General features: G+C 41.9%; 6 protein-coding genes and 1 long non-coding RNA gene across 18 annotated transcripts; all 7 read left to right on the top strand.

Moving 5' to 3' along the window:
- Positions 1–4,213: 4,213 nt before the first annotated feature.
- Positions 4,214–21,681, top strand: LOC115157271 (zinc finger protein 333-like). The gene is made up of 4 exons (XM_029705383.1): positions 4,214–4,556; positions 19,332–19,453; positions 19,617–19,731; positions 19,937–21,681. The coding sequence occupies exons 1-4, from the start codon at positions 4,352–4,354 to the stop codon at positions 21,037–21,039; spliced, it is 1,545 nt and encodes a 514-aa protein (XP_029561243.1). The 5' UTR covers positions 4,214–4,351; the 3' UTR covers positions 21,040–21,681.
- Positions 21,682–27,834: 6,153 nt separating this feature from the next.
- On the top strand, positions 27,835–60,832 carry LOC115157267 (zinc finger protein 79-like). Of its 5 annotated transcripts, none has more exons than XM_029705373.1 (4): positions 27,835–28,316; positions 28,415–28,536; positions 28,696–28,810; positions 29,028–30,789. In XM_029705373.1, the coding sequence occupies exons 1-4, from the start codon at positions 28,103–28,105 to the stop codon at positions 30,128–30,130; spliced, it is 1,554 nt and encodes a 517-aa protein (XP_029561233.1). In that variant the 5' UTR covers positions 27,835–28,102; the 3' UTR covers positions 30,131–30,789. The 5 variants fall into 5 exon arrangements, with proteins under 5 accessions (XP_029561233.1, XP_029561236.1, XP_029561234.1 ...); XM_029705376.1 differs by lacking the exons at positions 28,415–28,536; positions 28,696–28,810; positions 29,028–30,789 and adding exons at positions 55,399–55,601; positions 59,175–59,289; positions 59,507–60,832 and having other exon boundaries at positions 27,842–28,316; XM_029705374.1 differs by lacking the exons at positions 27,835–28,316; positions 28,415–28,536; positions 28,696–28,810; positions 29,028–30,789 and adding exons at positions 54,813–55,267; positions 55,399–55,499; positions 59,175–59,289; positions 59,507–60,832.
- On the top strand, positions 35,457–65,552 carry LOC115157270 (zinc finger protein 263-like). 3 transcript variants are annotated; one of them, XM_029705381.1, is made up of 5 exons: positions 35,457–36,188; positions 39,108–39,229; positions 39,393–39,507; positions 39,725–39,948; positions 64,432–65,552. In XM_029705381.1, exons 1-5 carry the CDS (start codon positions 35,984–35,986, stop codon positions 65,275–65,277), a joined length of 1,512 nt encoding a protein of 503 aa, XP_029561241.1. In that variant the 5' UTR covers positions 35,457–35,983; the 3' UTR covers positions 65,278–65,552. The 3 variants fall into 3 exon arrangements, with proteins under 3 accessions (XP_029561241.1, XP_029561240.1, XP_029561242.1); XM_029705380.1 differs by lacking the exon at positions 64,432–65,552 and having other exon boundaries at positions 35,474–36,188; positions 39,725–42,515; XM_029705382.1 differs by lacking the exons at positions 35,457–36,188; positions 39,108–39,229; positions 39,393–39,507; positions 39,725–39,948 and adding exons at positions 62,787–63,157; positions 63,257–63,378; positions 63,535–63,625 and having other exon boundaries at positions 64,193–65,552.
- A 1,860-nt stretch (positions 65,553–67,412) lies between these two features.
- Positions 67,413–70,252, top strand: LOC115157263 (zinc finger protein 263-like). 2 transcript variants are annotated; one of them, XM_029705361.1, is made up of 4 exons: positions 67,413–67,788; positions 67,884–68,005; positions 68,153–68,267; positions 68,483–70,252. In XM_029705361.1, the coding sequence occupies exons 1-4, from the start codon at positions 67,584–67,586 to the stop codon at positions 69,622–69,624; spliced, it is 1,584 nt and encodes a 527-aa protein (XP_029561221.1). In that variant the 5' UTR covers positions 67,413–67,583; the 3' UTR covers positions 69,625–70,252. The 2 variants fall into 2 exon arrangements, with proteins under 2 accessions (XP_029561221.1, XP_029561222.1); XM_029705362.1 differs by having other exon boundaries at positions 67,417–67,788; positions 67,905–68,005.
- A 6,932-nt stretch (positions 70,253–77,184) lies between these two features.
- LOC115157278 (uncharacterized) lies at positions 77,185–78,783 on the top strand. Its single transcript, XR_003868409.1, has 3 exons — positions 77,185–77,375; positions 77,795–78,025; positions 78,154–78,783. It is a non-coding gene; the product is annotated as an uncharacterized LOC115157278 (long non-coding RNA).
- A 212-nt stretch (positions 78,784–78,995) lies between these two features.
- LOC115157265 (zinc finger protein 16-like) lies at positions 78,996–88,965 on the top strand. 5 transcript variants are annotated; one of them, XM_029705370.1, is made up of 4 exons: positions 78,996–79,460; positions 87,008–87,126; positions 87,290–87,404; positions 87,617–88,965. In XM_029705370.1, exon 4 carries the CDS (start codon positions 87,829–87,831, stop codon positions 88,741–88,743), a length of 915 nt encoding a protein of 304 aa, XP_029561230.1. In that variant the 5' UTR covers positions 78,996–79,460; positions 87,008–87,126; positions 87,290–87,404; positions 87,617–87,828; the 3' UTR covers positions 88,744–88,965. The 5 variants fall into 5 exon arrangements, with proteins under 5 accessions (XP_029561230.1, XP_029561225.1, XP_029561229.1 ...); XM_029705365.1 differs by having other exon boundaries at positions 78,997–79,436; XM_029705369.1 differs by lacking the exon at positions 78,996–79,460 and adding an exon at positions 85,703–86,188.
- An 8,832-nt stretch (positions 88,966–97,797) lies between these two features.
- On the top strand, positions 97,798–101,659 carry LOC115157264 (zinc finger protein 34-like). The gene is made up of 4 exons (XM_029705364.1): positions 97,798–98,427; positions 98,523–98,644; positions 98,808–98,922; positions 99,135–101,659. Exons 1-4 carry the CDS (start codon positions 98,214–98,216, stop codon positions 100,256–100,258), a joined length of 1,575 nt encoding a protein of 524 aa, XP_029561224.1. The 5' UTR covers positions 97,798–98,213; the 3' UTR covers positions 100,259–101,659.
- The last annotated feature ends 2,447 nt before the right edge of the window (positions 101,660–104,106 follow it).

Raw genomic sequence — 104,106 nt, 5'->3', positions numbered from 1 at the left:
AGTTACAAAGTTTGATGGCTGTGATAGGAGAAGTCTGAGGATGGATCAACAACGTAGTTACTCCACAATACTAACCTACTTGACAGAGTGAAAAGGACGAAGCCTGTACAGAATAAAAATATTCCAAAACATGCATCCTGTTTGCAACAAAAGTACTAAAGTAATAGTGCAAAACATTTGCCAAAGAAAGTCACTTTTTGTCTTGAATACGAAAGAAATGGAATGGAGCTAAGCACAGGCAAAATCCTACAAGAAAACCTGTTTCAGTCTGCTTTCCACCAGACACTAGGAGATTAATTCACCTTTCAGCAGGACAATAACCTAAAACACAAGGCCAAATCTACACTCGAGATTTGAATGGCACCGGAGGAGATGACTACTGTTTTTTTGCGTTATTTGTAACTTAATTTGTACATAATGTTTCTGCCACCCTCTCTTATGATCGAAAATTGCTTCTGGATATCAGGACAGCAATTACTCACCTTGTACTGGACAAAGATTCTTCTTTAACGAGTCGGAAGCAAAGGTTTTACTTCAGACACTGGACAAGGCCCAAATCCCCGTCATTCGCATGATGAAGAGACGGAGATATCAGGGACGTAGGTCAGGGTACCTCGTAAGGATCCGACGGCAAGTGGGTAATCTGCCTCTACCATTAATCCTATTAGCAAATGTGCAATCATTGGATAATAAACTGGATGAGCTCTGATCAAGACTATCCTACCAATGGGACATTAAAAACTGTAAAATCTTATGTTTCACTGAGTCATGGCTGAATGACAACATGGATAACATATAGCTGGCTGGGTTTTCTGTGCATCAGCAAGATAGAACAGCTGCCTCTGGTAAGACAAGGGGGGCGGTCTGTGTCTATTTGTAAATAACAGCTGGTACACAAAATCTAATATTGAGGAAGTCTCAAGGTTTTGCTTGCCTGAGGTAGAGTATCTCATGATAAGCTGAAGACCACATTATTTACCAAGAGAGTTTTCATCTATTTTCATCTAATCCCACTATGCCCTCCGACGAACCATCAAACAGGCAAAGCGTCAATACAGGACTAAGGTCGAATCGTACTACACCGGCCCAGACGCTCGTCGGATGTGGCAGGGCTTGCAAACTATTACAGACTACAAATGGAAGCACAGGTGGTATACTCCTCTATTCTATTGGATGAATCCCGGAACATATTCCTGTTTGTGCTAGCAAACAGTCCTGAAGCGTAGTATCCAAGTTATCTGATAAATAACTCTTTGTGTTGTTGTTTGTTTAAAGTGTTCCAATTTTCCCAGAAGTGGTTTGATTCTATGGAATCTTCAATTACATTGAGCTGATTTCTGACGCACTGTTCCTTCTTTATTCATAGTTGTATTTCTGTATTGTTTTAGTGATTCACCATAGTGAAGGCGTAGACTCAGGTTTTCTGGGTCTCTATGTTTTTGGTTGGATAGGTTTCTCAATTTCTTTCTTAGGTTTATGCATTTTTCATCAAACCATTTGTCATTGTTGTAAATGTTCTTAGGTTGTCTGCTTGACATTTTTTGATTTGATAGGGAAGCTGAAAGGTCAAATATACTGTTTAGGCTTTCTACTGCCAATTGTACACCTTCACTATTACAGTGAAATGTTTTATCCAGGAAGTTGTCTAAAAGGGATTGGATGTATTGTTCCCTAATAGTTTTTTGGTAGGTTTCTACACTACTTTCCTTCCATCTATAGCATTTTGTAATATTGTGCAGTTCCTTTGGCTTTGATGCCTCATGATTGAGTATTGCTCTGTTCAGGTAGACTGTGATTTTGCTGTTATCTGATAGGGGTGTTAGTGGGCTGACTGTGAACACTCTGAGAAACTCTTGGTTGAGGTCAGTGATGAAGTCATCCACAGTACTTCTGCCAAAGAATGAGCTGTAGGAGTGCCTACTGTCCCATAGGAGTCTCCTCGAAGCCTACCATTGACTATGTGCAGACCCAGCGTGCGACAGAGCTGCAGTAGTTGTGACCCATTTATGTTGGTTGTTTTGTCATAGTTGTGTCTAGGGGGGCACATTTGGGAGGGAATATTGTCATCTCCAGGTAGGTGTTTGTCCCCCGATGTGCTGAAAGTGACAGGTTCTTGTCCAGTTCTGGCATTTAGGTCGCCACAGACTAGTACATGTCCCTGGGACTGGAAATGGTTGACATCCCCCTCTAGGACGGAGAAGCTGTCTTCATTAAAGTATAGGGATTCTATTGGGGGATATAGGTAGCACACATTAGGACATTTTTCTCTGTTGAGATCATTTCCTTATTCATTTCTAACCAGAGATCTAATGTTCCTATTTTGACTAATTTAATAGAGTGGGTTATGTCTGCTCTATATCAAATTAGCATACCCCCTGAGTCGCTTCCCTGTTTCACACCTGGTAGTTTGGTGCATGGGACTACCAGCTCTCTGTAACCTAGAGGGAAATCAGTGGGGGTCCGTCTCCTCTATACCATGTTTCTTGTAGGATGTCACGTCCTGACCAGCAGATGGAGCTATTGTATTAGTTTTTGGGTCAGGACGTGGCAGTTTTGTGTATGTGAATGATTGTGTTGTTGATTGGGACTTCCAATTGAAGGCAGGTGTGTTGAGTTGCCTTTGATTGGAAGTCCTATATAGGTGTGTGTGTTTTTCTTTGGGGTTGTGGGTGGTTGTTTTTGCACTGCGTTTCTAGCCTGCAGAACTGTTGCTACCTTTATTGTTTTGTTAAGTGGATGCTTTACTCCTTATTTGAAATTAAATATGAGTATTCACATACCTGCTGCGCCTTGGTCTTCTCTCCATGACAACTGTTGTTACATAGGATGACAATGTATGTATTTCCAATTAATTTGATGAAGTCTGGGTTCCTGCTCTTTAGGCCAAAGGCAGATGACCATTGTCCTTGTATATTCCAGGATGAGATAGTAAAAGCTTTGTGTTCCATAGTGTCTAGTGTTGTTTTTGTGTGTTTAGGCTCGGACCATTACAGTAGATGTGAGCAGAGCATGTTGAGCATCTGATATATAACTCTTAGATCACAGGAGGGAGCTTGTGTAACCGATGTGAAATGGCTAGCTAGTTAGCGGGTTGCGCGCTAATAGCGTTTAAATTGGTGATGTCACTCGCTCTGAGACCTTGAAGTAGTTGTTCCCCTTGCTATGCAAGGGCCGTGGCTTTTGTGGAGCGACGGGTAACGATGCTTCGGAGGGTGGCTGTTGTTGATGTGTGCAGAGGGTCCCTGGTTCGAGGGATGGAAGCCATACTGTTACATTGGTGCCGTGACCCGGATCACTGGTTGCTGCGGAAAAGGGGGGTGAGTGTAACCGATGTGAAATGGCTAGCTAGTTAGCGGGGTGCGCGCTAATAGTGTTTCAATCGGGTGACATCATTCGCTCTGAGACCTTGAAGTAGTTGCGGCTTTTGTGGAACGATGGGTAACAATGCTTCGGAGGGTGGCTTTGTCAATGTGTGAAGAGGGTCCCTGGTTCGAGCCCAGGTTACACTTGGGCGGGTGCATTATTGGGGGTTTGGTCTGCTTACGGCCTGGGCATATGTGTGGCTGTCATGTTGAGGTCCTTGCTGCAGGCCTGTTTTGTCTGCATACTGTTCACTGACAGATATGCTGTGCATTTGTGATTATAGGCTATGCCTTGTTATTTGGCAAAAAAGCTATAGAAAAGCTATTGCTCCTCTGTGGCTAAATTGTGGGCCTTTTCATGGTGTAGTAGGCTATTCTGAATTATTTCATTTATTTCTGAACAGACAGCAGTTATTCTATAACTTTGGCAAATGATTTTAAATTTAAGTTCAATGAACTTCGATCGCTTTTATTAGAATTTATACAACGGACAATTATTTTTCATGCCACGAGAGGCACCGGATCCGGCCAAATAGGTTCCGGAACAAAACAGTCCAAAACAGGGAGATGCTGGACCGGCTCAAATTAAGCACTGTACAGTATTTTATGCATTAATAACCATATTTGCCACTGCATTGCACTGCACTCTCCCCTACATGTAGCCATATCTATTAACTTAAAAACAGATTACGTTTTTACGATCATAAAACGTATTTTTTGTAAATAGATATTGCTACCTTACATGCAATCTAGAATATACCTTGTTATTTACTGGCCAGTGCTAATACTACCAATTTTGAAGAGCTGTTGTAGTCTTATATTTACGGTAATAAATACTTACGTCACGAATTGAACGGAAGAGCGATTCCTCACACGTTACCCGCTCACTACATTGTTGCCATTTATCAACATCTACGGATTGTTTATTGCACATTTTATACTATCTACTTCACATAGAGAATACACATCTGTAATTTGGGCAGGACAAGATGGCAAGCTGCAATTTTCAGGCGCAGTTGGTATCCATTCTAGAGGTATTAGCTAAAGCAGCTGTAGCAGAAATAAACAATCGTGTAGATGATAGCTGTGCTGTTATACGTTTAGAAATGACCCAAAGCCAGCGAGATATTGATGTACTGAAAAGGAAGTGGCAAATGATGGAGAGCGAGCTGAAGAAGACACGAGGACGAAAAGGTAGTTGATGTGTTATTATTCATGGTAAATTAATGTTGGAGAGTGGAGACCCGACGTTGAATTTAATTGGATTCAACGTCGGGCATAAATGAGCGTTTGGATCAGGGAAGTTTCCTCTCACGACCTATAACGTTACCTTACAAGCCATAATTTTGAATAAAGTTATATTTGAACTTAATTTACCGGTTGTCCGTGCAGTTAGTCTATTTGCAGGTAGGAATGTGAGAAATATATCCACAGGAAAGTATCATTAAATTAACTTTTCATAGTGCTGGTTGTGTGTTCAGATTTATATCACTTGAAATAACGTTATGCGCTTAACGCCTCGATCACACTGACAGGGTTTTTGCTTTTTGACAGGGCAATTCCCCCAGAAGTACATTAATTTCCAATAGAATGCAACGTTTGCCTTGCAGTATTGCATTGCATTGTGTTCTATGTGGTGCATACCGTGGATGTATCAAAAGTATACATCAAATTGTATGCGTTGAAGACTTGACATAAATGGTAGCAGAAAGGGAATGTTGAACTTTTGTTGCACACATATCCAGATGATGATGCGTACCCTTTTGCGCAAAACACTGTAGGTGGGATCAAGGTGTAATGGATGGTGAAATTCCTGATAGGTTTCCTTCCTCTCCTCGGCAACTGAGTTAGGAAGGACACCTGTATCTTTGTAGTGACTGGGTGTATTGATACACCATCCAAAGTGTAATTTAATAACTTCACCATGCTCAAATGGATATTCAATATCTTCTTTTTTATTTTTTACCCATCTACCAATAGGTGCCCTTCTTTGCGAGGCATTGGAAAACCTCCCTGGTTTTTGTGGTTCAATCTGTGTTTGAAATTTACTGCTCGACTGAGGGACCTTACAGATATTTGTATGTGTGGGGCACAGAGATGATGTAGTCATTCAAAAAAAGCATGTTAAACACTATTATTGCACACAGAATGAGTCCATGCAACTTATTATGTGACTTGTTAAGCAAATATTTACTCCTGACCTTATTTAGGCTTGCCATAACAAAAGTGTTGAATACTTATTGACTCAAGACATTTCAGCTTGTCATTTTTTATTAATTTGTTAACATTTCAAAAAACACTTCCACTTTGACATTACAGGGTGTTGTGTGTGTGTGTGTGTGTGTGTGCGTCAGTGACACAAAATCTCAGTATAATCCATTCAGGCTGTAACAATTTGTTTTGGGAAAAAGTCAATGGGTGTGAATACTTTCTGAAGGCACTGTATCTACATCTACAGTGAGGGGAAAAAGTATTTGATCCCCTGCTGATTTTGTACGTTTGCCCACTTACAAAGAAATGATCAGTCTATAATTTTAATGGTAGGTTTATTTGAACAGTGAGAGACAGAATAACAACAAAAAAATCCAGAAAAACGCATGTCAAAAATGTTATAAAATTATTTGCATTTTAATGAGGGAATTAAGTATTTGACCCCTCTGCAAAACCTGACTTAGTACTTGGTGGCAAAACCCTTGTTGGCAATCACAGAGGTTAGACGTTTCTTGTAGTTGGCCACCAGGTTTGCACACATCTCAGGAGGGATTTTGTCCCACTCCTCTTTGCAGATCTTCTCCAAGTCATTAAGGTTTTGAGGCTGACGTTTGGCAACTCGAACCTTCAGCTCCCTCCACAGATTTTCTATGGGATTAAGGTCTGGAGACTGGCTAGGCCACTCCAGGACCTTAACCTGTTGGGGCTAGGGGGTAGTATTTGCACGGCCGGATAAAAAATGTACCCGATTTTAAACTGGTTACTACTCTTGCCCAGAAACGGGAATATGCATATAATTAGTAGATTTGGATAGAAACCACTCTAAAGTTTCTAAAACTGTTTGAATGGTGTCTGTGAGTATAACAGAACTCATATGGCAGGCCAAAACCTGAGAAGATTCCATACAGGAAGTGCCCTGTCTGACAATTTGTTGTCCTTCAGTTGCATCTCTATCAAAAATACAGCATCTCTGCAGTAACGTGACATTTTCTAAGGCTTCCGTTGGCTCTCAGAAGGCGCTAGAAAGTGTAATGGGGTGTCTGCTGTCTCTGGGCGAAGAACAGCAGGAGAATTTGTGAGTGGTCAGCCTGGGAACAGTGACACTGGAGATGCGCGTTGATGAGAATTCTCCATTTTTTTTCTTTCAGCCTTTGAATGAATACAGTGTCGCCGGTTGGAATATTATCGCTATTTTACGAGAAAAATAGCATAAAAATAGATTTTAAACAGCGTTTGACATGCTTCGAAGTACGGTAATGGAATATTTTGAATTTTTTTGTCACGAAATGCGCTCGCGCGTCACCCTTCGGATAGTGACCTGAACGCACGAACAAAACAGAGCTATTTGGATATAACTATGGATTATTTGGAACCAAAACAACATTTGTTGTTTAAGTAGAAGTCCTGGGAGTGCATTCTGACGAAGAACAGCAAAGGTAATCCAATTTTTCTAATAGTAATTCTGAGTTTGGTGAGGGCCAAACGTGGTGGGTGTCAAAATAGCTAGCCTGTGATGGCCGGGCTATGTACTCAGAATATTGCAAAATGTGCTTTTGCCGAAAAGCTATTTTAAAATCTGACACCGCGATTGCATAAAGGAGTTCTGTATATATAATTCTTAAAATAATTGTTATGTATTTTGTGAACGTTAATCATGAGTAATTTAGTAAATTCACCGGAAGTTTGCGGTGGGTATGCTAGTTCTGAACATCACATGCTAATGTAAAAAGCTGGTTTTTGATATAAATATGAACTTGATTGAACAAAACATGCATGTATTGTATAACATAATGTCCTAGGAGTGTCATCTGATGAAGATCAAAGGTTAGTGCTGCATTTAGCTGTGGTTTTGGTTTTTGTGACATATATGCTTGCTTTGAAAATGGCTGTGTGATTATTTTTGGCAGGGTACTCTCCTGACATAATCTAATGTTTTGCTTTCGCTGTAAAGCCTTTTTGAAATCGGACAATGTGGTTAGATCAGTGGTTCTTAACCTTGTTGGAGGTACTGACCCCCACCAGTTTCATATGCGCATTCACCGAACCCTTCTTAATTTGAAAAATGGCTCTCTTCACCTTGAATTCAGCGAGCGTTGTGTTCTTGTATTGTCCATCTCCATGCAGCTTAAGGAAGTGTTCTCTTAGTTTTGCCGGTGCTAGACTAGAATTGCTCAACTTGGCATTGCAAATCATGCAGTTAGGACGCTGACTCTCATCACGTTCCGTTATTCATGTGAATCCATATTGTACATATTCGTCCGACCACTTTATTTTTTTGCTCGACATAGTTAGTATGAAGGGATTAAAATATTAAGAAATAAATCACACGACGTACCATCACGACAGTCACAATTCGACTACTGAGCGCGCCAAATTCCCTGCAGCACAGATAGGCCAAGCGATGTTGCGTGATCACCTGCAGCCAATGATGGCCAAGCGGGGCGTGTCATCACGAATCATATGAGTCGGGTGTGTGTCTTGACCTCCGCCGAACCCCTGAGACTGACTCACCGAACCCCTAGGGTTGGATCGAACCCAGGTTAAGAACCACTGGGTTAGATTAACGAGAGTCTTGTCTTTAAAATGGTGTAAAATAGTCATGTTTGAGAAATTGAAGTTATAGCATTTTTTAGGTATTTGTATTTCGCGCCACGCGATTCCACAGGCTTGCGTCCCACCTCGCCCAGGGAGGTTAATGTGCTTTTTCTTGAGCCACTCCTTTGTTGCCTTGGCCGTGTGTTTTGGGTCATTGTCATGCTGGAATACCCATCCACAACCCATTTTCAATGCCCTGGCTGAGGGAAGGAGGTTCTCACCCAAGATTTGACAGTACATGGCCCCGTCCATCGTCCCTTTGATGCGGTGAAGTTGTCCTGTCCTCTTAGCAGAAAAACACCCCCAAAGCATAATGTTTCCACCTCCATGTTTGACGGTGGAGATGGTGTTCTTGGAGTCATAGGCAGCATTCCTCCTCCTCCAAACACGGCGAGTTGAGGCGATGCCAAAGAGCTCCATTTATGTCTCATCTGACCACAACACTTTCACCAGTTGTCCTCTGAATCATTCAGATGTTCATTGGCAAACTTCAGACGGGCATGTATATGTATTCTTGAGCAGGGGGATCTTGCGGGCGCTGCAGGATTTCAGTCCTTCACGGCGTAGTGTGTTACCAATTGTTTTCTTGGTGACTATGGTCCCAGCTGCCTTGAGATCATTGACAAGATCCTCCCGTGTAATTCTGAGCTGAATCCTCACCGTTCTCATGATCATTGCAACCCCACGAGGTGAGAACTTGCATGGAGCCCCAGGCCGAGGGATATTACATTTACATTACATTTAAGTCATTTAGCAGACGCTCTTATCCAGAGCGACTTACAAATTGGTGCATTCACCTTATGATATCCAGTGGAACAACCACTTTACAATAGTGCATCTAAATCTTTTGGGGGGGGGGGCGGTTAGAAGGATTACTTTATCCTATCCCAGGTATTCCTTAAAGAGGTGGGGTTTCAGGTGTCTCCGGAAGGTGGTGATTGACTGCGCTGTCCTGGCATCGTGAGGGAGCTTGTTCCACCATTGGGGTGCCGGCGCAGCGAACAGTTTTGACTGGGCTGAGCGGGAATTGTGCTTCCTCAGAGGTAGGGAGGCGAGCAGGCCAGAGGTGGATGAACGCAGTGCCCTTGTTTGGGTGTAGGGCCTGATCAGAGCCTGAAGGTACGGAGGTGCCGTTCCCCTCACAGCTCCGTAGGCAAGCACCATGGACTTGTAGCGGATGCGAGCTTCAACTGGAAGCCAGTGGAGGAGCGGGGTGACGTGAGAGAACTTGGGAAGGTTGAACACGAGACGGGCTGCAGCGTTCTGGATGAGTTGTAGGGGTTTAATGGCACAGGCAGGGAGCCCAGCCAACAGAGTGTTGCAGTAATCCAGACGGGAGATGACAAGTGCCTGGACTAGGACCTGCGCCACTTCCTGTGTGAGGCAGGGTTGTACTCTGCGAATGTTGACAGTTCTTTTGTGTTTCTTCCATTTGCCTTTTAATCGCACCAAATGTTGTCACCTTCTCACCAAGCTGCTTGGTGATGGTCTTGTAGCCCATTCCAGCCTTGTGTAGGTCTACAATCTTTAAGAGTGTGCTCCTAATCTCAGCTCGTTACCTGTATAAAAGACACCTGGGAGCCAGAAATCTTTCTGATTGAGAGGGGGTAAAATACTTATTTCCCTCATTAAAATGCAAATCAATTTCTAACATTTTTGACATATGTTTTTCTGGATATTTTTGTTGTTATTCTGTCTCTCACTGTTCAAATAAACCTACCATTAAAATTAGACTGATTCTTTTTTTGTCAGTGGGCAAACTACAAAATCAGCAGGGGATCAAATACTTTCCCCCCCCATTGTAGGTAGGGGTAAAGTGACTAGGCAACAGGATAGATGATACGCTGCTGCTACATCTCAGTCTATGTGGAGCAGTAGCAGCATGGCAATTCAACTATAACAGAATTACACTTTACCTCATTTGACTATTTTACTTTGAAATGTATGCCAAACAAAAACCATTCATTTCGAAGTTTAAGAAACCATACAACTCTATGCACAAGGACTACTTTAACAATTTCCACTGAAACATTTACAAAAACTAATTTAGTAGAAGAACTGATGCAAGCTTGGTAACAGAATTACAGTAAAATCTTCCACAGGTTTTTATGCGACCACATTTTCCCAAAACTCATTTTAATACTGTATCTGTTCTGAATTAAGATCAAAGGTGTCTGCAGAAAGAATGGGGTGTCAGCTATGACATGGCACCTTGCTTTTAGAAAAAATCAATTTGGGTTATTGAACTACAGTAAGTGAGGTGTTTTTTAACACGGTAACGGAATTACGGTAACAGACTTGCATCATGGCTCCCTGATCTGTACTACACAAAAATGCATCATTATGGATATGAATGTCATTCTCCTCATGTTTCACAAGTTTGGACATCACAAAAAAGTAGAGTACAATACAGCACAGCAGAGTAGGTTAGAGTAGAGTACAGTGCAGTAAAGTACAGTGCAGTAGAGTACAGTAGTGTTCGGTAACTACTTTTCAACTTCCGGTGTCAGTTGGTTCTCAGTGGGTGAGGATGCTGGTTAAAGTAAATGGAAAGAGTGGGCACATGGGTAGTTGTCAGTAAGAGCGAGGAGAGGTGACATTAACTGGAGAGTGAGAAAGTCAGAGAGAGGGAGGGGTTGTCCAGACTCATACACTCTTGTTTTGACCACCAGACAACAGAAAGACAAAGAAAACAGTAATGAGCTGAAAGTAACAGTATGCCAGTGGAAAAGAGGACAGTAGCAGGTGACCCAACTGGTTTGTGACTATTATGATTTCTCATTTTAGCCAATTCAGTTGTAGTTATTCCATTACTGTATTTTTGGGGGGAGGGGGAATTAAGAGTTTTAATCGCTTAATAATTCTAAAACAAAATTGATATCAGTAGAATGACAGGTCTACCATTACTTGTTACTTCTGTGAACTTTCATTATCCTCCCTCATGAGGGAGAGAAATCAGAAAATATCTTGATGTGTGGTTTCTTGGTAACAGAATTACAAAGCACAAGGCAAACTATTTCTCAAACTAATTATGTGTTGATATTGGCTGGCAGGGGTCTTTACGTCAACATTGTGTTTTGATGTATTTCTAATACCTTTTAAGACTTTCTGGTAGTTGTTTTCTAAGACCCCATTTTCGTCTGTTTATCCAGAAATCAAAGCTTTTACTTATGCCTAATTTTTAAGATGGAAAATGATTAAATTGTATATTTTCCTTCATTTCACAAAATATAGACTTCATTTGACACCCAATTTGATATGCTTCTATGAACTTTACGTGTGTGCGTGCGCATAGAGTCAATGCAAGATAGTTAGTTAAAGGTTCAATGCAGGTAGTTTGGGTAGCCATTTGATTAGCTATTTAGCAGCCATGTTTAGCAGTCTTATTGGTTCGTGGTAGAAGCTGTTCAGGGTCCTGTTGGTTCCAGACTGTTGGTTCCAGACTTGGTGAACTGGTACCGTTTGCCGTGCGGTCTATGGCTAGGGTGACTGGAGTCTTCCTCTGACACCGCCTGGTATAAAGGTCGTGGAGCTTGGCCCCAGTACTCACCACCCTCAATAGCGGCTTGCGGTCGGGTCCCTTGCAGTTGCCGTACCAAGCAGTGATGGAGCCAGTCAAAATGCTCTCAATGGTGCAGCTGTAGAAACTTTTGAGGATCTGAGGACCCATCCTTCCTGAGGGGGAGGAGGCGCTGTCGTGTCCTCTTCACAACTATGTGGGTGTGTGTGGATCATGTTAATTCCTAATTGATGTGAACACCGAGGAACTTGAAGCGCTCACTCCTCCGTTTCTTGTAGTCAACAATAATTTCCTTTGTGTTGCGGACGTTAAGGGAGAGGTTGTTGTCTTTGCACCACACTGCCAGGTCATCCTCCCAAAAGGCTGCCTCGTCGTTGGTGATCAGTCCTACCACCGTTGTTTTCAGCAAACTTGATTGTGTTGGAGTCGTGCACCGCCACACAATTGTGGGTGAACAGGGAGTACAGGAGGGCAGCCATGACCAGCCTTTCAAACCATTTATTTGCTATAGATGTGAATGCTACCAAGCGATAGTAATTTAGGCAGGTTACCTTGGCGTTCTTGGGAACAGGGACTATGGTTGTCTGCTTGAAACAAGTTGTTATTACAGACCAGCTGATCAGCGCATGGTCTGAGTACTCGTCCTGCTATTCCATCTGGCCCCCAGCCTTGTGAATGTTAATCTGTTTTAAAGGTCTTACTCACATTGGCTATAGAGAGCAAGATCACACAGTAGTCTGGAACAGCTGGTGCTCTCATGCATGGTTCAGTGTTGCTTGCCTCAAGCAACACTGAACCATGCATGAGAGCACCAGCTGTTAGCTCGTCTGGTAGGCTCGTGTCACTGGGCAGCTCGCAGCTGGGTTTCCCCTTCTAATTCGTGATAGTTTGCCAGCCCTGCCACATCCGTCAAGCGTCAGAGCCGGCATGGTAGGATTCGATCTCAGTCCTCTGACGCTTTACCTGTTTGATGGCTCGTCGCAGTTTATAGCGGGATTTCTTAAAAGCGTCCAGATTAGTGTCTCGTTCCTTGAAAGCGGCAGCTGTAGCCTTTAGCTCAGTGCGGATGTTGCCTGTAATCCATGGCTCTGGTTAGGGTATGTACATACAGTCACTGTGGGGACAACATTGTTGATGCACTTTTTAATGAAGCCGATGATTCTTCAGCTTTACCAGATGAATCCCGGAACATTTTCAAATCTGTGCAGCCCTGTAATTTAGCACCCGCTTTGTCTGACCACTTCCGTATTGAGCTTGTCACTGGTACTTTCTGTTTTCATTTTTGCTTGTAAGCAGGAGGATAGAGTTATTGTCTGATTTGCAAGAGGGAGGGCGAGGGAGGACCTTGTATGCATTTCTGTGTGTGGAGTAAAGGTGATCTCGAGTTCTGTCGCCTCTAGTTGCACAGGTGATGACATACTGGTCAAAATTTGGTAAAACGGATTTCAGTTTCTGTCATGAGAATTTTTTATCCCAATGGTTGAACTCAACTATCACTCAAGCTTTGTCTACACACACACAAATGAACTCACATCAGTAGAAACTCCACCTCTCTTTAGGTGGGCTGTATTTTTCCACAATACTAACACATAGTTTCTCATTATCTTCTGCAAGCCTAGCCATTTCTAACAGTTACTCCCCTACCTAGGTTGGGGAGGCCTCTTTCCTGTTATTGGTTTCAGAGTTGTCACAAGTCGACAGTTCAGTTGGCCTTGAGTGTGTCAACTATAACCAGCTCATATTGCGAAATAGTGACACAATGGCCTAGTCACACGCATTATTGAATTATGACTCTTAACACATTTCATACAATTATATGGTTTCAGGATGGAATACTTTAGTCATTATCTTAAACATACAAATTATTCTATCAGTTTCCCTGCATTGAAATTAGTGGCCACAAGGCACGCCGCCTCTGAATGTGCATTTTCTTGTTTGCTTATGGCCCTATACAGCTCGTTGCGTTGCGAGCTCTTAGTGCCAGCATCTGTTTGTGGTGTTAAATGGATACGAAAAATATAGTAAATAGTATGGTCTGCAGAATACCTCAAGATAAGCTAAGTCAGGCGAGCAACAACTCAACACTTCCTTAACCTCTCTGGGCCAGTGGGACGCTTGCGTCCCACCTACTCAACAGCCAGTGTAATCCCGTGGTGCGATATTCAAATACCTTAGAAATGCTATTACTTCAATTTCTCAAACATATTACTATTTTACACCATTTTAAAGACAAGACTCTCGTTAATCTAACCACACTGTCCGATTTCAAAAAGGCTTTACAACGAAAGCAAAACATTAGATTATGTCAGCAGAGTACCCAGCCAGAAATAATCAGACACCCATTTTTCAAGTTAGCATATAATGTCACATAAACCCAAACCACAGCTAAATGCAGCACTAACCTTTGATGATCTTCATCAGATGACAATCCTAGGACATTATGTTATACAATACATGCATGTTTTGTTCAATCAAGTTCATATTTATATCAAAAACCAGCTTTTTACATTAGCATGTCACTAGCATGTGACTAGCATTCCCACCGGTGAATTTACTAAATTACTCACGATAAACGTTCACAAAAAACATAACAATTATTTTAAGAATTATAGATACAGAACTCCTTTATGCAATCACTATGTCCGATTTTTAAAATAGCTTTTCGGTGAAAGCACATTTTGCAATATTCTGAGTAGATAGCCCGGCCATCACAGGCTAGCTATTTTGACACCCACCAAGTGTGGTACTCACCAAACTCCGATTTACTATTAGAAAAGTTTGATTACCTTTGCTGTTCTTCGTTAGAATGCACTCCCAGGACTTCTACTTCAATAACAAATGTTGGTTTGGTTCAAAATAATCCATAGTTATATCCAAATAGCGGCGCTTTGTTCGTGCGTTCAAGACACTATCCGAAGGGTAAAGAAGGGTGACGCGCCCGACGCGTTTCGTGACAAAAAAATTCAAAATATTCCATTACCGTACTTGGAAGCATGTCAAACGCTGTTTAAAATCAATTTTTATGCTATTTTTCTCGTAAAAAAGCGATAATATTCAGACCGGGAGTCGTTGTTTTCGTTCAAAGAGAGAGAAAGTAAACATGGTGTCGGCTCGTGCACGCGCCTCCAGTCTCATTGTCCTCAGATCGACCACTATCCAAATGCGCTAATGTTTTTCAGCCATGGCCTGCAAAGCCACCATTAATCGTTCTGGCGCCTTCTGAGAGCCTATGGGAGCGTTAGAAAATGTCACGTTATGCCAGAGATCCCCTGTTTTGAACAGAGATGATCAAGAAGGCCAAGAAATAGTCAGAGAGAACGCTTCCTGTTTGGAATCTTCTCAGGTTTTGGCCTGCCAAATGAGTTCTGTTATACTCACAGACACCATTCAAACAGTTTTAGAAACGTTAGGGTGTTTTCTATCCAAATCAAACAATTTATATGCATATTCTAGTTACTGGGCAGGAGTAGTAACCAGATTAAATCGGGTACGTTTTTTATCCGGCCGTGCAAATACTGCCCCCTATCATCCAACAGGTTAACATTAGAGGTCAAACACCAGCTGTTGTTAACTTCTCTTGGGTAGGGGGCAGTATTTTGACGTCCGGATGAAAAGCGTGCCCAAGTAAACTGCCTGTTACTCAGGCCCAGAAGCTAGGATATACAATATAATTGGTAGATTTGGATAGAAAACACTCTAAAGTTTCTAAAACTGTTATAATTATGTCTGTGAGTATAACAGAACTGATATGGCAGGCGAAACCCTGAGGACAAACCATCCCCCCCAAAAAAAGAATTCAGCCTACCACTATTTTCAATGGGCGTCACTTTTATTATAAGGCCAAGTCCTCCCAGATTGCAGTTCCTAGGGCTTCCACTAGATGTCAACAGTCTTTAGAAAGAGTTTCAGGCTGTTTTTTTGAAAAATGAGCCAGAAATTGTAGTTTTTCTAGGTGGCTCCCATTTTGGCTGTAGTGTTTCCAAGCGCGTGGAAGAGAGCTTGTTCTTTGGTATTTTTCTCCGGTAACGATTCTCCGGCTTAAATTTTGTTTATTTATGTATTAGGGTACCTGAGGTTTGATTATAAATGTTGTTTGACTTGTTTGGAAAAGGTTATTAGTAACGTTTGGGATTCATTTTGTATGCATTTTGATGGAGGGAAACTGGGTGGATTATTGACTGAAGCGCGCCAGCTAAACTGAGTTTTTATGGATATAAAGAAGGACATTATCGAACAAAAGGACCATTTGTGATGTAACTGGGGCCTTTTGGAGTGCCAACAGAAGAAGATCATCAAAGGTAAGGCATTTTTTATATCACTATTTCTGACTTTTGTGTCGCACCTGCCTGGTTGAAATATGTTTTTCATGTGTTTGTATGCGGGGCGCTGTCCTCAGATAATCGCATGGTTTGCTTTCGCCGTAAAGCCTTTTTGAAATCTGACATGGCGGCTGGATTAACAATAAGTTAAGCTTTATTTTGATGTATTACACTTGTGATTTTATGAAAGTTAAATATTTATAATACTGTAGTTTGAATTTTGCGCTCTGCAATTTCACCGGATATTGGCCAGGTGGGACGCTACCGTCCCACCTGCCCATAAGAAGTTTTTAACAAGGAGAGATACACCTCCTCCCTTCGTCTTACCCGAATCTGCCATCTGGGCTTGATGATGCATGGAAAAACCAGCGAGATGTAAATTCGGCAAAAAAAGAAACGTCCCTTTTTCAGGAACCTGTCTTTCAAAGATAATTTGTAAAAATCACAGATCTTCATTGTAAATGGTTTAAACACTGTTTCCCATGCTTGTTGAATGAACCATAAACAATTAATGAACATGCACCTGTGGAACGGTCGTTAAGACACAAACAGCTTACAGATGGTAGGCAATTAAGGTCACAGTTATGAAAACTTAGGACACTAAAGAGGCCTTTCTACTGACTCTGAAAAACACCAAAAGAAAGATGCCCAGGGTCCCTGCTCATCTGCGTGAATGTGCCTTAGGCATGCTGCAAGGAGGCATAAGTACTGCACATGTGGCAAGGGCAATAAATTGCAACCTCTGTACTGTGAGACGCCTAAGACAGCGCTACAGGAAGATAGGACGGACAGCTGATCGTCCTCGCAGTGGCAGACCACGTGTAACAACACCTGCACAGGATCGGTACATCTGAATCTCACACCTGCGGGGCAGGTACAGGATGGCAACAACAACTGCCCGAGTTACACTAGGAACGCACAATCCCTCCATCAGTGCTCAGACTGTCCGCAATAGTCTGTACTGAGGGCTTGTAGGCCTGTTGTAAGGCAGGTCCTCACCAGACATCACAGACAACGTCGCCTATGGGCACAAACCCACCGTCCCTGGACCAGACAGGACTGGCAAAAAAAGCTCTTCACTGACGAGTCGCGGTTTTGTCTCACCAGGGGTGATGGTCGGATTTGCGTTTATGGTCAAAGGAATGAGCATTACACCGAGACCTGTACTCTGGAGCGGGATCGAGGTGGAGGGTCCGTCATGGTCTGGGGCGGTGTGTCACAGCATCATCGAGTTGAGCTTGTTGTCATTTCAGGCAATCTCAACGCTGTGCGTTACAGGGAAGACATCCTCCCTCGTGGTACCTTTCCTGCAGGCTCATCCTGACATGACCCTCCAGCACGACAATGCCACGAGCCATACTGCTCGTTCTGTGCGTGATTTCCTGCAAGACAGGAATGTCAGTGTTCTGCCATGGCCAGTGAAGAGCCCGGATCTCAATCCCATTGAGCACGTCTGGGACCTGTTGGATCGGAGGGTGAGGGCTAGGGCTATTCCCCCCAGAAATGTCCGGGAACTTGCAGGTGTCTTGGTGGAAGAGTGGGGTATCATCTCACAGCAAGAACTGGCAAATCTGGTGCAGTCCATGAGCAGGAGATGCACTGCAGTACTTAATGCAGCTGGTGGCCACACCAGATACTGACTGTTACTTTTGATTTTGACCCCCCCCCCCCCTTTGTTCAGGGACACATTATTCCATTTCTGTTAGTCATATGTCTGTGGAACTTGTTCAGTTTGTCTCAGTTGTTGAATCTTATGTTCATACAAATATTTACACATGTTAAGTTTGCTGAAAATAAACTCAGTTGACAGTGAGAGGATGTTTCTTTTTTTGCTGAGTTTATGTCCATGTCCTCGTTCAGCCACGACTCTGAGAAACATAGGATATTACAGTTTTTCAGGTCCCGTTGATTGGATTTGAAAAGTGTAATTATACTTTCCTGTGGGATATATTGTCTCACATTCCTACACTATATATACAACAGTATGTGGGCACCCCTTCAAATTAGTGGATTCAGCTATTTCAGCCACACCTGTTGCTGACAGGTCTATAAAATTGAGCACCCAGCCATGCAATCTCCATAGACAAACATTGGCAAGTAGAATGGCCTTAATGAAAAGCTTGGTGACTTTCAACATATCACCCTCCATAGGATGCCACTTTTCCAACAAGTCAACTCATCAAATTTCTGCCTTGCTAGAGCTGCGCCGGTCAACTAAGTGCTGTTATTGTGAAGTGCCGCCAAGCAGTAGACCACACAAGCTCACAGATCAGGACTGCGGAGTGCTGAAGCGAGCATCGCGTAAAAATCGTCTGCCCTCAGTTGCAACACTCACTACCGAGTTCAAAACTGCCTCTGGAAGCAACGTTAGCACAAGAACTGTTCGTCGGGAGTATCATGAAATTAGTTTCCATGGCCGAGCAGCCACACACAAGCCTAAGATCACCATGCGCAATGCCAAGCGTCGGCTGGAGTGGCGTGAAGCTCGCCACCATTGGACTCTGGAGCAATGGATATGTGTTCTCTGGAGTGATGACTCACGCTTCACCATCTAGCAGTTTGACGGATGCCAGGAGAACGCTACCTGCCTGAATGCATAGTGCCAACTGTAAAGTTTGGTGGAGGAGGAATAATTATCTGGGGCTGTTTTTCATGGTTCGGCTAGGCCCCTTAGTTCCAGTGAAGGGAAATCTTAACGCTACAGCATACAATGACATTCTAGATGATTCTGTGTTTCCAACAGTTTGGGGAAGGCCCTTTTCTGTTTCAGAATGACAATGCCCCTGTGCACAAAGGGAGGTCCATACAGAAATGGTTTGAGATCGGAGATCAGAGCCCTGACCTCAACCCCATCGAACAACTTTGGGATGAATTAGAACGCCATCTGCGAGCCAGGCCTTGTGTCCGAATATCACAAATGTTCTTGTGGCTGAATGGAAGCAAGTCCTTGCAGCAATGTTCCAACATCTAGTGGAAAGCCTTCCCAGAAGAGTGGAGGCTGTTGTAGCAGCCAAGGGGGACCAACTCCATATTAATAACCATTATTTTGGAATGAGATGTTCGACGAGCAGGTGTCCACATACTTTTGGTCATGTAATGTACCTGCAAAAGGAACAAATACACCGACAACCAGTAAAGTAAGTTAAACTATTGTTTTATTTAACATTCTGGCTTGTAGAGGTCGTGAGAGAACTTTCCTGCTCTATTTCTATGAAATGTCTATGAAATTCAACATTGGGTCTCCAGGCTAGTTAATTGATTGCATATGGGAAACCCAAATTTGTGAATAGCTCTAATATTTGACTGAATACAATTATTTTCTAGGTTTTTACTCCATGGCATCAGAGAGATCTTCATATCCAGTCAAGATTGTTTTGAACAAGCAGAGGAGTAACTCACAGTGCAGAGAAGAAGAGCTGACTGTTGAAGAGGACTCTCAACCCCAGGTGTGATACATCACCTTTTACAATGACAGAGACCTGACTGGCCTCTTGGATCAATTCTGATATTGGATTATCAGGAGATTTTATCGCTTTTGTGTGATTCATGAGTATGAAAAGGGTTAGATATGGTGTGTGTCCAGAGTAATAACCTCAGTCCCTGTTACAGCCTACAGATGTGGAGCAGAGAGTGGAGACTGAACCCATACTGATCAAAGATGAGGAGACTGCAGAGGATGTGTGGAAGACTGACCCTCAGGAAGAGCTCAGGATCACTGGAGAGGGTGGGTGTGACCATAAGGGGCACTGCTCTGTCTGTCTATGGAAGACTGTGTGGGTATGGTGGTATGCACTTTCCAAATTGCTGCATTGGTGTTTTATGTTCTGGCATATGTAGCGCACGTACACACAGTCAGTTCTAAAGCAGTCATGTTTTGCTGTTAAGGGTCTTTTGTAATGTTTATTTTATGTTTATCCCCAAATCTTTAGAGTCTGGTTCAAAGCCTGGGAAACCACCATCCTTTGAGCAACGGCACTGTGATGAGGACTTCATCACACAACCCAATATATCTCCCAGAGACTCAGTGGAACATTACCCCAATTCTGATCGTCCAGAGGAACCAGGCACACCCCAGCTCACGTCTACAGAGGTGTTCAGCACAGAGCAGCACCGGCCAGATGAGGACTCACTAGACCTAGTGATGGTGAAAGAGGAGGAGCTGGATCAGACCACGACCCTGGCAGGTCCTGACCAGTTTGTTATGGATGAGTCTGATGGGCAGCTGTGGACCTCTGTGGATCCAGGCAGAGACACTGACCCTGTCTGCCACCCAGATTTCTCCTTTCATTCCGCAGAAGAGTACTCTCAGAATATCTCAATTTTCCCATCTCATAGTGGGCTGCCATCTGTTCCTACTATGACAGATGAAGTAGGGCCATCGCTTCACTCTTCTATATGGAAACCACATGCTAACATGTTCAGTGCAGCAAAACACATGACAAGACATGTCAGGACATTAGCTGATGAGACTAGACAACAGATGCCAGAGGGACAGAGCAGTGAGATGCTGAACTCAAATAAGGAAGGAAATAGTTTAGCTCTACAGTCAAGGCAGCATCAATACAGGGCTTCAGAAGCAACAGTGAGATTGAGTGAGTGCACGACAGGGTCAAACATGGCCACCACCTCCACCTTCTCTGGATACAGCCTGAGTCGCAGTAGTTTTAACATGGTGAAGAGAATGAGGACTCAGTGGAGATCAGGCAGCACCACCGAGAGGCGTTTCAGCTGCACCTTCTGTGGTAAGAGCTTCCAGCGTTTCTGCCAGCTCAAAGTACACCTCCGGAGTCACACCGGAGAGAAACCGTACACCTGCGAACAGTGTGGCAGGAGTTTCACCAAGCAGTGCAACTTGATCAGACATGCTGTGGTCCACAGTGGGGAGAAGCCCTTCGAGTGCACACAGTGTGGGAAATGCTTCACTCAGCGCTCCAATATGACGTCACATCAGAGAACTCACATAGGAGAGAATGCAGTGTCTCAATATGTGGCACCTGCATACCCTGGGGATCCACACACAAGTTTAATGTAGTCTCAGAACAGATTGAACATAATTGCATTATGCTTTGGAAACACTTTCTATGTAAATTTAGGTCCAGAAGGTATTTTGAGAAATGTTGACAACCTTTTCCTCCTCATTGATTTGTGAAATGGTTTTCCTGCTTGACTGTTCACGGATCCTCACTTTTTTTAATAACCTATTTATTTACATCTAGTAACATTTTATATTTCTACCACAAAATCATAAAACCATATTATATTCAATAAAATGTATTTAATGAAAGAGTCAGTCTGTGCTTTTAGATGAATAATATGTAGGAGCCATTTATTCTGTATTGTCTAGGTAGTGTCTGACTATCTGGGATGTCACGTCTTGCCACAAGGGACAGTCTCATATCAGGTCAGGTTAATAACTCAATTCCACTTGATTTTCAGAGTTCGATTTGTAAGATATTCTGCTGCCCCAAAATGTTAAGTTACTGTGTGTCTTCTCAAAACGAGGCAATAAAATATCTGTGTAATAGGCTATACATGTTTATACAATTTTACATCTGGAAACTACACTTACTGTGCACATTGTCTAAACTGACACCACTGGGACTGTATAAATTGGTCATCTGAATCAAGGTTCATTAGATGCTGTAGATGGCTAAATAAAGAAGAGAAATAGATTGATATGATTAGTAGTTTCAAAGATTTATCTCTTCATTGATTTGCCAATCAACAGGGGCGGAGAAAATGGAGTGAGAGCAGGAAGTCAACAAATGTAGTGATTTTTTTCATCGCTTGCTTGTGCCTGTGTAGAGTCAAGGTAGGAACAGTCTTACATCTCCTTCTTACTCTTTCTTATTTATTGTTCTTACATCAGTCATCCCGAAACTCGAAAGGAGTAACAGTGACCGTGTGTTCAAATCAAATGTATTTATATAGCCCTTCTTACGTCAGCTGATATCTCAAAGTGCTGTACAGAAACCCAGCCTAAAACCCCAAACAGCAAGCAATGCAGGTGTAGAAGCACGGTGGCTAGGAAAAACTCCCTAGAAAGGCTAAAACCTAGGAAGAAACCTAGAGAGGAACCAGGCTATGAGGGGTGGCCAGTCCTCTTCTGGCTGTGCCGGGTGGAGATTATAACAGCACATGGCCTAGATGTTCAAATGTTCATAAATGACCAGCATTGTCAAATAATAGTAATCAGTAGTTGTCGAGGGTGCAACAAGTCAGTAACACAAGAGTAAGTGTCAGTTGGCTTTTTCATAGCCGATCTTTGAGAGTATCTCTACCGCTCCTGCTGTCTCTAGAGAGTTGAAAACAGCAGGTCTGGGACAGGTAGCACGTCCGGTGAACAGGTCAGGGTTCCATAGCTGCAGGCAGAACAGTTGGAACTGGAGCAGCAGCACGGCCAGGTGAACTGGGGACAGCAAGGAGTCATCAAGCCAGGTAGTCCTGAGGCATGGTCCTAGGGCTCAGGTCCTCCGAGAGAGAGAAAGAAAGAAAGAGAAAGAGAATTAGAGAGAGCATATTTAAATTCACACAGGACACCGGAAAAGACGAGAGAAATACTCCAGATGTGACAGACTGACCCTAGCCCCCCGACACATAAACTACTGCAGCATAAATACTGGAGGCTGAGACAGGAGGGGTCAGGAGACACTGTGGCCCCATCGGATGAAACCCCCGGACAGGGCCAAACAGGTAGGATATAACCCCACCCACTTTGCCAAAGCATAGCCTCCACACCACTGGAGGGATATCTCCAACCACCAACATACCATTCTGGGACAAGGCCGAGTATAGCCCACAAAGATCTCCGCCACGGCACAGCCCAAGGGGGGGCGCCAACCCAGACAGGAAGACCACGTCAGTGACTCAACCCACTCAAGTGACGCACCCCTCCCAGGGACGGCATGGAAGAACACCAGTAAGCCAGTGACTTAGCCCCCATAATAGGGGTGGAGGCAGAGAATCCCAGTGGAAAGAGGGGAAACCGGCCAGGCAGAGACCGCAAGGGCGGTTCGTTGCTCCAGCCTTTCCGTTCACCTTCACACCCCTGGGCCAGACTATACTTAATCATAGGACCTACTGAAGAGATATGTCTTCAGTAAAGACGTAAAGGTTGAGACTGAGTCTGCGTCTCTCACATGGGTAGGCAGACTATTCCATAAAAATGGAGCTCTATAGGAGAAAGCCCTGCCTCCATCTGTTTGCTTAGAAATTCTAGGAACAATTAGGAGGCCCGCGTCTTGTGACCGTGTTAAGGGTGGAATGGTAGGGGTCAGGGGGATGGAGAGGTGGGGTCAGGCTCAGAGGCGTTATGTTCTACGACAGGCCTGCAGGCACAACGATGTGCAATTCATTTGACGTCCACTGTAGTGAGATGGCTGCAAGAGGCAGGGAGGAGAGGGCCTCAGAACAGCCAGAGCTGTGGTTTGGGGTGTCAGGGTGACCGTCAGCATACTGATACACATTTTGATACTTATTGTGAATCGTGTGTAAACAAGTTGTTATATGAATAATTTATTAACTGCACTGTAATTTGTGTCCTGTCTCCAGAGTTGGTGGTGTGTGGAGATTCCAAGGGGAATATGTGGTTCAACCAGCCACCAAACATCAACTCCTGGAGCAGCAGGAAACCTGTGAGATCTCTCCCTTTTCCTCTGATGAAACTGATGTCTTTTTTTCGATGATGATGAATATTATTTTGGATGGATTTTTCCCTAGACACACAATGACAGGATCAGTGTACTGTGACTCCCCAACAGCACGATCGTGATCTTGAAGTCCCATGACAGAGCTGTCAAAATGTGGGACAGAAACACCAAGAAACAGGTGTATGTTATTCTAACTCGTAAATTTTCACGCACTCAAATCATTTCTCAAAGAATGGATGAATAGTCACAGTAATGTACTGTTTGTGTATGTATGCTTACACTATCTATCTGCATCTCTGTACAGGCAGTGGTGGAAAAGTACTCAATTGTCATACTTGAGTAAAAGTAAAGATACCTTTAATATAAAATGATTCTAGTCAAAGTGAAAGTCACCCAGTGAAATACTACTTGAGAAGTCTAAAAGTATTTGGTTTTAAATATACTTAAGTATCAAAAGTAAATGGAATTGCTCAAATGTACTTAAGTATCAAAAGTATAAACCATTTCAAATTTCTTATATTAAGCAAACCAGACGGTAACATTCTATTTTATTTATTTATTGGCGGATAGCCAGGAGAACACTCCAACAGTCAGACATAATTTACAAACAAAGTATTTGTTTTTAGTGAGTCCGCCAGATCAGAGGCAGTAGGGATGACCAGGGATGTTCTCTTGATAAGTTGTGAAATGGACCATTTTCCTGTCAAAATGTAACGAGTACTTTTGGGTGTCTGGCAAAATGTATTGAGTAAAAAGTACATTATTTTCTTTATGAATGTAGTGAAGTAATAGTTGGCAAAAAAGATACCCCAAAAACCTGCTTAAGTAGTACTTTAAAGTATTTTTACTTAAGTACTTTGTGTGTGTGCTTACACTATTTCTCTGTGTTTCTGTATGGGTGGGTTGGTTTGTGTGTGCGGGTCCTGTTCTGGTCTTGGAGGTGAACCCACACTGCTCCAGTAAACTGGTGTGTGGCGATGCACTGGGCCAGCTCTACTTCCTCTCCTGGAGAGAATAACCAGTCATTGTATACACACACTGCTCCATACACACACAGAGCCATAATTAACTTACTCTCTCACAGATATATCAGTACTGCTGTGCTGTTATGCATATTCTCTCATGCAGCTCAATTAACACCACCTGCTATCTTCTACACACGATCTAATATGCATACTCTCTAATACCTCTACTAACACTACCGTTCAAAAGTTTGGGGTCACTTAGAAATGTTCTTGCCTAGAAGGCCAGCATCCCGGACTCGCATCTTCACTGTTGACTTTGAGACTGGTGTTTTGCGTGTACTATTTAATGAAGCTGCCAGTTGAGGACTTGTGAGGCATCTGTTTCTCAAACTAGACACTCTAATGTACTTGTCCTCTTGCTCAGTTGTGAACCGGGGCCTCCCACTCCTCTTTCTATTCTGGTTAGAGCAAGTTTGCGCTGTTCTGTGAAGGGAGTAGTACACAGCGTTGAACGAGATCTTCCATTTCTTGGCAATTTCTCACATGGAACAGCCTTCTTTTCTCAGAACAAGAATAGACTGATGAGTTTCAGAAAAAAGTACTTTGTTTCTGGCCATTTTGAGCCTGTAATCGAACCCGCTGATGCTCCAGATACTCAACTAGTCGAAAGAAGGCCGGTTTTATTGCTTCTTTTATTAGCACAACAGTTTTCAGCTGTGCTAACATAATTGCAAAAGGGTTTTCTAATGATCAGTTAGCTAATCCAAGTTTTTCATTTTAAAAGGCTAACACAACGTGCCATTGGAACACAGGAGTGATGGTTGCTGATAATGGGCCTCTGTACGCCTATATAGATATTCCACAAAGAATCAGCCGTTTCCAGCTACAATAGTCATTTACAACATTAACAATGTCTACACTGTATTTCTGATAAAATGTATGTTATTTTAATGGACAAAAAAGTAGCTTTTCTTTAAAAAACAGACATTTTTAAGTGACCCCCAAACTTTTGAACGGTAGTGTACATAGAGTTGAAGTCGGAAGTTCACATACACCTTAGCCAAATACATTTAAACTCAATTTTTCACAATTCCTGACATTTAATCCTAGTAAAGATTCCCTGTCTTAGGTCAGTTAGGATCACCACTTTATTTTAAGAATGTGAAATGTCAGAATAATAGTAGAGAGAATGATTTATTTGAGCTTTTATTTCTTTCAACACATTCCCAGTGGGTCAGAAGTTTACATGCACTCAATTAGTATTTGGTAGCATTGCCTTTAAATTGTTTAACTTGGGTCAAACGTTTCAGGTAGACTTCCACAAGCTTCCCACAATAAGTCGGGTGAATTTTGGCCCATTCCTCCTGACAGAGCTGGTGTAATTGAGTCAGGTTTGTAGGCCTCCTTGCTCATACACGCTTTTTCAGTTCTGCCCACACATTTTCTATAGGATTGAGGTCAGGGCTTTGTGATGGCCACTCCAATACCTTGACTTTGTTGTCGTTAAGCCATTTTGCCACAACTTTGGAAGTATGCTTGGGGTCATTGTCCATTTGGAAGACCCATTTGCAACCAGGCTTTAACTTCCTTGCTTGAGATGTTGCTTCAATATATCCACATAATTTTCCTTCCTCATGATACCATCTATTTTGTGAAGTGCACCAGTCCCTCCTGCAGCAAAGCACCCCCACAACATGACGCTGCCACCCCCGTGCTTCACATTTGGGATGGTGTTCTTCGGCTTGCAAGCCTCCCCCTTTTCCCTCCAAACATAACGATGGTCATTATGGCCAAAGAGTTCCATTTTTGTTTCATCAGACCAGAGGACATTTCTCCAAAAAGTACGATCTTTGTCCCCATGTGCAGTTGCAAACAGTAGTCTGGCTATTTTATGGCGGTTTTGGAGCAGTGGCTTCTTCTTTGCTGAGTGGGCTTACAAGTTATGTCGATATAGGACTTGTTTTACTGTGGATATAGATCATTTTGTACCTGTTTCCTCCAGCATCTTGCCAAGGTCCTTTGCTGTTGTTCTGGGATTGATTTGCACTTTTCGCACCAAAGTAGGTTCATCTCTAGAACGCGTCTCCTTCCTGAGCGGTATGACGGCTGCATGGTCCCATGGTGTTTATACTTGCGTACTATTGTTTGTACAGATGAACGTGGTACCTTCAGGCGTTTGGAAATTGCTCCCAAGGATTAACCAGGCTTGTGGAGGTCTACAATTGTTTTCTGAGGTCTTGGCTGATTTCTTTTGATTTTCCAATGATTTCAAGCAAAGAGGCACTGAGTTTGAAGGTAGGCCTTGACTCAAATTATGTCAATTAGCCTAACAGGAGCTTCTAAAGCCATGACATCATTTTCTGGAATTTTCCAAGCTGTTTAAAGGCACAGTCAACTTAGTGTATGTAAACTTCTGACCCACTGGAATTATGTTAACAATTTTTTGAAAAATGACTTGTCATGCACAAAGTAGATGTCCTAACCGACTTGCCAAAACTATAGTTTGTTAACAAGAAATTTATGGAGTGGTTGAAAAAAGAGTTTTAATGACTCCAACCTAAGTGTATGTAAACTTCCGACTTCAACTGTATGTACATGCCTTTAAAAACCTAAGAGAAGGACCTCAATGTAAATCAGCTATAATGCATGTAGTGTGCAATAGTTACTTGAAATAATATATAAATGAAGTTTCATTTTAAGTTCACATGAAACTAGTTTATCGTCCGTTGTTCCCCAGCTGTGTGTCAAACAAGTTATTTCCCTTTTCTATCCTTTAATAAATACCATACCACATTTTCAGAATGGTTTCATTAGGTTGTGTGGATGAGAATGGAGATGACAATATTTTATCATATATAAACAATGAATTTGTATGAATGGTTGAAAAGTGTTTTTGTATTTTACCACAATGCATTGTGCATTATAAATGCAAATAGCCTTGGTTGCATTTATAATCATGTCTGCCACTGCACTCTCCCCAACATGTAGCCATATCTATTTAACTAAAAACAGAAGTTTTACTATCTGAATTCTTTGTCGTATTTTCTTGTAAATAGATATGGCTGCCCTACATGCAGACAAGAATCCACCTAGCCTACTTTTCCTTTTACGTCGTTTGTAACATGACAAACGACGTAAAATAAATAATACCGCCATCCTGCGGCCGGTTGGGCTTGAATACACCCTGGTGCTTTGCCAGTGTCAAACTATACCACATTCGAAGGGCTGTTGCGGTCTCATATTTACGGTAATACCTTATGAGTTGAACGGAAGTGCGATTACATACGAATATCCCACTTCCAACATTGCTGCTTTTTATTAACAACATTGTTTGCGTTACTCGATCTCTTCTTACACATGCCAAGTTGGGCCATTTGCCATAGTGTTAGAACTTTAAATAAACGGATTGTTTCTTACACATTGGCTAGTTAGAGAATTGTATTCTATTCACTTAATCACAGAGAATACTGGGCTGGACAAGATGGCCAGCTGCAATTTTCAGGCGCAGTTGGTATCCATTCTAGAGGTATTAGCTAAAGCAGCTGTAGCAGAAATAAACAATCGTGTAGATGATAGCTGTGCTGTTATACGTTTGGAAATGACCCAAAGCCAGCGAGATATTGATGTACTGAAAAGGAAGTGTCAAATGATGGAGAGCGAGCTGAAGAAGACACGAGGACGAGTCAGGAGAAAAGGTAGTAGTTCTTCACGGTAATTTGATTGCATCATGAACAAATTAATAAAAACACGTGTGAATAATCCTAATAATTGACTGAATACAATTATTTTCCAGGTTTTTACCCCATGTTATCAGAGAGATCTTCATATCCAGTCAAGATTGTTTTGAACAAGCAGAGGAGTAACTCACAGTGGGGAGAAGACAATATGGCTGTTGAAGAGGACTCTCATCTCCAGGTGTGATACATCACCTTTTACAATTATAGATACCTGGCCTGTTGGATCAATTCTGTTATTGGATTATCAGGAGAATTTACCGCTTTCGTGTGATTCATGAGTATGAAAAGGGTTAGATATGGTGTGTGTCCAGAGTAATAACCTCAGTCCCTGTTACAGCCTACAGATGTGGAGCAGAGAGTGGAGACTGAACCCATACTGATCAAAGATGAGGAGACAGCAGAGGATGTGTGGAAGACTAACGCTCAGGAAGAGCTCAGGATCACTGGAGAGGGTGGGTGTGACCATAAGGGGCACTGCTCTGTCTGTCTATGGAAGACTGTGTGGGTGTGGTGGTATGCACGTTCCAAATTGCTACATTGCTGTCGGGTGCTTCATGTTCTGGCATATGGAGTGCACGTACACACACAGTCAGTTCTAGAGCAGTCATGTTTTGCAACTGTTAATGATCTTTTGTTATGTTTATTTTATCTTTATCCCCAAATCATTAGAGTCTGGTTCCAAGCCTGGGAAACCACCATCCTTTGAGCAACGGCACTGTGATGAGGACTTCATCACACAACCCAACATATCTCCCAGAGACTCAGTGGAACATTACCCAAATTCTGATCGTCCAGAGGAACCAGGCACACCCCGGCTCGTATCTACAGAGGTGTTCAGCACAGAGCAGCACCGGCCAGATGAGGACTCACTAGACCTAGTGATGGTGAAAGAGGAGGAGCTGGATCAGACCACGACCCTGGCAGGACCTGACCAGTTTGTCATGGATGAGACTGATGGGCAGCTGTGGACCTCTGTGGATCCAGGTAGAGACACTGACCCTGATGGCCACCCAGATTTCTCCTTTCATTCCACAGAAGAGTACTCTCAGAATATCTCAATTTTCCCATCTCATAGTGGGCTGCCATCTGTTCCTACTATGACAGATGATGTAGGGCCATCGCTTCACTCTTCTATAGGAAAACCACATGCTAACATGTTCAGTGCTGCAAAACACATGAAAAGACATGTAGGGACATTGGCTGATGAGACTAGACAACAGATGCCAGAGGGACAGAACAGTGAGATGCTGAACTCAAATAATGAAGGAAATAGTTTAGCTCTACAGCCAAGACTGCATCAATACAGGGCTTCAGAAGCAACAGTGAGATTGAGTGAGTGCATGACAGGGTCAAACATGGCCACCACCTCCACCTTCTCTGGATACAGCCTGAGTCACAGTAGTTTTAACATGGTGAAGAGAATGAGGACTCAGTGGAGATCAGGCAGCACCACTGAGAGGCGTTTCAGCTGCACTTTCTGTGGGAAGAGCTTCCAGCGTCTATGCCAGCTCAAAGTACATCTCCGGAGTCACACCGGAGAGAAACCGTACACCTGCGAACAGTGTGGCAGGAGTTTCACCCAGCAGTGCAACTTGATCAGACATGCTATGGTCCACAGTGGGGAGAAGCCATACGAGTGCACACAGTGTGGGAAGTGCTTCACCCGGCGCTCCAAAATGACGTCACATCAGAGAACTCACATAGGAGAGAGTCCAGGTTCTCAATTCATGGTACCCGCATACCCTGGGGATCCACACACAAGTTTAATGTAGTCTCAGAACAAATAGGAACATCATTTCAGTTTTTCTGTAACACTTTCTACATGGAAATGTGGTACAGAAGGTATTTTGACAAGCTTTTCCTCCCAATTGATTTGTGCTTTTCTTGTTTGACTGTTGAAGGCTTGATTTTGAGAGTCAGTCCGTGCTTTTAGATCAATAATACTAATACATGAGACCTATATGTAGCACTTTTCAATGACCCAAAATAACTTTACAATTGTAGAAGAAGAAAAAAATGATCACAACAAGACGACACCAGACGAACAGCAGGAGAAACAAAGAGAAGGGGGAGGGGCTTAAATGAAAATAGTATGATGTGTAGGTGCTTTTTTTCAATTAGATTTGCTCAACTCCTTCCTGTGTCTTTTCTCCCTAGTCCTCTCTCGCCGCCTTTGTAAAAAACGTCAAAGATAATGGAGGAGAGGGGGTGAGGAGAGTGATGTGGATGAAAATGTGCTTTTATGAAATGAGATGGTCCTTATCCATCAGGCAAAGGACATTTACCGGGGTGGATCCCAAAATATATGTGTAAAGTGATGAAAAAATGAAGTTAGTTTTGCAATACATTTTATAGATAAAAGGTTAAGTAGCATATTGTTTTTAAATGTGTGCATGCTTTTCTCTAACGACAATACAACAGCTGATTCAAAGGGTGTGTGGCAGATATGTCAAAACTCTTCTGTGCTAGGATACACTTGTGCTTCCTCGCCAAAAGGGGGGCTATCAAGAAGGGGAAGACGTCTTAGTTTGCCTACTAACGAATAGAGTACCACAGTATGAGTCATAATACCCATAAATCCTAGCGGTCAAACTAAAATGGTTTCTATTGTTTTTCCACCATAAATTTTTCCCATTGGGGATTTTAGAAACACTTAAAATAAGGGCTGTGTTTCATGTAGGCTTACCCTGGCATGACGTTTTGATAACCGTGTAAATCTCTCTAGGACAAGGTGACTTTTATCAATATATTCGCCTGTATTTACCCCCCCAAAATGTAACGCTAATTAGCTGCTAATGTGGCTATCATATGAACTATAAATGCTATGATGATCTAGACGAGACTGTCGAGGCAAAGGTAAGAATCTCTGGATTAACTATCTGTTAGTTAAATGTAGTAATAAATAAACAGGCAAAATGTTTTTCAATTCACAATTCTGTGAACTGTCTTGTGCAAGTTGTAAATTGACACAATACCTGTTAGCAAAGGCTTCAGTTAGAGATGACATGCAGGGATTTGTAGTTTTGCATGATGTCTACGTTGACGCTAATTAGCATTTTCGAATCTGAGAGTAAATAGAGCCGAATATATTGATAAAAGTCACCTTGTCCGAGAGAGATTTACATGGTTATCAAAACGTTAAGATAATCCATCCACCTGACAGGTGTAGCATATCAAGAAGCTAATTAAACAGCATGATCATTACAGAGGTGCACTTTGTGCTGGGGACAATAAAAGGCCACTCTGAAATGTGCAGTTTTGTCATACAACACAATGCCACAGATGTCTCAAGTTTTGAGGGAGCGTGCAATTGGCATGCTGACTGCAGAAATGTCCACCTGAGCTGTTTCCAGATAATTCAATATGAATTTCTCTACCATAAGCCGCCTCCAACGTCTCAATATATGGTACCCGTATACCCTGGGGATCCACACAGAATTTTAATGTCGTCTCAGACCAGATGGAACAAAGTTAATAATTGCATCATTGTTTTGCTAACTTTTTCTATGGGAAAATTTGGTACATAAGGTATTTTGAGACATTTTGACAAGCTTTTTCCTCCTAATTAATTTGTGAAGTAGTTTTGATGTTTGACTGTTAAGGGCTCCTCATTTTAATTTTATTTTAAGAACCTATTTTTAAAAAACATTTCTCATTTACAATGTGACTCCAAAATGACACAATACATTATTTATTATTCATTTCTATTGGGCACAACATAATCCGGAACACACCCAAAACAAACTGCACATGCATCCAACACGTTTGTAGAATCACAAGCTTGATTTAGTCATTGCGTGCTAGGAATATGGAACCAAATACTAAACATTTGACTAAATGTAATACACTACAGTTGAAGTCAGACGTTTACATACACCTTAGCCAAATACATTTAAACTCAGTTTTTCACAATTCCTGACATTTAATCCTAGTAAAAACTCCCTGTCTTAGGTCAGTTAGGATCACCACTTTATTTTAAGAATGTGAAATGTCAGAATAATAGTAGAGAGAGTGATTTATTTGAGCTTTTATTTCTTTCATCACATTCCCAGTGGGTCAGAAGTTTACATACACTCAATTAGTATTTGGTAGCATTGCCTTTTAATTCTTTAACTTCGGTCAAACGTTTTGGGTGCCTTCCACAAGCTTCCCACAATAAGTTGGGTGGATTTTGGCCCATTCCTCCTGACAGAGCTGGTGTAACTGAGTCAGGTTTGTAGGCCTCATTGCTCGCACACACTTTTTCAGTTCTGCCCATACATTTTCTATAGGATTGAGGTCAGGGCTTTGTGATGGCCACTCCAATACCTTGACTTTGTTGTCCTTAAGCCATTTTTCCACAACTTTGGAAGTATGCTTGGGGTCATGTCCATCTGAAAGACCCATTTGCGACCAAGCTTTAACTTCCTGACTGTCTTGAGATGTTGCATCAATATATCCACATAATTTCCCTCCTCATGATGCCATCTATTTTGTGAAGTACACCAGTCCTTCCTGCAGCAAAGCACCCCAACAACATGATGCTGCCACCCCCGTGCTTCACGGTTGGGATGGTGTTCTTCGGCTTGCAAGCCTCCCCCTTTTTCCTCCAAACATAACAATGGTCATTATGGCCAAACAGTTCTATTTTTGTTTCATCAGACCGGAGGACATTTCTCCAAAGCTTTTCAGGTTATATCGATATAGGACTTGTTTTACTGTGGATATAGTAAATGATGACAAGCATACCCATAACATGATGCAGCCACCACCATGTTTGAAAATATGAAGAGTGGTACTCAGTGATGTGTTGTGTTGGATTTGCCCCAAACACTTTGTATTCAGGACATAAAGTTAATTTATTTGCCACATTTTTTGCAGTTTTACTATAGTGCCTTATTGCAAACAGGATGCATGTTTTGGGATATTTTTATTCTGTACAAGCATCCTTCATTTCCAGCAGCAGCATACCACCCTGAGACAGCAGCATACCACCCTGCATCGGAGACTAGATGCTGCTGGAAGTGGTGTTGGAGGGCCAGTAGGACGCACCTTTTCCTCTTGTCTGAAAAAAATATCCCAATGGACCAGGGCAGTGATTGGGGACATTGCCCTGTGTAGGGTGTCATCTTTCGGATGGGATGTTAAATGGGTGTCCTGACTCTGTGGTCACTAAAGATCCCATGGCACTTATCGTAAGAGTAGGGGTGTTAACCCCGGTGTCCTGGCTAAATTCCCAATCTTGCCCTCATACCTTCACCTAATCATCTTACAATTGACTCATTCATCCTCTCCTCTGTAACTCTTCCCCAGGTTGTTGCTGTAAATGAGAATGTGTTCTCAGTCAACTTACCTCGTAAAATAAGGGTTAAATAGAAAATTCACTCTGTCATTTAGGTTAGTATTGTGGAGTAACTACAATCAGTGGGGTAAAGTACTTATGCAAAAATACTTGAGTACTAAAGTTGTTTTTTGTGGTATCTGTACTTTACTATTTATATTTTTGACAACTTTTTACTTTTACTTCACTACATTCCTAAAGAAAATAATGTACTTTTTACTCCATACATTTTCTCTGACACCTGAAAGTGCTTGTTACATTTTGAATGCTTACCAGTACAGGAAAATAGTCCAATTCACACACTTATCAAGAGAACATCCCTGGTCATCCCGACTGCGTCTGATCTGACTCACTAAACACAAACACTTAATTTATAAGTTGTCTGAATGTTGGAGTGTGCCCCTCTCTAAAAAAAAACAAGAACATTGTGCCATCTGGTTTGCTTAATGTAAAGAATTTGAAATGATTTATACTTTTACTTTTGATACTTAAGTATATTTATTACCAAATACTTTTACTCAACTAGTATTTTACTGGTTGACTTTCACTTTTACTTGAGTCATTTTCTATTAACCTGTTGAGGTATGTTTACTTTGACTCAAGGTTGACAATTGGGTACTTTTTCCACCGCTGACTACAATGTTATGCCGTCCTCTAGTTTCTCCTATCACAGCCATTAAACTATGTATCTGTTTTTAAGTCACCATTTGCCTCATGGTGAAATCCCTGTGCTGTTTCCTTCCTCTTGTATCTGAGTGAGGAAGGACACCTGTATCTTTGTAGTGACTGGGTGTATTGATACACCATCCAAAGTGTAATTTAATAACTTCACCATGCTCAAAGGGATATTCAATATTTGTATGTATTTATTTCACCTTTATTTAACCAGGTAGGCTAGTTGAGAACAAGTTCTCATTTACAACTGCGACCTGGCCAAGATAAAGCAAAGCAGTGCGACACAAACAACACAGTTACACATGGAATAAACAAACATTCAGTCAATAATACAATAGAAAAAGTCTATATACAGTGTGTGCAAATGAGGTAGGATAAGGGAGGTAAGGAAATAAATCGGCCATAGTGGTGAAATAATTACAATATAGCAATTAAACACTGGAGTGATAGATGTGCAGAAGATGAGTGTGCAAGTAGAGATACTGGGGTGCAAAGGAGCAAAATAAATAACAGTATGGGGATGAGGTAGTTGGATGGGCAATGCACAGGTGCAGTCTGCTTTTAGAATGTTTTTATTTTATTTTACCCATCTACCAATAGGGGCCTTTGTGAGGCATTGGAAAACTTCCCTGGTCTTGTGATTTAATTTGTGTTTGAAATTCACTGCTCGACTGAGGCACCTTACAGATCATTGTAAGTGTGGGGTACAGCGATGAGGTAGTCATTCAAAAATCATGTTAAAACACTATTATTGCACACAGAGTGAGTCCATGCAACTTATGTGACTCAAGCTAATTTTTACTTCTGAACTTATTTAGGCTTGCCATAAGACAATTCAACTTTTCATTTTGAATTAATTAGTAAAAATGTCTAAAAACATAATTCCACTTTGACATTATGGGGTATTGTGTGTATGCCAGTGATACAAAATCTAAATGTAATCAATTTTAAATGCAGGCTGTCACATAACATCATGTGAAAAATGTCAAGGGCTGTGAATACTTTCTGAAGGCCTATTATGCATTAATAACTAAGTGAGCCACTGCATTTATTTTTGTCTATAGATATGGCTACCTTACACTGTATATGCACATAAGAATATACCCTGTTATTTGCTGGACAGTGCTAATTTATAACATTTTTGAAGGGCTGTTGCACTCTCATATTTACGGTAATAAATACTAAACTTAACGAGATGAACTGAAGAGCGATGGCAGGGGATTCAAGACTTCACCGTAGAAATACTACAAGGACTATTGTCGCTAGGAAACGTCCCGCCCTCACAGGAGTCGTTTGAGCCTGTGTAGATTTGAAATTAGATTTTGATTTTTATACAGAAAAGCAGGTAGATTTTGTTTGGTTAATTTCTTTTTTGATAGTTTGTAGGTTTTTTGTATTCATATTTTATCGTTATTATTCACCCACACAGTAGGTGGCGGAATGCACATCATGTTGATGCGAACGCCATTATACCATAGAAGAAGAAGAACAACAATTGCGCGTATCTCCTGCTTCACTACATTGTTGTCATTTATCAACATACACGACTTGTTTTTTGCACGTTATCTTGGAAATTGAATACTATTTACTTCACACAGGGAATACGCATCTGAAATTTGGGCTGGACAAGATGGCGAGCTGCAATTTCCAGGCGCAATTGGTATCCATTCTAGAGGTATTGGCTAAAGCAGCCGTAGCCGAAATAAACAAACGTGTAGATGATAGCTGTGCTGTTATACGTTTAGAAATGATCCAAAGCCAGCGAGATATTGATGTACTGAAAAGGAAGTGTCAAATGATGGAGAGCGAGCTGGAGAAGACGCGCAGACGAAAAGGTACTGTTAGTTGAGGTGTTATTTTTTATGGTAAATGTATAGCCTGGAACGTCGACGTTACGTCCGGCATAAATGAGCATTTGGATCAGGAAAGTTGACTCACGATCTCTACAAATCAGAATGTAAAAAAATAGATTTATTTACTTTACCGGTTGGTCCATTGGCATGTAGGAATGTGTGAGAGCCACAGGAAAGTATAATAAAATCAACTTTTCAAAGTACTTGTAGTTTATTCATTTTTCTATCCCCTGCAGCATACACACAATTTTAAAATACATACACGCCACCATGCATACTTGCCAAACTCCGGCATGGTTTTGTGCATGCTTCAGGTTATAGAAATTTGAATGCACTATTTATTTAACTAGGCAAGTCAGTTAAGAACAAATTCTTATTTTACAATGACGGCCAAACCCGGATGATGCTTGGCCAATTGTGCGTTGGCCTATGTGACTCCCGATCACAGCTGTTTGTGATACAGCCCGGGATCGAACCAGGGTCTGTAGTGATGCTGCGCCACTCGGGAGCGCATTGAAACGTTGATTTAATTATACTTTCCTGTGGATATTGTCTCACAATCAAATTTTATTTGTCACATGCGCCAAATACAACAGGTGTAGACTTTACCGTGAAATGCTTACTTACGAGCACTTTGCCAAAAATGCAGAGTTAAAAAGTAAGAACAATTTGCTCAAATGTTTTGATTAAAAATAATAACACAATAAATAACAATAATGAGACTATATACATTGAGTACCGGTACAGAGTTAATGTGCAAGGTAGTTGAGGTAATATAGTTGAAGTCAGAAGTTTACACACACTTAGGTTGGAGTCATTAAAACGCGTTTTTCAACCACTCCACAAATTTTGGCAAGTCGGTTAGGACATCTACTTTGTGCATGACACAAGTCATTTTTCCAACAATTGTTTACAGACAGATTATTTCACTTATAATTCACTGTTTCACAATTCCAGTGGGTCAGAAGTTTACATACACTAAGATGACTGTGCCTTTAAGCAGCTTGGAAAATTCCAGAAAATGAAGTCATGGCTTTAGAAGCTTCTGATAGGCTAATTTACATCATTTGAGTCAATTGGAGGTGTACCTGTGGATGTATTTCAAGGCCTACCTCCAAACTCAGTGCCTCTTCGCTTGACATCATGGGAAAATCAAAAGAAATCAGCCAAGACCTCAGAAAGACAATTGTAGACCTCCACAAGTCTGGTTCATCCTTGGGAGCAATTTCCAAACGCCTGAAGGTACCACGTTCATCTGTACAAACAATAGTAGGCAAGTATAAACACCATGGGACCACGCAGTCGTCATACCACTCCGGAAGAAGACTCATTGTGTCTCCTAGAGATGAACGTACTTTGGTGCGAAAAGTGTAAATCAATCCCAGAACAACCGCAAAGGACATTGTGAAGATTCTGGAGGAAACCGGTACAAAAGCATCTATATCCACAGTAAAACGAGTTCTATATCGACATAACCTGAAAGGCCGCTCAGCATGGAGAAACCACTGCTCCAAAACTGCCATTTAAAAAAAGCCAGACTACGGTTTGCAACTGCACATGGGGACAAAGATCGTACTTTTTGGAGAAATGTCCTCTGGTCTGATGAAACAAATATAGAATTGTTTGGCCATAGTTACCATAGTTACGTTTGGAGGAAAAAGGGGGAGGCTTGCAAGCCGAAGAACACCATCCCAACCGTAAAGCACGGGGGTGGCAGCATCATGTTGTGGGGTGCTTTGCTGCAGGAGGGACTGGTGCACTTCACAAAATAGATGGCATCATGAGGCAAGAAAATGATGTGGATATATTGAAGCAACATCTCAAGACATCAGTCAGGAAGTTAAAGGTTGGTCGCAAATGGGTCTTCCAAATGGACATGACCCCAAACATACTTCCAAAGTTGTGGAAAAATGGCTTAAGGACAGCAAAGTCAAGGTATTGGAGTGGCCATCACAAATCCCTGACATCAAACCCATAGAAAATTTGTGGGCAAAACTGAAAAAGCGTATGCGAGTAAGGAGGCCTACAAACCTGACTCAGTTACACCAGCTCTGTCAGGAGGAATGGGCCAAAATTCACCCAACTTATTGTGGAAGCTTGTGGAAGGCTATCTGAACCGTTTTGACCCAAGTTAAACAATTTAAAGGCAATGCTAATTGAGTGTATGTAAACTTCTGATCCACTGAGAATGTGATAAAATAAATAAAAGCTCAAATAAATAATTCTCTCTACTATTATTCTGACATTTCACATTCTTAAAATAAAGTGGTGATCCTAACTGACCTAAGACAGGGAATATTTACTATGATTAAATGTCAGGAATTGTGAAAAACTGAGTTTAAATGTATTTGGCTAAGGTGTATGTAAACTTCCGACTTCAACTGTATGTACATGCAGGTAGGGGGAAAAGTGACATGGCAATCAGGATAAATAATACAGAGTAGTAGCGGCGTATGTGAGTGTCAGTGTGTGTTTTGTGAGCTTATGTAGTGTATGTGTGTGTTGGAGTGTGAGTGTGCATAGAGCCGGTGCAAGAGAGTCAGTGCAAGTAGTCAGAGAAGCCATTTGATTAACTATTCAGCAGTCTTATGGGTTGGTGGGTAGAAGCTGTTCAGGAGTCTTTTGGTCCCAGACTTGGCACTCCGGTACCGCTTGCCGTACCGCTTTTCCTACCAGCAAAAGGAACAATGACAACTGGTAAAGTAAGTTAAAATATAATTGTATTCAACATTCTGGCTTGTGAGGTCGTGAGAGAACTTTCCTGATACAGACACTCATTTATGCCCGATGTAGAATTCAAGGAAATTTTACGTCGCATCTCCAGGCTAGTAAATTAATTGTATATGCAAAACCCAAATGTGTGAATAGCCTAATATTTGACAGAAAACAATTATTTTCCAGGTTTTTACCCCGTGGCTTCAGAGAGATCTTCATATCCAGTCAAGATTGTTTTGAACAAGCAGAGGAGTAACTCACAGTGCAGAGAAGAAGAGCTGACTGTTGAAGAGGACTCTCAACCCCAGGTGTGATACATCACCTTTTACAATTACAGAGACCTGGCTGGCTTCTTGGATCAATTCTGATATTGGATTATCAGGAGATTTTATCGCTTTTGTGTGATTCATGAGTATGAAAAGGGTTAGATATGGTGTGTGTCCAGAGTAATAACCTCAGTCCCTGTTACAGCCTACAGATGTGGAGCAGAGAGTGGAGACTGAACCCATACTGATCAAAGATGAGGAGACTGCAGAGGATGTGTGGAAGACTGACCCTCAGGAAGAGCTCAGGATCACTGGAGAGGGTGGGTGTGACCATAAGGGGTACAGCTCTGTCTGTCTATGGAAGACTGTGTGGGTGTGGTGGTATGCACGTTCCAAATTGCTACATTGGAATTAGGTGCTTCATGTTCTGGCATATGGAGTGCACGTACACACACAGTCAGTTCTAAAGCAGTCGTATTTTGCAACTGTTAAGGGTCTTTTGTAATGTTTATTTTATGTTTATCCCCAAATCTTTAGAGTCTGGTTCCAAGCCTGGGAAACCACCATCCTTTGAGCAACGGCACTGTAATGAGGACTTCATCACACAACCCAACATGTCTCCCAGAGACTCAGTGGAACATTACCCAAATTCTGATCGTCCAAAGGAACCAGGAACACCCCGGCTCGTATCTACAGAGGTGTTCAGCACAGAGCAGCACCGGCCAGATGAGGACTCACTAGACCTAGTGATGGTGAAAGAGGAGGAGCTGGATCAGACCACGACCCTGGCAGGACCTGACCAGTTTGTTATGGATGAGTCTGATGGGCAGCTGTGGACCTCTGTGGATCCAGGCAGAGAGACTGACCCTGATGGCCACCCAGATTTCTCCTTTCATTCCACAGAAGAGTACTCTCAGAATATCTCAATTTTCCCATCTCATAGTGGGCTGCCATCTGTTCCTACTATGACAGATGATGTAGGGCCATCACTTCACTCTTCTATATGGAAACCACATGCTAACATGTTCAGTGCTGCAAAACACATGAAAAGACATGTAGGGACATTGGCTGATGAGACTAGACAACAGATGCCAGAGGGACAGAGCAGTGAGATGCTGAACTCAAATAATGAAGGAAATAGTTTAGCTCTACAGCCAAGACTGCATCAATACAGGGCTTCAGAAGCAACAGTGAGATTGAGTGAGTGCACGACAGGGTCAAACATGGCCACCACCTCCACCTTCTCTGGATACAGCCTGAGTCACAGTAGTTTTAACATGGTGAAGAGAATGAGGACTCAGTGGAGATCAGGTGGCACCACCGAGAGGCGTTTCAGCTGCACCTTCTGTGGGAAGAGCTTCCAGCGTCTCTGCCAGCTCAAAGAACACCTCCGGAGTCACACAGGAGAGAAACCGTACACCTGTGAACAGTGTGGCAGGAGTTTTACCAAGCAGTGCAACTTGATCAGACATGCTATGGTCCACAGTGGAGAGAAACCGTATGAGTGCACACAGTGTGGGAAATGCTTCACCCGGCGCTCCAAAATGACGTCACATCAGAGAACTCACATAGGAGAGAGTGCAGTGTCTCAATACGTGGCACCTGCATACCCTGGGGATCCACACACAAGTTTAATGTAATCTCAGAACAGATGGAACAAATAGGAACTTAATTGCATAGCTTTCCGCTAACACTTTCTATGTGAAAATGTGGTACAGAAGGTATTTTGAGACATTTTGACAAGTTTTTCCTCCGAATTGAATTGTGAAATTGTTTTCATGTTTGACTGATGGATCCTCACTTTCATTTTAACAACTTATTTACAACTGGTAACAATGTGTGTTTGTACCACAAAATCATAAAAACAATGTTATATAGTAAATAATCATATTGATTTCATGAGTCAATTTGCGCTTTTAGATGAATGATAATACATAGGACCTATATAGCGCTTTTCAATGACCCAAAGTCGATTTAGAATTGTAGAAACTAAAAAAAATAAATCAGATCAATTCAAGATAACACCAGCAGGGAGAAACTAAAAAAATGAAATAGAGGGGCTTAAAGTAGGGAAAATAGTGTGATGTGTCCTGAGTCCTCGTCTTTTTTGAAAAAGGTCAAAGGTAATGGAGGAGAAGCGGCGAGGAGACTGATGGACATAAATGTGCTTGTATTTAATGAGACAGTCCTTGTCCACCTGAGCATCATCAGGGAAGGACGTTTACAGGGATGGATCCCAAAATAAATGAGTAAAGTGATCATTTGTTTAAGTTAGTTGTGCAAGACATTTTATAGATTAAATGATAAATAGCATATCGTTTTTGAAGGTGAACTGCACTCACCGATTCCGCTTGTGATACTTTCGGTGCTCATTAAGAAATGCAGCAGCCATTCCTGAAGGCCAAAATAGTTGTCTTTGTGGTTTAATGTGGATATTTCTTTGCCCTTCAATCACAACAAACAAACAGGGGCAATGGTGAGTAACAGTGAGTTAAGCTAGCTTTGAATAGGGACACCTAGTTAGTTGTACAACTGAATGCATTCAACTGAAATGTGCATTTTTTTAAGGGGTAATCAGAGAGGATTGGGGAACTGCCTTAATCGACATCCACATCATCATCAACGCTCCTACCCACCAGGCTACCTGCCTGACTTAGAAGTTTTGAAGTTGACTTCTGATCTCAAAATGATCTGCTAATTCAGTTCTATGTGTAGGCTAAAGCCTGTGTTGATCTTGTGTTTAGCCAACCTGACAGCAGCTAGCTAGCTAGCAAAGTTTCAGGATAGGCTAGCTGGCTGATATTTCTCTGTCAAATCAGTTACAGTGCATTCAGAAAGTATTCATATCCCTTGACTTATTCCACACTTTGTGTTACAGCCTGAATTCAAAATGTATTATTTAAAAAAAAATACACTACCCCATAATGACAAAGTGAAAACATGTTTTTTTGCAAATGCGTTGAAAATTAAATACAGAATACAGTATTCACACCCCTGAGTCAATACATGTTAGAATCACCTTTGGCAGCGATTACAGCTGTGAGTCTTTCTGGGTAAGTCTTAAAGAACTTTGCACACCTAGATTTTACAATATTTGCACATTATTCATTTTAAAATACTAAAAGCTCTGTCAAGTTGGTTGTTGAGCATTGCCAGACAGCAATTTTCAAGTCTTGCCATAGATTTTCAAGCAGATTTAAGTCAACTGTAACTAGGCCACTCATTAACATTTTAATGTTGTCTTGTAAGCAACTCCAGTGTATATTTGGCGTTGTGTTTTAAGCTATTGTTATTATATCCAGGACATAAAGTTTATTTCTTTGCCACATTTTTTTGCAGTTTTACTTTAGTTCTTTATTGCAAACATAATGCATGTTTTGGAATATTTTTATTCTGTACAGGCATCCTTCTTTTCACTCAGTCATTTAGGTTAGTATTGTGGAGTAACTAAAATGTTAAGCCGTCCTCCATTTGATCCTATCAGTCATTCAACTCTTAACTGTTGTAAAGTCACCATTGGCCTCGTCGTGAAATCCCTGAGCAGTTTTCTTCCTCTCTGGCAACTGATTTAGGAAGTCTGGCTACTGAGGACGCCTTTTATCTTTGTAGTAACTGGGTGTATTCATACACAATCCAAAGTGTAATTAGTGGTTATGGTCGGATTCGCGTTTATCGTCGAAGGAATGAGCGTTACACCGAGGCCTGTAATCTGGAGCGGGATCGATTTGGAGGTGGAGGGTCCGTCATGGTCTGGGGCGGTGTGTCACAGCATCATCGGACTTTGCTTGTTGTTATTGCAGGCAATCTCAACGCTGTGCGTTACAGGGAAGACATCCTCCTCCCTCATGTGGTACCTTTCCTGCAGGCTCATCCTGGCATGACCCTCCAGCATGACAATGCCACGAGCCATACTGCCCATTCTGTGCGTGATTTCCTGCAAGACAGGAATGTCAGTGTTCTGCCATGGCCAGTGAAGAGCCCGGATCTCAATCCCATTGAGCACGTCTGGGACCTGTTGGATCGGAGGGTGAGGGTGAGGGTGAGGGCTAGGGCCATTCCCCCCCAGAAATGTCCGGGAACTTGCAGGTGTCTTGGTGGAAGAGTGGGGTAACATTTCACAGCAAGAACTGGCAAATCTGGTGCAGTCCATGAGGAGGAGATGCACTACAGTACTTAATGCTACTTTTTTTTTTTGACCTGCCCTCTTTATTCAGGGACACATTATTCAATTTCTGTTAGTCACATGTCTGTGGAACTTGTTTAGTTAATGTCTCAGTTGTTTTTTGTTTTTTATTTTATTTATTTCACCTTTATTTAACCAGGTAGGCTAGTTGAGAACAAGTTCTTATTTGCAACTGCGACCTGGCCAAGATAAAGCATAGCAATTCGATACATACAACAACACAGAGTTACACATGGAAAAACAAAACATTTAGTAGAACAAAAGAAAACAAAAAGTCTATATACAGTGAGTGCAAATAAGGTAAATTAAGCCAATGAATAGGCCATGGTGGCAAAGTAATTACAATATAGCAATTAAACACTGGAATGGTAGATGTGCAGAAGATGAATGTGCAAGTAGAAATACTGGGGTGCAAAGGAGCAAGATAAATACAGTGTGGGGATGAGGTAGGTAGATGGACTATGTACAGGTGCAGTGATCTGTGAGCTGCTCTGACAGCTGGTGCTTAAAGCTATTGAGGGAGATATGAGTCTCCAGCTTCAGTGATTCTTGCAGTTCGTTCCAGTCATTGGCAGCAGAGAACTGGAAGGAAAGGCGGCCAAAGAAGGAATTGGCTTTGGGGGTGACCAGTGAGATATACTTGCTGGAGCGCGTGCTACGAGTGGGTGCTGCTATGTTGACCAGTGAGCTGAGATAAGGCGGGGCTTTACCTAGCAGAGACTTGTAGATAACCTGTAGCCAGTGGGTTTGGCGACGAGTATGAAGCGAGGGCCAACCAACGAGAGCGTACAGGTCGCAATGGTGGGTAGTGTATGGGGCTTTGGTGACAAAACGGATGGCACTGTGATAGACTGCATCCAGTTTGTTGAGTAGAGTGTTGGAGGCTATTTTATAGATGACATCACCGAAGTCGAGGATCGGTAGGATGGTCAGTTTTACGAGGGTATGTTTGGCAGCATGAGTGAAGGATGCTTTGTTGTGATATAGGAAGCCGATTCTAGATTTAATTTTGGATTGGAGATGCTTAATGTGAGTCTGGAAGGAGAGGTTAAAATCTAACCAGACACCCAGGTATTTGTAGTTGTCCACGTATTCTAAGTCAGAGCCGTCCAGAGTAGTGATGTTGGACGGGCGAGCAGGTGCGGGCAGTGATCGATTGAATAGCATGCATTTAGTTTTACTTGCGTTTAAGAGCAGTTGGAGGCCATGGAAGAGAGAGAGTTGTATAGCATTGAAGCTCGTCTGGAGGTTAGTTAACAGTGTCCAAAGAGGGGCCAGAAGTATACAGAATGGTGTCGTCTGCGTAGAGGTGAATCAGAGAATCACCAGCAGCAAGAGCAACATCATTGATGTATACAGAGAAGAGAGTCGGCCCGACAATTGAACCCTGTGGCACCCCCATAGAGACTGCCAGAGGTCCGGACAACAGGCCCTCCGATTTGACACACTGAACTCTATCAGAGAAGTAGTTGGTAAACCAGGCGAGGAAATCATTTGAGAAACCAAGGCTGTCGAGTCTGCCAATAAGAATGTGGTGATTGACAGAGTTGAAAGCCTTGGCCAGGTCGATTAATACGGCTGCACAGTATTGTCTCTTATCGATGGTGGTTATGATGTCGTTTAGGACCTTGAGCGTGGCTGAGGTGCACCCATGACCAGCTCTGAAACCAGATTGCATAGCGGAGAAGGTACGGTGGGATTCGAAATGGTCGGTAATGTGTTTGTTAATTTGGCTTTCGAAGACCTTAGAAAGACAGGGTAGGATAGATATAGGTCTGTAGCAGTTTGGGTCTAGAGTGTCACCCCATTTGAAGAGGGGGATGACCGCGGCAGCTTTCCAATCTTTGGGAATCTCAGACGATACGAAAGAGGTTGAACAGGCTAGTAATATGGGTTGCAACAATTTTGGCAGATAATTTTAGAAAGAGAGGGTCCAGATTGTCTAGCCCTGCTGATTTGTATGGGTCCAGATTTTGCAGCTCTTTCAGAACATCAACTATCTGGATTTGGGTGAAGGAGAAATGGTGGGGGCTTTGGCGGGTTGCTGTGGAGGGTGCCAGGCAGTTGACCGGGGTAGGTGTAGCAGGTGGAAAGCATGGCCAGCCGTAGAGAGATGCTTATTGAAATTCTCATTTATAGTGGATTTATTGGTGGTAAGTGTTTCCTAGCCTCAGAGCAGTGAGCAGCTGGGAGGAGGTGCTCTTATTCTCCATGAACTTTTTTTTTTAGTTAATACTACAGGATGCAAATTTCTGTTTGAAAAAGCTAGCCTTAGCTTTTCTAACTTCCTGTGTATATTTGTTCCTAACTTCCCTGAAAAGTTGCATATCACGGGGGCTATTCGATGCTAATGCAGAACGCCACAGGATATTTTTGTGCTGGTGTAACAGTGTAGGTTCCGTCCCTCTCTTCGCCCCAACCTGGGCTCGAACCAGGGACCCTTGCACACATCAACAACTGACACCCACGAAGCATCGTTACCCATCGCGCCACAAAAGCCGCGGCCCTTGCAACGCAAGGGGAACAACCACTTCAGGTCTCAGAGCGAGTGACGTTACTGATTGAAACGCTATTATCAAATCAAATGAAATTTATTTATATAGCCCTTCGTATATCAGCTGAAATCTCAAAGTGCTGTACAGAAACCCAGCCTAAAACCCCAAACAGCAAGCAATGCATGTGAAAGAAGCACGGTGGCTAGGAAAAACTCCCTAGGAAAAACTCCCTAGAGAGGCCAAAAACCTAGGAAGAAACCTAGAGAGGAACCAGGCTATGAGGGGTGGCCAGTCCTCTTCTGGCTGTGCCGGGTGGATATTATAACAGAACATGGTCAAGATGTTAAAATGTTCATAAATGACCAGCATGGTCAAATAATAATAATCATTGTAGTTGTCGAGGGTGCAACAAGCACGTCCGGTGAACAGGTCAGGGTTCCGTAGCCGCAGGCAGAACAGTTGAAACTGGAGCAGCAGCATGGCCAGGTGGACTGGGGACAGCAAGGAGTCATCATGCCAGGTAGTCCCGAGGCATGGTCCTAGGGCTCAGGTCCTCCGAGAGAATTAGAGAGAGCATATTTAAATTCACCGCTAACTAACTAGCCATTTCACATCGGTTACACTGGTCAAGGGCAGACAGGTCTGGAGTGAACCAAGGACTATATCTATTCCTAGTTCAACATTTTATGAGTGGGGCATGCTTATTTAAGATGGTGAGGAAGGCACTTTTAAAGAATAGCCAGGCATCATCTACTGATGGGATGAGGTCAATGTCATTCCAGGATACCCCGGCCAGGTCGATTTGAAAGGCCTGCTCGCAGAAGTGTTTTAGGGAGCGCTTGACAGTGATGAGGGGTGGTCGTTTGGTCGCAGACCCATTATGGATGCAGGCAATGAGGCAGTGATCACTGAGATCTTGATTGAAAACAGCAGAGGTGTATTTGGAGGGCGAGTTAGTTAGGATGACATCTATGAGGGTGCCCGTGTTTACGGATTTGGGGTTGTACCTGGTAGGTTCATTGATCATTTGTGTGAGATTGAGGGCATCAAGCTTAGATTGTAGGATGGCCAAGGTGTTAAGCATGTCCCAGTTTAGGTCACCTAGAAGCACGAGCTCAGAAGATAGATGGGGGGCAATCAATTCACATATGGTATCAAGGGCACAGCTGGGGGCAGAGGGAAGTCTATAGCAAGCGGCAACAGTGAGAGACTTGTTTCTGGAAAGGTGCATTTTTAGAAGTAGAAGCTCGAATTGTTTGGGTACAGACTTGGATTGTAAATACAGAACTCTGCAGGCTATCTTTGCAGTAGATTGCAACACCGCCCCCTTTGGCAGTTCTATCTTGGCGGAAAATGTTATAGTTTGCGATGGAGATTTCAGGGTTTTTGGTGGTTTTTCCACACCAGGATTTCGACACGGCTAAGACATCCTGGTTCGCAGAGTGTGCTAAAGCAGTGAGTAAACAAACTTAGGGAGTAGGCTTCTAATGTTAACATGCATGAAACCAAGGCTTTTACGGTTACAGAAGTCAACAAATGAGAGCACCTGGGGAGTGGGAGTTGAGCTAGGCACAGCAGGACCTGCATTAACCTCCTCATCACTCGAGGAACAGAGGAGAAGTAGGATAAGGGTACGGCTAAAGGCTATGCGAACTGGCCGTCTAGCTCGTTTGGAACAGAGAGTAAAAGGAGCAGGTTTCTGGGCACGATAGCATAGATTCAAGGCATAGTGTACAGACAAAGGTATGGTAGGATGTGAGTACATTGGAGGTAAACCTAGGCATTGAGTAATTATGAGAGAGATATAGTCTCTAGAGACGTTTAACCAGGTGATGTCATCGCATATGTAGAAGGTGGAACAACATGGTTGGTTAAGGCATATTGAGCAGGGCTAGAGGCTCTACAGTGAAATAAGACGGTAATCACTAACCAGGACCATAATGGATGAGGCATATTGATATTAGAGAGGCATGCGTAGCCAAGTGAACATATGGGTCCAGTGAGTGGTTGGGCTGACTGGGGACACGGCGATTCAGACAGTTAGCAGGCCGATGCTAACAGTTAGTAGGCCGGGGCTAAACAAGCTAGCAGTTAGCAGACCGGGGCTGGCAAGCTAGCAGTTAGCAGACCGGATTAGCAAGTGAGCAGTTGGCTAACCGGGGCTAGCAGTTAGCAGACCGGGGCAGGCAAGCTAGCAGTTAGCAGACCAGGGCACACAAGCTAGCAGTTAACAGACCGGGGCTAGCAAGTTAGCCTTTGGGGGACGTCACGATGGGGGTAAGTCTGTTTTTGCCTCTTCGTGCGTTACGTCGATAGACCAGTTGTGGAATTAGTAGGGTTCCAAGTAGCTCTATGTAGATAGTAGGCTGCGGTTAGCAGAATGGGCCTTCAGCGGACGTCATGCCTGAGGGGCCTGTTGGAATCCTCGGGCAGATTATGTCGGTATTCCAGTCGTAGAGGATCGGCGGGGTTCCGTGCCCCGTACCGGCAGTAGAAGGGGTCCGAATATTGTAGCCCAGGAGTGGGCTTCGGTGGTAGCACAGGAGCCCTGGCCGGGCTAGCTTCAGGCTAATTGGTGCTTGCTCCGGGATGGAAACTCTAGCCAGGAGTAGTCACCCGGGATTGCAGTTAGCTAGTTGCGAAGATCCAGATGAAAATGTTCAGAGTTTGCGGTAGGAATCCGGGGATATGGGAAATAAAAAAATAAAAAATATGCTCTGGTTATGCTCTGGTTTGAGTCACGTTGTTCGAACTGGCGAGAGCTTTCCGAGCTAAAGGTGAGCTGATGACCGCTAGCAATGGTTTGCTGACTAATAGCTGGTAGGTAGTTAGCTGGCTAGCTTCAGTTGAGGGATTCCAGATCCGAAGTAAATAGAAATACTTTAGGAAAAAAAACTGATCCACGCCACATTGGGTGAGGCGGGTTGCAGGAGAGTATTTAGAAGTTGAGGTTTAGGAAAATATTTTTAAAAGATATGCGAAGAAAAAGATGTAAAAAGATATACAAGGGACACGACAGGACAAAGACGTCTGACTGCTACGCCATCTTGGATTTCCCGTTGAATCTTATGTTCATACAAATATTTACCCATGTTAAGTTTGCTGAAAATAAACGCAGTTGACAGTGAGAGGACGTTTTCTTTTTTTACTGAGTTTACTAATAGTTTCCTTTCTTTGTGAGGCATTGGAAAACCTCGCTTGTCTTTGTGGTTGAATCGGTTTGAAATGCAATGCTCGACTGAGGGACCTTACAGATAATTGTATGTGTGGGATATAGAGATGAGGTAGTCATTCAAAAATCATGTTAAACACTTATTGCACACCGAATGAGTCCATTCAACTTATGTGACTTGTTAAGCACATTTTTACTCCTGAACATATTTAGGCTTGCCATAACATAAGGGTTGAATACTTATTGACTTAAGACATTTCAGATTTTCAATTGTAAAAATGTCTAAAAACATAATTCCACTTTGACATTATGGGGTATTGTGTGTAGGCCAGTCACACTATCTATTTAATCCATTTTAAATTCAGGCAAAATGTGGGGGAAAAGTCAAGGGGTGGGAATTCTTTCTAACAAGTAGTACCAGTGTCTGGAATGTGTAATGAGAAACTAGTTCTACAACACCTTGCTACACTGACTTGCCTCGTTAAATAAAATGAAAAAGTAGCTTGCAACTTGAAGTTTTATCATCTCATGTATCGGTTAGTAGCCTACAGAGTAATATGAGAAGAGTGCAATTGCTGAACTTATGTAGATATCCTAAACAAAGTGTTTTGATAACTTGCAAGTGTAACAGTTCCATGTAGAATAAACCATCATTCACATAATACTGTAGAAGCAGTATTCTTCTACAAAAACAATGTTCAAATATGACACTAGTCTTTCATCTTCTATTGTCATTCACAGCTGTTAAAAATACTGTATCAGCATTTTGTCTGGTGGTACAAAATGTTGTAGTTTACTAATTTACACTTTGTAGAACATTTTGACACTAGAATTTATGTTTTTAACTCATATCATGCCACATAAGCCGTTTATAACCAGAGAAGTTGGTTTCAGAATCTATCCTCTTTACATGTGTTCATGCTTTTCTCCTCCAACAATACAACTGCTTATTCAAATTGGGTGTGGCAGATATCAAAACTCTCGAAGGGCCCAATTGCGGCCTGCAATTCGTGGCATTCCTGCATCTGCAGGAACCTCTCTTTATACTGCAAGTTAACTAGCACACTGTGTCCCAGCTAACTAGAAAGTTAGCTTGCACATGGTGCCCCCTCATCCTCCCACCTGCTGTGCTAGCGATAGGCGGGGGAGACACCGGTAGACAGTGTTCTTCGCCGGTGCCTCTCAGGCACCGTTTTCTCCAGGAACGCGGGGGCGACACTAACCCAGCAGGCGGGAGGCTGGGGCGACACTATGTGTTAGCTAACTAGCAAGCTAGAACGTGGTGTCACTAACAAGCTAGCTAGTTAGCTAACACATAGTGTCGCCCCAGCCTACCGGCTGCTGTGCTATCGGGAAGCGGGGGAAACCGGTAGACAGTGTCCTTCGACCCTTCCTGTCAGGCACTGTTTTCCCTCAGTTCTGTTAATGACGGTGAGAGCAGGTAGGAGTGAAACAACTCAGATAATACTTTTATTTCTCTTTTGACCCGCATTCAAATGTGTCACAAGGGGTAGGCTATGCTGAATAGGTGGGACTTTAGGAGGGACTGAAAGATGTTGATGTACTCAGTCACAGATCAAATCAGATTTCAATCAAATCAAATGTTATTTGTCACATGCGCCAAATACAACAGGTAGACCTCACAGTAAATTGCTTATTTACACGCCCTTAAAAAAACAATGCAGTTCAACAAATACACTGCTCAAAATAATAAAGGGAACACTTAAACAACACATCCTAGATCTGAATGAAAGAAATAATCTTATTAAATACTTTTGTCTTTACATAGTTGAATGTGCTGACAACAAAATCACACAAAAACAATCAATGGAAATCCAATTTATCAACCCATGGAGGTCTGGATTTGGAGTCACACTCAAAATTAAAGTGGAAAACCACACTACAGGCTGATCCAACTTTGATGTAATGTCCTTAAAACAAGTCAAAATGAGGCTCAGTAGTGTGTGTGGCCTCCACGTGCCTGTATGACCTCCCTACAACGCCTGGGCATGCTCCTGATGAGGTGGCGGATGGTCTCCTGAGGGATCTCCTCCCAGACCTGGACTAAAGCATCCGCCAACTCCTGGACAGTCTGTGGTGCAACGTGGCGTTGGTGGATGGAGCGAGACATGATGTCCCAGATGTGCTCAATTGGATTCAGGTCTGGGGAATGGGCGGGCCAGTCCATAGCATCAATGCCTTCCTCTTGCAGGAACTGCTGACACACTCCAGCCACATGAGGTCTAGCATTGTCTTGCATTAGGAGGAACCCAGGGCCAACCGCACCAGCATATGGTCTCACAAGGGGTCTGAGGATCTCATCTCGGTACCTAATGGCAGTCAGGCTACCTTTGGCGAGCACATGGAGGGCTGTGCGGCCCCCCAAAGAAATGCCACCCCACACCATGACTGACCCACCGCCAAACCGGTCATGCTGGAGGATGTTGCAGGCAGCAGAACGTTCTCCACGGCGTCTCCAGACTCTGTCACGTCTGTCACGTGCTCAGTGTGAACCTGCTTTCATCTGTGAAGAGCACAGAGTGCCAGTGGCGAATTTGCCAATCTTGGTGTTCCCGGTTAAATGCCAAACGTCCTGCACGGTGTTGGGCTGTAAGCACAACCCCCACCTGTGGACGTCGGGCCCTCATACCACCCTCATGGAGTCTGTTTCTGACCGTTTGAGCAGACACATGCACATTTGTGGCCTATTGGAGGTCATTTTGCAAGGCTCTGGCAGTGCTCCTCCTGCTCCTTCTTGCACAAAGGCGGAGGTAGCGGTCCTGCTGCTGGGTTGTTGCCCTCCTACGGCCTCCTCCACATCTCCTGATGTACTGGCCTGTCTCCTGGTAGCGCCTCCATGCTCTGGACACTACGCTGACAGACACAGCAAACCTTCTTGCCACAGCTCGCATTGATGTGCCATCCTGGATGAGCTGCACTACCTGAGCCACTTGTGTGGGTTGTAGACTCCGTCTCATGCTACCACTAGAGTGAAAACACTGCCAGCATTCAAAAGTGACCAAAACATCAGCCAGGAAGCATAGGAACTGAGAACTGGTCTGTGGTCACCACCTGCTGAACCACTCCTTTATTGGGGGTGTCTTGCTTATTGCCTATAATTTCCACCTGTTGTCTATTCCATTTGCACAACAGCATGTGAAATTTATTGTCAATCAGTGTTGCTTCCTAAGTGGACAGTTTGATTTCACAGAAGTGTGATTGACTTGGAGTTACATTGTGTTGTTTAAGTGTTCCCTTTATTTTTTTGAGCAGTGTAGTTAAGAAAATATTTACTAAATAAACTAAAGTAAAAAATAATTATAAATAAAACACTAAAATAACAATAACGAGGCTATATACAGGGTGTGTGGAGTAAAGGTGGTCTAGAGTTTTTTTCCTCTGGTTGCACATGTGACATGCTGGTAGAAATGAGGTAAAACTGATTTAAGTTTGCCTGCAATGATTGCACATTGGCCAATAGAACGGAAGGTAGTGTAGGTTTACTCACTCGCCTACGAATTTTCAGCGCAGGCAGCCTGACCTCCCTTTTCTCTGTCTTTTCTTCACGCAAATGAAAGGGATACGGGCTTTTTCTCGAGAAAGCAGTATATACTTCACGTCGGACTCGTTAAAGAAACATTCTTTGTCCAGTTCAAGGTGAGTAATAGCTGTTCTGATGTCCAGAATCTCTTTTCGGGCATAAGAGACGGTAGCAGCAACATTATGTACAAAACAAGTAAAAATAATATGTTACAAAACGCAAAAAAATAAAACAGCACAGTTGGTTAGGAGCCCGTAAAACGGCAGCCATCCCCTCCGGCTCCGCTAGTCTTGGTGGGAGGGAGTTGCAGAGCCTTGGTGCAACCCTGGAGAAGGCCCTGTGGCCGAAGATCTGGAGCTTGGACTTGGGAACGGCAAGGAGGCCTGCTGTAGTGGAACAGAGTAAGCGTGTGGGTTGGTAGGGGAGAAGAAGGTTCTAGAGGTAAGGTGTTGAAGGGCTTTGTAGGTCAGAAGTAGGATCTTGTAGTTAATAAGTTGGGAGAAAGGGAGCCAGTGGAGTTCATGGATGACAGGGGTGATGTGCTGCGAGGACTTAGTGTGGGTAAAGAGTCGGGCTGCAGTGTTCGGAACCATTTACAGCTTATAAAGGGAGCTTGCGTTGATGCCGGAGAGTAGTAAGTTGCAGTACTCGAGACGAGAGGTGATGAATGTGTAGATGAGGGTTTCAAAGGCAGGAAGGGAGGACCTGACTTTGGCAATATTGGGGAAGAAGGTGGAAGAATGAAGATTTGACAGTGTCAGATGTGGTGGTCAAAGGAAAGGGTGGCGTCCAGGATGACGCCAAGGTTGCGTGTGTGGGGGGAGGGAAACAATGGTGTCATAAATGGTGACTGTGATGTTGCCAACTTTGCTGATACACTCCCCTATGTATTTATTTGTACAGTGAAGCTAAAATGTTTCATTTGGCTCTATACTACAGCATTTTGGATTTGAGATCAAATGTTATATGAGGCGACATAACTTAATGTCACCTTTAATTTGAGGGTATTTTCATACATATCTATTTTACCGTTTAGAAATGAATGCACTTTATGTATCTAGTACCCCCATTTAAAAGTGTCATAAGTACTTATGGTGTATTAATACAATATTTACCATAGATTTCTATTGAGTGCAACAATCTGAAACACAACCAAAAAAACTGCAAATGGATCCAAGTTTGTAGTGTCACAAGCTTGATGTAGTCATTTCATGCTAGGAATATGGGACCAAATAATAAACTTGTGTCACTTTGGAGTGAACAGAGTGCCCCATGGTGACGGTGGGATTCTGGTATGTGTGGGGTATAAGCTACGGATAACGAACACAGTTGCATTTTATCAATGGCAATTTGAATGCACAGAAATACTGTGACGAGGTCCTGAAGCCCATTGTTGTGCCATTCATCCACCGCCATCCCCTCATGTTTCAGCATGATAATGCACGGCCCCATGTTGCAAGGATCTGTACACAATTCCTGGAATCTAAAAACGTCCCAGTTCTTCCAGGCTTGCATACTCACCAGACATGTCATCCATTGGTGCATGTTTGGGATGCTCTGGATCCACATGTAGGAGAGCGTGTTCCAGTTCCTGCCAATATCCAGCAACTTCTCACAGTCATTGAAGAGGAATGGGACAACATTCCACAAAACACAATCAACAGCCTGATCAACTTTATTTGAAGGAGATGTGTCCTGCTGCATGAGGCAAATGGTGGTCACACCATTGACTGGTTTTCTGATCCACGCCCCTACCTTTTTTTAAGGTATCTGTGACCAACAGATGCATATCTGTATTCCCAGTCATGTAAAATACATAGATTAGGGCCTAATTGATTTATTTCAATTGATTGATTTGTGATTTCCTTATGAACTGTGTACCTCAGTAAAATATTTGAAATTGTGTGTGTTGCATTTTTATTCTGTCCAGTGTTTATATACCTTTTAGTTTACCACATTTTCACAATAGTTTATTAGGTTGTGTTGATGACAATTTTGATGATATATAAGCATGTTGTGAAAGAGTAATTGGATGGAAACACGGTGCTGCATTTGTGGTGGGAACCACGTGCCCGAGTTTCAGGAGTGCCCTGTTAGGGTGGAGGAGGTTGAAGTAGCAGTTCCACAGTTTTCACCCAACACAGTAGGACGCGGCATGCACTTCTAACGTATGTTTGCGGAAGAACAAGAAGCAGACCAAGAAATGCAATTGCGCACGCATTTCCTATATTGTTGACAGTTATCAACATCTACGGATTGTTTATCGCACATTAGCTTGGTAATTGTTCACCCGCACAGTAGGTGGCGAAATGCACATCAAATTATTGCGAACGCCATTATACCATAGAAGAAGAAGGATTGCACGTATCTTCCGCTTCACTACATTGTTGTCATTTATGGACATATACGGATTGTTTATTGCACATTATCTTGTATTTTGAATACTATTAACTTCACACAGGGAATACGCATTTGTAATTTGGGTTGAACAAGATGGCAAGCTGCAATTTTCAGGCACAGTTGGTATCCATTCTAGAGGTATTAGCTAAAGCAGCTGTAGCAGAAATAAACAATCGTGTAGATGATAGCTGTGCTGTTATACGTTTAGAAATGACCCAAAGCCAGCGAGATATTGATGTACTGAAAAGGAAGTGTCAAATGATGGAGAGCGAGCTGAAGAAGACACGAGGTAGAGTAAGGAGAAAAGGTAGTTGATTTATTCGTTATTCATGGTAAATTGATTGTATATGCAAAAAGCAAATGTGTGGATAACCCTAATATTTTACTGAATATATATATTTTTTTATCCCATGGCATCAGAGAGATATTCATATCCAGTAAATATCGTTTTGAGCAAGCAGAGGAGTAACTCACAGTGGAGAGACGGAGAGAAGGCTGTTGAAGAGGACTCTCAACCCCAGGTGTAGCTCTTGATCATGACTCGCAATTCCATTACACATAAGAGTCATTGGATGAAGGCGTCTTCTGTACAGGGGGCCCTACATTACTATGCATCGCTTGAGGTACGGTTTTGGAAGCATAAGGAACTTAACTTTCATATAAGCGATAAATAATTTAAAAAACACCAAAAGGTTAAATTGATACATATCTTTTTATAGGTTTAGGGTTAGTGCTCCCATAAGGCCATATCCCCATGTTACAGTGCGTGTTTACGGAAGACGGAGGGGCCACCTGTGCTAATTAGCTAAGGTTACCTAGCCTGCTTCGAACACCTAGTGTGTAACGGAACACGTGTTGCCACTGAAAAATATTGTCGGATGCAACTGTGATAAAACCCGTTAAAACAGTGTACAGTGTATATTTAGCATTTATGAAATTATTTTGTTGTGACATGAAAGTAAAGGGCGTTATGTTTCTGGAACCGTATCGCAATTGAGTCGATTTACGTTTAGTTGGAGTATTTGGCTGTTTTGGCAGCCAGTCAGTCTACCTCTGAAAATAACATAAGATCCTTGGAACTTAAAAAGGAGTGTAATACATGACCATTTACAGTTACAGAGACCTGATCTCTTGGATCAATTCTGTTATTGGGATATCAGGAGAATTTACCGTTTTTGTGTGATTGAGTATGAAATACATTAGATATGTGTTCATATACAAAAAACAGTGTCTTAGACAATATCTACCAGAAAAAGTCTTGAAAGGTATTAGAAATACATCAAAACACAATGTTGCAAGTAAAGACTGATGTACGTTTAAGAAACGTTGCCAAAAACCCACATATCTTTTAGGTATTTTATAATTTCTCTCCCTCATAAGGAGGGAGGATAATGAAAGTTCACAGAAGTAACAAGTAAAGGTAGACCTACCAATTAGTTAGTGTTTTACTGCTATCAATTTTGTTCATGAATTATTATGTAATTCAAACTCTTAATTCTGTTAGCAAATTGGTAATGTAATTACAGAGATCTGTAACGCAATTAACTGCAATTGAATTGACTGCAATTGGAAATCAGAGTAGTCACAATCAACAGTTGGGTCACCAATCATAGGCGTCTATGTTTCATAAGTTTGGACAGTACAGTATGGTAGAGAACAGTACAGTAAAGACAAGTTGAGTACTGTATAGTACAGCATTGTAGAGCACACTAAAGTAGAGTAAAGTATAATGTACTGTACTGAACATATACTGTACTGAACTCTACTTTGCTGTACTGTACTCTACTGTGATGCCAACACATGTGAAACATAGACATCTACAATCATTTCAGATTTGGTTTGGTCTTAACCAAACCAAAGTGGCCTTGTTGGGGGGCAGAGCTCATTACAGCAATAGCCAGTGTGTTGAATAATACCCAAATATACAAAACAACAGTGGTATAAAGTACTTAAGTAAAAATAAACATGTTTTTGGGGCATCTGTACTCTACTTTACTATTTATATTTTTGACTACTTTTACTTCACTACATTCCTAAAAAAAAAAGTACTTTTTACTGCATACATTTTCCCTGACAACCAAAAGTATTTGATACATTTTGAATGCTTCGTAGGACAGGAAAATGGTCTAATTCACACACTTATCAAGAGAACATCCCTGGTCTTCCCAACTGCCTCTGATCTGGCGGACTCACTAAACTCATGCTTCGTTTGTACATGATGTCTTTAGTGTTGGAGCGTGCCCCTAGCTATCCGTAAATTTAAAAAACAAGAAAATGTTGCCGTGCTTAATATAAGGAATTTGAAATGAATTACACTTTTACTTTTCATAGTTAAGTATATTTTAGCAATAACATTTACTTTTGATAATTAAGTACATTTAAAACCAAATTCTTTTAGAGTTTTACTCAAGTAGGATTTTGCTGGGTGACTTTTACTTGAGTAATTTTCTATTAAGGTATCTTTACGTTTACTCAAGTATGACAATTGGGTACTTTTTCCACCACTGCAAAACAAGGATATTGCATATTTGTACCTTTGTGTAGCTATTCAGGATATATCACCACGAAGAGAATGATATTCATGTCCATAATTATGCATTTCTGTATAGTACAGGTCAGGTACCATGATGTAATTTTGTTACCGGATGTAAATCCACTTCACCTACTGTAGTTCAATAAACACTTATTTTGTATTTTTTTTACTCAAGGTCTCATAGCTGACAGCCCATTCCTTCTGCAGACATCTTTGACTCTTAATTCGGAGCAACTATTTAAATTTTTTGGAAACTAGGGAACATTTTACCATAATTGTGTTACCAAACTTTATTTCTGCACAGTTCTTCCAGTTTTTGTGAAATTCTGTGTAAATTGTAGAAAGTAGTCCTTGTGCAGAGTTCTTTTTTTTTTTTTGGCATACATTTTAAATTGAAAAAACTGAGTCAGTGTAATTCCGTTAACGTGGAATTGCCCCAGACACAATCTACTAGGTGGTTGCTAGTTAAAGTCCCCAGGGCCCTTACTGTGTTAGGCAAGATTGCTTCTCCTATTGTGCACCAGAGGCATGGAATGTTCTGCAAAGTATGCTTCAACTAGATGTAGTAGTCTAGTGCCCCTCGATGACTTTAAAACTCTAGTACAAAACTCTGTTCAGGATGAGTGTAAATGTTTCCTGTAGGCTGGATTGTATTGCCGTGCTGATTTGATTGTATTATGTTTTAAGTGTTGTAATGTATTGATTGCTGCTGCCTTCAGCCCAGGTCTCCCTTGCAAAAGAGACTGTGTCTCAATGGGCTTTTCCTGGTTGAATAAAGGTAATTGTTACGCACGCCTCTAGAAAGAGGGAACGCAACACCCTGCTACAACTTAACTCTCCGTGTTGTGAAAAAGGTAGGGAAGTGTAGGTGTGAGCAAGGATGACAAATAGGCAGAGAATACCGTTAACAGGGAATTAATTATTTCACTCGGTAAGGTTGGGGAAAAGGGGCTGGACGGAACCAAAGCAAAGAAACTAAATATCAAAGCCCCCTCTCCTATCTTACCTGCCTACCCACTACTTACCTAACTAGCACCACCTGGTGCACTAACCAAAATACAGGGGATGGTCCACCCAGGTCTTTCGTAGTGTGCATAGACAATAAATTACTACGGGTATATGTATGCCCGCGGGCCTCTTGCCTAAGCACTCCCTAGGTGCCTTCCCCTTCCCCCCTGGGAACAAATGAAACAGAGTAACACAAATGTACAAACTACTTTACAACAAAACCTGAGAAAACACTAACCCAGGACATTAAAGAATACTCTAAGCACTAAACACAGAACAATAAGCTTACTCAGCAACAACTAACTAAGTACATACCCAATTCTCTTTCTGAGAAATAACCAACATATATAACCCTCTGCCATCAACCTCCTCTCTCAGCAAAAATCTCTGTGTCTCTCCCTTTTCCCTGAGCAACAGCACACTGGCTTATATTGGGGTTGTTAATTGAGACAGCTGCGTCCTGACGAGGGGGCGGGGTCAGCTCTCCAATCAGCAATGGGGCCGACCAATCAGCTGCTTGGAGAACTTCAGGAAGCCATTACCTGAAACACACTCACAAATATACAAACTACAACACAGAAACTGGGGAATGTAACAGTAATATAAATAAATATATGGCGTGTGTCCAGAGTAATAACCTCAGTCCCTGTTACAGCCTACAGATGTGGAGCAGGGAGTGGAGACTGAACCCATACTGATCAAAGATGAGGAGACAGCAGAGGATGTGTGGAAGACTAACGCTCAGGAAGAGCTCAGGATCACTGGAGAGGGTGGGTGTGACCATAAGGGGCACTGCTCTGTCTGTCTATGGAAGACTGTGAGGGTGTGGTGGTATGCACATTCCAAATTGCTACATTGGTCTTAGGTGTTTTGTGTTCTGGCATATGGAGGGAATGTACGCACACAGTCAGTTCTAAGGCAGTCTTATTTTGCAACTGTTAAGGGTCTTTTATCATTTTTAATTTCTGTTCTTTCCCAAATTTTTAGAGTCTGGTTCCAAGCCTGGGAAACCACCATCCTTTGAGCAACGGCACTGTGATGAGGACTTCATCACACAACCCAACATATCTCCCAGAGACTCAGTAAAACATTACCCAAATTCTGATCATCCAGAGGAACCAGGAACACCCCAGCTCACATCTACAGAGGTGTTCAGCACAGAGCAGCACCGGCCAGATGAGGACTCACTAGACCTAGTGATGGTGAAAGAGGAGGAGCTGGATCAGACCACGACCCTGGCAGGTCCTGACCAGTTTGTTATGGATGAGTCTGATGGGCAGCTGTGGACCTCTGTGGATCCAGGCAGAGACACTGACCCTGATGTCCACCCAGATTTCTCCTTTCATTCCACAGAAGAGTACTCTCAGAATATCTCAGTTTTCCCATCTCATAGTGGGCTGCCATCTGTTCCTACTATGACAGATGATGTAGGGCCATCACTTCACTCTTCTATATGGAAACCACATGCTAACATGTTCAGTGCTGCAAAACACATGAAAAGACATGTCAGGACATTGGCTGATGAGACTAGACAACAGATGCCAGAGGGACAGAGCAGTGAGATGCTGAACTCAAATAATGAAGGAAATAGTTTAGCTCTACAGCCAAGGCAGCATCAATACAGGGCTTCAGAAGCAACAGTGAGATTGAGTGAGTGCGTGACAGGGTCAAACATGGCCACCACCTCCACCTTCTCTGGATACAGCCTGAGTCGCAGTAGTTTTAACATGGTGAAGAGAATGAGGACTCAGTGGAGGTCAGGCGGCACCACCGAGAGGCGTTTCAGCTGCACCTTCTGTGGTAAGAGCTTCCCACGTTTCTGGCAGGTCAAAGAACACCTCCGGAGTCACACCGGAGAGAAACCGTACACCTGCGAACAGTGTGGCAGGAGTTTTACCAAGCAGTGCAACTTGATCAGACATGCTGTGGTCCACAGTGGGGAGAAGCCCTACAAGTGCACACAATGTGGGAAATGCTTCACTCAGCGCTCCAATATGACATCACATCAGAGAACTCACATAGGAGAGAGTCCAGTGTCTCAATACGGGGCACCTGCATACCCTGGGGATCCACACACAAGTTTAATGTTGTCTCAGAACAGATGGAACAAATAGGAACTTAAATGCATTATGCTTCGGAAACATTTTCAATGTGAAAATGTAGATCAATCAACACTACTTGCTATCTTCTACACTATCTGATGTGCTTTCTTTTTGTATCTAATACCTCTACTGATACACTCCCCTATGTATTTATTTGGACAATGAAGCTACAACTTTTAATTTGGCTCTATACTCCAGGATTTTGGATTTGAGATCAAATGTTTTATATGAGGCGACAGTACTGAATGTCACCTTTTGTTTGAGGGTATTTTCATACATTTTACAGTTTAGAAATGAAAGCACTGTATGTATCTACTCTCCCCCCCCCCCCCCCCCATTTGAAGGAAGCATAAGTATTTGGACAAATTCACGTATGATGTATTACATTTTGTCAAAGTTTAGTATTTGGTCCCATATTCTTAGCACACAATGACGACATCAAGCTTGTGACTACAAACAAGTTGGATTCATTTGCAGTTTGTTTTGGATTATGTTGTGCCCTGTAGAAATGAATGGTAAATAATGTATTGTGTCATTTTGGAATAGAAGAAGAAGAATAGAATAGAAGAATAGAATATGTTTCTGAACCCTTTTACATTCATGTGAATGCTACCATGATTACGGATAATCATGAATGAATCCTAGCTAATGATGAGTGAGAAAGTTAGAGGCATGAATATCATACCACACAAATAGACGCTTACCTCCCATGTTATTGGTAATGGTGAGAGGTTAGCATGTTTTGGGGGCATGATCTATGTGCATCTGTAACTTTCTCACTCATCATTATCTACGATTCATTTAGGATTATCCGTAATCATGGTAGCATCCACATTAATGTAGATTACATTCTTAATTTCTTATTTACAATAAAAGTGACTCTGACACAATACATTATTTACCATTAATTTCTATTGGCCACGACATCAACCGAAACAATCAAATCAAACTGCAAATGGAACCAACAACTTTGTATAGTTATAAGCTTGATGTAGTCATTGCGTGGTAGGAATGTGTGACCAAATACTTTGTTTATTTAATTTAGTCAAAAGTTAAGTGAATTTGTCCAAAATACTTATGACACCTTCAAATGGGGGAGGCAAGCAGTCTCGAGGTTAGAGCATTGGGCCAGTAACCCAAAGGCTGCTGGTTCAAATAAAGGAGCAGACAAGGAAAACTTTCACCCTTGTGCCTTTGAGCAAGGCACTTAATCCAAATTGCCCCAGGGCCGCTGGACAATGGGGAGCCTGCCTGTGACTCCACTCTCTGCGGGTGTCTCGGGGAGTTGGGATATGCAAGAAATACATTTTCATTACACACTTGTGTGACAAATATAATCACCCCCAAAATGATTATTCTAAATGTGGTGGTTAGAAAGATATATGACGTGCATAAACAGATATGCATTAAATATCCTCAAATAAAAGGTGACATTTCGTACTGTCCCCTGATATAAAACATTTGATCTCAAATCCAAAATACTGGAGTATAGAGCCAAATTAAAAGTTGTAGCTTCATTGTCCAAAAGAATACATAGGGGAGTATATGCACGTGCCTTAAACCCTAAGAGAATAACCTCCCAATGTAACTCTGCTATAATGCATGTATAATGCGATAGTTACTTGAAATGTACAGTATCATTGAAGGAAATTGACATTAAACTAGTTTAATATCTTTGTTCCCCAGCTATGTGTCTAACAAGTTGTATACCTTTTTCAATCCTTTAATAAATACCATACCACATTTTCAGAATAGTTTCATTAGGTTGTGTCGATGTCAATATTTGGTCATATATAAACCATGAGTTTTTATGAATGGTAGAAAGTGTTTTGGTATTTTACTTTTTACCACAGTGCGTCATGCATTATGCATCTATAGCCTTTTATGAATTAATAACCATGCATGTGGGCCACTGCACAATGCACTCTCCCCTACATGTAGCCATAACAATTGACTAAAACTGAAGACGTTTTACGGTCTGAATTCATTATTCAGATGGTTAAAAGTATTTTTTTATTTAATAGATATGGCTTACATGCAGACCTGAATAAACCTTGGTACTGTATTTGTCTTGCCTGTGATAATTCTTACAGTTTTTAAGGGCTGTTGCAGTCTCATATTTACGGTAATAAATACTTACGTCACGAGTGGAACGGAGGTCCGATTGCAATTGCGCACGCATCTCCACTTCAGACATTAGACATTGTTGCGATTTATCAACATCTACGGCTTGTTTATTGGACATTAGCTTGGACATTGTAGACCATTGTAGACCATTTACCTTACACAGAGAATACAAATCTGTAATTTGGGCTGGACAAGATGGCCAGCAGCAATTTTCAGGCGCAGTTATTATCCATTATGGAGGTATTAGCTAAAGCAGCGGTAGCAGAAATAAACCAACGTGTAGATGATAGCTGTGCTGTTATACGTTTGGAAATGACCCAAAGCCAGCGAGATATTGATGTACTGAAAAGGAAGTGGCAAATGATGGAGAGCGAGCTGAAGAAGACAAATGGACGAGTCAGGAGAAAAGGTAGTTGATGTGTTATTCATAGTCAATTGAATGCATTGCATATTTAAAACCGAATTGTGTGAAATGTAGCTCTAATATTTGAATACAATTATTTTCCAGGATTTTACCCCGTGGCATCAGAGAGATCTTCATATCCACTCAAGATTGTTTTGAACAAGCAGAGAAGTAGCTCACAGCGGAGAGACCGAGAGATGGCTGTTGAAGAGGACTCTCAACCCCAGGTGTGATACATCACATTTTACAATGACAGAGACCTGACCTATTGATTCATTTCTGTTATTGTAACGTCAGAAGAATGTACTTTTGTGTGATTCATGAGTATGCAAAGGGTTAGATATGCTGTGTTTCCAGAGTAATAACCTCAGTCCCTGTTACAGCCTACAGATGTGGAGCAGGGAGTGAAGACTGAACTCATACTGATCAAAGATGAGGAGACAGCAGAGGAAGAGCTCAGGATCACTGGAGAGGGTGGGTGTGACCATAAGGGGCACTGCTCTGTCTGTCTATGGAAGACTGTGTGGGTATGGTGGTATGCACTTTCCAAATGGCTACATTGATGTTCTGTGTTTTATGTTAGCCTATGGAGCCAACGTACAGACACAGTCAGTCCTAAAGCAGACATGGTATGCAACTGTTAAAGGGATACTTCAGAATTTTGCCTTTTACTTACTTCCTCAGGGTCAGATGAATTCGTGGGTACCATTTTTTGTCTCTATCCAGTATGAAGGAAATTAAAGTAGATTTGCGAGCCAATGCTAACTAGCATTAGCGCAATGACTGGAAGTCTCTGGGTATCTTCTAGTATGCTACAGTAGTAGATAATCATAAACTTCCAGTCATTGCGCTAACGCTAGTTAGCATTGTCTCGCAAACTACCTCTAACTTCCTTCATACTGGACACAGATACATAAAAAATTGTATCCACAAGTTCGTCTGACTGGGGAAGTAGATCAAGGGCCTCACTGACAAAATCCCAAAGTGTCTCTTTAAAGGTCTTTTGTAATGTTAATTTCTTTTCTTCCCCAAAATCTTTAGAGTCTGGTTCCAAGCCTGGGAAACCACCATCCTTTGACCAATGGAACTGTGAGGAAGACTTCATCACACAACCCAACATATCTCCTGAAGACTCAGTGGAACATTACCCCAATTCTGATCGTCCAGAGGAACCAGGAACACCCCGGCTCGCATCTACAGAGGTGTTCAGTACAGAGCAGCACCGGCCAGCCAAGAAGAAGGACTCACTAGAGCTAGTGATGGTGAAGGATGAGAAAGAGGAGGAGCTGGATCAGACCACGACCCTGGCAGGACCTGACCAGTTTGTCATGGATGAGTCTGATGGGCAGCTGTGGACCTCTGTGGATCCAGGCAGAGAGACTGACCCTGATGTCCACCCAGATTTCTCCTTTCATTCCACAGAAGAGTACTCTCAGAATATCTCAATTTTCCCATCTCATGATGTCGGGCCATCACTTCACTATTCTATTGTGAAACCACATGCTAACATGTTCAGTGCGGCAGCACACATGAAAAGACATGTCAGGACATTGGCTGATGAGACTAGACAACAGATGCCAGAGGGACAGAACAGTGAGATGCTGAACTCAAATAATGATAGAAATAGTTTAGCTCTACAGCCAAGGCAGCATCAATACAGGGCTTCAGAAGCGACTGTGAGATTGAGTGAGTGCACGACAGGGTCAAACATGGCCACCACCTCCACCTTCTCAGGATACAGCCTGAGTCGCAGTAGTTTTAACATGGTGAAGAGAATGAGGACTCAGTGGAGTTCTGGCAGCACCACCGAGAGGCGATTCAGCTGCACCTTCTGTGGGAAGCGCTTCCAACGTTTCTGGCAGCTCAAAGAACACCTCCGGAGTCACACCGGAGAGAAACCGTACACCTGTGAACAGTGTGGCAAGAGTTTCACCAAGCAGTGCAACCTGATCAGACATGCTCTGGTCCACAGTGGGGAGAAACCGTATGAGTGCACACAGTGTGGGAAATGCTTCACCCAGCGCTCCAAAATGACGTCACATCAGAGAACTCACATAGGAGAGAGTGCAGTGTCTCAATACGTGGCACCTGCATACCCTGGGGATCCACACACGAGTTTAATGTAATCTCAGAACAGATGGAACAAATAGGAACTTAATTGCAATTTCTACGGGAAAATATAGGAAAGAAGATATTTTGGGACATTTTGACAAGAATTTTCTCCTAAATGATTTGTGAAATGGTTTTTATATTTGACTGTTAACGGATCATCACTTTTATTTTATTAACCTATTTATTTACAGCTGGTAACATTGTGTTTTGCTACCACAAAATCGTAAAAAACATGTTATATTCAATAACATTTATTTAATTAAAGAGTCAATCTGCGGTTTTAGCTCAATAATACACTCCCCTACGTATTTACTTGGACAGCGAACCTAAAATATTTAATTTGGCTTTATACTCCAGCATTCTGGATTTGAGATCAAATGTTTTATATGAGGTGACAGTACAGAATTGCACCTTTTATTTGAGGATATTTTCATACATATCTGTTTTACCGTTTAGAAATGAATGCACTTTATGTATTTTAGTAATAGTAATAGACTATAAGTGAATTTGTCCAAATACTTAAGACACCTTCAAATTGGGAGACTAGATGCATAAAGTGCCTTCATTTCTAAACTGAAAAACATAAAATAAAAGGGAGATATTCTGTACTGTCGCCTCATATAAAACATTTTGTTGTGTTACAGCCTAAATTTAAAATGGATTAAATTGAGATTGTTTGTCACTGGCCTACACACAATACCCCCTAATATCATAATTAATTCTGTTTTTTTATGTTTACAAGTTAATAAAGAAATAAAAAGCTGAAATGTCTTGAGTCAATCAGTATTCAGCACCTTTGTTATGGAAAGCCAAAATAAGTTCATGAGTAAAAATATGCTTAACCCTTTGAGCATGGTGAAGTTATTAATTACACTTTGGATGGTGTATCAATACACCCAGTCACTATTAAGATACAGGCGTCCTTCCTAACTCAGTTGCCGTAGAGGAAGGAAACGGCTCAGGGATTTCACCACGAGGCCAATGGTGACTGAAACAGTTACAGAGTTTAATGGCTATTTTAGGAGAAAACTGAGGATGGATCAACATCATTGTACTTATTCCATCTACACTGGAGTTGTTTACCAAGAAGACAGTGAATGTTCCCGAGTGGCCAGTTTTTACTTAAATCTGCTTGAAAGTCTATGGCAAGACTTGAAAATAGTTGTCTAGCAATGAACAACAACCAATTTGACAGAGTTGAAGAATTTTGAAAATAATAATGGGCAAATATTTTGCAATCCAAAGCTCTAAAAGACTTACCCAGAAAGACTCACAGCTATAATCGCTGCCAAAGGTGATTCTAACATGTATTTACTCAGGGGTGTGATTACTTATGTAAATAAGATATTTCAGTTTTTCATTTTCAATACATTTTCAAACATTTATAAAAGCATGTTTTCACTTTGTCATCATGGGGTATTGTATATAGATGTGAGAGAATTTTTATTTATTTAATCCATTTTAAATTAGGGCTGTAACACAACAAAATGTGGAATAAGTCAAGGGGTATGAATACTTTCTGAAAGCACTGTGCCTTAAAAACCCAGAGAAGAACCTCTGAATGCAAATCAGCTATAATGCATATAGTATGCAATAGTTACTTGAAATATATCCTGAAATTAAGTTTATTTGAAGTACATGAAAATAGTTTATCATCTTTGTTCCCCAGCTGTGTGTCAAGAAAGTGATATACCTTTTCTATCCTTTAATAAATACCATTCCACATTTTCAGAATGGTTTCATAAGGTTGTGTCGATGAGAGTGTAGATTATAAAAATAATGACAATATTTGATCATATATAAATCATGAGTTTTTATGAATGGTTGAAGAAAGGGTTTTTGTATTTTGCGTTTTACCACAGTGAGGAATGCATTATGTAGTGATAGCCTTTTTATCCATTAATAACCATGTGAGCCACTGCATTGCACTCTCCCCTACATGTAGCCATACCTATTGGCAAAAAAACACGACGTTTTACAATCTGAATTCTTTATTCAGAAAATAAAACGTGTTCTTTTTTTGTGAATAGAGATGGCTACCCTACACGGTATATGCAGACTAGAATCGACCCTGGTATTTGCCTTGCCAGTGCTAATTCTAACAATTTGTAGGGCTGTTGCAGTCTCATATTTACGGTAATGAATACTTACGTCAAGAGTTTAACGGAAGTGCTATTGAAATTGCGTACTCATCTCCCACTTCACTACATTGTTGTTATTTAGCAATATCTACGGATTGTTTATTGCACATTAGCTTACTTAAATAGCATACTATTTACTTAACACAGAGAATACACATCTGTAATTTGGGCTGGACAAGATGGCCAGCTGCAATTTTCAGGCGCAATTTGTATCCATTATGGAGGTATTGGCTAAAGCAGCTCTAACAGAAATAAACAAACGTGTAGATGATAGCTGTGCTGTTATACGTTTGGAAATGACCCAAAGTCAGCGAGATATTGATGTACTGAAAAGGAAGTGTCAAATGATGGAGAGCGAGCTGAAGAAAACGCGCAGACGAAAAGGTAGTTGTGTTATTATTCGTGATAAATTGATTGAATATGCAAAACCCAAATGTGTGAATAGCCATAATATTTGACTGAATATACTTATTTTCAAGGTTTTTACCCCATGGCATCAGAGAGATCTTCATATCCAGTCAAGATTGTTTCAAACAAGCAGAGGAGTAACTCACAGTGCAGAGACGAAGAGCTGGCTGTTGAAGAGGACTCTCAACCCCAGGTGTGATACAATTACAGAGACCTGGCTTCTTGGATCAATTCTGATATTGGATTATCAGGAGATTTTACCGCTTTTGTGTGATTCATGAGTATGAAAAGGGTTAGATATGGTGTGTGTCCAGAGTAATAACCTCAGTCCCTGTTACAGCCTACAGATGTGGAGCAGAGAGTGGAGACTGAACCCATACTGATCAAAGATGAGGAGACTGCAGAGGATGTGTGGAAGACTAACGCTCAGGAAGAGCTCAGGATCACTGGAGAGGGTGGGTGTGACCATAAGGGGTACTGCTCTGTCTGTCTATGGAAGACTGTGTGGGTGTGGTGGTATGCACGTTCCAAATTGCTACGTTGGTGTTGGGTGTTTAATGTTCTGGCATATGTAGCTCACGGACACGCAGTCAGTTCTAAAGCAGTTGTGTTTTGCAACTGTTAAGGGTCTTTTGTAACGTTTATTTTATGTTGATCCCAAAATCTTTAGAGTCTGGTTCCAAGCCTGGGAAACCACCATCCTTTGAGCAACGGCACTGTGATGAGGACTTCATCACACAACCCAACATATCTCCCAGAGACTCAGTGGAACATTACCCAAATTCTGATCATCCAGAGGAACCAGGCACACCCTGGCTATCGTCTACAGAGGTGTTCAGCACAGAGCAGCACCAGCCAGACGAGGACGAGGACTCACTAGACCTAGTGATGGTGAAGGATGAGAAAGAGGAGGAGTTAGATCAGACCACGGCCCTGGCAGGACCTGACCAGTTTGTTATGGATGAGTCTGATGGGCAGCTGTGGACCTCTGTGGATCCAGGCAGAGACACTGACCCTGATGGCCACCCAGATTTCTCTTTTCATTCCACAGAAGAGTACTCTCAGAATATCTCAATTTTCCCATCTCATAGTGGGCTGCCATCTGTTTCTACTATGACAGATGAAGTAGGGCCATCGCTTCACTCTTCTATATGGAAACCACATGCTAACATGTTCAGTACTGCAAAACACATGAAAAGACATATCAGGACAATGGCTGATGAGACTAGACAACAGATGCCAGAGGGACAGAACAGTGAGATGCTGAACTCAAATAATGAAGGAAATAGTTTAGCTCTACAGCCAAGACTGCATCAATACAGGGCTTCAGAAGCAACAGTGAGATTGAGTGAGTGCATGACAGGGTCAAACATGGCCACCACCTCCACCTTCTCTGGATACAGCCTGAGTCACAGTAGTTTTAACATGGTGAAGAGAATGAGGACTCAGTGGAGGTCAGGCGGCACCACCGAGAGGCGTTTCAGCTGCACCTTCTGTGGTAAGAGCTTCCAGCGTCTCTGCCAGCTCAAAGTACACCTCCGGAGTCACACCGGAGAGAAACCGTACACCTGTGAACAGTGTGGCAGGAGTTTTACCAAGCAGTGCAACCTGATCAGACATGCTCTGGTCCACACTGGGGAGAAGCCCTACGAGTGCACACAGTGTGGGAAATGCTTCACTCAGCGCTCCAAAATGAAGTCACATCAAAGAACTCACATAGGGGAGGGTCCAGTTTCTCAATACGTGACACCTGCATACCCTGGGGATCCACACACAAGTTTAATGTTGTCTCAGAACACATGGAATAAATAGTTCATAATTGCATAGTTTTTCTGTAACAATTACTTCAACTGCATACTGTGTACTAATCGTATTACAAAGTATTTAGAACGTACTGTTTTGTCAATTGAATGCCGTAAGCAAGAAATACTAGGCTCCTCCTACTGAGAAGGCGTCATCTAATGTGCAATTGCATTGATTCACGACATTCATTCATTTTGGTACTGCGTGTCTCATCAGTTATACCTTTTTCTATCCTTTAATAAATGCCATACCACATTTTCAGACAGGTTTCTTTAGGTTGTGTTCATGAGAATGGAAATGACAATATTTGATCATATATTTACGTTTCACCACAGTGTATCGTGCACTATGCATCTATAGCCTTTTATGCTTGATAACCATGTGAGCCATTGCATTGCACTGCACTCTCCCCTTCATGTAGCCATATCTTTTGGCTAAAAGCACAAGACGTTTTACAATCTAAAGAATTTATTCAGATAGTAAAGCGTCTTATTTTTTTGTCAATAGATATGGCTACCCTACACTAAATTCAGACTAGAATATAATCTGGTACAGTGTTTGACTTTCCAGTGCTAATTCTAAGAATTTTCAACGGCTGTTGCAGTCTCATATTTACGGTAATAAATACTTGCATCATGAGTTGAACGGAAGTGTGATTGCAATTGCTCATGCATCTCCCACTTCACTAAATTGTTGTCATTTAGCAACATCTACAAACGGTTTATTGCTAATTAGCTTGGAAATTGTAGACTTTTTACTTCAAATAGAGAATAAAAATCTATATTTTGTGCAGGACAAGATGGTGGGCTGCAATTTTCAGGTGCAGTTATTATCCATTATGGAGGTGTTCGCTAAAGCAGCTGTAGCATAAATAAACCAACGTGTAGATGATAGCTGTGCTGTTATACGTTTAGAAATGACCCAAAGCCAGCGAGATATTGATGTACTGAAAAGGAAGTGATGGAGAGCGAGCTGAAGAAGACACGAGGACGAAAAGGTAGTTGTGTTATTATTCATTGTAATATTGATTGCATGTGCAAAACCAGAATGTGTGAATAGCCCTAATATTTGACTGAATGCAATTATTTTCCAGGTTTTTACCCCGTGGCATCAAAGAGATCTTCATATCCAGTCAAGATTGTTTTGAACAAGCAGAGGAGTAACTCACAGTGCAGAGAAGAAGAGCTGGCTGTTGAAGAGGACTCTCAACCCCAGGTGTGATACATCACCTTTTACACATTTATTTATTTCACCTTTATTTAACCAGGTAGGCTAGTTGAGAACAAGTTCTCATTTACAATCGCGACCTGGCCAGGATAAAGCAAAGCAGTTCGACACATACAACAACACAGAGTTACACATGGAATAAATAAACATACAGTCAATAATGCAGTAGAAAAAGTCTATATACAGTGTGTGCAAATGAGGTAGGATAAGGGAGGTAAAGCAATAAATAGGCCATAGTGGCGAAGTAATTACAATATAGCAATTAAACACTGGAATGGTAGATGTGCAGAAGATGAATGTGCAAGTAGAGATACTGGGGTGCAAAGGAGCAAAATAAATAAATACAGTATTGGGATGAGGTAGTTATGGGCTATTTACAGATGGGCTATGTACAGGTGCAGTGATCTGTGAGCTGCTCTGACAGCTGGTGCTTAAAGCTAGTGAGGGAGATATGAGTTTCCAGCTTCAGTGATTTCTGCAGTTCGTTCCAGTCATTGGCAGCAGAGAACTGGAAGGAAAGGCGGCCAAAGTAGGAATTCGCTTTGGGGTGACCAGTGAGATATACCTGCTGGAGCGCGTGCTATGAGTGGGTGCTGCTATGGTGACCAGTGAGCTGAGATAAGGCGGGGTGACCAGTGACCAGTGAGCTGACCTAGCAGAGACTTGTAGATGACCTGGAGCTTTTGGCAGGTTAGGCGACGAGTATGAAGCGAGGGCCAGCCAACGAGAGCGTACAGGTCGCAGTGGTGGGTAGTATATGGGGCTTTGGTGACAAAACGGATGGCACTGTGATAGACTGCATCCAATTTGTTGAGTAGACTGTTGGAGGCTATTTTGTAAATGACATCGCCGAAGTCGAGGATCGGTAGGATGGTCAGTTTTACAAGGGTATGTTTGGCAGCATGAGTGAAGGATGCTTTGACGCGAAATAGGAAGCCGATTCTAGATTTAATTTTGGATTGGAGATGCTTAATGTGAGTCTGGAAGGAGAGTTTACAGTCTAACCAGACACCTAGGTATTTGTAGTTGTCCACATATTCTAAGTCAGAACCGTCCAGAGTAGTGATGCTGGATAGGCGGGCAGGTGCGGGCAGCGATCGGTTGAAGAGCATGTATTTAGTTTGACTTGCATTTACAGAGACCTGAGCTCTTGGATCAATTCTGTTATTGGAATATCAGGAGAATTCACCGCTTTTGTGTGATTCATGAGTATGAAAAGCATTAGATATGTGTTCATATACAAAGCCCTTCTGTTCTGGGTAAACTCCCTATTTACCTAGCCTGCTCTCCTTACCAGATGTTACCTCTGTAGCCTGCAGTTACTGAGTTAAGAAAGACTGCCTTCTATTGTGCACCAGAAGCATGAAATCTTCTACAAAGTATGCTTCAACTAGATGTACTAAGCTAGTGCCCCTCAGTGAGTTTAAAACTCTGGTACCAAACTCTGTTCAGGAGGAGTGTAAATGTTTCCTGGAGGCTGATATTGTAATGAGGTGCTTATTAAATGTTTTAAATGTTTTATTGATTGCTGCTACTTTCTTGGCCAGGTCTCGCTTGCAAAAGAGACTGTCCTCTGTCTCAATGGGCTTTTCCTGGCAAAATAAAGGTAACTAAAAAATCTATATATTTTTGAAATGGTCTGTGTCCAGAATAATAACTTCTGTCCCCTGTTACAGTCTACAGATGTGGAGCAGAGAGTGGAGACTGAACCTTCTCTGATTAAAGATGAGGGAACAGGAGAGGACGTGTGGAAGACTGACCCTCAGGAAGAGCTCAGGATCACTGGAGAGGGTGGGTGCGTCCGTAAGGGATACTGCTCTTTCAAATCAAAATGTATTGGTGGCGTACACAGATTTGCAGACATTATCATGAGTGTAGCAAAATGCTTAATTTTTCTAGTACCAACATTACATTAATACCTAGCAACAAAAATACAATTAAAAAAACAATACACACAATATCCTGATATTTAAAAAAATTGCATTTCATAAAGAAAGAAATTAAGAATTATCAGAATGAGCAAAGTCAGAGACCAGAATATAAATACCTATAATGTATATATATACAGTTTAAGTCAGACATTTACATACGCCATAGACAAATACATTTAAACTCAGTTTTTCACAGTTTCCCATTCCTCCTGACAGAGCTGGTGTAACTGAGCTAGGTTTATAGGCCTCCTTGCTCACACGCTGTTACGACTGTCGTAGATAGGGGACCAAAGCGCAGCGTGGTAAGTGTTCATATTATTTATTAAACAATGAAACCCTATAACAAAGAAACAAAACGAAAAGCCAAACAGTTCCGTCAGGTAATGAATACAAAACAGAAAATAACTACCCACAAAACACAAGTGGGAAAAGGCTGCCTAAGTATGATTCCTAATCAGAGACAACGATAGACAGCTGCCTCTGATTAGGAACCATACTCGGCCCAGCATAAAGAAATACAAAACATAGAATGCCCACCCCACACCCTGACCTAACCAAATAGAGAAATAAACCGTCTCTCTCAGGTCAGGTCGTGACACACACGCTTTTTCAGTTCTGCCCACAAATTTTCTATGGGATTGAGGTCAGGGCTTTGTGATGTCCACTCCAATACCTTGACTTTGTTGTCCTTAAGCCATTTTGCCACAACTTTGGAAGTATGCTTGGGGTCATTGTCCATTTGGAAGACCCATTTGCGACCAAGCTTTAACTTCCTGACTGATGTCTTGAGATGTTGCTTCAATATATCCACATTATGTTCCATCCTCATGATGCCATCTATTTTGTGAAGTGCACCAGTCCCTCCTGCAGCAAAGCACCCCCACAACATGATGCTGCCACCCCCGTGCTTCACGGTTGGGATGGTGTTCTTCGGCTTGCAAGCCTCCCCCTTTTTCCTCCAAACATAACGATGGACATTATGGCCAATCAGTTCTATTTTTGTTTCATCAGACCAGAGGATATTTCTCCAAAAAGTACGATTTTTGTCCCCATGTGCAGTTGCAAACCGTAGTCTGGCTTTTTTATGGCGGTTTTGGAGCAGTGGCTTCTTCCTTGCTGAGCGGCCTTTCAGGTAATGTCGATATAGGACTCGTATTACTGTGGGTATAGATAATTTTGTACCTGTTTCCTCCAGCATCTTCACAAGTTCCTTTACTGTTGTTCTGGGATTGATTTGCACTTTTCGCACCAAAGTACGTTCATCTCTACGAGAGACACACACTCTTCACATTCTCTCAATCAGCTTCACCTGGAATGCTTTTCCAACAGTCTTGAAGGAGTTCCCACATATGCAGAGCACTTGTTGACTGCTGTCTTTCACTCTGCGGTCCAATTCATCCCAAACCATCTCAATTGGGTTGAGGTTGGGTGATTGTGGAGGCCAGGTCATCTGATGCAGAACTCCATCACTCTCCTTCTTGGTCAAACAACCTTTACACAGCCTGGAGGTGTATTGGGTCATTGTCCTGTTGAAAAACAAATAATAGTCTCACTAAGTGCAAGCCAGATGGGATGGCGTATCTCTGCAGAATGCTGTTGTAGCCATGCTGGTTAAGTGTGCCTTGAATTCTAAATAAATCACTGACAGTGTCACCAGCAAGGCACCATCACACCTCCTCCCTCATGCTTCACTGTGGGAGCAACACATGCGCAGATCATCCATTTACCTACTCTGCGTCTCACAAAGACACAGCGGTTGGAACCAAATATCTCAAATTTGGACTCATCAGACCAAGGGACAGATTTCCACCGGTCTAATGTCCATTGCTCGTGTTTCTTGGCCCAAGCAGGTGTCTTCGTTTTGGGTTCCTTTAGTAGTGGTTTCTTTGCAGCAATTCCACCATGAAGGCCAGATTCTTGCAGTCTCCTCTGAACAGTTGATGTTGAGATGTGTCACTTGAACTCTGTGAAGCATTTGTTTGGGCTGCAATTTCTGAGGCTGATAACTCTAATGTCCTTAATATCTGGGTCTTCCTTACCTGTGGTGGTCCTCCTGAGAGCCAGTTTCATCATAGCACTTGATGATTTTTCAACTGCACTTGAAGAAACGTTCAAAGTTCTTGAAATGTTCCACATTGACTGACCTTGATGTCTTAAAGTAATGGACTTTAATTTCTCTTTGCTTATTTGAGCTGTTCTTGCCATAATATGGACTTGGAATTTTACCAAAAAGATATATCTTCTGTCTACCACCCCTACCTTGTCACAACACAACTGATTGCCTCAAATGCATTAAATGAACGTTTAACATGGCACACCTGTTAATTGAAATGCATTCCAGATGACTACCTCATGAAGCTGGTTGAGAGAAGGCCTAGAGTGTGCCAAGCTGTCATCAAGGCAAAGGGTGACTACTTTGAAGAGTCTCAAATATAAAATATATTTTGATTTGTTTAACACTTTTTTTGTTTACTACATGATTCCATACGTGTGATTTCATAGTTTTGATGTCTTCACTTTTATTCTACAATGTAGAAAATAGTACAAATAAAGAAAACCCCTGGAATGAGTAACTGTGTCCAAAACCAGTCAAAAGTTTGGACACATCTACTCATTCCAGGAATTTCTTTATTTTGACTATATATTCCCCGAAGACTCAGTGGAATATTACCCCAATTCTGATCAGTCAGAGGAACCAGGCACACCCGGCTCGCATCTTCAGAGGTGTTCAGCACCGATCAGCCGAAGACAAGGACCCACTAGAGCTAGTGATGGTGAAGGAGGGTTGTGAAGGAGGGTGTGGCTCAGGTGGTAGAGCATGGTGTTTGCAACGTGTTTGCAATGCCAGGGTTGTGGGTTCGATTCCCACGGGGGACCAGTACGGGGGAAAAAATGTATGAAATGTATGCATTCACTACTGTAAGTCGCTCTGGATAAGAGCGTCTGCTAAATGACTAAAATGTAAATGTAAAAATGTAAGGATGAGAAAGAGGAGGAGCTGGATCAGACCACGACCCTGGCAGGTCCTGACCAGTTTGTTATGGATGAGTCTGATGGGCAGCTGTGGACCTCTGTGGATCCAGGCAGAGACACTGACCCTGTCTGCCACCTAGATTTCTCCTTTCATTCCACAGAAGAGTACTCTCAGAATATCTCAATGTTCCCATCTCATAGTGGGCTGCCATCCATTCCTACTATGACAGATGATGTATGCTACATGCTAACATGTTCAGTGCAGCAAAACACATGAAAAGACACGTAGGGACATTGGCTGATGAGATTAGACAACAGATGCCAGAGGCTAAACTCAAGTAATGAAGGAAATAGTTTAGCTCTACAGCCAAGGCAGCATCAATACAGGGCTTCAGAAGCAACAGTGAGATTGAGTGAGTGCATGACAGGGTCAAACATGGCCACCACCTCCACCTTCTCTGGATACAGCCTGAGTCACAGTAGTTTTAACATGGTGAAGAGAATGAGGACTCGGTGGAGATCAGGTGGCACCACCGAGAGGCGTTTCAGCTGCACCTTCTGTGGTAAGAGCTTGCAGCGTTTCAGCGAGCTCTAAGTACACCTCCGGAGTCACACCTGAGAGAAACCGTACACCTGTGAACAGTGTGGCAGGAGTTTCACCAAGCAGTGCAACCTGATCAGACAGGCTGTGGTCCACAGTGGGGAGAAGCCCTTCGAGTGCACACAGTGTGGGAAATGCTTCACCCAACGCTCCAAAATGACGTCACATCAGAGAACTCACATAGGAGAGAGTGCAGTGTCTCAATACGTGGCACCTGCATACCCTGGGGATCCACACACAAGTTTTATGTTGTCTCAGACCAGATGGAACAAATAGGAACATAATTACAATTCCTATGTGAAAATATAGTAAAGATATTTTTGAACATTTTGACAAGATTCTTCTCCTAATTGATTTGTGGAATGGTTTTCATATTTGACTGTTAACGGATCCTTATTTACAGCTGGTAACATTGTGTATTTTTACCACAAAATCGTTTAAAAAACCATTATATTCAATAAAATGTATTTAATGAAAGAGTCAGTCTGTGCTTTTAGATGAATAATATGTAGGATCCATTCAGTCTGTATTGTCTAGGTAGTGTCTGACTATCTGGGATGTCACGTCTTGCCACAAGGGACAGTCTCATATCAGGTCAGGTTAATAACTCAATTCCACTTGATTTTCAGTTAGATTTTGAAGTTATTCTGCTGCCTTAAAATGTTAAGTTACTGTGTGTCTTCTCAAAACTAGACAAAACAAATATTTGTTTCAGTGTAATAGGCTATACATGTTCATACAACTTTAGATTTTAAATCTGGAAACAACATTTATTTAAGCTGACACCACTGGTACTGTATAAAACTGGTAATCTAAATCAAAGGTCACTAGATGCTGTAGATGGCTAAATAGATGAGAGAAATTGATTGGTAGTTTGAAGGATTTACTGTTTCATTGATTTGCCAGAGGCAGAGATAATGGGGGAGAGAGAAAGAGAAAGTGAGAGACTCAGGAAGTCAACAGGGGAAGTTTAGTGGTTTCTTACGTCAACGCTTGCTGCTGCTTGGTTGTGCCGGTGCAGAGTGAAGGTAGGAACAGTCTTAACTCTCTTTCTTACTCTTTCTCATTCATGTTTATACCTCAAACTCACTCTGAAACTTGAGAAGAGTAACAGTGACAGTGTGTTAGGGGTGGAATGGTAAGGGTCAGGGGGATGGAGAGGTGGTGGGGTCAGGCTCAGAAGGTTCATGATCTATGACAGGCCTGCAGTCAGAACAACGTACAATTCAATTGACGTCCGCTTTCATGAGAAGGCCAAAATAGCCACGAGATGCAGGGAGGAGAGGTCCTCTTATCAGTCACAGATAACAGCCAGAGCCGTGGTTTGGGGTGTCAGGGTGACCATCAGCATAATCATACACATTTTGATACATATTGTGAAGCATCTGTAAACAAGTTGTTATATGAATAATTTATTAACTGCACTGTAATTTGTGTCCGTCTCCAGAGTTGGTGGTGTGTGGAGATTCCAAGGGGAACATGTGGTTCAACCAGCCACCAAACATCAACTCCTGGAGCAGCAGGAAACCTGTGATATCTCTCCCTTTTCCTCTGATGAAACTGATGATTGATTTTCCCTAGGCACACAGTGACAGGATCAGTGTACTGCGACTCAACAACAGCACGATGATCTCAGCGTCCCATGACAAAACTGTGGGACAGAAACACCAAGAAACAGGTTCATGTCATTTTAACTCTTCAATTTCCACACACTCAAATAATTTAATCAAGAATGGATGAAAAGTCAGACCAATGCACTTTTTGTTTACATATGCTTACACTCCATCTCTCTCTAACTCTGTACAGGTGGGTGTGTGTGTGGGTCCTGTTATGGTCTTGGAGTTGAACCCACACTGCTCCAGTGAACTGGAGTGTGTCGTCGATGCACTGGGCCAGCTCTACTTCCTCTCCTGGAGAGAATAACCACCCAGTCTACACACACAGTCCATTGTATACACACACTGCTCCATATACATCCAATCATAATTAACTAACTCTCACACGGATATGTCAGTACTACTGTAATTGTTTGCATATTCTCTCAGGCAGCTCCATCAATGTCATCTTCTACACACTATCTAATATCCATGCTCTTTATATCTAATACCTCTAATTATAGATGTACGTGCCTTAAAAACCCTAAGTGAAGAACCTCAATGTAAATCAGCTATAATGCATATTATTTTAAATTTACATGAAAATAGATTATTGTCCTTGATCCCCAGCTGTGTTAAAGAAGTTATATCTCTTTAATAAATACTATACCACATTTTCAGAATGGTTTCATTAGGTTGTGTGGATGACAATAGAGATGGCAATATTTTAAATGTTTAACAATTTCCTGATACCTGTGTTCAATCCTTTATAAAGGCATTATTAGACTCATAAGGAACCATAACTTTTAATAATGGTTGAATAAAGTGTTTTTGTATTTTATTACAGTGTGTTGTGCATTATACATTTATATAGTGCATTATAAATGCATATAACCTTTTATGCAGTTCTAACCGTGTGAGCCACTGGACGTTAACGTATCATTATTTTTAGTCGATAGATATGGCTGTCCTATATACTCTGGTATTTCACCTGCCAGTGCTAAACTCTGCCCATTTTGAAGGGCTTTTGCGGTCTCATATTTACGGTACTAAATACTTACGTCACAAGTTGAACGGAAGTGCGATTGCGCACGTATCTCCCTTTTGAACATTGTTGGAATTGATCAACGTCTATTGCTTCAATCGATCTCTTAACAAATGCCAAATTGGGCAAATAACATTTACCATAGTGTGAGAAATTGAAATTAACGGATTGTTTATTGCACATTGGCTCGAGATTTTTTGACTATTTACTTAATCACAGAGAATACTGGCTGAACAAGATGGCCAGCTGCAATTTTCAGGCGCAGTTGGTATCCTTAATGGAGGTTTTAGCTAAAGCAGCTGTAGCAGAAATAAACCAACGTGTAGATGATAGCTGTGCTGTTATACGTTTGGAAATGACCCAAAGCCAGCGAGATATTGATTTACTGAAAAGGAAGTGTCAAGTGATGGAGAGCGAGCTGAAGAAGACACAACGAGTCAGGAGAAAAGGTAGTTGGTGACGTCTTATTCATGGTAATTTGATTGCTAGCCCATTCAATAGACCAGGGATGGGCAACTAGCGGGGTCTCAATGTACTGTTGAGAGTTAGAATAGTAGAATACACAATGCATCAGCAGTTCTCTTATGTCAGTCACTCAATCTGCCCATGTCAGCTAACATTTTTTTAGACTGGTAAATTAGTCTAGCCAGCAACTTACAAAAGAAGATTGCAGTTTTGAAACTGCAGTAAAAGTGCAGTAACTGCAGTCAACTGTGGTATTTTGTGTGCAGTAATTGCAGAATAACTGCAAAATTACTGCAGTAAAAAAAAGGTGCTATTTTGGTCGCAGTATTTGCAGCATACTGCAGTTATACCGCATTCTAGCTACAGTCATACTGCAGTTATACTGCACTCTGACTGCAATCTTTTTTCGTAAGGGGCTGTCTAAACTTGAAGTAATCATGGTTGAATTACCGATGGGATCTGCATTGATTTTGTTAGTCACTCTCGCTCAGATATCATATTAAAAACTGCAAACATTTCTCTCCACCCTATGGCAAAAAAAGATGTAATTTTTTTTTGATTTCACCTTTATTTAACCAGGTAGGCTATCTACAACTGCGTCCTGGCCAAGATAAAGCAAAGCAGTGTGACACAAACAACAACACAGAGTTACATATGGAATAAACAAACATACAGTCAATAATACAATAGAAAAAGTCTATATACAGTGTGTGCAAATGAGGTAGGATAAGGGAGGTAAGGCAATAAATAGGCCATAGTGGCAAAATAATTACAATATAGCAATTAAACCCTGGAGTGATAGATGTGCAGAAGATGAGTGTGCAAGTAGAGATACTGGGGTGCAAAGGAGCAAGATAAATAACAGTTTGGGGATGGAGTAGTTGGATGGGCTATTTATAGATGGGCTATGTACATGTGCAGTGATCTGTGAGCTGCTCTGACAGCTGGTGCATAAAGTTAGTGAGGGAGATATGAGTCTCCAGCTTCAGTGATTTTTGCAGTTCGTTCCAGTCATTGTTAGCAGAGAACTGGAAGGAAAGGCGGCCAAAGTAGGAATTGGCTTTGGGGGTGACCAGTGAAATATACCTGCTGGAGCGCGTGCTACAAGTGGGTGCTGCTATGGTGACCAGTGAGCTGAGATAAGGCGGGGCTTTACCTAGCAAAGACTTATAGATGACCTGGAGCCAGTGGGTTTGGCGACGAATATGAAGCGAGGGCCAGCCAACGAGAGCATACAGGTCGCAGTGGTGGGTAGTATATGGGGCTTTGGTGACAAAATGGATGGCACTGTGATAGACTGTATCCACTTTGCTGAGTAGAGTGTTGGAGGCTATTTTGTAAATGACATGGCCGAAGTTGAGGATCGGTAGGATGGTCAGTTTTACAAGGGTATGTTTGGCAGCATGAGTGAAGGATGCTTTGTTGCGAAATAGGAAGCCGATTCCAGATGTAATTTTGGATTGGAGATGCTTAATGTGAGTCTGGAAGGAGAGTTTACAGTCTAACCAGTCACCTAGGTATTTGTAGTTGTCCACATATTCTAAGTCAGAACCGTCCAGAGTAGTGATGCTGGACGGGCGGGCAGGTGTAGGCAGCGATCGGTTGAAGAGCATGCATTTAGTTTTACTTGCATTTAAGAGCAGTTGGAGGCCACGGAAGGAGAGTTGTATGGCATTGAAGCTCGTCTGGAGGTTAGTTAACACAGTGTCCAAAGAAAGGCCAGAAGTATACAGAATGGTGTTGTCTGCGTAGAGGTGGATCAGGGAATCACCAGCAGCAAGAGCGACATCATTGATTTGTACAGAGAAAAGAGTCGGCCCGAGAATTTAACCCTGTGGCACCCCCATAGAGACTGCCAGAGGTCCGGACAACAGGCCCTCTGATTTGACACACTGAACTCTGTCTGAGAAGTAGTTGGTGAACCAGGCGAGGCAGTCATTTGAGAAACCAAGGCTGTTGAGTCTGCCGATAAGAATGTGGTGATTGACAGAGTCGAAAGCCTTGGCCAGGTTGATGAATACGCCTGCACAGTATTGTCTCTTATCAATGGCGGTTATGATATCGTTTAGGACCTTGAGTGTGGCTGAGGTGCACCCATGACCAGCTCGGAAACCAGATTGCATAGCGGAGAAGTTACGGTGGGATTCGAAATGGTTGGTGATCTGTTTGTTAACTTGGCTTTCGAAGACCTTAGAAAGGCAGGGTAGGATAGATATAGGTCTGTAGCAGTTTGGGTCTAGAGTATCTCCCTCTTTGAAGAGGGGGATGACCGCGGCAGCTTTTCAATCTTTGGGCATCTCAGACGATACGAAAGAGAGGTTGAACAGGCTAGTAATAGGGGTTGCAGCCATTTCGGCAGATAATTTTAGAAAGAGAGGGTCCAGATTGTCTAGCCCGGCTGATTTGTAGGGGTCCAGATTTTGCAGCTCTTTCAGAACATCAACTATCTGGATTTGGGTGAAGGAGAAATGGGGGAGGCTTGGGCAAGTTGCTGTGGGGGGTGCAGGGCTATTGACCGGATTAGGGGTAGCCAGGTGGAAAGCATGGCCAGACGTAGAAAAATGCTTATTGAAATTCTCAATTATCATGGATTTATCGGTGGTAACAGTGTTTCCTAGCCTCAGTGCAGTGGGAAGCTGGGAGGAGGTGCTCTTTTTCTCCATGGACTTTACAGTGTCCCAGAACTTTTTGGAGTTTGTGCTACAGGATGCAAATTTCTGTTTGAAAAAGCTAGCCTTTGCTTTCCTAACTGCCTGTGTATATTGGTTCCTAACTTCCCTGAAAAGTTGCATGTCACCGGGGCTATTCGATGCTAATGCAATACGCCGCAGGATGTTTTTGTGTTGGTTAAGGGCAGTCAGGTCTGGAGTGAACAAGGGGCTATATCTGTTCCTGGTTCTACATTTTTTGAAAGGGGCATGCTTATTTCAGATGGTGAGGAAAGCACTTTCAAAGAATAACCAGGCATCCTCTACTGACGGAATGAGGTAGAGGATGCTAACTTCATGTGTGGATGTGGCTACGCAGACCCACCAGCCACTGCAGCCCCTCATGATGAGTTCAGATTTTTGGTATCCCCCACTCCATCAAAGTTTCCCATCGCTGCAATAGATGGAAATGTTAAATATTGTAGTCTATTCACGAAGCTGTCTGCCGCCTGAGGTGCATTTATGTAGCGAGATACCTGCCAAAAGGTTGAACGTACGTATCGTTAAGATCGTAATAAATCAATACGTAAATTGTTCGGATCGTAAGAAAAGCCATGTCTGAAACATAAACATGAAATTTCATCTGTGAACATACAAACACCATGATAAGATTATGGACTAACATTTTAGGCTTGAACAAATGTTGTGATGCAAAAATACTAGCAAAATGCATAGCACTCAGAATTAAAAGGGTTTTACCAGGTATTGTTCATCCTGATCAGACAGGTTTTTTACATGGACGATACATGGGAAATAATATACAACAACTACTAGAAATAATAGAACATCATGAAACATATAAGAAGCCAGGAATGGTATTTACAGCGGATTTTGAAAAGGCACTTGATAAAGTAAGACTGGATTTTATTTATAAATGCCTGAATTTTTTCAATTTTGGTAATTCTCTTATGAAATGGGTAAAAATAATGTATAGCAACCCCAGGTGTAAAATAGTAAATAACGGCTACTTCTCAGAGTTTTGAATTGTCAAGCGGAGTTAAACAATCTATTTGTTATGGCCATCGATATGCTAACTATTAAAATCAGATCTAATAACAACATTAGAGGATTAGGAATCCAAGGCTTAAAAACAAAGGTGTCCATGTATGCCGATGATTCAAGTTTTATGTTAAGTCCGCAAGCTAGATCCCTGCAATGTCTCATTAAAGATATAAACTTTTCTGTACTCTCTGGACTAAAACCTATTGGATCCTTAAAAAATACAACTTTTACATTACCCTTCAGCTTACCTATAAAATGGGCTGATGGTGAAGTAGACATACTCGGTATTCATATCACAAAAGATATAAATAAGCTCTCCACAATGAATTTCAATAGAAAACTTGTAAAAATAGACAAGATCCTGCAACCATGGAGAGGTAAATACCTTTCTATTTATGGAAAAATTGCCCTGATTAACTCCTTAGTCATTTCTCAGTTTATTCACTTACTTATGGCACTGCCTACTCCTGATGATTCGTTTTTCAAATCATATGAGCAAAAAAACATGTCGCTTTATCTGGGACGCTAAACCAGACAAATTATAGCGAGCATATCTATATAATGAATATGAATTGGGTGGGTTGAGATTATTAAATATAAAAGCACTAAACCACCTCTCTCTAAAAGCTTCACTTATTCAAAAGTTTTATTTGAACCCTAAATGGTTCTCAAGTAGATTAATAAGAAAAGCTCATCCATTGTTTAAAAATTGCCTTTTTGCCTTTGTGCAGATTGCCATGTCTCATTTTCGATTAATTGAAAATGATACTTTTTTCAAGTATCTTTCTTTTTCAAACAAGCATTGCAGAGCTGACTACAATTTCAATTTCATCCCCCTGAAAAGATAGAACAAATATTACAACAAATATTATGGCTGAACTCAAATGTGCTGGTTGATAAAATACGTGTATTCATGGGAAAGATGTTTGAAAAGGTGTTGGATGTTTGAAAAGTATACCAGTTTCTTTTGAGGACCAGGATGTTGACAACTGTGCCATACAGATTGCAAAATAGTTGGGAACAGATTTTTGATGTACCGATTCCATGGTACAGGGTGTATGAGTTGATATATAAAACAACGCAAGATTCAAGACTTCGTGCTTTTCAGCTAAAATTATTATATAGAATTCTTGCCACCAACAAAATGTTGAATATTTGAGGCATTAAATCATCAAAGCTCTGCACATTTTGTTGTGAGGATACAGAATCAATAGACCATTTATTTTGGAATTGCCCTCAGGTAGCCTGTTTCTGGTCTCAGATTCAGGAATGGCTGAAAATGCAGAACATTGATCTAAAATTGACCCTAGAAATAGTACTGTTGGGAGATCTGGAGAGACCGGGTCAGTCAGTTACTAATATACTAATACTCTTAGTAAAAGTATTTATCTTCAACACGCAATCTGTAGATTCTATTCGATTAGATAGATTGAAATTGTATGTTAAACATCATAGCATAGTTGAAAGATATGTGTTGTGTAGAAACACGAAGTGGGTGGCCAGCAGAGATAGATGGGATGGGCTGAGGGAAGCTGAGGGTTGGTATGGGTTGAAACAGGAAGTGGGTGGCCAGCAGAGATAGATGGGATGGGCTGAGGGAAGCTGAGGGTTAGTATGTGGAATTGGAGACAAGTGGGAGTGGAGTTTCTGTGAGAGAGAGAATGATGGTCAAAAGATAAAGGGGAAAAAAGTCAAAATAAAACATAATAAAAGTACATTTGAATGACACTAAGTGGCAGTGTTTTTACAACTAATGCCAGTTTGCCTGAGGCTGATGCCGTGCTGGTGTTTGTACACATGCATATACACACACTCTCATTCAAATAAACACATACAAGAACACACACATACATGTAATAGTGCCAGACATGCACACAAACATATACAGTTGGCATTGCTGTTATGATTTCAGTTGTCCTTGATGTCCTTTGTTTTCAATGTATTATTTTGTTTTATTTTTTATTGCATTGTTGTTCGCTGTTTTCTTCTGTCTTTACCTTTTTTCTATTTAGTTTATTCTCTTGGTTGTTGGTGCATTGGGAGTTTCTTGGGGGTGGGGAATGGAGTTAATTGTATTTGTATTTTTTCCGGGGGGGGCTGTGGGAGGGGTCTCGAATAGTTGAGGGACAGCTATTGGGGAACTGTGGGGGGATCTTGGAGGGTTTGGGTTTCACGAGATTGTGATCATGAAAAAGGAAACTATGACATATATTTTATATCACTATCATGCACACGCACCCTCACACATAAGGATGGCTCTGTTGCGGAAAGACTGATACATGATAGTGTCTTGATGCTGTATTGTTTGTCCTTCATGTTCTAATACTTTAATGTTACCCATTCCTTGTGTTTTTTGTAATAAAAAAATAATAATCTTGTGTTGCAATTCTGATGTACAATAATACCTTTCAGAGTTTTGGCAGTTTCATCTCACCAACAAAAAAACATACACCAAACGGCTTGTGAGGAGTGCTACACAAACAAGCATAACACAGTATTTAAAAAAACAGTTAAAAGTCTCCCTTCTCTTTTACTCCTCAGTTGAGTTTACTTCACATTTAGGTAGCTAATGTAATGGATTTGTTTGCCAGCGCAAGTTTAGATAGCACTAGCTGTATTATGATGTTTCAGTTCGCTAGGAATATCTCTACAGCATGGGTATACCTCTGGCTGACATTGACATCTCCATGCATGCACCCTATCAAAATATGACTAATTCAATATTGCACCATCCCATTCTCTGGGTTCTGTCTGCAATCATAACCAGTTGTGTCTACCAGGAATAATGAATCATAACCAGTAGTATCTACCAGGAATAATGAATCATAACCAGTAGTATATACCAATCAGACAGCAATCAAATATACCAATTCTAAAACAAGCTCTAGACTTTTATTTTGGAAATGAAACCAGAAGCTGCAAAGCAACTCTAACGTCTAGGCTATTGTTGCTTGATTGACTAGCTGACTTCGACTAGCTACGTTGGGTTCATGTCCTTTGCAGATGCCACATTACTGACAACGTTTGTACGTATAAAAAATATCTGTAACTGAGTAAAGGGAGACGTAAAGTAAGAATTGAACGTGTAAATGTTAATTCATAGTCTTAACATAGGGTTTGTGCGTTTCTAATTTAACGTTTACGTTTCGTATTTCACGCATGACTTTTCTTATGATCCTAACGATACGTACGTTCAACCTTTGGCAGCTATCTTGCTCCATAGGCGTTCCCTGACGCTCCCCAAATGTTCTTTCGAAAAGCAAATACGCCTTACACGCAATACCATTTTTCTTTATAAACATTTGGAACTTGACTTTAATATAAGTGAGAAATCATTTTTCAAATACATAAGATACATTACTGTACGCCGTTTAGGAAAGTTGGACCCGGCTGTATATTGAGAAACACCAGAAATGTGGAATGGAATAGTCCAATGGATATACAAGCGCAAGGTGAGGATGTGTTGTAGCTGAGGCGGTGTGTGAAAACAATCGGGTGCAATTTTGCTAAACTGCGCATAGTAAGTATATTTTTCGTATTTGAAAGATTCTTTCTCGCTTATAAAAGTTAAGTTCTGAAGGTTTCCAAAACCGTATGGCATGGCAAGTGAGGCATATTTGCGTAGACAGTGAGTTGGGATTAAACAGCGCATCGGAATTGTAGTTCATATGGAGCCAGCTGTGGTTCGTCCCATCAGCTGAGAACCCAAAAGGGGGACTGGCTGTAAACTGGCTATGCCCCCTTGGGTTGTTGAGAGCTATTTGATTGCACCATGGAACAACTGAAAAAAATTAATGAAATGTGTGATTATCCCTAATATTTCATTGAATACAATTATTTTCCAGGTTTTTACCCCGTGGCATCAGAGAGATCTTCATATCCAGTCAAGATTGTTTTGAACAAGCAGAGGAGTAACTCACAGTGCAGAGAAGAAGAGCTGACTGTTGAGGACTCTCAACCCCAGGTGTGATACATCACATTTTACAATTACAGAGACCTGACTGGCCTCTTGGATCAATTCTGATATTGGATTATCAGGAGATTTTATCGCTTTTGTGTGATTCATGAGTATGAAAAGGGTTAGATATGGTGTGTGTCCAGAGTAATAACCTCAGTCCCTGTTACAGCCTACAGATGTGGAGCAGAGAGTGGAGACTGAACCCATACCGATCAAAGATGAGGAGACTGCAGAGGATGTGTGGAAGACTGACCCTCAGGAAGAGCTCAGGATCACTGGAGAGGGTGGGTGTGACCATAAGGGGCACTGCTCTGTCTGTCTATGGAAGACTGTGTGGGTGTGGTGGTATGCACGTTCCAAATTGCTACATTGGTGTTGGGTGTTTTATGTTCTGGCATATGTAGCGCACGGACACACAGTCAGTTCTAAAGCAGTCATGTTTTGCTGTTAAGGGTCTTTTGTAATCTCTCTTTTATGTTTATCGCCAAATCTTTAGAATCTGGTTCCAAGCCTGGGAAACCACCATCCTTTGAGCGACGGCACTGTGATGAGGACTTCATCACACAACCCAACATATCTCCCAGAGTCTCAGTGGAACATTACCCAAATTCTGATTGTCCAGAGGAACCAGGAACACCCCAGCTCATATCTACAGAGGTGTTCAGCACAGAGCAGCACCGGCCAGATGAGGACTCACTAGACCTAGTGATGGTGAAAGAGGAGGAGCTGGATCAGACCACGACCCTGGCAGGACCTGACCAGTTTGTTATGGATGAGTCTGATGGGCAGCTGTGGACCTCTGTGGATCCAGGCAGAGACACTGACCCTGATGTCCACCCAGATTTCTCCTTTCATTCCACAGAAGAGTACTCTCAAAATATCTCAATTTACCCATCTCATAGTGGGCTGCCATCTGTTCCTACTATGACAGATGATGTAGGGCCATCGCTTCACTCTTCTATATGGAAACCACATGCTAACATGTTCAGTGCTGCAAAACACATGAAAAGACATGTCAGGACATTGGCTGATGAGACTAGACAACAGATGCCAGAGGGACAGAGCAGTGAGATGCTGAACTCAAATAATGAAGGAAATAGTTTAGCTCTACAGTCAAGGCAGCATCAATACAGGGCTTCAGAAGCAACAGTGAGATTGAGTGAGTGCGTGACAGGGTCAAACATGGCCACCACCTCCACCTTCTCTGGATACAGCCTGAGTCACAGTAGTTTTAACATGGTGAAGAGAATGAGGACTCAGTGGAGATCAGGTGGCACCACCGAGAGGCGTTTCAGCTGCACCTTCTGTGGGAAGAGCTTCCAGCGTTTCAGCGAGCTCAAAGTACACCTCCGGAGTCACACCGGAGAGAAACCGTACACCTGTGAACAGTGTGGCAGGAGTTTCACCCAGCAGTGCAACCTGATCAGACATGCTCTGGTCCACACTGGGGAGAAGCCCTTCGAGTGCACACAATGTGGGAAATGCTTCACCCAGCGCTCCAAAATGAAGTCACATCAAAGAACTCACATAGGAGAGAGTCCAATGTCTCAATATGCGGTACCCACATACCCTGCTGATCCACAAACAAGTTTAATGATGTCTCAGAACAGATGGAATAAATAGTTCATAATTACATAATTTTTCTGTAACACTTTCTATGTGAGAATGTGGTACAGAAAGTAGTTTGAGACATGTTGACAAGCTTTTTCTTCCAATTGATTTGTGAAATGGTTTTCATCTTTGACTGTTGTCTGCTCCTCGTTTTCATTTTAACAACTTATTTACAACTGGTAACAATGTGTATTTCTACCACAAAATCATAAAACCGTATTATATTCAATCAAACTGATTTAATGAAAGAGTCAATCTGCGCTTTTAGATCAATAATACAGTGCCTTCGGAAAGTATTCAGACCCCTCGACTTTTTCCACATTTTGTTAGGTCATTGTTACATAGCATTTTTCTAAAATTGATTAAATATTACTTTTTTCTCAGCAATCTACACAAAATACCCCATAATGACAGTGAAAACAGATTTTTAGATTTTGCAAAGTAAATAAAAATTAAAACAGATACCTTATTTACATAAGTATTCAAACCTTTTTCTATGATACTCGAAATTGAGCTCAAGTACATCCTGTTTCCATTGACCATCCTTGAGATGTTTCTACCACTTCATTGGAGTTTACCTGTGGTAAATTCAATTGATTGGACATGATTTGGAAAGGCACACACCTGTCTATATGTCCACAGTGGACAGTGCATGTCAGAGAAAAAACCAAGCCATGAGGTTGAAGGAATTGTCCGTAGAGCTCCGAGACAGGATTGTGTCGAGGCAGAGATCTGGGGAAGGGTACCAAAACATTTCTAAAGCATTGAAGGTCCCCAAGAACACACTAGCCTCCATCATTCTTAAATGGAAGAAGTTTGGAACCACCAAGACTCTTCCTAGAGCTTGCCGCCTGGCCAAAGGGAGGTGACCAAGAACCCGATAGTCACTCAGAGCTCTAGAGTTCCTCTGTGGAGATGGGAGAACCTTCCAGAAGGACAACCATCTCTGCAGCACTCCACCAATCAGGCCTTTATGGTAGAGTGGCCAGACGGAAGCCACTCCTCAGTAAAAGGCACATGACAGCCTGCTTGGAGTTTGGCAAAAGGCACCTAAAGACTCTCAGACCATGAGAAGCAAGTCAGGATCGAGGCAAAGATGAACGGAGCAAGGTACAGAGAGATCCTTGATGAAAACCTGCTCCAGAGCGCTCGGGACCTCAGACTGGGGTGAAGGGTCAACTTACAACCGGACATCGACCCTAAGCACACAGCCAAGACAACTAAGGAGAGGTTTCGAGACAAGTCTCTGAATGTACTTGCCAGAGCCCGGACTTGAACCCGATCAAACATCTCTGAAGAGACCTGAAAATAGCTGTGCAGCAACACTCCCCATCCAACCTGACAGAGCCTGAGAGGATCTGCAGAGAAGAATGGGAGAAACTCCCCAAATACAGGTGTGCCAAGCTTGTAGCGTCATACCCAAGACGACTCGAGGCTGTAATCACTGCCAAAGGTGCTTCAACAAAGTACTGAGTAAAGGGTCTGAGACCTTATGTAAATGTGATATTTCAGTTTTTTATATTTTATAAATTAGCTACAATTTCTAAAAAACAGTTTTTGCTTTGTCATTTTGGGGTATTGTGTGTAGATTGATGAGGGGGGAAAACAATTTAATACATTTTAGAATAAGGCTGTAACGTAACAAAATGTGGAAAAAGTCAAGTGGTCTGAATACTTTCTAAAGGCACTGTATATAGGAGCCATTTAGTATGTGTTGTCTAGTTAGTATTTGAATATCTGGGATGTCACTTCTTGCCACAAGGGACAGTCATATCAGGTCAAGTTAATAACTAAATTCATTTGGATTTTCTGAGTTATATTTTGAAGTTACTATGCTGCCTTAAAATGCCTTATGTAGTCTCAAAACTAGGCAATAAAATATTTATTTCAGTCAAATAGGCTATACATGTTCAGACAACTTTACATTTTACATCTGGAAACTACACTTTTACTGTGAACATTGTCTAAACTGACACCTCTGATACTTTATAAAAGTGATCATCTTAATCGAGGCTCATTTCATATTGTAGATGGCTAAATAGATAAGAGAAATAGATTGATATTATTGGTAGTTTGTATGATTTACTGGTTCATTGATTTGTCAATCAACAGAGGCAGAGATAATTAGAGAGATATACAGAAAGAGAACACAAGAGAGAAAGAGAGAGTAGGAAGTCAACAGGGGAAGTTTAGGTGTTTTTTGCATTATCGCTTGCTGCTGCTTGGTTGTGCTGGTGCAGAGTGAAGGTAGGAACAGTTTAACTCTGTTTCTCATTCTTTGTTTTTACCTCAGTCACCCCGGAACTCACGAGGAGTAACAATGACAGTGTGTTAGGGGTGGGATGGTCGGGGTCAGGGGAATAAAGCGGTGGGGTCAGGCTTAGAGGCTTCATGTTCTACAACAGGCCTGTAGTCAAAACAACATAAAATTCAATTGACTTCCACTGTAGTGAGAGGGCCAAAATGGCAGCGGGAGGAGAGGGCCTCTATCAGTCACAGAGAACAGCCAGAGCCGTGGTTAGGGGTGTCGGGGTGACCATCAGCATACTCATACACATTTTGATACATATTGTGAATGTTGTTTTATAGTTACGCGGTGACATCTCGTTCCTTGCATAGCTTCAAAAATGATTCGGCAATCATTCTTTTTTCAAAACTGTTTTGACCATAATCTTAAACAATAAATTACGTTTGACTGACTAAAGAAAAATCCACCGCTGTCGAACCATTTAAAATGTTGTCAATGTTTAGAAATGTCTCCTATGTCTGCCGTTTCCATTACACGTCACAATGTTGCGACATTGCTTTTGTCGAATAAACCTGGGTCAATGGAAACCTGCCTATTGTATACAGACACACATGCAATCATAGTTCACTTACTCTCACAAAGATACAGGCAACAGCCAAAGTAATGGAAACACTTGAGTAAATGAGGGACACAAAAGTATATTGAAAACAGGTGCTTCCACACAGGTGTGGTTCCTGTGTTAATTAAGCAATAAACAGCAAAAAATGCTGGACAGGACATTGTTTTGCCTACCATGGCTATGCCCCCATAGGATGACAATGACCCCATCCATAGGGCACAAATGGTCACGGAATGTTTGTTGAGCATGAAAATGATGTAAACCATATGCCATGGCCGTCTCAGTCACCAGATCTCAATCCAATTATGGGAGATTCTGGAGCGGGGCCTGAGGCAGCCTTTTCCACCACCATCAATAAAAACAACAAATGATGGAATTTCTCATGGACGAATAGTGTTACATCCCTCCAATAGAGTTCAAGACTGCAGAATCTATGCCAAAGTGCATTGAAGCTGTTCTAGCTCGTAGTGGCTCAGCGCCCTATTACAAAACTTTATGTTGGTAGTTACCTGTATATCAGTACTACTGTACTGTTATGCATATTCTCTCATGCAGCTCAATCAACACTACTACAACACACTATGAATACTCTTTATATCTAATACCTTTACTTATATATGTACAGTACATGCCTTTAAAAACCAAAGAGAAGGACCTCAATGTAAATCAGCTATAATTCATGTAGTATGCAATAGCTACTTGAAATAGATAATGAAATTCAGTTTATTTGAAGGTTCTATGAAACTAGTTTTGTTTCCCAACTGTGTATAAGTTATATCCCCTTTCAATCCTTTAAGAAATACCATACCACAGTTTCAGAATGGTTTCATTAGGCTGTGGAGATGACGCCTATGTTCAATCGTTCATGAAGGCATCATTAGACTCATAAGGAACCATTACTTTTTAAAAATGGTTGAAGAAAGTGTTTTTGTATTTTACCACAGTGTGTTGTGCATTATCAATGCATATTGCCTTTTATACATTGATAACCATATGAGCCACTGCACTACACTCTCCCCTGCATGTAGCCATATATATTTACTAAAAACAGATGACGTTTTACTATCCAAAGTCTTTAAGGTCTTCTCTTTTTAGTCAATAGATATAGCGGGGTTCTTACTAGAGGTAGTACAGCTACAACCGGAAGTGACTTTTTCCTAGCAGGTTCGGAGAACTTACATAACAGGTTAGGACACTTAGGTTAAGGTTAGGAAAAGGGTTAGCTAAAATGCTCTCCTAACCTGCTACGAAAAGTCACTTCAGGTCGTACATCTAGTCACAACCGTTTGTAAGATGACAAACGACATAAAAGGAATCATACCGCCATCTTGTGGCCGGTTGGCCTAGAAAACACCCTGGTATTTGCCTTGCCAGTGCTAAACTCTGCCAAATTTGAAGGGCTGTTGCAGTCTCATATTTACGCTAACAAATACTTACCTCACCAGTTAAACAGAAGTGCAATTAAGAGGATGAGTGGGGTCAGACGAGATTGGGATCTCCCTATGCAGAAAAGTGGTGAGGCTGTTGCAGTGAGAGATATGGAGAAGGCAGAAATGTTGGCTCAGGCATTTATTAAGGTACACAGCTCAAGTAATCTGACAGAAGAGGGGCAGCGGAGAACATCCTGGGGTCCTGGAACAGAGAGAAGTGGAGGATGCATTGAATACTCCTTTTACCTTGGCTGAGATGAAGAGCGTTATAGCTAAAGCTGGGGTAGGATCTCATGGGAAGGATGAGATGTTTCACGTCATGATGTCTCATCTCAGTGACACTGCAATGGGGAAAGTATTGGGCTTTTACAATAAGGAAACTGCCTGACAGTTCGAAGCAGGCTGTAGTAGTGACGACAAACCAGGGAAGAAAGACCCTACTAGTCCAAACTATAGGCCGATAGCGTTGGCATTTCATACATGTAAACTTATGGAAAGGATATATAATGGCACCGGAGGGGATGGCTGCTGTTTTACTGGCTCTTAACCAACTGTGCTATTTTGTTTGTTTTTTTGCGTTGTTTGTAACTTATTTTTTAAACTTATTTTGTACATAATGTTGCTGCTACTGTCTCTTATGTTCGAAAAGAGATTCTGGACATCAGAACAGCAATTACTCACCTCGAACTGGACAAATATTTTTTTCTTTAGCGAAACTGATGCGAAGTGCTCGCCTGAGGTAGAATACCGGTACCCCCTGTATATAGCCTCGTTACTGTTATTTTTGTGTTCCTTTTTATTTTTATTTGACTATTTTTACTTTAGTTTATTTAGTAAATACTTTCTTAACTCTTTCTTTAACGGCATTGTTGGTTAAGGGCTTGTAAATAAGCATTTCATGGTAAGGTCTACACCTGTTGTATTAGGAGCATTTGACAAATAAAATTTGATTTGATAACGGAAAGGCTGATGTTCTTCCTGGAGAGCAGAGGCCTGATGTCACCAAATCAAAGTGGGTTCAGGAAAGGCAGGGGAATGATGGATCCTGTACTGTGCCTAGAGTCAGTCATACAGAAGGCACAGGCAAATAAGGAAGTGGTGGGAGGGTTTTCTTTGATGTAGAGAAGGCCTATAATATGGAAGGAAGGCTTACTTATCAAACTGGATATCATGGGGGTTGGAGGAAGGGTTTTTAACTGGATAAAGGATTTTCTTTTTGGGCGATCAGTACAAGTCAGGGTGGGGATTTCTATGTCAGAAAGTTATGAGGTAGATAATGGTACCACCCCAGGGAACTGTCATTAGTCTTTTGTTCTCCATTATGATTGACGATGTATTCTCCCAGTTTTAGACCAGATATTAGGAGGTCATTGTTTGCGGATGACGGGGTGCTGGGGAAGAGAGGTGAAATATTCCCCATACATACAGCTGGGAGTGTTCAAGAAGCGAACAGTGAATTTGAACAGTCCCTCAGATGGGCTTCAAGTTTTCAGGTGAGAAATCACTTTTTTTTACTGCCTGAAGCTGTACGAAAGGAATCTTGAGAGGGTGGTCTGGTTTGGTTCCTGTGAGTCTGGTTTGACACTCAAGTAACATGGGCGAAGCAAATATTGAATGTGATTCATTGCCTGTCAGGAATAGAGTGGGGAGCAGATAGAATGGCATTGAAAATACCCTATACACGAGTCTACAAAACATTAGGGAAAACCTGCTTTTTCCATGACAGACTGACCAGGTGAAAATTATAAACCCTTATTTATGGCACTTGTTAAATCCACTTCAATCAGTGGAGATGAAGGGTAGGAGACAGGTTAAAGAAGGATTTTTAAGCCTTGAGACAATTGAGACATTGATTGTGTATGTGTGCCATTCAGAGGATGAAGATGTAAGTGCCTATGTACAGGGTATGGTGGTAGGTGCCAGGCGCACCGGTTTTATTGTGTCAAGAACTGCAACGCTGCTGGGTTTTTCACGCTCAACAGTTTCCATTGTCTATCAAGAATGGTCCACCACCCAAAGGACATCCAGCCAACTTGACACAACTGTGGGAAGCATTGGAGTCAACATGGGCCAGCATCCCTGTGGAACGCTTTCAACACCTTATAGAGTACAAGCCCCAACAAATGTAAGCTGTTCTGAGGGCAAAAGGGGGTGCAACTCAATATTAGGAAGGTGTTCCTAATGTTTTGTACACTCAGTGAATTGCGCTGTCAGGGTCATCACTGGACATTGGAAGTGTAGCATATGGATCAGAAGCTCAGACATCTTTGAAAAAGCTAGATGTAATCCAGGCTCAAGCTCTAAGAATATGTTGTGGAGCAATCAGGACCTCCCCGGTGGCAGCTCTGCAGGTAGAGTGGGGAGACATGCCGTTAAAGTTAAGACAACAACTAGCCTTGACACATTGGGTAAATCTACAAGACTTAGGGTTACACATCCTACAAAAAAGGTGCTCCTAGAGGGCTGGGAGCATGAACAAAATATGAATAGAAATTTGGGGTGGATGGTTAATGGCATGGCGAGAGAGAGCCCCTCGGTGGTTCTTCCTGCTATCCCTCCTTGGTTGCTCCCTCAGCCAATGATAGGCCTAGGGTTGCTTAAGAGGGTAAGAGCTGGTGAGGAAGGAGTAGATCCAGTAAATATTGTAAGTGAACATTTAAGAACACAGTACTATGCTGTCTTGAATATATTCACAGATGGATCTGAGCACCCTAAAACAGGGAGGACAGGTGCAGATTTGAGTGTTCCTGAGTTTAAGGTGGCAGTGACAAAAAGAGCAACTGATCATTTATCTGTTTACACAATGAAGTTGCTGGCCATACTATTGGCTGCAGAGTGGGTGGAGGAAATGAGGCCAGACAGGGTAGTAATCTGCTCTTACTTCTGTGCAGCACTGATGAGCTTAAATGCATTTGTGTCTCGGAGCAGACTAGATGTATTGTATGAGATTTTTCAGTGCTTGTATGGTGTAAGACAGATGGGGGTAGTTGTGATGTTCCACTGGGAACCAGCTCATGTGGGAGCAGATGCTAAGTGGTTGATAGGGACAGTGGTTAATAACAAAAGGCAAGAGTTGTGGAACAGGGATGGGAAAGGGAAGACCTGTATAAGATCCAGGAAAAGGTGGAGGCAGGGAGGTCCTTAGGTCGAGAGAGAAGGGAGGAAAGTGTAATCAACAGTACATTAAAACTGGTAAGAAAACTTCAGACTGGGAGGTGTGATCACTGTCAGGAGGAGATGGATACAGCGGAACACGTTCAAATTCAGTGCCAGCAATATGGGAGGGAAAGGAAGACGTTTGTCTTAGATTTAATGAGTAATGGTGTTGCGTTTTTTTCCTGTAGGTTTTCACTCCAATCCCAGTTGTAACTGACTTGATTCAGTTTATCAACCTGCTAATTATTAGAATCGGGTGCACTAGATTAGGGTTGGAGTGAAAACCTACAGGACGGTAGCTCTCCAGGATTGGTTTGCCCTGATTTAGACCTTCCCTGTCTCTATTCCACACTCCAGTCCATTTGGTGGTGGTAATGCGCCTTAAAGTTTTTTTGCCAACCACCACTGTGGATTTTACCACAGAAGAAGAAGAAGAAGATGGAGTGAGCTGTGCGCCAGACAGAGTTCTGGAGGTAAAATGTAAGTGAATGAGGGCTAGTTAAGTGAAGTGGAAAGTGTGGTGAAAAGCTCGGAACCCGAGCCTGGCATCGATGGACATAAAAAAGAATCTGGTCCAGTAGAAGTGACATTTTTTGAGAATGTGTGGATCTTTCCCTTTTGGAGGATCCATTTGTGGTGTCAGGGTGGGTGGGAAAGGAGTTGGGTGCAGTTGAATCAGTGAAGGTAACCTGTAGTGGACTTGTGATATTTGTTTGTGTTTCTTCTGAACAGAGGGAGCAGGTGCTCCGTGTCACATAACTTGGGTGAAGATATGTTTCTTGAAAGGAGTGATTTCTGGGGTAGCTAGAGTCAGAGTAGTGCATTAGGTGTCATGCGGAGGCAGTGAAGTAATTAGAGGAGGATGGATCAAGGGAGAAGGATCCTGAGAGGATCCCTGAGAATAGTAGAAAAGTTATTCAATTTTCATACTAGAGTAAATTTCAACTTCCTTATATTAAGCAAACCAGACAGGACAATTTTCTTATGTTTCTTTTATTGACGGATAGCCAGGACACGCTCCAACACTCACACATAATTTACAAACAAAGCATTTGTGTTTAGTGAGTCTGCCAGATCAGAGGCAGTAGTGATGACCAGGGATGTTCTCTTGATAAGTATGTGAATTGGACCATTTTCCTGTCAAAATGTAACAAGTACTTTTGGGTGTCAGGGAAAATGTATGGAGTAAAAAGTACATTATTTTCTTTAGGAATGTAATAAAGTAAAAGTTTCAAAAATATAAATAGTAAAGTACAGATACACAAAAAAAACTAATTAAGTAGTACTTTAAAGTATTTTTACTTAAGTACTTAACACTACTGATGCCAGCACAGAGCGATAGGCCAATGAGTGATATATCCTTCACTAAGGTTGGCTTCCGAGCTTTCATAGCAATGGTTATCAACTGCATAAATGGAACGTAGATCACCTAAATGGAACATAAATCACAGAAAATAGATGTGGCAGCTGCAGAGAAGTATTTGAGTATATGAGATTTGACTTCAGAAGACTTACAAGGTGTGTTGAGTGGTGGTGCCCTGTCCTCCCAGGCCGCTGGTATGGTGCAGGAGCAGATAGGGTCAAAATAGTGGAATGGGGTAGTGGGTTTTTAATGAGTGTAGTATTAGTTGGATGGGTGTTTTTTTTAATGTTATGTATAATATTTTATTTTTTTCCCTTTTCCAATTTTGTATCACGATGTATAATATATTTATAATGTGGTCCAGTTGGGGGTGGTAATGCAACATATTGGATACGAACCTCGCTTAAACACCGAAGATGGTGATGAAGAAGAAGAAGAAGAAGAACGGAAGCGCGGTTGCGCACGCATCTCCGATTTGAAACATGGTTGGCATTTATCAACATCGTTTGCCTAAATAGATCTCTTACAAATGTCGAATTGGTCCAATATCAACATTTGCCATAGTGTGGGAACTGGAAATAAACGGATTATTCTTTGCTCATTGGCTAGCAAAATTGTTAAAACATATTTACTTAATCACGGCGAATAAATACTGGGCTGGACAAGATGGCCAACTGCAATTTTCAGGAGCAGTTTGTATCCATTATGGAAGTATTAGCTAAAGCAGCAGTGGCAGAAATAAACAAACGTGTAGATGATAGCTGTGCTGTTATACGTTTGGAAATGACCCAAAGTCAGCGAGATATTGATGTACTGAAAAGGAAGTGTCAAATGATGGAGAGCGAGTTGAAGAAGACAAATGGACGAGTCAGGAGAAAAGGTAGTTGTGTTATTATTCGTGGTAAATTAATTGAATATGCAAAACCCAAATGTGTGAATAGCCCTAATATTTGACTGAATACAATTATTTTCTAGGTTTTTACCCCATGGCATCAGAAAGATCTTCATATCCAGTCAAGATTGTTTTGAACAAGCAGAGGAGTAACTCACAGTGCAGAGAAGAAGAGCTGACTGTTGAAGAGGACTCTCAACCCCAGGTGTGATACATCACCTTTTACAATTACAGAGACCTGGCTGGCTTCTTGGATCAATTCTGATATTGGATTATCAGGAGATTTTATCGCTTTTGTGTGATTCATGAGTATGAAAAGGGTTAGATATGGTGTGTGTCCAGAGTAATAACCTCAGTCCCTGTTACAGCCTACAGATGTGGAGCAGAGAGTGGAGACGGAACCCATACTGATCAAAGATGAGGAGACTGCAGAGGATGTGTGGAAGACTGACCCTCAGGAAGAGCTCAGGATCACTGGAGAGGGTGGGTGTGACGATAAGGGGCACTGCTCTGTCTGTCTATGGAAGACTGTGAGGGTGTGGTGGTATGCACGTTCCAAATTGCTACATTGGTGTTGGGTGTTTCATGTTCTGGCATATGTAGCTCACGGACACACAGTCAGTTCTAAAGCAGTCATGTTTTGCTGTTAAGGGTCTTTTGTAATGTTTATTTTATCTTTATCCCCAAATCATTAGAGTCTGGTTCCAAGCCTGGGAAACCACCATCCTTTGAGCAACGGCACTGTGATGAGGACTTCATCACACAACCCAATATATCTCCCAGAGACTCAGTAAAACATTACCCAAATTCTGATCATCCAGAGGAACCAGGAACACCCCAGCTCGCATCTACAGAGGTGTTCAGCACAGAGCAGCACCGGCCAGATGAGGACTCACTAGACCTAGTGATGGTGAAAGAGGAGGAGCTGGATCAGACCACGACCCTGGCAGGTCCTGACCAGTTTGTTATGGATGAGTCTGATGGGCAGCTGTGGACCTCTGTGGATCCAGGCAGAGACACTGACCCTGTCTGCCACCCAGATTTCTCCTTTCATTCCACAGAAGAGTACTCTCAGAATATCTCAATTTTCCCATCTCATAGTGGGCTGCCATCTGTTCCTACTATTACAGATGATGTAGGGCCATCACTTCACTCTTCTATATGGAAACCACATGCTAACATGTTCAGTGCTGCAAAACACATGAAAAGACATTTAGGGACATTGGCTGATGAGACTAGACAACAGACGCCAGAGGGACAGAGCAGTGAGATGCTAAACTCAAATAATGAAGGAAATAGTTTAGCTCTACAGCCAAGACTGCATCAATACAGGGCTTCAGAAGCAACAGTGAGATTGAGTGAGTGCGTGACAGGGTCAAACATGGCCACCACCTCCACCTTCTCAGGATACAGCCTGAGTCGCAGTAGTTTTAACATGGTGAAGAGAATGAGGACTCAGTGGAGGTCGGGCGGCACCACCGAGAGGCGTTTTAGCTGCACCTTCTGTGGGAAGAGCTTCCCGCGTTTCTGGCAGCTAAAAGAACACCTCCGAAGTCACACTGGAGAGAAACCGTACACCTGCGAACAGTGTGGCAGGAGTTTTACCAAACAGTGCAACCTGATCAGACATGCTGTGGTCCACAGTGGGGAGAAGCCCTACAAGTGCACACAGTGTGGGAAATGCTTCACCCAGCGCTCCAGCATGAAGTCACATCAGAGAACTCACATAGGAGAGAGTCCAGTGTCTCAATACGGGGCACCTGCATACCCTGGGGATCCACACACAAGTTTGTTGTCTCAGAACAGATGGAACAAATAGGAACTTAAATGCATTATGCTTCGGAAACATTTTCAATGTGAAAATGTAGATCAATCAACACTACTTGCTATCTTCTTCTACACTATCTGATGTGCTTACTTTTTGTATCTAATACCTCTACTGATACACTCCCCTATGTATTTATTTGGACAGTGAAGCTACAACTTTTAATTTGGCTCTATACTCCAGGATTTTGGATTTGTGATCAAATGTTTTATGAGGCGACAGTACAGAATGTCACCTTTTATTTGAGGGTATTTTCATACATCTGTTTTACCGTTTAGAAATTAAAGCACTTTATGTATCTAGTCCCCCCATTTGAAGGTGGCATAAGTATTTGGACAATTTCACTTGGTGTATAAAAATGTGTCAAGTTTAGTATTTTGCCCCATATTCTTAGCACGCAATGATTACATCAAGCTTGTGACTCTACAAACTTGTTGGATGCATTTGCAGTTAGTTTTGGTTGTGTTCTGGATTATGGTGTGTCATTTTGGAGTCACTTTTATTGTAAATAAGTTTGGGATTTGTTTCTGAACCCTTCTACATTGTAAACCCTACCATGACTACGGATAATCTTGAATAATGATGAGTGAGAAAGTTACAGAGATAACTATCATGCCCCCAAAAAATGCTAACCTCCCATGTTATTGGTAATGGTGAGAGGTTAGCATGTTTTGGGGGCATGATCTTTGCGCATCTGTCACTTTCTCACTCGTTATTCACAAATTCATTCGTGATTATCTGTAATCATGGTAGCCGCCACATTAATGTAGAAGTGTTCATATTCTATTCTTATTTACAATAAAAGTGACTCCAAAATGACACAATACATTATTACCATTAATTTCTATTGGGCACAACATTATCCGAAACACAACTAAAACAAACTACAAATGCATCCAGCAAGTTTGTAGAGTCATGAGCTTGATGTAGTCATTGCATGTTAGGAATATGGGACCAAATACTAAACTTTTGACAAAATGTAATACTAATGACACCTTCAAATGGGGGGAGTAGATGCATGAAGTGCATTCATTTCTAAAATGTAAAACAAATGTATAAAAATACCCTCAAAGTAAAGGGTGACATTCTGTAATGTCGCCTCATAAGACATTTGATCTCAAATCCAAAATGCTGGAGTATAGAGCCAAAGGATTTTTTTTTACTTCACTGTCCAAATAAATACATAGGGGGTGTATGTGCCTTAAAAACCTTGTGAAGAACCTCTGAATGTTAATTAGCTATAACACATGTAGTATACAATAGTTATTGGAAATATATCATGAAATTAAGTTTATTTGAAGTTTACATGAAACTAGTTTATCGTCCTTGTTCCCCAGCTATGTGTCAAACAAGATATATCCCATTTCCTTGAATAAATACCATACGACATCTTCAGACTGGTTTCATTAGGTTGTGTGGATGAGAATGGAGATGACAACATTTGATGATGTATAAACCATTCGTTTTTATGAATGGCTGAAGAAAGTGTTTTAGTATTTTACGTTTCACCACAGTGTGTCGTGCATTATGCATCTATAGCCTTTTAATGCATTAACAACCATGTGAGCCATTGCATTAGTCTTTTCGCCTACATGTAGCCAAAGCTATTGAAAAATACAAGACGTTTTACGATCTGAATTCTTTTAGATCATAAAACTAATTTCTTTAATCAATAGATATGGTTACTCTACATGTAGCTCTCCGTAGGGTTTTCAGCGGTTAGCTTCGCCCATGACTGGCTCCTTGTGAACTACAATCCCGACTCTGTGTTTTAACATTTAGGAACATCAATAATCATCACTTGCTAAACGGTTTTTGGAACATATGGACCTCATCTTTAATATCTGCGATAATTAATCTTTCAAATAAAAAATAACCATTTACTGTAGAAGATTATACAGATCCATATGCTGTGTGTGCCTCCAGCCAACGAACTACACTTCCTCCCCAGTTACGTTTACACACAGGAGTTCGGAGCATGATAGGCGGCTAATTAGCACAAGTGCTCGCCACTGTCTTCAGTCTGTCTTCTGTAAAAAGCGCTGTAACATGGCGATATGGCCGTGTAGAAACACTAACCGTAGTGCTATAAAGGTGTGTTGTAATTTAACCTATTGTTTTTGGAAAATTATTTCTCGCTCATATGGAAGATACGTTTCTTACGTTTCCAAAACCGCTCCGCAAGACATGCGTGTTAACGTTCAGACCGAGCATCGGGGAGCTTAACAAAAGTTCCCCAGGAAGAAGATATTATTGTCAGTGGGCGACTAAAAGTAGCTAGTTAGGTCTATGAATGGGCTACCCTACATGCAGACAAGAATATACCTGGTATATACAGTTGAAGTCGGAAGTTTACATATACCTTAGCCAAATACATTTAAACTCAGTTTTTCACAATTCCTGACATTTAATCCTAGTAAAAATTCCCTGTCTTAGATCAGTTAGGATCATCACTTTATTTTAAGAATGTGAAATGTCAGAATAATAGTAGAGAGAATGATTTATTTCAGCTTTTATTTCTTTCAACACATTCCCAGTGGGTCAGAAGTTTACATACACTCAATTAGTATTTGGTAGCATTGCCTTTAAATTCTTTATCTTGGGTCAAACGTTTCAGGTAGCCTTCCACAAGCTTCCCACAATAAGTTGGGTGAATTTTGGCCCATTCCTCCGGATAGAGCTGGTGTAACTGAGTCAGGTATGTAGGCCTTGCTCGCACACTTTTTCAGTTCTGCCCACACATTTTCTATAGGATTGAGGTCAGGGCTTTGTGATGGCCACTCCAATACCTTGACTTTGCTGTCCTTAAGCCATTTTGCCATAACTTTGGAAGTATGCTTGGGGTCATTGTCCATTTGGAAGAGCCATTTGCGACCAAGCTTTAACTTCCTGACTGATGTCTTGAGATGTTGCTTCAATAAATGCACATAATGCTCCATCCTCATGATGCCATCTATTTTGTGAAGTGCACCAGTCCCTCCTGCAGCAAAGCACCCCCACAACATGATGCTGCCGCCCCCATGCTTCACGGTTGGGATGGTTTTCTTCGGCTTGCAAGCATCCCCCTTTTTCCTCCAAACATAACGATGGTCATTATGGCCAAACGGTTCTATTTTTGTTTCATCAGACCAGAGGATATTTCTCCAGAAAGTACGATCTTTGTCCCCATGTGCAGTTTCAAACCGTAGTCTGGCTTTTTTTATGGCGGTTTTGGAGCAGTGGCTTCTTCCTTGCTGAGCGGCCTTTCAGGTAATGTCGATATAGGACTCGTTTTACTGTGGATATAGATACTTTTGTACCTGCTTACTCCAGCATCTTCACAAGGTCCTTTGCTGTTGTTCTGGGATTGATTTGCACTTTTCGCACCAGAGTACGTTCATCTTTAGGAGACAGAACGCGTCTCCTGTCAGAGCAGTATGACGGCTGCATGGTCCCATGGTGTTTATACTTGCGTACTATTGTTTGTACAGATGAACGTGGTACCTTCAGGCATTTGGAAATTGCTCCCAAGGATGAACCAGACTTGTGGAGGTCTACCATTTTTTTCCGAGGTCTTGGCTGATTTCTTATGATTTTCCCATGATGTCAAGCTAAGAGCTACTGAGTTTGAAGGTATGCCTTGAAATACATCCACAGGTACACCTCCAATTGACTCAAATTATGTCAATTAGCCTATCAGAAGCTTCTAAAACCATGACATCATTTTCTGGAATTTTCCAAGCTGTTTAAAGGCACAGTCAACTTAGTGTATGTAAACTTCTGACCCACTGGAATTGTGATACAGTGAATTACAAGTGAAATAATCTGTCTGTAAACAATTGTTGGAAGAATTACTTGTGTCA

This window comes from Salmo trutta, chromosome 21, assembly GCF_901001165.1.
Source record: "Salmo trutta chromosome 21, fSalTru1.1, whole genome shotgun sequence".
Taxonomy (NCBI): Eukaryota; Metazoa; Chordata; class Actinopteri; order Salmoniformes; family Salmonidae; genus Salmo; species Salmo trutta.
This window is presented reverse-complemented; position numbering and strand designations above follow the sequence as displayed.

Coding starts and splice junctions, on each gene's coding strand:
- LOC115157271 (XM_029705383.1), top strand. CDS start 4,352: ATGGCAAGCTGCAATTTTCAGGCGCAGTTGGTATCCATTCTAGAGGTA. Junction 19,454..19,616: donor AAGAGGACTCTCAACCCCAG/GTGTGATACATC, acceptor TCCCTGTTACAG/CCTACAGATGTGGAGCAGAG. Junction 19,732..19,936: donor GCTCAGGATCACTGGAGAGG/GTGGGTGTGACC, acceptor CCAAATCTTTAG/AGTCTGGTTCAAAGCCTGGG.
- LOC115157270 (XM_029705380.1), top strand. CDS start 35,984: ATGGCGAGCTGCAATTTCCAGGCGCAATTGGTATCCATTCTAGAGGTA. Junction 36,189..39,107: donor GAAGACGCGCAGACGAAAAG/GTACTGTTAGTT, acceptor ATTATTTTCCAG/GTTTTTACCCCGTGGCTTCA. Junction 39,230..39,392: donor AAGAGGACTCTCAACCCCAG/GTGTGATACATC, acceptor TCCCTGTTACAG/CCTACAGATGTGGAGCAGAG.
- LOC115157267 (XM_029705372.1), top strand. CDS start 55,072: ATGGCAAGCTGCAATTTTCAGGCACAGTTGGTATCCATTCTAGAGGTA. Junction 55,500..59,174: donor AAGAGGACTCTCAACCCCAG/GTGTAGCTCTTG, acceptor TCCCTGTTACAG/CCTACAGATGTGGAGCAGGG. Junction 59,290..59,506: donor GCTCAGGATCACTGGAGAGG/GTGGGTGTGACC, acceptor CCAAATTTTTAG/AGTCTGGTTCCAAGCCTGGG.
- LOC115157263 (XM_029705361.1), top strand. CDS start 67,584: ATGGCCAGCTGCAATTTTCAGGCGCAATTTGTATCCATTATGGAGGTA. Junction 67,789..67,883: donor GAAAACGCGCAGACGAAAAG/GTAGTTGTGTTA, acceptor CTTATTTTCAAG/GTTTTTACCCCATGGCATCA. Junction 68,268..68,482: donor GCTCAGGATCACTGGAGAGG/GTGGGTGTGACC, acceptor CAAAATCTTTAG/AGTCTGGTTCCAAGCCTGGG.
- LOC115157265 (XM_029705365.1), top strand. CDS start 79,226: ATGGCCAGCTGCAATTTTCAGGCGCAGTTGGTATCCTTAATGGAGGTT. Junction 87,127..87,289: donor TTGAGGACTCTCAACCCCAG/GTGTGATACATC, acceptor TCCCTGTTACAG/CCTACAGATGTGGAGCAGAG. Junction 87,405..87,616: donor GCTCAGGATCACTGGAGAGG/GTGGGTGTGACC, acceptor CCAAATCTTTAG/AATCTGGTTCCAAGCCTGGG.
- LOC115157264 (XM_029705364.1), top strand. CDS start 98,214: ATGGCCAACTGCAATTTTCAGGAGCAGTTTGTATCCATTATGGAAGTA. Junction 98,428..98,522: donor TGGACGAGTCAGGAGAAAAG/GTAGTTGTGTTA, acceptor ATTATTTTCTAG/GTTTTTACCCCATGGCATCA. Junction 98,645..98,807: donor AAGAGGACTCTCAACCCCAG/GTGTGATACATC, acceptor TCCCTGTTACAG/CCTACAGATGTGGAGCAGAG.